At 41.1% G+C, this 121,896-nt stretch overlaps 4 protein-coding genes across 9 annotated transcripts in view; 2 read left to right on the plus strand and 2 right to left on the minus strand.

Annotated features, from left to right (window-relative positions):
• Window positions 1-1,245, minus strand: part of nkiras1 (NFKB inhibitor interacting Ras-like 1) — a 3,517-nt gene extending 2,272 nt beyond the window's left edge. Inside the window, exons 1-3 of the mRNA XM_071907570.2 lie at window positions 1,152-1,245; window positions 757-857; window positions 16-257 (exon numbers count right to left, since the gene is read on the minus strand). Of these exons, the coding sequence (XP_071763671.1) occupies window positions 16-257; window positions 757-850 (336 nt within the window). The 5' untranslated portion in view covers window positions 851-857; window positions 1,152-1,245. The remainder of the gene's footprint in view (window positions 1-15; window positions 258-756; window positions 858-1,151) is intronic.
• A 782-nt stretch (window positions 1,246-2,027) lies between these two features.
• On the plus strand, window positions 2,028-6,871 carry rpl15 (ribosomal protein L15). Its single transcript, XM_071907544.1, has 4 exons — window positions 2,028-2,080; window positions 3,174-3,355; window positions 3,953-4,089; window positions 6,508-6,871. Exons 2-4 carry the CDS (start codon window positions 3,184-3,186, stop codon window positions 6,811-6,813), a joined length of 615 nt encoding a protein of 204 aa, XP_071763645.1. The 5' UTR covers window positions 2,028-2,080; window positions 3,174-3,183; the 3' UTR covers window positions 6,814-6,871.
• A 13,766-nt stretch (window positions 6,872-20,637) lies between these two features.
• Window positions 20,638-29,156, plus strand: nr1d2b (nuclear receptor subfamily 1, group D, member 2b). 2 transcript variants are annotated; one of them, XM_071907536.2, is made up of 8 exons: window positions 20,638-21,091; window positions 23,417-23,647; window positions 23,864-23,952; window positions 24,603-24,747; window positions 25,210-25,934; window positions 26,112-26,297; window positions 26,962-27,172; window positions 27,400-29,156. In XM_071907536.2, exons 1-8 carry the CDS (start codon window positions 21,073-21,075, stop codon window positions 27,594-27,596), a joined length of 1,803 nt encoding a protein of 600 aa, XP_071763637.2. In that variant the 5' UTR covers window positions 20,638-21,072; the 3' UTR covers window positions 27,597-29,156. The 2 variants fall into 2 exon arrangements, with proteins under 2 accessions (XP_071763637.2, XP_078146470.1); XM_078290344.1 differs by lacking the exon at window positions 27,400-29,156 and having other exon boundaries at window positions 26,801-27,002.
• A 7,430-nt stretch (window positions 29,157-36,586) lies between these two features.
• On the minus strand, window positions 36,587-121,326 carry thrb (thyroid hormone receptor beta). 5 transcript variants are annotated; one of them, XM_071907538.2, is made up of 11 exons: window positions 120,998-121,326; window positions 74,541-74,607; window positions 61,761-61,829; window positions 60,953-61,003; window positions 47,431-47,531; window positions 47,188-47,335; window positions 45,911-46,116; window positions 44,597-44,683; window positions 43,706-43,852; window positions 43,177-43,435; window positions 36,587-41,154 (listed from the first exon to the last, which is right to left on the minus strand). In XM_071907538.2, exons 3-11 carry the CDS (start codon window positions 61,765-61,767, stop codon window positions 40,913-40,915), a joined length of 1,248 nt encoding a protein of 415 aa, XP_071763639.1. In that variant the 5' UTR covers window positions 61,768-61,829; window positions 74,541-74,607; window positions 120,998-121,326; the 3' UTR covers window positions 36,587-40,912. The 5 variants fall into 5 exon arrangements, with proteins under 5 accessions (XP_071763639.1, XP_078146471.1, XP_071763641.1 ...); XM_078290345.1 differs by having other exon boundaries at window positions 61,761-61,825; window positions 74,474-74,607; XM_071907540.2 differs by lacking the exon at window positions 120,998-121,326 and adding an exon at window positions 109,636-109,715.
• Between the last annotated feature and the right edge of the window lie 570 nt (window positions 121,327-121,896).

Consider the following 121,896-nt stretch of genomic DNA (forward strand, 5'->3'; position numbering starts at 1 on the left):
TTGAACCAACCGTACCTCTTTCTTGTCTCTGGACTTGTCTATTTCCTTCTTCAGAATGTCCACCTTCTTGAAAGACTCCAAGCTGTCCACGCTGTAGACGAGTACGAAGCCGTCTGCCACGGAGTAGTAGTGCTTGGGGAGGTCTAGTCCGTCATGGAGGCCCCTGGTATCATAGAGCCTCAGCTGTTCCTTCACACCACGGTCGGTTTCCACTGAGGCCACATACACATCCTCTTGGGTTTCGCTGGATTCAGAACCTTAAAAGCACCGGTCACACATTAAGATAATATAGTTTCATCTTAACAGGGATGTAATGGTAAACTACTGTATCATAAGGGAAACAACCACCCCTATAAACAAGACTAAAGAAAAGCATTAACTTATTCATGTTTAGCCTCAAATGACCCTAATTTCATATAACTTCAATCAATTTGGTACAACTTGATACTGCTACCAATATTTCCCCTAGACTTGTATTCTTATCAGGGTGGAAAAGCCTCTGAAACAGCAGTTAGACCATCATGGGACACTAAAACCCTCCACTGAAACCCAGACTAATCAATTTTCAGGTTAGCAGCTCCTTAAGACAGGGTGACCCAGCCCCCTATTCAGCGGTAGAGTAAACTCTGCTACTTACTATAATGTATACTATGAATATAACTCATAAAGACTCATGTCAGTTTATAAAGGTGGTAAACTCTGTTCTGCAAATAAAAAGCCAAGGCATTCACAGCGCCTTTAGAGCCATCGACTTACCAACAGTGTGACTGCCGTACAATAACTGTTCCAGGATGGCAGTTTTTCCAACAGCTGCCTGGCCACACACCACAACTTTACAGCCTTTTCCCATTTCGACTCTACAAAGCATGGAAATAAAACCTTGTATGTTTCATCGTTTCGTTTGGCATAAATTAGCGATATTATAATAATATTAACATGGATGAGAGCTATAGTAAAACCGCTAAAGGCAACTCTGTAACTAACGTTGGCTGGATGAGGAAGTGTTATGTTGAGTTAGCTAACGTTAGGTAACAAGCTAGCCGCTAGCACCTCAATTTGCGTAATGTATACACCAATAACAGTCTCATGCTAACATACTCTACTTGAAATACCAGTACATTAGCACAAAATGTCATGTTAATAGTCCTTACTTCAATAAGGTGGATAGCTGTATATCAAGTTCTCAAAGGGAGCATCACAACCCGAGCATCCATTCTTCTCTGATTCCACTTTAACAAGTTATCTCTTGATTGCGCATGCGCGTCTAGAGGAGTTCATGTTTGATTACCGGTATGTCATAACAGAATAATATTGCTGTTGTTGATTTCATATTAGAATTATAACACTTTTCTATATGATAGAACTACATCAATCAAATATTACAATGTAGATAGGTGAACAACGATATAATCAACACACCTTTCACCAATAGCATTCAGTTTCATTCAGAGAGAAACTGTTTCAGTTAGGTTATGAAATTATTTAGATAATTTTAGCTTTGTTGAAGTGACAATTTGGCCACTTAGTCAAACTACACTATACACATCACTTGCTACAACCAGACAACCACCTTTACAACAATGCAAAAATATTGAGCATATTGTGATTGTAATGATATGTTGAATGTATGTATCTTTGTGTCCTGTCTTAATTTTTGTCTTTTTTGTGATGTTGCAAATGGAGCTGCTGTGATGCAAGAAAAATTTCAGACTGGATCTGACAATAAAGTATTATCATCATCATCATCATCATCATCATCACAACCATTCCATAATATGATACAAACATTTCAAACGTATAATAAAGTAGGAAATCCTTGCGTGTGTGTGTGTGTGTGTGTGTGTGTGTGTGTGTGTGTGTGTGTGTGTGTGTGTGTGTGTGTTGTAAATGGTATGAAAACTAAACTGTATGAAAAATGTGTGAAAAATGAAAAGAAATCCCTCTTAAACCCATAACTTGAACCAAACAGCGGGAGTCGAACTACATTTCCCATGAGCACGCCAAAGGAAATGCGTCACTGACGTTTTCATAAGGCATGCTGGGTACGTTCTCTCTCTCTTTCCGGCTGGTACGCCATCATGTAAGCGAGTTTTTCTATGCTTTTGTACAAATCACAATCCATAAAAATCTGTTGTAAAGCGCTCTCATCTGTCTGTGTGACCCAAGACGATGTTTAGAGACATAATGATTGGCGATACGCTGCAATTATTTTTTGAACTGTAGTGTTTGAAATGGTGATTAAAGCCCCAGTTTAACGGGTGCTGAGGGGTTGTCAGTCCGGTAGCCATTGATGCTGCCGGGCAGAACATGAGTCAACGTGTAAACGTCTCGGAATTTGCAATACCCATTATCAGAGAATTGGCGTTTTGTTCATTTGAATACTATTTTGTCTTATTTGTTATTTCTTTGTTAATGCATGTCGCTAGCTAGACTAGTGGGGAGAGAGGGGCGACTCGGCTAACGAAGCTAACGTTAGCATGCTAGCTCCTATTTCCTATTTCCAGTCTACTTCCAAACAAGTAAAACGTGGGGAATCACTGCTTTATACCTCATATGTTTACGGAGTCGTTATATATCATAGCCTCCTGGGTCGGCGTAAGATATGGTTTATGTATATTAAGTGATGCTTCATGTGGATGTAACGTTAATGGCTGACAGCATGAGAAATCATGTGGCTGTTAGTCTGGAATCAACTGTATGGGTTGCTTAAACTTTTGGTCAATATACTGTAATACAGTGGTTCTCGACCATGTGGCATTGCGAGAGTCTGCAGGTTTTCCTGCCAACCAAACACTACAGCAGCTGATATCACAAAATAATGGCACTCCTTCAGTTAGAGGTGGAATAAATAAGTAAAATCAGTTGCTGTAGTGTTTTTGTTGGAAAGAAACCCTGCAGACTCTTGGGTCAGATGGAACATGATTGAAAAACACTGTTGCAAATTACTATCAAAGTAGTGTGGGCTGCAATAACAAGACTTACTTATTTCACTGTGAACTGTGAATGCTAGCTGCATGTGGTCACACAGTAGTTTAACCTGCAGAGCTGGCATGCTCTGTTTATAATGTTCTGTTAAACAAGATCTGGAAAGGTACATCTTGGTTGTTGACATCTTAGAGCTGTGTATCCAAGATGTGGTGGCTTACAAGCTGGATGTTTGTCCTTTTCCTCAGATAACTCAAGATGGGAGCGTATAAGTATATGCAGGAGTTATGGCGCAAGAAGCAGTCCGACGTGATGCGCTTCTTGCTCCGTGTCCGTTGCTGGCAGTACCGCCAGTTGTCCAACCTCCACCGCGCTCCGAGGCCCACGAGACCCGACAAGGCTCGCAGACTGGGCTACAAGGCCAAGCAGGGTGAGTGTTGGGTGGGGGATTCTCCTACATGTATGCCTTCATTAAAATGATTTCTGACTGTCTTCATGTCGTCTGTATTGTTTTCTAAGTGAAACTACATAATTGTACAGTATAGATGTACATGGCACAATATGGTTAAGATAAAGATGTTGGTTGTGCTATGGGGCTGGTATTGGCCTTTTATGAGAAATCAGACAACAGCCAATGTCTTCCATATGGTAGTTTGTTTGATTACATATTCACTATCGCCACACAATCAATTGCCTGTAATGGATAAATACTAACCTGAACTGATTCTAATGCAACATTTTTCATCACTCCACAAGTATGCGTTAATGTTATAATACTGGGTTTCAGTGGAGAGTTTGTGTTCCATGATGGTTTAAATACTGTTTCAATCTGGATTTCCACCCTGACAAGAATGCAATCTTGGGGAAACACTGAATACTTGAAAGTTTTTGGCATGAAAATGGTTGTTGAATTATCTGCAGCTTTAATCCAGAAATATCAGCATCATCAACAGTCTTGAAAGACCCACATCAGTTGAACGCTAGTATACAATCCTTGACTGAACTTGGTGTTTGTGTTTGATCACAGGCTACGTCATCTACCGTATCCGTGTGCGCCGCGGAGGCCGTAAACGCCCCGTGCCCAAGGGTGCTACCTATGGCAAGCCAGTGCACCACGGTGTCAACCAGATCAAGTTTGCCCGCAGTCTGCAGTCCACCGCTGAGGTATGTTCATCTTCACTGTTGCAGGGCAGAAGACACTTGTTGGATCTCTGCTAGGTTGACTTGGTTTCTATTGGTGGGAGTTGGCCAGTGCCTGACACGCAAATCAACAATTTGTTGGGAGTTTGTGCCCCTCCTGATCTCTTCCAAAAAGATTGTATGAAATTGCATATGCCCCAATGTTGCTGAAACTGATCTGTCCATGTATTACCTGTTAAATGTGGAGATGGATCAATTATGGATTTTTGAGGGCAGATGCAAATATTTATGAGATTAGTCCAATTAATTGACTGGTGTTTTTATTTTTTATTTTTTTTTTCTCAAGCTTATACAAGTCAAATGCAAAAGCATATCCACTTGGACTTCATTACAGTGGAATAAAGCTGCAGACCTATCGGCCACCACTATCTTGGACCTTTCTCATTAACAAATCAGTGGTTCTCAATCCTGGTCGTCAGGACCCAGAGTACTGCTGGTTTTCTATACTACCAGCTAGTTAATTAGATTCACCTGGCGTCCCAGGTGTAAATCAGTCTGACTAGACCAGCAGGACTCTGGGTCCTGAGGACCAGGATTAAAAACCACTGGATTAAATTGAGTTTCCCAAAATGACAGGTGATCTTTGCATTTCTTGGTGAATATCAGTTCAATCATAACGGCTGCTTTCCCAACGACCTTGATTGTCATGTCCGTTAAGGCTACAGAGATGCAAAAAGCATTAAAATCGGATCAATTGAGGTAAAAACTTTTACAGTGTGGTGGGTTGTATACATGTTCTTGCAGCAAAAGTAAATTGCTTAGATTCAGTTCAGGTGTTGTGATGTACTAAGCTGGCATTGAAACTTGGTAATGTAGATTCACAAAGATTTAATGCGGTCAAGCACTGAAAGTGTGCAGGTGAACTACAACAACCATAATTCACTGCATCTGTGATGCTGTGCATCATGTTGGTTTGTCAGTTCAGTGTCAGAATAAAGACGTTTGTGAGGAGGTCGATTTCTGTCAAAACTTCCATGTGGAGCCGGCATTCAAAAGCTTTCCACGCACACATTTCAATTCACACCAACAAGAACAATATTTATCTTCAACACTGTAGACCGTAATATGCCATAATTGCACACATCACATCCAGTTAGATTGTTTATGAAAGCTCTAATGACTCAACCCCTTATTTGTCCTAGTTTTTGTTCTTTATGACCGTATAGCAGCGTTTTCTTAGCATTCGCTTAGCTGCAGTGGGCCCCCAAAGCCACCGCACCGCCCAATAAGAGCCGTTCATGCACTGCAACACCTACAGGAATTGATCCTGGAATAGACCGAAATTACCCCCACATCTACAAAATTCTACACTGTTTAAGCTGGTTGTAAATGAATCCTGCAAAAGGATCTAAAGATTCAGGGATGTTTTTTGGAGCTGGTTAACAAGTCATTAAGTGTAACCTGCTTCAAGGGGAACATGACTAAATAGAAGAATGTAAAGGTTCCTATTTGGCCTTGGACAGTCAAATAATCTGGTGTCATACAACTGTACAGTGTATAGCTGCTCCATTGACAATGATAGCTACTGTTGCAGACTTAAACAATGTTTGATCTTTACTATCTATCTACACTGCAGTTACCAGGGTTAGTATGACCACAAAATGTAGTCTGGTGACCAGAAACTCATCGGGGTGCTATCAGTTGCTTTTTCCACAACAGATTAGATGAGGTAAACTCCTGTTCCTGGATAAAACGGACTGGGCTGTGCTACAGCTTCAGAATACGAATGGTCAAATGAGAAATGATCCTTTGCAGCTATAGAATTAAAACTGCAATTTTGAAAAATAATTTTAAAGCTGCACTATGCAAGATTTTTATGTGAAAATCTACCAGTCTTATTAGCCTAAATTACAAAGTGGGGCTGCAACAGAGAAGAGTGTCCCATCCCCACTAATTGGGATACAGTAGATTTGCCCCGTTTACCCAAAAGAGATTCTGCTGTATGGTCAATGGCGGTTCGCTGCTCCCACAGAAGTGGAAAATTGAAATTTGAGTGAAATCCATTTGTCCTAAACAGCAGTGAGCGATTGCTCTGTCCAGAGAAAGCTGGACACAAGAATGTTACATCTTTTGCCTCTCTTGTCCCTTTGGTATAAAGCATCACAGACCGGCCGGGTTGGTAAACATTAGTGTGCAGTGTGCAGTTTACTGATGTTTCGTTGCCGGGTACTGAAGTTCAAATGTTTCTAGCAGTTACCTCTCACTGCCATTTGGAGCCGCCAACATGCAAAGTTTGTAATGCGGCTTTAAGACTGGGCCTTGTTAGTTGGCATTTGAGAACATGTTGCTCTGGTGTACATGGTTCTACAGGGTTGATAGGAATTGTTTAATTGTATTGTACCTGTCTGCCGAGGCTGAATTTTGCTTTTTAATTTTTTCCAGGAGCGTGCTGGCCGTCACTGCGGAGGCCTGCGGGTGCTGAGCTCCTACTGGGTGGGCGAGGACTCCACCTACAAGTTCTTCGAGGTGATTCTGATTGACACCTTCCACAAGGCCATCAGACGCAACCCAGACACCCAATGGATCACAAAGGCTGTGCACAAGCACAGAGAGATGCGTGGCCTGACGTCCGCAGGAAAGAAGAGCCGCGGCCTGGGCAAGGGCCACAAGTTCCACCTGACCATCGGAGGCTCCCGTCGTGCAGCCTGGAGGAGACGCAACACCCTGCAGCTGCACCGCTACCGCTAGGGAGCGTCACACTTGTCTGTACATTTAAACAAATAAACAGCCCTTTTTATGGTGACAACCTGTTGTCTGTCGTCATCTGTCCATATTCAGAGTCATTACTGTTACTAACAGCACTATAAACATGACACAAATTGCAAGCAGTTTGAACAGAATTTGAGTTTTACCTATATGGGGTTTTTGAAGACAAATATTTAAAATTTGAACAGCCATGTTCAAATTTTCCCAGCTGGATCCCTTCCTTCAGTGACACACTGGTGATAAATAGTCTGTTGCAACACTTAAGTTAAAAGTATACTGATGCACTAGTTTAATGAATCTTTATATGGCATGTCGTAACTGGGCGTCGCAATGTGTGACAAGTTGTGTATTAACATTAAACCCAGGGCTATTCAACCATGTCTCACTGGGCCAAGTGTATGCAGGTTTTCATTCAGACCACAGACTGCATCAGGTGATTTCACTGATTACTTCAGAAGAGGATGATATTGATTGGCCGTTATCCAACATCTTTAATAAAAGCTTTATCAGTCCAATATTTCGGTCATTTGGGCTATTAACAAATAGTTTGAACAAACACCAAGCACTTTAAAGAGCCTTTGTGTTTGTCATTGATGTAACTGCTAGGAGCCACTGCCCAGTGACAATGCCCATTAGTGATCTTTATGGTGTGAGACCGATGGTATCCATTTCTAGGTTATCCTAGTCATTTGGGAGGGGGTCGTGTTCAGTCTGGGAAAGGTGTAACCTAAGAAGTGTTTGGGTCTGAAGTATTTCGACTTGTATTTGTGTCACGGGGGGCTGGTGTCGGCTCAGTGAACTGGTACCACAGGAGTTTCTAGAAGCATTCAAGAACCTTTTACTGGGGTCAAAATGCAGTTAGAAGTAGGCCTATGGCAGTTTGTAATAAGCAGAATGATTTCCCAAATTGACCCAATTGACCTCATCAAATGTAATCAAACAAGTGAGATTAGAATAGAGTTAGACCAGTAAAAGGAAGTAAAGCAAACCATCTCAAAAAGTGTGACACTTCACATGAGTTATCTGTCAAGACAAATGCTTTCAACTATGGAATAAACTTTTTTTTTAATGGAAATAATGTAATCTTATACATTACATGTGCATTTCTTAAACCTTGAGAGTACTTTTGAAAGAATGGAAATTGAAAATGAGTCATTGGTATTGATTATAGCCAATGTTAGAGCCTGAATTTGCCCCACATTCTCTTAGGCTGAACGGTGACAGCAACTTAAATGTTTTATCTGAAATCTAAAGATTAGATCTGGGTTTTGTAAGGTTAAAAAACATATTTCACACTGGTAGGACATCGTCACTCTTTAGAAGGCACACCTCCATAGGTGCAGTAAGTGAAAATCTATATTGAGCCTAGTATTATATTATACCTAGGTAGGAGCTAATAAGATTACTGAATAACATGCTAGACAGAAAATGAGAGGTGGTCTGTCTATTTGCTAATTTCTTCATTCAAACCATGACAACAGGCACTTCATTTGGATAAAGCATGAATTCTAATCAGTATGTGACCATTACACGTCAAACTGGGGATTTTCACTTTTAATGATATACACAAAAGATCCCAGTATATGACTGAGATGAAAAGAGTTTCTCCTCCACTAACTGTTGCCTTGTCAATTTAATAGAACTTGTTCCCCACAGCCTACAAACAAAATCCTTTAAACTCTTCATTATATGGGGACTCTTCATTATATTGAGTGCTGCCATCCAAACACTGTAACGTTATCATTTTAGGTCAGCGGCGTGTCAGACGATAAACGCGGCTCAGTGCACGGCTTGCGAATGGCCCTGCACCAGCTTACATGAGCATGGGACAACCACAACCACCACCACACAAGTGGAGAGACCAGAATAAGATTTCAGTTGCAAGCGTATGACCTATTATCTGAGCAGCTGGCATCAGTGTAGCTTTGCAATACAGCAACATTATTCTGCCTGCATAGACACATATTCCAGTTGTTAGTTAGGGAGATACTTAATGAGATACTTATTCATTAATTATTCAATTAAAGAATTATGAAATTTGGGTAAACTTTTCTAATAACAACATTTCCTTTGGTTTGCATTTGGGAAAACACCAAGAGTTCAACATTCACACTCAAATGATTAAACACCACCATGTGATTTAGATATTAGGTATTTTGAATGGGCCTTTAACATTAAATGCTGCTAGTTCTACTTTTTGGTGAGAGGGAATACCACAGAACGTCAGCTTTGAATTCCAGCCTTCAAGTTGGCCCTGTATTAGTGAACATTAAGTACTTTCTCCCATAGCCAGAAACAGAAGCCAGACAAGCGTTTGTCTAGGTCACTTCCATGGAGAATCATATGGAAAAGATGGAAAGGCTGGCTGAGTGTCAAAGAATATATTAGAATCGGGCTGCATTTTCTGGTTTTCAACTGATAGCACTTCTGAAATACAACGCTCAGTTGTGTGTTAAAGTTCAGACATTGTATGAGTCCACAAAGATGGCGTTTCATCCATCACTGATGTGTTAAAAGCTGCAGGCTGCACTTCAGTGACATTCACAGATTAGTGTCAAAGAGTTCTCCAGCTAGGAGACTTCCTCACGTGCTTCTAGAGTGTTATATATTCCATATATCTTGTCTTTTCATCATTGTTTACATATCTCCTAGTGCATCTATTCCACATCGTTGGTGTACTATCATATCGTACATGTTCATTCTTTTTTCACTGTCTCATGTTCTACTTGTTATCGTGTAAACGTGTTTTTTTCCATACATGTAGTGTTGAGACTGTCATGTGCGTCATGTTTAAAGGTGCTACGTGTAGCATTTTGACCTCGATAAATCATTACCATATACATTTTTGTCAATAATCTTTTTTATTTTCCACAAGGTTTGCAGGTGTACATCAACAAGTAACCTCTGTCAATAACATAACATATAGGTATACCAGGGCATTGATAGACAGGTAAATAAATAAAACAGGAAATAAAAAAGCAAATAAAATATATACTTTTTTTTAATTCTTTTTTTTATTCCCCGTAATAAATTCATAACTTAACGTTTTAGTCTTAATAAAGCCATGCCATTATAACTAAGACAGTACAAGATACAGAAAAGTAACAGAAAGCATACACCTGCACCTTTGATCGCTCCTTAACCCTGACCTACCCCATCCCCATGGGTCTTTCTCTAAATTCCACTATGCATGCAGGATATTTCCTAACAGTACGTTGCAAAATAAATAAGAAAACAAAATAAAAATAAAAATTTATATCATGGTTCTAGCTGCGTTGAGTGCCTCCTTCCTAGCCTCGAGCATAACCTGGCCTGCCCCATTCATCCTAGCAACAGAGAGCTCCATAGATAAAATCTCTATTAAAGAGTGATTCCACTGATGAATAGAAAGAGTGTGCGGTGGTTGCCACCTTACCGCCAACATCTTTTTAGCAACAGTGTATGCTGATAGCCACAGCTGTCTTTGAGTATGGTTAAAATTCTACCCGGAATCATCATTCAAGAGCATACATTCTGGGGAGCAGTCGAGCTCTAAACCAAGAGTTTCAGAGAGACGTTTTGTTATTTGTTCCCAAAAACTTCTAACTGATGGACACTCCCACATGATTTGATTCAAATCACATAGGGTGCAGTTTGGAGAAGTAGTTATATTCATCCTAAAACGCCGCTTTGGTGTCAAATAAGTTTGATATATGAAGTTCAGGTTTGTTAGTTTATGGTTTGGATTTTGTGAAGAATGCGAGGCATTCTTCCAAACTCGGGCCCAGTCTATAGATGATTCAGAGCAGTCTTTATTCCATATTGTTATTATTGCTAATGGGGTCTGTGTATGTTCTAACAATGTGTTATAAATTAAAGAGACATGTCCTTTAATTAATCCTGATAGTTTCTTAATTAAATCCATTATTGGATGAGTAATAGGTTGCCTGTCACTCAAAATACTTGCAGCCCTTATAGCAGAACGTAATTGTAAATATAGAAAAAAGGAGTTGGATGACAATTTGTATTTGTTTCCCTCAAATCCTGAAAGCTTCTTAAACCAGTATCATTCATAATGTCTCCTAAGCTATGTATACCTGAATTATACCATTGAGGTGAGATAAAATATTGTCCTCTAGACTTTAATAAGCTATTATAAAATATTGGTGTGTTAGCATTTTGAATTGCATAAGCTATTATTAGACCGTACTTCAGTCTACATTTTCTAACAGAAAAACCTGTAAACAAAATGTCCTTCAATGGAACTGGGGCCACCAAATTCCTCTTGATATTAAGCCATGGAGTTGAAGTATTGCCATGTGACGGCTGCACCAAATCGTCGCACATAAATGTGTTAGTAAAATCCAATCACTTTTTTTCCTTTGTTCACATTTGGTTAGTTTGTGGCACGTTTACATTCACAATACACATACACAAACCACATAACGACACGGCACATAGGTTTTGTTTCAACATGCTCAAACTTTATTAGCATTATCGATATTACATGTTTCTAATTTGAGTGCACGCATTTTAGTTAACATGTTTTTATCAATTTGCTGTTAATTACTTTGCATTTATATAATCTTAACTCTCTTCACCTACTTGCATGTCCATCGGCATCCAAACTGTCAAGACGCATTTGCCGTTTGGACTGCACTATTATACTGGAAGAGGGGTGTCCGACCAAACCAAGTGCTCCAGAACAGGGGGGGTGTCGCCTTTGTTTTTAGTGGTGTACATGTATTTATTTAGTAGTTAAAAACCTGATTGTTACTTAATATAAACACATTTGCATTTAAATTAATTAAGTTAATTACTTATGTTAAATTTATTTGAATATAGTCATCTTTTGTTTAAGTTAATTAATCTATTCCCCTTTTTGTGTAAATGTACCTGGCCAGGTCTACATATACTTTGAATTTGCCATTTGTAAGGAGGCTCCTGTTTCTGTTCAGTTACTTGTATTATATTTTGGGCCCACAACAGTTATATTTTCATTATCTTTTTTGTAAATCCACCACTAGTTTTGTTACCCTTTTACCTTTGTTTGGGTAAATAAAACCCTTAATTTTGCACTCTACTATGTGTCCTCGAGTCGGCTTGCTCGGTCCATCACAGTTGGTGTCAGAAGTGGGATCAGCAAGCAGAGGGCACAGGTAGTTTTTGTTACGTTTTACCCCCTGTCCCCCCCTCTGGAAATGATGCGTGGAGGAAGAACAGGAAGAGGAAATAGAGTGGGTGCTGGCCACGAGCAACAGTCAGAAGTTCCGGCAGATGATGCTGAGGATGGAGCAACTGGAGGTGCCATGGGGCCTGAAGGTAATGAGGCCAGGGAACCGACCCTTGCAGACCTGTCCAACATCCTCCGGGCCCATATGGGGCAGCAACAAGCCCGGGAGGCCCGACTGGAAGAAGAGGCAGTACGGCAAGAGCAGAGGTTTAAGGCACTACAGCACCAGTTCAGTCTCCTCCAGCTGGAGGTTCAAGCACGGACCTCCCCAGTCCCTTTACCGCCCATTTCAGAGCTGAGTCCTCTAAGGGTGGGATCCACAGGCACAGACCCTGGATGTGACCCATCACAAGCCACTTGGGTACCTGGAGCCAGCCAACAAGGTGTCAGCCCAGCTGGTCAGTATCGGTTCACTCAAGAACCCAAACTTGAAAAATTGACTGATTCAGATGACATTGAACATTTTCTAATAACTTTTGAGCGCATTGCAGTGGCATGTCGGTGGCAGAAAGCAGACTGGGCCTTTCGACTCATACCTTTGCTCACTGGTAAAGCCAGAAGCGCCTATGTACACATGGATGTTGATGACTCACTTGATTATGACAAAGTCAAAATGGCAATCCTTCAGAAGTTTGACATTAATCCCGAGACATACAGACAAAGGTTTCGATCGTTGGAGGTGCAATCCAATGAAACCCCAAAAGAGCTGTATGTAAGGCTTAAAGAGCTGTACGGAAAATGGGCAAAAGGCAAAACTGTAAGTGACATTGCGGAAATCATGATACTTGAACAGTTCTTGAGAATGTTGTCCCCTGAGCTACAGGTATGGATCAAAGAACATGATCCTGCTACTGCTGTGGAGGCTGCTGCCCTTGCCGACGTCTTTGTGGCTGCCCGTCGGAAAAACCAACCGTGGAGCCATGCTTCCTGGAAGGCGATCAAAGACACCCGGAGACCAACCTCCTCTCAGTATTCCACCCCCAGAACGTCCACAGATGTGGGTAAGCCTCCTCAAAGGGAGACCCAACCAATGACTGTCAGTAACCCAAAGTCAAGAGTGCCTGTCTGCTATCTGTGTGGACAGGAGGGGCATACCAAGCCCATGTGCCCTAAAAACCCTGTCAAGCTGACCCAGATGTGCTATGTCCCACGATGCAGGACTGAGCCAGAGCTGAAGCATGAGCAGCCAGTAAGGGAGACTACAGTTGAGATCAATGGCCAGGAGCTCAGGGCCCTGATCGACACTGGGAGCTCTCAAACCCTTGTCCACCAGCAATATGTACCACCCCATGTTGTGCGCACCACTGAAACAGTTCCCATATGCTGTGTGCACGGTGATGAAAAGCCTTACCCCACTGCTGATCTGTATATTAAAGTACAGGGACAAACTTACCTGCTCAGTGTGGGCGTTGCTAATAACCTGCCCTTTCCTGTTGTACTAGGACATGACTTACCCGTTCTGCTTGATTTGCTGCAGTCCCGTCAGACCTGCAATGCTGCCATCACCCGAGCCCAGGCTAAGCAGGCAAAGGAACTGGACCAGACTCTTGCTGCCTTACCTTTCTATGATGCTGATGTGGAGGCAGAGCCAGGTAAAAGAACCCAGTAATGTTGTCTCTTATGTTATCCAGATGCGAGAGAAACTGGAAAAAATGTCTGCTCTGGCACAGGAGAACATGGCGGCTGCGCAGCAACACCAGAAGACATGGTATGATCGGTCCGCCCGAGAGAAGAGCTTTGAACCAGGCCAAAAAGTTTTGGTGATGCTGCCTACGGATGAAAGCAAGCTACTGGCCAAATGGCAAGGTCCCTTTGAGGTAACCAAAAAACTAGGGCCAACCACTTATCAAATCTCCACTCCAGGTCGTTGCCGCTCTACCAGGATCCTGCACGTCAACCTATTAAAGGAGTGGGTGCCCAGACCGGTGCAGCCCTCTGAGGTGTTGCTGATCAGGAGTGTCGAGGATGAGGAAGTTGGTGAGCAGTATTTACCTGTGCCTACCTCTCCTATCCTTGATCTACACCATCTATCACCAGAACAGCAAGCTCAGGTGAGGGCTCTTTGTGAACCTGATGTGGTCCAGGAGAATCCTGGCCGCACAAATGTAGTAGAACATGAGATTGTGTTGAAAGAAAATGCCTCCATCAGACGCATGAGTTACAGGATCCCTGAACGCCTGTTAGTGTCCCTGAAGAAGGAGATTGATCTCATGCTGTCACTTGGCATCATCGAGACTTCCAAAAGCGAATGGTGCAATCCCATTGTCCTGGTACCAAAGAAGGATGGAACGATCAGGTTCTGTATTGATTTTCGCTATTTGAATTCAATCTCAAAGTTCGACTCGTATCCAACACCACGTATAGATGACCTGATTGAACGTTTGGGCCAAGCCAAATATTTGACCACCATTGACCTTTGCAAAGGCTACTGGCAAGTTCCCCTTTCCCAGCAGTCCCGTGAGCCGACAGCATTCCGGACTCCGTGGGGTCTGTTCCACTTCACAGTGATGCCCTTCGGGTTGCATGGTGCTCCAGCTACCTTCCAGCGACTCATGGACCAGGTACTTTGTGGACTGTCAGAGTTTGCCTCCGCTTATCTTGATGACATTGTTGTTTACAGCACCACTTGGGAAGATCACCTAGAACACCTGAGGATGGTCTTCCAGTGTCTCAAGAAAGCTGGCCTTACCATCAATCCCTCAAAGTGTGCTTTTGCCAGAGTCGAGACAGAGTACCTGGGCTACATCATTGGGAACGGTGTCATCAAGCCTCGAATTCAGAAGGTCCAGGCCATCCAACAGTGTCCACTGCCTCAAACCAGAAGGCAGTTGAAATCATTCCTGGGCATGTCAGGTTGGTACCATAGGTTTGTACCCAACTACTCTGCCAGAGCTGCCCTCCTATCCGACATGACCAGTCTAAAATGTCCCAGTCGGCTGAAGTGGACAGAGGAGGCAGTCTCAGCCTTTAAAGACATCCAGCAGGCTCTGAGTATGGACCCTGTATTGCACTGCCCAGATTTTGCTAAACCCTTCATCCTACAGACTGATGCCTCAGACCGGGGTCTAGGTGCTGTCCTTCTGCAGGGCCCACCTGATGACCGGCACCCCGTGGCCTTTATCAGCAGAAAGCTGTTCCCCAGAGAGACGCGTTACTCAACCGTTGAGAAGGAATGTCTGGCGGTGAAATGGGCCATCGCTTCCATGAAGTACTACCTTCTCGGACGGGAGTTCACCCTTGAAACGGACCACAAGGCGCTGAAGTGGCTGGAGAGAATGAGGGACTCCAATGGAAGGATCACTCGCTGGTATCTCGACCTGCAGCCCTTTAGATTCAAGGTCCACCACATCCCGGGCAAAGAGAATGCAACGGCTGACTATCTGTCCCGCTGTTCCAGCGAGGTGCCAGAGGAGGGGGAGTGTGTGACGGCTGCACCAAATCGCCGCACATAAATGTGTTAGTAAAATCCAATCACTTTTTTTCCTTTGTTCACATTTGGTTAGTTTGTGGCACGTTTACATTCACAATACACATACACAAACCACATAACGACACGGCACATAGGTTTTGTTTCAACATGCTCAAACTTTATTAGCATTATCGATATTACATGTTTCTAATTTGAGTGCACGCATTTTAGTTAACATGTTTTTATCAATTTGCTGTTAATTACTTTGCATTTATATAATCTTAACTCTCTTCACCTACTTGCATGTCCATCGGCATCCAAACTGTCAAGACGCATTTGCCGTTTGGACTGCACTATTATACTGGAAGAGGGGTGTCCGACCAAACCAAGTGCTCCAGAACAGGGGGGGTGTCGCCTTTGTTTTTAGTGGTGTACATGTATTTATTTAGTAGTTAAAAACCTGATTGTTACTTAATATAAAGACATTTGCATTTAAATTAATTAAGTTAATTACTTATGTTAAATTTATTTGAATATAGTCATCTTTTGTTTAAGTTAATTAATCTATTCCCCTTTTTGTGTAAATGTACCTGGCCAGGTCTACATATACTTTGAATTTGCCATTTGTAAGGAGGCTCCTGTTTCTGTTCAGTTACTTGTATTATATTTTGGGCCCACAACAGTTATATTTTCATTATCTTTTTTGTAAATCCACCACTAGTTTTGTTACCCTTTTACCTTTGTTTGGGTAAATAAAACCCTTAATTTTGCACTCTACTATGTGTCCTCGAGTCGGCTTGCTCGGTCCATCACATGCCATTAAACCAATTTATTAAGGGACGAAAGGTAAGAGCCTGGAAATACAATTTAAAATTGGGTACTGATAGACCCCCTAACTCCTTTTTTCTTTGTAAGTTGGCCAGTTTTATTTTTGAGCGTCTGCCCCTCCATAAAAACCTAGTAATAATACTATGTATTTTGTCCCAATATCTCGGAGGGGGTGCTAGAGGTAACATATAACTACAGAAATGTATTCTAGGAAGCACGTTCATTTTGATTATTGAGATTCTGCCTGTTAGGAAAATGGGTAAATTATGCCATCTTTCCAAATCAAGTTTGATCATGTTAAGAGTGCTACTATAGTTCTTAGATTTTTTTTTTTCTAAAGATGCAAATACATTTATTCCTAAGTATTTAAAGTGAGAGACTACCAGGATATTAAAATTTGCACATTCGTCTTTACTTATAGGGTTCAAAGGTAATAGAGAGGACTTAGTCCAGTTTATTTTGTAACTGGAGACATGGCTGAACTGTTGGATGTATGGAAGAGAATGCTTTATAACAGAAAAAAACAGAAGGACGTCATCAGCAAATAAGGATATGTGGTGCTGGGTAGATTTTATTTTTATTGGTGTAATACTTGGAGATAACCTAATGGACTGTGCCAATGGCTCCAGTGATAAAATAAATAACATTGATGAGATTGGATCTCCTTGACGACTACTTCTGCTTATTTTGAAAGGAGGAGAGCGTATGTTACCTGTGACTACACTGGCTGAAGGGTTCGCATAAATGGTTTTTACCATGTTAATAGAATTTGATCCCAAGCCCATATGATTCAATACGGACGATAAAAAAGGCCACTCAAGTCGGTCGAAGGCCTTTTCTGCATCAACTGATAATATAGCTGATGATGCCAGATTGTCGGAAGCATCCAGAATATGTAATAGACGACGTAAATTGTCAGCTGATAAGCGCTTTTTGACAAATCCACTTTGGTCTGGATGAATCAATTTAGGCAAGTAGTTCTCCAGATGGCTTGAAAGCGTCTTTGAAAATAGTTTAATATCCGCATCTAATAAAGACAGGGGGCGGTAGTTCGCACAATTGGTTGGATCCTTGTCCTTCTTTAAAAGAAGTGTTATTAGTGCTGTATGTTGCATCTCTTCCAAAACATCCTTTCTGATCCTTTCTCTCTAGCTGTATTGAACATCTCCAACAGTGGTGGTCCTAAAAGGGTCCAACATTTTAAATAGACCTCCGGATGAATGCCATCATTTCCAGGTGACTTACCCTTATTCATTTTTGCTAAAGATTTTTTAAGTTCATCAAGAGATAAAGGGGCCCCTAATATAGAAGCTTCCTCTGTTGATAGTGAAGTCAGATTCAGTTTCTCAATATAAGAGTTCTCCAGCTAGGAGACTTCCTCACGTGCTTCTAGTGTTATATATTTCATATATCTTGTCTTTTCATCATTGTTTACATATCTCCTAGTGCATCTATTCCACATCGTTGGTGTACTATCATATCGTACATGTTCATTCTTTTTTCATTGTCTCGTGTTCTACTTGTTATCGTGTACACCATCATAACATGAAGTGTTTTTTTCCATACTTTTCTTCCATACATGTAGTGTTGAAACTGTCATGTGCGTCATGTTTAAAGGTGCTACGTGTAGCATTTTGACCTCGATAAATCATTACCATATACATTTTTAAAACATTAGTATAATTACTGCAAACAAATGAGACCGTCGCTGCTGCAATGGGAGGGAGTTGTGTTTGTGTGCATTCTAAAGAGTGAAGATGTCCTACCAGTGTGATCTGCTAGGTCATAATCTGCTACTCTGTCAGGTCAAATAACAAATTTGAATTCTTAAATTGAATAGTGTTTCCCTGCAAAGGAAGGGGTCAGCGTGAGGTGCCTGAGAACATGGAAGGACGGAGTGAACAGCGGTCATTTATAGCACTTACTCACATCCCACGCTAGAGCTCTATTGTCTACGCACACATTAGGCCGGGGGCAGCAACCCAAAAAAAAAACCAAAAAAAAAAACCGGAGAACGGGATAGCGCAGCGTGGGACTGCTCGCTCCTGAAAGGTTTCAGGGTGGTAAGCCAAGGAAATAGGAGCCGGGACGGAGAGTTGCCCTGGGAAATGCCTCTTTGTGCGGGACCGTCAGCCGACTCCCGACCCGCCGCTTTCTGACGGAGGAGGAGTGAAGCTTTTCCATGTCATTTTAACCCAGTAGGATGTTTGCCAAGTGTGCTATCAGATGGGAGGATGGCTGTAAAAAGGCCGAGGTCTGTTCAGCTTTAGAACCGGATCCGTTTGCCTGGCAGGTATCCTAATTAAATACTGTCCATGGCCAGATAGTCGTATGTTATCTCGCAAGATACAAACTGAAACATTTAGTAGGCTAGTATGACTGTGCAGAACTGAGACGGTAATTATGCATGAGTGACTTATTGTCCAACAATTGTTCTTCCATTACAGATATATTGGTTTGCTGATGTCTCATGGCGACATTGGTCTTTTACTGAAAATCTGATATGGCCCAGTCAGTGTCATCCATCTCTGATATGATGGATATGATGCAGTTTGGTTGATTATCATATTTATTGTAGAATTGATCAATATTACACTGGTTGTCTTCAGAACATATTCAAGCTCAAGTATACATGAAATGATTATTATTATTTTCCTGGGTTTCAGTGGAGAGTTTTAGTGTCCCATGATCTAAATCCAGTTTCAGGCTTTTGCTCTCTGACAAGAATACAATTCTGGGCATTTGGCATGAAAACGGTCAAATGTAATGATATTGAATATCACACAAAGTATTGGCTTTTGGCAGCTTCAGTCAAAAAATAGTATTGTTCTTCAAAAAAACAATTTTGGGCGAACCCTTTCTCCCAGTTTCAATGTTACTCTTTACTAAACTGGCTTTTATATTGCTGTATTTAAACAGTAAAAACTGATACCAATTGCCTCAGTAATGAAAACTTTTAAGGAGTTTAAGTGACATTTTATTTGGCAACATTTCCAGTGTTCAGTAGCACACCTGGTGTGACTCACCAGCGTATTCTTTGACCTGACCCCTTATCTATTCACCACTTGCATTCAGGTTTTTTTCCCCCACTCTTTCTATCAGTAATGACTGATAGATACTCCTACGTGTATCAAAAAATGATAGCTGCTATTTTCAGCAAGTAATTCCACCTGTTTATAATGATAAACAGGTGGAATTACTTGCTGAAAATAGCAGCTATCATTATTTGATACACGTAGGAGTATCGAATGGCTTGTTTTTTTTTTTATTCTGCTCCACTATTTGCTTTAAGAATCTGTCTTGTTTTGTGCTTCTAAATTAGGTCACAGAAAAAAAAAATGTCCCCAGGCTGCGGGTGTCATGATTTCCTAACAGGCAGCGAACAAGTCATGTTTTCAGAAACTGATTACTGATAGGTGGTGATAGAGCTTGTTTTAGAACACTGTAATCACTCAAAAATTGTTTGTTAAAATACCTAAAATCTAGTAAATCAGAATAAAGGAGTAATAGCATACAGTAAAGAAAGAGAATTTAAGTAAGAATAGAGCAAATGGAGGTTCTATAAACATACACAACCAACAATTTCATCACTTGGACATGTTAAGTAAGTATGTAAAGTATGAAAGAATGACAAGATATGGATTAAGAGGGTGTGCAAAATAGCAGTAGTAGCCTAGCAGTAGAACTTATTGAGACCAAGAAACAACAAATGAAAATTATTTGAGAATATACCAAGAAATATGAATAAAAGCAAAACATTTTTTTTTTAAGTTTGATTAGATTTGATGGAACTTAATTATCTATGTGGCGAAATTGGGCAATACCAATATATTCAGTATGAAAATGTCAGTATGTCATCAGCTGACTTTGCTATTGCTTTTTAGTGATGCATTATTCCCATTTCCTCTTGCAAACATAGATTTTAGGAAAGAATACAACAAAATATTTGACAATGACTCCATTGTATTATAGCAAATGAGAATTTTTTGATTTTTGGTTTGTTTTTAGATATGTCTTCCAAATACATTGTTGTCAGTTTTGACTTGATCTTTGCTTTCCATTACAATGGCAAAAACTACAAGATCACATTTGGACCCACTCAGACCAAAGTATGGAAAGTGCCATACCTTATCATACCCAGCTGACACCCACAGGCCCATAAGTTTCTGTTATATTCTTTTTGGAAAGGATGTACTAGTCAATTGTCTTTGTTCACGTTGCCTGGTGAAAGTATGTCAGTGGGTTACATTGACGCCAGTGCAGAGCTAGGGAGGGAGGAGTCGGTGAAGTGGGTCACATGGTTGCACACTGATCGCCACTCGAACCACAGGCACTGCAAAACCAGTCTTCTACAGCGGCAGAGTTGCGCCACTTTCTCACCTATTTCATCCACTACCTTTAAATGGAATACGCGTTATTTCTACATCTAACGCTAGCTCAGCTGCACTGAAAGCAGGCGTCTCGCTGTTCTACTGGGGGAAGCGACCACCATTTTCGAGAACGAAAAACAGTCTGCTCGGTTTCGCTGAAATCCGTTTTCGAAACTAACTGGTTAGGTTTGATACTAGTAGGCTATGTTTAAATCATTTCAAGTGAACGGCTATCTTTGTTAATCCGCCTGTCACCGACATTCGAGCACAGCTTGTACGTTAACGAAGTGATATTCGCTTTATGTTGTAGCCTAACCTCCAGTTCCTCAATCAGCGACTTCTCAGTTGCTGAACACTAAAACAGAAAAACGGCTTCGGCACTGAGGTAGCGAAGGAGGAGGAAAACCCCTAAAGTCACAGGAATGGAGTCTACAAAAGCTGGTAAGAGTGCTTTAACACTGATTTAATTTACACATAGCTTGCTGCAATGTATTACTGTAGGCTTAATGAAGTCAAATCCTGCCGTTGGGTTCAATGCAATTCAACGTTTTGTGAAAAGATGTGAAACTAGCATGACTTGTCATTCAGATGGCACGTTGAATTATTTACTTATGAAGATGTATTTGTTTTATATTCTGAATTGTCGGGATATCCTAACGAAGCACTTTTAAATGTTAAAGGTTTAAACGTACCGAATGTTTTTTAAACTGGGTTAGGAGTGCCACTGGGGCTGTTGTTATTACCGAACCAGTTGGCTCCAGCAGCACTGCAGTCGACTCTTCTCACATGGACCGGCCAGCCTAGCCATGTGCACCTGTGTTTACGCTGCCCGTGCGTCGCCGCTGATTGGCCGAGAGGCGCCGTGACGTTAGCATTGCATAATTTGTCCTCGCGAGCTAGTGTGGGGTCTCACCGCGGATACACGTGAGGCGTCTCACAGCAGCGCTTGGTGACCCACTTTTCCCGGGGAAAAACATGCCTGCTCCACGTGGGGGCGTGTTAAAAAAAACAAACCTAAAGTTATGGTGCGTTCATGTCCCATGGGAAAGCAAGTGGATACGTCATTCCTACTTGAAAGGAGGGTATACGTTTACATAAGCTTTTAGCTGATAAATACTAGAAAATACCATTCACTACAGCTTTCAAAAATAAATAAATACTAAATACTTCTTGTGAACTCAAGGTTTAACGATTTCCCACACTTCCTGAATTCGGACGCTATTAATAAGGAAAATGTAGGGGATGATTCATTTCCAATGAACGATTTCGCATTAGTCGTTATTTGACCACAACTATTAAAATGTTGTGGCAGGACACAACTTGTGTCATGGCTTGAAACACGACACATCCAAATTGTTGCTTTTGACTATGTAGTTGTACCGACGGTTTTCTCATGGGACGTGAATGCAGCACTTTTGCCGTAGCCTATTTTCCAGCCACGTCAATTGCGGTAAAATTAGTCCGAACAAGACCGGATGTTTGGCGTTTCTGCCCTCAAAATAAAGGCTTATTTTGTCACCTTTGGACAAAAATATAAGCGAGTGTTTGAGTGTGCAATCAACAATCGTGTCAAAATACTGAGCATATTCGTTAGATTATAAAATTACAGACTATCTAACCATGGAAATATTTGAAATATGCATAATGAATCTTATCTGAGTAACTCCCATTAGGTCAGGGAGCGCCGGGCTGGGCAGCTTTGTGAGGCTTGACATTAATGTCTTTTATACCCCCTTATTCTTACATAATTGTAGTGTATGCCATTGCTTTCTGATAAGATATCAAGTCGGTACTATGTACCTTTTTTAATTGGGTCACACAACAGATAAGGATGCCTGTTTGATATTGCAGTTGTAGCTATCTCATTGAAAAATAAAGGTACAATTTCAAACATTATTTTCCATGCAGTAATCAGCATTGTTTCTTTTCATGACGTGGTAGATTGAAAAAAACATGTTAAACACCATAAAGCCATTGAAACAATTTGTAATGCAGTGTCTGCTGATTTTGAGATGAACCGTCTATTGGTTATATTAGTCAGTACATACTGTATGTTGTTAGGCCAAATAAAAATGCCCTATTTACATTTATGGAGCCTGTGAATGGCTGCAAGGAAAGGGCCAGGCTACTTACTACACACACCCTTGTGAAGCTGGCATTATGTAATGGCTGTTATCTAACCATTGAGAACAGGAGAGGAAGAAATCAGGTCAGCCTATAGGGGAAAAAAATGGCTCAGCGGCAGCAGCCTGTCTGCTCGGCTTTTCCTGGCTGAGGAGAGCCGCTGTGGCAGGAAACTGTGGCTTTCATATTATATTACGACCTGCCCTCTTTATGTCAGCCGCCCAGCGTGCTGCTTCCACAGCAGAGCAGAACATCAAGCACTCAGTAATTGATGAACGATGATAATCATACTTTGTTGATGTAGGGAAATTGTCTTTTTCACTTGTTTGGAATAAATAGCAGAAGAGCTGGGTAGTTATCATGAGCAGTGATAGCCACCATGGCTGAACAGACAAAGAAAAGAGAAACTCAAACTGCATCAACAGAAAATCCAAGGAAAAAGACGTCATAGTTCTGTTTGATTGACAGGTGAAGCGCAGTGCAGAAACACCACAGCAATGAGCGCTTAGCACAAAAATGGAGACCAAAAACCCCCCCAAAAAAACAAGGATCTTGAGGATTACCACTTTAAGTAATAATGGTTATATATGCAATATTATGCACAATTAATCATTTTCTCACTCTTCCCCGCTTGTGCACCAGGGGGCGTAATAGCCTACATCAGCTCGTCCAGCTCGTCCTCCAGCCCAGAGTCCTGCCACAGCGACTCCTCCAACGGCAGCTACCAGTCGTCCTCCCCGCCCCACGGCTCCTCGCCGAGCCACCGCCAAACAGGCCCGCCGGCCAACCCATCGCTTGCCGCCGCCAGCCAGAGCCTCCCCGGACCTCAGAAAAGCGGACGCGCCTCCTCCGCCGCCAAATGTGGCATCACAAGTAAGACTCCCTTAACATGTTTTTAAGATGAGATGAAACTGCTTTTCTGAATATACAATAGATTTTTGTGTCCACTGGTGGTTGTTTGCCTTACAGTAGTGTGTGAATTTACAGCTTACATAAGTGTACATAAGTGTCCTGCTTTCTTTGGTCTCACTGGACTGATTTCCTTCCTTGCTTTTTTTTTTTTTGTTGTTGTATTAATATAAATTTCAGAGATCAACGGCCTGGTGCTGCTGTGCAAAGTGTGCGGCGACGTGGCCTCCGGTTTCCACTACGGCGTCCACGCCTGCGAGGGCTGCAAGGTGAGGGAGGCATGGCTGCGGCTGGGGGGTGGGGGGGGGGGTGGGGGCGGTGCAGAGCGCCGGGACACCGGGGGCGGCAGGCGAACTGGGTCACCGCCGGCACAGCCATCTGCACGGCTACGAGCAGAGCCTCTCTGAAAAGTAGTTCACCCGCTCCGTATTTATATCAGCTGCCCTCCATACTTCACGTCGCTGCATGGCCTAGTTAACTGTGGGGAGCAGTGTTCAGTGACAAACAAACTGCAGCACCCCTAAGAATGCGCACACACACACATACACACACACACACAGCAGGGTTAGACCGATATATTAGTTTGCCGATATTGCAAAATCGGATATAGGCCAGTCGATGATGTAGCCTCCTTTTTTTACTCAACCTGCTGCCCGCCCACCTGAATGAATTCTATTATCCTGGGTTTCAATGGAGAGTTTTAGTGTCCCATGATGGTCTAAATGCTGCTTCAACTACTTGGAATTTTTTGGGACACAAAAATGGTGCCATTCAAAGATACTGGCTCAGAATATCAGTATCAGCCTTCAAAATCTCTACTCACACACGCAGTTCCCCCCTCCCCCCTCTCCCTCTCCCTTTCTGCAGTGTGTGTGACCTCCATCTTTACAGAACGCTGTTTGTCTTTGCCAACACGCAGGGCTTCTTCAGGAGGAGCATCCAGCAGAACATCCAGTATAAGAAGTGCCTTAAGAACGAGAGCTGCCCCATCATGCGGATCAACAGGAACCGCTGCCAGCAGTGCCGCTTCAAGAAGTGTCTGATGGTGGGGATGTCCCGAGACTGTGAGTTCCCACCCACCGTGCTTTTTACATATGACTTGCACTGCTCATTAGACTACTTTAAGTGAATGATATTTAATGTTCTTGCTCCATAAAAAAGTGTATTTCCATGTGTTAGGAACAGATTATAAGCCCATTAGAAGCATAGGTAAACCTCAGAAAATTACATTCAATTTAATATCATGTCATTAGCAATACAGTTGACCTTTAAAGGATTCATTGCCCTCAAATATTTTGCACATTGTGTTTATTATATCATGCTCTGATTATAATAATTATCATGCACTCACAATGCACTTATGATGGCTTATAATGTCTTATATAATCAAAACAAAAGCAACAACTTATTTTTTGTATTGCCAACTCCTGACATTGAAATAGTAATTTGTTACACTACTCATTACGGACTAACGTGTTACCACCCAACACTGTCTGTAAAATAATCAACCTGTCCTCACTCTTCAGCTGTGCGTTTCGGCCGCATCCCCAAGCGGGAGAAGCAGCGCATGCTGCTGGAGATGCAGAGCGCCATGAACAACATGATGAACAGCAGCCAGCTGCACAGCCAGCTCCACAGCAGCCAGACGCTGCCCATTGCCAAACCGCTGCCGCCCCGCTCCGCGGAGCCCGCCTCCGAGGTCGTCGGCCCCGCCCCCTCCTGCTCGCCCTCTACCTCGCCCCGCTCTAGCCAATCGGACTCCGGCTCCGACCCCGAACCCGCGGTGGCCATGGACACCAGCCCCAGCTCGGCCTCGGACAGCGGGGAGGAGGAGGTGATCGGCTCGGTCACCAGGGCCCACCAGGAGACCTTCATGTACAACCAGGAGCAAAGCGGCCTGTCCGCCGAGGCCCCGAGCCCCCAGGGGGCCCCGGGCCTCCAGGACCGCGGCTCTGCCAAAACAACCGCCAATGGTAGGATAGAGGAGAGGCAGGACGCCTGGAACCACCAGAACAACCTTGTCACCATGGCGGCCCAGGACCCTCCCTCCAGCCTGGGCCCTCAAGGCCCCGACGCCCCCCGTCAGGAGGACAACGCCCCCAGCCACTGTCCCTACCGAATGTCCAACAACGCCGCCCCCGGCCACTGTCCGGCCTACACACACGGCTCTTTCAAAGCCCAGTACACCGAGGCTCCATCCAACGGAGGCTACACTGGGCCGCTGTGGAGAGGAGGCAATAGGATGCATCTGGTGAGTCTTCAGTAGCAGTTCTGTAGAGGTGGACATCATTGACTGTCCGATTGTAATAAAAGGCCAATATTGGCAAACAGATGTAACAGCCTAACCCCAAATCAAAGCATGTACAGTCTGCTGAATATTTCCTCAGAATAGACACTGTATTATATTCATCTGTCCTGCCCTCCTCAGGTGTGTCCAATGAACACGTCCCCTTATGTGGACCCTCACAAGTCTGGCCACGGCGTCTGGGAGGAGTTCTCCCACAGCTTCACCCCCGCCGTCAGGGAGGTGGTGGAGTTTGCCAAGAAGATCCCCGGCTTCAGAGACCTCTCTCAACACGACCAGGTCAGCCTGCTGAAGGCTGGCACCTTTGAGGTACGCTACTATTTTATACCCCAGTGCTTTCCAACCATGTGCCACGGAGGGCCAAGCGTCTGCACATTTTCACTCAAAGACTAAAGACGAAAGATCAAAGACTACACCAGATTAGTTCCCCCTCTTTGGTTAAAGATGTGTTAATCGGTGAAATCAGCTGCTGTCATCTTTGGTTGGAATGAAAACCTGCAGAATCTTGGTGCTCCCTCTCTGACTCGACTTGAATGCTAACACTTTAGCATACACTATGTTGAGTGATAGTAGGCTCCATGCTAACACTTTAGCATACGCTATGTTGAGCTATAGTAGGCTCCATGCTAACACTTTAGCATACACTATGTTGAGTGATAGTAGCAACTAGCATTAGCATCTCAAAAGTGAAAAAATAATAACTTGTAGCAGCTCTAAAGCTAAGTGGTAATCTTAAGTCTTGCAGTTTTGTGTAGAATGGTAAAAATAACACTGTATTAAACTACCTGGGACTACTTTCCGTCTTTCCATAGGAAGTAAAGGTGGTGGGTGATAGCAGACTGTCTACAGCTGAATACGCAGTTGCTCACCTGAAATAGTTCAAGAAATAAACCCCCAGTTTTCATGGAAAGCTGATGAAGTAATGGCTAAAGAGTTGCACCCAGACTGACAGAGCGGTGCTGGTGTTTGGCAGGTGCTGGTGGTCCGCTTCGCCTCGCTGTTCGACATGAAGGATCGCACCGTGACCTTCCTGGGCGGGAAGAAGTACAGCGTGGACACCCTGAGGGCCATGGGCGCCGGGGACCTCCTCAACTCCATGTTCGACTTCAGCGAGAAGCTCACCAACCTCGGCCTCAGCGAGGAGGAGATGAGCCTTTTCACCGCCGTGGTGCTGGTCTCTGCAGGTGTGTTCTCATTTATTTCCTCATGAAATTCTTCGACCATTCAAGCATTTTCATGCCAAAAAATTCCAAGTATTCAGTATTTCCTCCAGAATTGTATTCTTGTCAGGGTGGAAAAGCCTCTGAAACAGCATTTAGACCATAGGACACTAAAACTCTCCATTGAAACCACAATGAAAAAGCGAGACTCCTGGCCTAACCGTAACCCTTCCTGCTTGCCATTCCTCCAGATCGCTCCGGGATCGAGAACGTGAACTCGGTGGAGGCCCTGCAGGAGACGCTGATCCGCGCGCTGCGGAGCCTCATTACCAAGAACCACCCCAACGAGTCGGCCATCTTCACCAAGCTGCTGCTCAAGCTGCCGGACCTGCGCTCCCTCAACAACATGCACTCCGAGCAGCTGCTGGCCTTCAAGGTCCACTCCTGAAGTGTCCCCCCGCCACAGGATCCACCCAGGTGCCGGGGACCCCGGGGCCCGAAGCAGCGGCCGCGACCGGAACCCCCCCCCCCCCCCCCCGGAGGTGGACCACCAGCTCCCTCCGCTCTGCAGCCCAGGAGGTTTTGGGCTTTCCTCCGCTCACAACGTTGAACTAATGCTCAGACATGTCATATGAAAAAGGGGGAAGACGACCATAAAATGTTATTGTACTGTAGGGCTGAAATGCCTCTGTTGTGGTAATGCATACATACAGACACACTGATTGATGTATATGTTTCTCGTGTTTGTGTGCAGCATATGTTTGCAACTGTACAAATGTTAGAAGCACCTTTTTGTATAGTGTAGACTCGTATTTTTGCATTGATAGTGCAATATGTGACCGCTTTTGACTTGAGCTGTATAGATTTTCTTCACTTACGTATATTTTTTAGGTTGATTTAGATAGGTGCTGCGCTTAGGAAATAAGGGGAAGTTGTAAACGGAAACCCCCTGACAATGAATGACTAAAGAGGAGAGTCGCGTCTCCTCTCTAAAAACAAAAAAGCAGTCGACAATGAGAGGAATGTGGAAGTGAAGCTGCCGAGAGTCCCGGCTCTCCAGTTTGTACTTCGGTCACCCGAGAAATCACCAAGAATGTTCGCTAAGAGTAAATTTGAAAAGCAAAGGAAGGCAATCTCTTATTTCAGTCGTTTTCACGCAGCTGTGTACGTGCTACGCTATTCGTCTGTCAGTTGCGGGTCTGTATTTTTATTTTTTTTTTAATGTGTCTTTTGGGCATTGTGATGAATCGGAGGTTTATCAACGTCACCCTGTCCTTTGCGATACCTGTTAACAATAATGATCTGTACCTCTGGATCAAAGGAATCGGGGAAACGCTGAACCAATGAAAAGGACTCTCTGGACTTGTGTCATCTTCACGGAGATGCATTTTTTTCCCCCAATGTTTTCCCTTTTTGCTGAAAGACTTGCAGATAATGTTATTCCTCAATTCTCAGTTTCCGCTGTCTTACTTGACCCAGACTGACTTTCTTACCCACTCGAGCAGCTGCTTCACACACCCAATGCTGCTGTCAGGTACTGGAGGGCAGAGAGACGCCGCAGAGATGTCGATCAGATGTTGCCGTCTTGCAGTCACCAGCAACTCTCAACCACTCGCTTGAATAGACATTTCTGCTTTACTTAAACTGTATAGACTATAGATGAGTGTACTTAATTGAATAGATAGCACTATCCGTATTCAGTATGACTGTATTATCACAAAAGTGATTGTAATTTAAAGAATACGTGGCGGTGAGGTAATGGCTGAGTTGCTGGTGTTAGATATTGCAATGCCATCATTTGTTGCATTTGTCAGTTTTTCTTCAGAACGTCTGGACTTTGATATGGATAACCAGAGCTTCTGTCCTTGTGTTAACATTGCAGAGATGTGGTGCTGTTCTCCTCTGTGAAAGGATTGCAGTATGCATAGATTTATATATATATACATACTATAATACATACATAACTGTATAGATGAATATATCTATATAAATAAATTTTATAAATGCAGTTCGCGCTTTGGAGTGGTTACTGAATCCTCATTGCACCGTCATTTCATTTCATGACTCACTCAGCCCACAAATATATATATATATATATTATTTCCAATATCCAAGCTATAGCAAATATCCATGGACCATACTGTACAGTATGTTCTGATGACTACTAGTTTTTATGTTTCACCTCTGAGTGCACTTCCAGTTCACATCCACACATTTTGCTAACAGACACTGGTACATAAATGAGTTGGAATCGGCTTAGTTAGCCTGCCTAGCACATACAGCAGGTAGACAAATTAACATGAAAAAAGACACACTTTGAAGTAACTGAATTAGAATTACAAAGGCAGCTACACAGGCAAGTCACATTAAGATGAACGGCAATTAGCAGTGTGTCATCTTTAAAAGAGCTCTGCCAGTCTCCACTTTTATATGTGAGGTTTCAAATGTGTTCAAAGTGTGGATGGATGCACTCTGCAGAAAGGACAGAAAAAGAATCACCTGCTTCCCATCATGCAGGATGCACTCCTGGAATAGAACACCTATTATGTTAAGAAAGTATATTCTCTTGATACTCAATTTATGTAATAATAGGTATTATATTCAAGGATTAAACTAGAGTGATACCGAAGTACACTGTATGCACAATATCTTAACAGAAAGCTGGGACTGCATTACACTATAATGAGTACTGAAGATAAAAGAAGATAAAAACATCACCACTTTGACTGTTTTCCCACAGAACAAAATATTTTATTTGCTAGCACACATTTTACCTTTTCAGCGAGCTTTTCAGTTTTGCCTGCATTGAGAGGAAAGCTGTTTGTCTTCCAGCTTATGATATCTAAAATTCAGGATTCACATTTTTTTTCAGCTGTGCCACATCACCAGGGTTTATTGCTATGTTAAGTTCTGTATAATCTGCATAAGAGTGAAAGAGAACACCATTATATTTCATAATATTACAGAGGGAGGATGCATGAACATGAAAATTAGAGAGGACCTAGAATTTAACCTTGTGGGACGCCAAAATAAACCTTTTGGGATCTGTTACTATTATCTATAACTGGGATCTATTAGGAAGTGAAAGCAGTTAAGAGCAGCGCTGTGGAGGCCAGTGAGACTTTCTAAAAGTTCCAGAGAGGAACGAGAACTGACACAGAGCCTTGATCAGTGGCTACCAGCAGCGCATTCATTACTTTGACAGCTCTTTCATTACTGCGCTGTGGTCTGAAGTTTGAAATGAGGTCAGTCGAGCTGCGAGCTGCTGTGCTACAACGTTTTCCAGCATTTCCAGAGAGGAATAAAAGATCGTAAATTGGTCTGTCATTTTTCCCGTCTTCGGGGTTGAGGTTGGACTTCTTTAATGGTGGTTTAATGAATACTTCTTTGAATGAATCAAGGTCAAGGCCAGAGGAGAGAGAACGATTACAAGAGTGAGCAGAGATAGGACGAGGAAAGGGAGTGTGTTTTTCAATAGTTTTGATTTTTGCTTTTTAATTTTGAGATGAGCAAAAAAGGGTCAAGGGTGGTTCAGAGCGTAGAGTGGAGTTCATCAGGTAAGCTGTATTTTATTGTCAGTAGGATGCAGAGAGAGCCTGGAAGGAAGTCTGAGAATTTTAGAGCAGCGGCACTGACTCATATTAACTTTTCATGCCAATGTTATGGAGATTGCATGGCTGTGTGCTTTATTTTATATACTTGTCAACAGACAAGTATGACAAGAATGAGACTGTTTAATAAAGTGGAGGGAAAAAATGATCTACTCCTTATGCATGTTCTTTTCTTTTTTCTTTTCCATGGGTAGTATTATATGGGGAGTATTATAGAAGGAATTTAGGAATCATCCTAAATATGAAGGGCTCGATAACAGAGCAATGAGATACTTGGAGTACACAAATTTGCACCAACCCATGCCACTGCTGGGGATATGGGGTGGGAGACATGTGAATTATGTTGGAAGGCAGGTGTGATGGTTATGGAACAGATTGTTAAACATGGAGGAGAGCAGGTTAGCCAGGAGAATATTTGAGTGGGATTTACAGACAATAGGTCCGTGGGCAAGAGGAATTCATAACTTATTCTTTAATATAGGATGTGAAGAAGTTTATGTTTCAAAAGTAAAAGTAGATATTCATTTAATTAAAGAACTGTTTTTTTTGTCAACTGAAAGAGAAATGGGCTGTAGAGATATGGAATAAACTCAAACTTAGAACATATTGTGTGATTAAAAGTGTCACCGAAAATGATGTAAAGTATAATTTAACCAAAAAGAAAAGATCATCGTGTGCTCAAATTAGATCAGGTATATTACCTCTTCATGTTGAAACTGGGCGCTTTGTTGGTATGGTCGAAGAAAATAGACTCTGTCATATGTGTGATTTAAATGTTACTGAGGATGAAATCCATTTTATGTTGTACTGTCCTTTTTATTATACACAGAGAAAGGCTTTGTTCAGTAAGATAAAAGGGGACATTGATTTTTTGGCGATGGAAGATCCTGAAAAATTTAGTTGGCTTTTTTTTTAGTGGCTGATTATATAGAGAAGGCATGGGAAATGCGGAAAAAGGCATTGTATAAATTAAATGAGTAATTTATTTTGTGTTGCCTCCTGTGTATAATCATATGCTTTATCCACATAAAACAGTATTATGGAAGTTGTAACTTGTGTAGTCATGGGGTTTGTGCTGGGGGTGGGGTGGGGGGGTGGGGGGGGTGGGGGGGCTGGTGACTGGGTCACCCAGGGCTCCCTCTCCATCTGAGCCTTGCCCTATATGGCAATTTTTTTGGTTTGCAAAACACTGTGTCATGTAATCTCATGTGGGATGGGCCATTAATTTGGCATGACACAAAAATAAAATTTCATTCATTCATTCATTCATTCATTCATTCAGTACCGGAATGTACTTAATGTGCTTACTGTAATGAATTGAGTATTGCGTACATCTGTAATATTGCAAACTGACATTTTGTTTATTTTATCGGTGTCTTGTAATCCCATGTGGGATGGGATTACAAGTGGCACGACATGTAAATAAAAAAATTCATTCATTCAAAAAATTCATTCATACATTGGCAAGAACGCAAACACACACACATACACACACACACACACACACACACACACACACACACACAAACACACACACACACACACAGAACTCAGAACCAATCAGAACACGGCATCACTTCGCCATTCTAACCGATTATGACATCATTGGATGGATATGACATCATTGGCTGGACCAATCAGAGCCTGTCTCAGCTGCACTGATGACATCACAATCAGAATTCTGCTGTTTGGTCGCAGCAGCCAGGGGATAAAAGGCCTCACTCGAGGTCTTGAGCTTCATACCTTACCACGGTAAGGTATCCTCCCCTGGTCGCTGGTACAGCTGATGCTTGGACCGCGGCAAGAGGCTCTCTTTGGGAACCTCTTTACACGCTCCTCAATGCAGACCAGTAGCTATTGGACGCTTGATGAGCGTGTTTGGAGACTTTCTCTTTAGTTTTAGTTTTTTTTGTAGTTAATTTCTATAGTTTGGACCAGGTAGCGTGGCGGCTAGTGAACGCGGTTCGTTGAAGAGCTGGTGGTTGGTACGAATAGGCGCCGTTCGCGTCCCGCTGAAGCCAAGCTGCCAGCCGCTCCAAAGGTGCGGTCTGGCGGTTAGCGATGGAGGTTCGTTGAAGAGCCGGTGGTGGGTACCAAGAGACCCGGTTCATTGAAGAGCTGATGGTTGGTACAAAGAGACGCAAACCCGCCACCCGGTCCAAACTAGCAAAATTAACTAGAACTAAAATAAAAACTAATAAAAGTAGCTTCACCAGCTACTTTTCCTGAATTTCCCCAAGGGCGTTAATGCTATCTTATCTTATCTTATCTTATCTTATCTTATGTTATGTTATAGGGTTGTAGCCTTGTCAAAGTCCACAGTAAGAGCTTTACCAGGGGCTCCAGGGAATGCGGTGGGTGCCGCTGCTGCTGCTGCTGCAGCAGTACTTTTAAGCCGGGTGGTATTAGTCAGTAGTGGCAAGCAACAACACTGCTGCTGCTGCTGCTACTACTACAACTGCTGCAGCATTAGCTTTTAAAATATCTCTCATTACATCATGACCTGTCAAAACGCTAATTTAAGATATCTTTTATTACATTATGACTAGTCAAAATGCTAATTTAAGATATCTTTTTTTACATTATGACTAGTCAAAATGCTAATTTAAGATATCTTTTTTTACATTATGACTAGTCAAAATGCTAATTTAAGATATCTTTTATTACATTATGACTAGTCAAAATGCTAATTTAAGATATCTTTTTTTACATTATGACTAGTCAAAATGCTAATTTAAGATATCTTTTTTTACATTATGACTAGTCAAAATGCTAATTTAAGATATCTTTTTTTACATTATGACTAGTCAAAATGCTAATTTAAGATATCTTTTTTTACATTATGACTAGTCAAAATGCTAGAGGTATCAAACACAAGGCAGAGTCCAGTTTGGGATGAGGTTGGGATATGATTGGCATGCTTGGTGATTGATGACATGTGTGGTTTCGATAGTGAATGTCCCGTATCACAAACAAACTGAATGAATGATGAAAAATACAAGAGTACAGAGAATATCAGCGGTAGATCGTGGACCTTCGTTTGGATGGTGAGTAGTTCAAGGCTTATTTCAGACTTTCAGGCTATGTGACATGCGCTGTGCTTGTTCCAAAAAGTTGAGATATTTTTTATCTCAGGACGCCATGGTCGCGCCTGAAAAAAAAAAACGCTTCTGCGACTGCGCTGCTGTCTGCAGTGCGCCCACATTGAAAATAATGGATTTGCGCAAAAGAGGCAGCATGTGAACCGTCAATTTTATCGATCTAGCGCCTATGGCTAGATCATGTTTTTTTCTCACATAAGGCATCATAACCGCATTATAAGCACATTGTTAAGGGGTTGAATACTTTATAGGTCAACTGTTAATGGCATGATATGATAAAGTGAATGCAATTTTCTGATGTTTGTCTGATGATGATATTGCTTCTAATGGGATTATAATCTGCTTGTAATTCATCACCATGCACTTGAAGTGAAGCGTTCTCAATTTCCCCTCCTATGTATAAGAATTGCTCTTTCACAAATTCCCCTTAAAGCTGTAAGAAATCCAAACTCAGCAGTGTGACTGCAGCAGTGCCAGCATCCATCACCAGATGGCAATGAAGCAGCTTGTCACTGTCCCCCCACCGCCACTCCCTGCAGCCTGGGAGCCTGCTAATCCGCCCTGAAGCCTCTTTCAACATGACCAGCAGGTGGGTCACAGTTTGCTGTGTCCACCAATGAAGTTAAAAAGTTATTTCTACAGTTGGATAAAACATATTACCAAAGTGAAAGCCAACAGAGGTTTAATATGAATTTCGGGTTCATATTCACAGCCTCAAACCCCACAATTCATATTAAACCTCTATCAATGTTCATCTGTGCATGCATGAATATTAGCATAAATTATAAATCCTAGGCCTATATTGTCCACTGTAACATACAGGTGCACTTATTATTTACGGACTATTGAATGTTGAATTCTTTTGTTTAAATAAGTTAAAAAATACTAAAATTATACAGCTTTGTTTTTCATTTGTTTTATTAAAAATGTATACCTACCTATATCACTTTGGTCTGATGTTAATATTCTGTCTCTTATATGAGAACTATTATGGGGGCTGCAGTGATGACTAAATAGGAGCAGTATAGGTATGCATGCATGTATGGAGAAATCTGTCTGGGCATGTATGCCAATGTGTGTTTATGCTTCATGTGTGTATGAATAGGAGTTCAATTAGTGTGTTAATACCTCAACTGAACTAGTTTTTGATGATTTTGTGATTGTTTGCCCATGCAGGTGTTTATTTTTTTTATTTTATTATTGTTTTTTTCCCCCTCATACTAATTGTTTCAGATATGAAATGTGTGGTGTGCAGAATGTGGAACCAGGGGTGACTGGGGGGTAGGGGGGTTGGAATGTAATATGAAATGAAAGTGATGAAAATAAATAAAAATTTGGTCACAAAAAAAACTACTACTAGCTACTTTTGATATATGCTGTATGATCACTAAAACTTTGCGGTGGTAAAATCTAGCCTGGAAGGCCTGGGTTTACCGAAGGACATGGGTTTGAAAAATATAGAAGGCCAGTAAGAGTAAAAGACTATCGTTTAAAGGACCCTTATAACAGGAATTCAAATGTTCCTCTATTTATATACATATATTATTAAAGATGTTTAATGATGTTAAAATTAGATTTTGTTTGAGTGGCTAAATTTAAGATTTAATCCATTTCTCCAACATGTTTCAGACTAACTCCAGGAAATGCATCACAACTGGACTTGGTCCTGATTGGCTCTGTCACTAAAGAATTACTGAAATCCGTCCAATCAGGCCAGTTTGCAGCATTTGCACTGGAAAGCCTCCACTCAGCAGGTTTACTTCATTTGAATAAGAGGGAGCTGCTGCTGTCGGCCAATCAGGGTCCAGTATTGTGACTGTTCTGCCTGTTAGGACTGAGTCTTCAAATTCATTTAATTTAATACAACTTTTAAAGGTTAAATGTGTAATATTTCTTCTTTACTGAGGCATAGTATGACTAGTAAATATCAGCAGAGGTTGCTGAATGGCAGTGAGTGAAACAAAGTGAGCAGCCACTCACTTTGCTGCAGAGATTTCTGCATTCAAAAACACAATCAAACTTAAGGTCCTCCTACCACACCAAGGTCCATTAAAAAATCTGGTCATTTGTTTTTGCCTTGCTTATCGTCAAGAAACACACATCGGATATCGATCGAAATATAATTTGAGATTTTATTACTAATCTGTAGTGTGTTCTGGTAAATTCGGCATGTATATAATCCGCCAAACAGCTCGAATTTTAAAGGACCGGCCTATTTATGCGCCGGGGAAGTGGCGTTATACACACACAAAACAGCAAAACTCCCCACCCCCCACACCTTACCTTCGATATTTTCCAAAAATCCACAGACCACAGGAATCATGGTGATTTCAGTATCCCAATCACGACAAGCATCCATCCAATACAAAAAGAATGCGCTAACTTGAAAAAACATGATAGAATGCTAATAAATTGTTGATTGTGAAACAGTCCAACCTGCCCACCATGCTGATGATGGTCTCGCTGTACGGAGGGCAGACTGTTGTTGCCATGACAACGCTGAACGATAGAGGCCAGTATTGGACCAGAAATTACACATAGACCCTTTAAATAAACTACATTTATATGCAAAACACCAAAAAGAACATTATTCTTATCCTTATATTTGAAAACAAAATCATGAAAAATGAATAATATAGGACCTCTAAAAGAGACTATGTAAAAAAAGACAGTTCATAGCACATTGACTGAATGTCGAAGTTAAAAAAGAACAACTCGAAACCAAATTTTCTCAAAACCATCTTTATTCTCAAGAGCCAATTCACATTAAGTGCAAACATCATCAATCATGAGCATCAAAATAATTTTCTCTTTAAGTGCAACTTCTCTTGTCTTCCAGGGTCAAGCCAAAGCACTGTCCAAACCTGTAAGATGTATTTTCTGGGCAATGTCGCCTGTGTACAAAGCCGAGTGCAACATTGCAACATTGGAACAAAACTCAATCATCTTTTCTTCCGCAGATTCACTCTTACTCATCGACACACACTCTTGTCTCACTCCCTTTCTCTCCATGACGGTTTTCCAGTACGTGTTGAACAAATGAGTTGAACGAGAAGACACTCAAACACACAAGGAGAGAAATCTGTGTTGACAGTGGATTGTTTTTCTGATGCTGGTAATGCTTCGACGAAGAAGTTGGTCTTACATGTATTCACTTGTAGCCGTGTTGTTTTGTACTGACAGTGAAGTACAGCTACAGTACAGTAATAGCTGATCCGTTATCGTAGAACTAATGCTGCACTAACTTAAGTGTTTATGATTCGTAATGTCTTGCTCATTGTTCTTCTTTGTGCAGAAGTGGAAACAGTATTGTTTTTGTTTTTTTGAGAGCAAGATACTGTATTCTTAATGTTATGCAAAACAATATAATGTTCATATTATGCGAACAACATCCGTAAAAAAAAATCTGCAGTCTGAAAATATACATCCTTTTTCCTTTGTACTGTAAAATAGCTTTTCTATGTTATTGGTTTGTAACTGAGTAACCTTAAGAGTAACAACTCTTAGGAGAGATAATACCGTACTGGTGCCTCTTGAGGAACAGCTAACGTTTTCTGAGCCAGCGTTCAACACTGGCTATGTCTACATGCACAGAGAGTTACGTTAACGTTATTCGAGGAACACGATTTCAGGTCGACGCATGTAAAATTCGTAACTGGGTTAAAATGCCTGACTTACTCCTATACTGATCAGGTTACTGTGGCATGGAAACATGTTACTGCTTTCGGCCCTTGCGTACGAAATTGCCGCATGACGTCATTTGGCGAATTCTCGGATTTTTGAGCAGCCAACAGCTAGTTTCCTCGGAAAAGAGTTGGCAACACTTGTTCAACTTTGTTGAGCTTTTGCGCCCCAAGTTGTGATGAAGCCCTTGCGTGTCCAATAGAAACGACAAGTAGCCGGGCAGAAAGGAAAACAAATTGGAGGGAAAATTGATTCTAGATTAGATTTAGAAGAACTTTAGATTTCGCGCTACTCTGAACACCTAGTCAAAGAGTTACACTGTATCAAGATATCCTATATCCCCATCCTAGCTGAAAGACCAGTAACCTAGTAAACTCATACTCTGATTATGAGAAACCTGGGTAAGATGTCTGGCTTACTCCCATATTAAACAAGTTACTGTGGCATGGAAACATCTTACTTGCTTTCACTTTTGGTTTTCACCGTCGCAAACTCAGACTCGCACGGCATTATGGGAACATTTTGATGTCAACAAAAAAACATACTGGGTAGTACATATTATTACGGTTAGGATGATTAGTTCTTTCCCCTGTATTAGAAGTAACCTAGTCTTGGGGCGCCCCGGTGGATCACCGTGTAGAGGGCGTACCATATAAGGCTCAATCCTTCCCGCAGCGACCTGGGTTCGAATCCGGCCGTGGTCATTTGCTGCATGTCGTCCCCTCTCTCTCTCCCATACCATCCTGTCTCTATCAATAAAGCATAAAAATGCCTAAAATAAATCTTTAAACAAAAAGAAGTAACCTAGTCTTCAGTCAAACAAAACTTTTTCATACTTTTTTGCTGGCGGACCATTTTATCTGTGGACAGGATGATTGTTAACTGGTTTATTCGTGGCAACTGGGAGACTCAATCGCAGGCTATCAAAGGTTCATGTAAACAGCTTGACCTGACTAAGAACTTAATGGGCGTATGGACAATAGATGCGCATGTAAACATAGCCAGTGTCACTTTTCCAAACGGCTCTGGCTCAGCATGGCCTGGCCCACATGTGAACTGGGCTGTCTGCCTATTCTCTCTCTCTCTCTGTCTTCTCTCTCTCTGATTGTCTGTGCATTGATTTTTTTTGAGTCTGTACAGTTTGTGAGGTGTGTGTGTGAGGTCCTGGTCATTCAAACACTGCAGCAAGTCTATTGCTTCGATGAAAGGCATCACTTCACAGAATAAAACACAAGCTGCTTTGAGGAGTAGTGTGAAGCTTGAACAAGCGAGATATACAAAGCAAATGTTTGTCACGTCGCAAACGACAATACCATATCGAGGCTTTAACAAAAAAATAAAACAAAAAACAAAAAAAACATACCGGCTAAAATATGAGAAAGGAAAGAGCGCTACATTTTCACAATCTCACCAGCTTTCTCAATGTACCTCGCTGATGATGAATTATTTAGTTGAATTCATTTGGGCCAGCCAACGTTTACTTGGCGTCAAAATCCCACCGACCGCTCACAGTGGTGGGGTCTGGCCCATATGTCATCCAGGCACATGCATATGTATATGTATAGGTGTATGTATACTGTATGTGGGTGTGTGTTAGTGTATATGCGTGCCGTCCTAAGAGTGGGGTGGTAGGGTGTTCTGCAAGCGGAATAATTTTCATTTCTGTATGTAAGGAACAATAAAGTTCAGTCAGCCATTTCCTCGTCCCTACCCACCATAGCACCATGGCGTCACCGTTGTAACATACAGTGTCCCGTGTTCGGGGAGTAGTTTAAAAAAAAAAAAAAAAAAAAAACAACTTCTGAAATTGCTTTATATGGGACTAGTGAGGCAACGTGGCCGAGATGAAACACTTAAACCCATACTGGTCGTTTAGTAGAAGCAGCTTTTACGAAGACGAAAACGCACGAGTCTCGGTCACGACTGCGTACGAGCGGCATGCACTAGCAAGGACAACCGGTCACGTCTAGATATCGCTAAGTAACCCCATATCGATAGGAGGGCATTTTAAGTCATTCATGTGGTTTTGGCACAGCATATGTGGCATTCTTACAAAGAGAACAAGTACTCTATGATTGTCTTTTCCTGACATCAGTGTCGTTATGTGCTTTAGGTAGTCCTGACATGTCTCTAGCACGATACGCGGGCTCGTTTTCACGCTGCCGCTGCGTTCCGTTTAAAGTCGGAAGTCTGAAATTCCCCCTGCTAGTAGGTTGTACTTCCAACCGGCGGTCTAGCTTGGAAAAACCAGGAGAGAAGCATGCCTGTTTCTTTGCTTAAATAATGTTCCCCATGCAGCAGCTAATGTCAGTGATACTTAGCAATGTTAGCTAGCTAGTTAGCGCAGAACGTTTTGCAACTTTGCAAATCAAGTTTAGATGTTTAACCATTTACCACACAGCTGTTTTGATGGATTTAAGGTCATGCAATGCTGAGAATCAAACGTAAGTATATTTTGAGGATTATAAACACGTTAAAAGCAATGCTGTGTAGTGTTTACAGTGTTATGCCGCCATATTGACGTGATGTCGGATAACTGCGTCTCAGAAACCTGAAAAGGTTTTCCTATTTAGAATTCCATCTTGAAGGTCTGTTTCCTCGCATTTTTCCTGGTAGGAAATCAGAAATTCCGACATCTTTGGAACGCAGCGTATGATGACTTAACGTTGTGATGTGTGACTACGCAGAAACTCGCGAAGGCTTATAAGTTGGTGCCCATGCGAGTGAGTGTGGATGGTACGGGTCAGGTCACAGTATGGCAGTACTGAACAGGTCAGACACTCACCGGATGGACGACTACATGAGAGCTACTGTATTAACTAGCAAATGGGTGTGTTAAAGTTGGGGGGGGGAGGCAGGAAAACTTGCTAACGGATTGCAAACGTGTCTTGTTTTGTATTTAACTATCAAATCAGCAGCCATTTTGAATTTCCAATATAAAGGAAGGAAAACACAACATTTGCATGGTTTCTAATGACTGAACAAGTGTCGACAAAATCACGAATACGCCAACTGTACAATCATCAACACAAAAAAAAAACTATAGTAAAATCAGAGGTGAGAGGTTACATCCACAACAATGACAACAACAACAAAAAAAAAATAATAAGAACAAAATGCTATTCACATGTACCCGCATTGTAAGGAATGGTTCCATCCAAAACTAGACCAAAAAGCTACTCCTAAGCTATGGAATGAAGTGACACTCAGTAGTGCTAAGAGAAAGTTCATTGTGACGGGCCTTCTGCTGGTTCCACCCCTGAGACCACCAGGGTGCCCAGGCGCTGACATGTGCACACACACATACACACACACGCACACACGCGCACGCACACACACACAGTCATACATACACACGAATCCATTGGTCAGTCCTCAAAGACCTCCAGGAAGAGAGGAGGGAATAACTCGGTGGGACACTCCACCTTCATGTGAAGGAACCGGCTGGCATGGCACGCCCCGATCATCCTCAGGTCCGTCACCTTCATCAGCAGCTTGGGCCAGAAGTGTGCCACCTTGTGTTTGCGGTAGTTGATGTAATGTTCAAAAGCCAGCAGGAACTCCTCTTGGCAGCGCTCGATTCGTTCCACGCTGCTCAGGGCCGGGCGATCTGACGACGACAATAGACAGGCCAAGAAGAAAGGATCACACAGTGTGCTGTGATCTGTGTTGTTGATTTAGTATGTAACTTAGTATAGTAACTGATTTAGTATAGTAACTGTCTACACTGTACATGGAAGGATCATAGTGGTGGGAGTGAAACCTATGATTACAATAGTCATTCTTATATATTCTCTAATTGGGATCATTTCTAGTGAATTAAGTTATAGTGAAATAAAACTTTTATTCATTTTGCTGGGGACCCCCTGGAAACCCCTCAAGGACCCCTGGTGGCACCCAGACCCCACTTTGAGAAAAACTTTGACACCCTAGACCAATATATCAGTTTGCCAATATACTAGGCCGATATTGACATTTTATTAAAAATCAGATCTGGTCCAGTCAGTGTCGTCCACCTCCAATATGATGGATATGATGCAGTTTTTTTTTTTTAACATATACACTGATACACACTGAGTATGCATGAATATGTTTTATTATTATTGTCATCATCCTGGGTTTCAATGGAGAGTTTTAGTGTCCCATGATGGTCTAAATGCTGTTTCAGAGGCTTTTCCACTCTGACAAGAATACAATTCTAGGGGAAACACTGATTACTTCTAATTTTTTAAAAATATTTTGGATACAATTTACAATGATTCAATTTGAGCATCAAAAATTCAATTTAAAGTCTCTGCTGGTACTAATCTCTGCCTATAATGCACAAACTGAAAATGGTGCTCATCCTTAAAAGGGATTAAAAATAGCTATTGTAAGACCTTTGTTTGCAAAATAGTACAAATTTACAGGATGCAATCATACATATTTTTGGATATTTAGCAGTGAACATTAGGTAACTTTTCCCCCTCAAATGGATTTGTAGCATATTGGATCCCTGCTCATGGATAGTGCAATCTTCTTTCCCGGTGTTAATACCATAAGCCAAATACAGCAGAGGATATACAGGACGGGCATTAAAGCACCACTGACATGTTTCCACATGTGAGTCACCACTGTTAGTTATTACTGCTAATCACTTCCACCGATGGCCTGTTTAAAGACCAGTAAGCCAATGGTTTAATTTGGGATTATAGGGATTTATTGAGACCAGTGAAGGAAAATGGAAAAAAAAAAGTCTCTATCCTTCCTTTGTACCACAGCTGAGTGAATCAATACTTCCCTGTGTATCACTCGCCCTGCCATCTCAAAGGCACCGCTTGAACTGGAGAGCACTGATCTATTCTCCCATGCACAGATTGCGCGCATTGGCTTTTTGTCATGGAATCAATGCCAAAGTACAGTTCAGTCTGCTAATCACTGTAATCATTTTGAGAAGCTTTGTGCAGCTAGCTTGGTTTTGGCTCCGGCACCGTTTCTCTGTGCGGCGCACGGTATCTCAGTCAAGATCAATATTGTTCTGCTGTGTTGTACATGCAATACGTGAGGTGGGGCTAACCTGCCCATCTGTCTTGTCCTCTGAAGCCCTGCAGTTACAGTAGCCACTAGGGCTTGATATATATTGACTCGGGCCAATACAGACATTTTTTGGTTAAAACTGCCAATAGCCGATATTTTGTGCCGATATTCAGTGTCTTTAAATATGACTATTTTTGTGCCAAAAACTTTCAGTATTCAGTGTTTTCCCCAGAATTCTATTCTTGTCAGGGTGGAAAAGCTTCTGAAACAGCTTTAGACCATCATGGGACACTAAAACTCTCCACTAAAACTACTATACTACTGTATACTACTATACTAATACTACTACTACTAATAATAATACATATTCATGCATTCTTGTGTGGAATCGGATTAAATTGTCTCATTAGAATCAGTTCAGGTTGAACTGAACTGTTGTCATAGACAACCAGTGCAGTATTGATCAATTATACAGTAAATACTGAATTAATCAAACTGCATCATATCCATCATATCAGAGATGGACCACACTGACTGGCCAAAATAATTTTTTTGAATAAGAGGCCCATAAGCCGCTCTGCAGCGCACGGTAAGAATCCGGACACCAGGTGCTTACCGGATGAAAGGAGGATGACCGCCTGTAAAAGAGCCACCTCAGAGTCGTCCAAGTTGAAGGACGACAGCGACACGCCGAGGTCAAAAATGGCGTCCGAGACCACGCCCAGGCCTCCGTTCTTAAGCTGGCCGCGGGTGACCGCCATCTCCCCGTTGAGCGTGAGGGTCTCGCTCTCCGGATCATAGCGAACGGCAGCTCGCAACGACATGATCTCCATGCAACAGCCTTTCAACAGGATGATCTGGTCTTCACAAGGCAGCTGAGTATGACAGGAAACAGATAAGCATTTAGTTACAGGATTATATGGCTATGGATGGCATGTATGGCCTGGATCTTATCTTAGAGAGTCAATTGTTCAAAACGGACTGCTGAAGATTCAGATTGTTCAAATCAAGGATCAACGATGAAAAAAGAGAACGACCTTTGAACGTTAACAGCAAACTCAACATTTGCATTTCAACTCTCAAATCTAGCATTTAATTTACGGAGGGTCTAGATATACAGTATGCTGCACTATAGCTGCGCTTACCTCACAAAACATAGGCAGTTTTTTGGCAAAGTCCACCACACGGGTGATGGCGGGGGTGATAATTTTTGTAAACTGACTGAAGGCTTCTATGTCCACTTTGTTTCCTTCAGGTGTATTTACGATGGATGCGTGACCAATGTCCTCAGGCTGAAATGACACGGAAGGATTGGACATAATGACTGAACAGTCTCCCAGTATGAAAAATCAAAACCAGTAAGACTGCAAAAACAACACATACAATGTTCTTGTTCTCCTCTAAGTAGGAAACAAGCCCAAGGAGGAACTTAAAAGTATGATAATTCAAAATGCAATAAAGCTGTTTACTTTGGATTTAGTTGGCAAGGTAGTTCTCCCTATGAATATGAATACTATATAAGACAGGTCATAATATACACTGACCGTCAAAAGTTTGTGGACACCATATTTTTGTTTATTTTTACTATTTTTCACATTTTAGAATAATAGCAAAGATATCAAAACTAATATAAATAACACAAATGGAATCATGCAGTGACCAAAAAAGTGTGAAACAAATCAAAACTATCTTATATTTTAGATTCTTTAAAGTACCCGCCCTTTGCCTTGATGGAAAGGCAAAGGCTTTGGAAAGAAATTCATACATAGGCATCAACTTCACTATTTATATTTGTCTAAGAAACTAATTTCAAGTATTTAATCATAAGCCTTTAGATCAAAATGGCTTTAAGATCATGAAAAACATAGTACATTCAATCAGGTGTGTCCAAACTTTTGACTGGTAGTGTACATAGAGCCCTCACATTTCTTATGGACTTAATAAACAGCGTTATGTATATTGATATTGGTGATAAAACACTTACTGGAATTACTGTATCGCAATTTCAATAAATGTTTTTGTCCACTGGGTCTTACCTTAGTTTCCTTCACCCCCACTGCGCTCTGGTCAGAAGTATAGAATAAATTACATGTTATTTCATTAAGTAGCATTGCTTCCTCGACCTGTTGGATAATCAACAGGAATCGTGAAGTTTCAATGAAGAACCCGTGTCAAGCCAACTAAAAAAAAAACAAGTTAAAACTGAGGACAGATGAAAGAGTGTGCAGAGAGAAAACAGGTGAGCACAGAAATGCAAGACGGGTTTCTATGGCGAGAGTCGGGGATCAGAACCACGGCCTCAAACAGGTCCTCAGAAAACGCAAAACGAGTCCGCCGCGCGTCGCAGTTCACAAACAAGGTTATCAGACAACTATTTAAACAGGGTTCCCACTGTGGCCCTGGTGTAAAATTCCATGACTTTTTCATAACCTTCCATAACTAAGTAGGAGCGCTTCCATGCCCTAAAAATGAATACTTCCTGGTTTGTTAATGTTGTTTTTCTAAAGGGGTGAACAGTCTGGTTTCCATTTCAGTTGGTCTGAAAACTATCTAATGCAGTGAAGTTGGAAACACATTCTGGTATATTCCTGTAAAGTGACCCATTTGTAGAATTCCATGATATTCTCTGACTTCCACAGAGAATTTATGAAATCCCCTGACTATCCCTGTCTGGAATAGGCCTCTCTAACTTCCATGACATTCCAGAAATTCCATGACCAGTGGGAACCTCGTTTAAAAACTATACCCAATTAGCCCAAAACCCAGATAAAAGCAAACAAATTCGTCAGTTAAACGTCTCAGTGTTCTTTCTCATCTTGCCATAGAAACCCGGGACAAAGTCAAGAGTTTAGATGGACTTTCAATCTGGACAGAGCAATTAAGACTTTTACAGAAAAGAAACAAAATTAGTCAAAAAAAAAAGGTAGGGTGTGAAATCAAAAGCTTCAAACTGACAGAGAGAGAAAAATGAAAACAGCACGAAAAGATCAGTTATTAGTACTGGCGATTAAGGACATTGCTTGGCAAGAGATAAAAAGAAAAGACAAGGAAAAGATGTTCCGTTATAAATTAGTGCTGTTGCGCTGAGGAACACACTTTCTCCATCGTCCAGCTAATTCTCCCCACTCTACAAGGAGATACAAAAAAAACACATGGACATATTAACACAGGGAACAGTGGAACAGTGGTTGTGGTGGCGGGTGGATGGAGGTTGGGGGGCATGAAGTGGAAGGGGGGTTAGGGAGGGGAAGGGGGGGGGGGGGGGGGTAGAGAGGGGGGTGGATAGGATAAACTGGGCTGGGTGATCAATACAATGGAGGCTGTTTGCCGGGGAGGAGGAGACGTCTCACCAGGAATTTCCGCTTCTGCTTCCAGTGGTTGCCCTGGGCGTTCGTGGCCATATGGGCCTCGGTCACCATACGGATGAGGTCCCACTCCTCGTGGGTGGGCTCCAGTCGGTCCCACACCGTCTTCTGCAGCTCCTCCTTCCGACGGCGCTCCCGGTTCTCCTCGATTAGCTTCCGCTTGGCCAGCCGCTTGCTGTCGTCCAGCACCACTGGGGGGAGGGAGGGGAGGGAGAGGAGGGAGGGAGGGAGGGAGCCAGGGGGTTGGGAGGGAGAAAGACAATGAGAGTGGACAGGAATGAGGAGGGGGAGGAGGAGGAGGAGGGGGGCAGGCATGAAACGATGCAAGAAAGTTGCCGATGCGCTTGAAAACACAGGGCAATGCTTGCTTTACTTGAAGTGCAGATTATAAACCCATTAGAAGCAGAGATATATATTTCTTACAATTTCATCATCAGACAAACATCAGAAAATGACATTCAATTTAGATAACACTTGACTTTAAGCGATGATGATACGGCATCATAAGCGCATTATAAGCACATAGTGAGTGCATGATCATTATTAGTCAGAGCTTGATACAATAAACATAATATACAAGGTAACACTTGAAGTGCACTGTGATGCATTGCAGCAGATTATAATCGCATTAGAAACACAGATAAACTTTTCTTACAATATAATCATTAGACAAACATCAGAAGATTACATTTAATTTAATATCGTGTCATTAACTAAACAGTATTCAGCCCTCTATTTTTTTGCACATTGTGTTTATCATTACCATGCTTGATGGTAATTAATAATAATTATCATCCTCTCACAATGTGCTTACACTACAGTACCTTATGAACACCACTTCAAGTAAAGTGTTACAAAAATACTGTACAGCATCAAACAAGTATGTAATTATGAAGGCATTACCAATCTACAGTGAGCATGTATAACAAATGCAAAGTATCATTGCATGAAATGACACTCACACACTTGGGCTATGTGAGAACTGTTGTGTAATTCAATTGTTGTACTGTCTAAATAAGCAAAGGGCACTGACTTACAAAGACCTCAGGTTATAAGGAACATGTTTAATTCTATTCTTTAAGTTCTTATTCAGTCACTTTAAGCTGCTTTACTGTTGTGTGTTGCCGTGCAAACCCTAACGTTCAGTTTATTAATAGAAACTATAAAGGTCTCAGAAGCCGCCATATTAATGCCATTACAGAAGGCTTCAGATCCACTCGGGTCGCACACTTAGTGTGACAGTCTCGGCACGCAAAACTTACAATCGGTCGCCATTCCAACTGCGATGCACTTCTTGAAGCGACATTCCTGGCACTGGTTTCTGGTCACTTTGTCGATGATGCATTTCCCCTCGTACTTACAAGCATAGGTTGGGTTGAGATTCTTCTGGATCGTCCTCCTGAAGAAACCCTAGAGAGCAGACCGTCACATGGTCAAAGCTGCTTTGAAAATGTTGCACTACACTAGTTTTGTATAATAATAATAGGAAGCCACGCTCGTGTTACCTTGCAACCCTCACAGGTAATACAGCGATAGTGATAGCCTGTAGCTTTGTCCCCGCACACTACACATAGCTCATCCTTGTCCAGGTAACTTGGTATGTACCCTAGAGAGGAAGATCAAGATGGTTAATATGACATTTTTTTTAAAGAAATATCACTGGAGTAGTAGGAGTAGTTTTAAAAGTGGCTTTTAAGAGTGTTCATTCACTGGGGGTCTAACATGCTCATAGGGCATACGTGTTGCTAACCTGCTTTAAAGTTGGTGTTGACCTGAGATTAACAATATTATTTAACAGTCATCCACAAAAAGTGTCTTGGCACGATACGGCTGGACATGAGTTGCTCTGAAAATCCCATAAAGGTCTCTGAGTTTGCTCACTTGCATGGAAACGTTAAACGATAACATATACAAGCACTCAATTTATCTTAGTCTTCAGTAATACATGGTCCTCAAGAACAAGTATCTGTAGGTGTGAGGATTAGTTAGGATTAATTAGGATAGGTTAGAATTTAATAACGGAGGTTCTTCAGCAGGAGGTAGATCATTTTGCTTTTTTGAAATGATTGTTGTTCCTTTTTCTTTCTAGAAATCATACATGCAATAAACTACTTCCAATGATTACAGTTATTTAACACTAGAAAGGCCAATGGATTTGGGGGTCTACGAGAAGTCCAACAAGCTGTCAATTTAAAAAGGGAAAATATAATTATAACCACTATTTCCTTGTGTGATTTAGAAAATCTGAAAAGAAGAAAACCAAGATGAAACCAAGAAGAAAAACAGGAAAAACAGAAATTGGGTCTGAGGAAAGTCATGGCAGGACATTTTGAAAGCAGAGATATTTCAATTCTAAAACTCAGAACAGCAGTCAATTGATGTTGGCTTGGCCTATGTCGCATTAAAAATGTCAATGTACAAAAGCTTTTAAATAAAAGGTAACTGGGCCCTGTCAGCATACAATGGAGAAAAAAACCCAGAATGCAAAGTCAAGTCCTATCTCAAGCTTTGAAGCCACTATCTACAGACGGTCCAACAGTGTGACACCTAATGTTTGTTTAGCACTGACCTCCAGAGATACCAGTTTACCTCCCAAGTTAACTCGATTCTGTATCTTTTGTGTTTGGGGTTCAAGCTTAACGAGTTCAGTCCTTTGACCTCTCGCAGGCTGCAGGCCTGGAGGTTCAAAAACTGATCAATACTTCTGAGGGTCTGTGAAGAGAGCCATCATTCAGCCTGCATCAGCCTTCTGTTGCCTTGTCTGTGGGCTGCTGCCATCACCATCAATCAATATGGACCCCTCCCCTCCCCATTAAAACACCCCGAGCATCACTGATCTGCCACTGCATGACGCCTTAAGTCTTGGATTTACGCTTATCAGACTTAACTTGAAAATCCCAGACATCATTGATTCATTGATCAAGGAGGAGGATTCATCACTAATTACCAAAAAAAGAAAAAAAACGCCCTAAGGGGCACGCAACATACTTTAGACAAAATCGTGTGAGGGAACCACATAAATCACAACCACCAGTTAATTCACAACTCAAATGTAATAATATATTGCAGTTATGCACTTGAAAGTGTACATGCATATGGCATTCCGCCCATTTTTAATCAACCACCCAAAAAGCAAAAACACAAGTCTTCCACCAAGAAGAAACTACAACATAGGCCTTCTACAAATTGTTCCCAAAGACAAAATTCCACGGAGTCAAAGAGGAACACAACGCAAGCGGACAACAAACACAGGTTGGCACCATGGTAACAACAGCATGCATCGGGAGTAGACTAATACCCAAGCTGCCACGCTAATCTGGAGGTCGTACCTTTCTTGTGCTGCCCCTGCATCCACTGCAGGTGGAAGAAGTCAGGCTTTCCCTCAGAGAAATACTCAGGCTGATGGTGGAAATGACTCAGAGGGATCTCCATGCTGCAAAATTCACTTTTAAAAGCCGGAGCGCCGCCGGCGTACGCGCAGGAGTAGTGCTGGCCGGGCGACCAAGCCTGCTCCATGCAGGGCGGGTGGTGCATCGGCTGGGGCTCGCAATGTCCGAACCCTGGCCCTTCACCCGGGTACATGCAGTATTCTCCGCCGCCCTGCGCCGTGTAGCCTCCGCCCCCACCGTGAGGCATCTCGTACATGTCTGATATGCAGTAATTCATGACGGAGGGCTACAGTGAAGTACCATAAAAAGTTAGAAGAGCTTCAACTCCTCTAAGAAAAATCCCTTCAAGGTAAAACCTAAGTGCAAAAGAAATCAACTCCTAACTCGATAGGTAAGAGCATCAAGCCGCGTGACAAGCTCTCTAGGACAATTAGAAGTTTCCCGATCTAAAAAAACAACAACAAAGTTCCTCGAGGTTGACCTTACATAGGCGAGTGAACCCTTCATCCACCAAATCCGCAGACTATACCGAGCAATTGCCCCACCCGCCACCACCCGGCCGAATTGGGAAGCAGAGATTTATGACGACGCAGGGCTCTAATCTGACACTGGACAAATCCTAGAAGTGCAGCAGACAGTGGCAAATGTCACAGATTAGAGACATTGCGTGATGCACCTACAGTAAATACCATCTCATCGCATTGGCCGAGTGGAAAACACACCAGAAGAAGGCAAAGGCAATGTTTAGGAAGACGGTGCGGGGTGAAAAATGTTTTGTACCAACTGTACACGATGAGGATTCCCATATGGTGGAACAACTAATGGTTAATCTGACCCCTCAACCCTTAACCTTTGCTTATTAACCTTTGCTTATCCCGCGGGTGCCTCAGACAAGCACCCTTAGGTCACTTTCATTATTCCAGTCACTTTAGTTCAATCTGCGTAAATGTTGTGACACTAAGAAGATTTCATTGTCTGTGGTTGTGACACATTTATGACCAAAACACCAGAACAGTTTAGCCGCCTTCGTCAAATAGAAACCACCTTACGGAGAAGAACTAACACTTCTTAAATTAATACTAAACAAATTAAGAAACTAATTCAGATTCAGAATTCAGAATATATAGTACATGCTTAATATTTTTAAATAGCGAGGAGAAGTTCTGTCAAAAGACAAGGACGCGCATCTAAAGTGCAATAACACCAAATTTAAAAAAAAGAAATCACAGACTTTAAAGGAATCTTGGAATCAAATCTTGATTATTGAAATATATTGAAATAATGGACTCAAGTTTATCCATGCATCACATGCTATACTACTTAGTATTAAATTGTACATAATAAAAATTAGTTATATTCTTTGCAACACATATTCTGGACAATTGATGGGTAGACACTCTATTCTACAAATGCATTTGCAGCATAAAATAACATTAAACCATTTTCTATGTAGCTTTTGCAAAATCAATTCCCCCCCCCCCCCCCCCCACAGTGGATACAGAACAAGCGACAAATGGCCTGATTTTTTCAGATAATACACGTATTATCCTCGACACCAGCTATACTTGGTCATATTAATTATGTGTCCTAATCAATAAGGATAGGATAAGCCTTATGGCGAGGATGTGTATCTGTTCTGATTCGTAATGCCTTCTCTAACTAAGTAACAGTGTTTTCTTCACCATAACTCCACCATAACATGTTATTCCCACTTTGCTGTATAAAGTGACACTTATAAATACAATTCCTACAGTTTGATGATTTAAAAAGAAAAAACCTGCTGATCTTTAGGCGATTGTCTTTATTGTGAGTTATAGATAATACTGCAAAAGAAATACTGAAGCAGACTTAATTCATGTGGCTTGCAAAATATAATAGATTTCATTACTTTATGTAGTTACTTTCACTTTGTATTTATACAGTTACTTTCTCTATTGTTATTATTTCTATTTATTTGTTTTTGAGTTGTCATTATTACAGTATAGACTTTTATTGCATTTAAACATACAAATTATCATATGACTTTTCAATATTGACAAATGAGGATGAGATAAGGATTTGTTAAACATTTGCTAATATAATCAACATAAGTAATATTGTATGGTTGGAAAAGTGTAATTGACTTTATTCTCAAAGACTGGTGTCACAGCTACTGTGTTTGTGCCCTTTGTGTCACAAACAGGTTCAATTCTGTTCAGTTTTTAATTGGTCGCTCTCCACTTTTTAGGAGAAAGTATGACAAAAAGAAATTACAGGAGAAAAAAAAAGAGAAAATCCACTCCAACAGGTTACAGCCTGTTAGTCATATACTACACATAATACATGCTTGGCACCCATATACCTGAAACATGTTGGTGACAATAAACAGAAAATAAAGTCTTTATTTGAATGGAGAGGAGAATTAATTTGTCTTTTTTTTTTAGCTTTATTGGCCAATATTTGCACTGTTTGGGCATGTGTGCTCATTTTCATAGATTACCTAAACAACAAATTCCACTTGTTGTAATATGAGCAGCATACATCAAGATCAGAAAGATGGTGTATTTGTGATCTTCTGTTAAGTTTCTGTCAAGCTTTACTATTTTTTCTTTTAATCTATTTTTGATTAGAAAATAAGTTAGCAGAACGACAGTCATGTCTCTGATATGAATTAACACCTAGACATGTGAATGCGTGAACACATAGTGAAGTCGCGTGCTGTTTTGGTTTTAAATCCCCGCTGCTTCTGCTTGTACTCATGTGAACTCTGAATCAGAGCCTGCAGTCTGCACGGCTGTGTCTCCTCCAGAAACAGAGGATCAACCTCGTCGCTCTCCATCTTTGTGAATAAATAATTTGGGCTTTTTTGGTTCATTCTTGCTCTACAGTTACTCACTTCGACTACAAAATCCCACACTTTTTCCAGACCTTGACGGGATTTCAAGATTTCAGTTGGTGTTCAATATGATTTGTGCTGACAGTGATATTACCCAGCTCCTATCAGCCACACCATATAACTCTATAAATGAAGATTATTCCTCACAACAACACATTTCAGAATATTGTCACTGTCGGGCAAAAACCTTGCATCTCCAAAATGTCAACTTTTCAGGATCTAGAGAAAGCAGCTTTGTTTTTAGCTTGACCACCATGCAATTTGGGTTTTGGAAGAGTTTCATAAGCCTAAAGTTCACAGAATTGGTCTCAACCATAGAGGAACCATGTAATCGTTCAACTGAAGTTAAAACACGAAAATCATCAAAATTGGAGTTACAAAGTTCTCACAGGACAGCAGTGATATGTGAGATGACAGGGCATCAATAAACACAGAAAATGTTGGGGTTTTTTTCTTGTATATTGGGCCTAAACAACACTCATTTTCCCAAATTTTCCAAATTATTTTGTGCAATTTAAAAACCTTTCCAGACCTGGAAATTGACAAAGTGTTTTTCTATACATTTCCAGACTTTCCAAGCATCTGTAAGAACCTGGTTATTACTTGGTCGGTGAACAGACATACGGTAGGTAAGTGAGATTGTGATGGGCTACATAATGATAATGATATTGCAAAAGGGGGTTTGGATTAGCAAGAGTTTGATCTGAGGTTTATCTCATCGCTGGGCCACTTCTGGCCCAGTGTCTCTTTATAAGATTCAACGCTCTCAACTGGGCAGAACTGAACTGATATCTGAGCAAGGTATTGAAAAGATGTTGGGAGTAAAATTTAACTATACGACAACCCTGCTGTAAAATGGAAATAGTGTATTTTAGGGTAGGTTTACCTCTAATTATCGCCTTTTTGCCCTCTTTTCTTTTTGGGTTGGAAGGTTGTGCTTCCACTGTCCTCATGTGTTTTTCTCATAGACATTCTAACAGTCTGAATATCTTGTAATCCATCTGTCAACCATATATATATAGTCCATTCTATACCACAGCAAAAAACCTAAAAATAACCCTAAAATGATCTGGAATTTGACTACATGCAGGTCTGTAATTCAGACCTTTGCAAAAATTACTTGTACTTTTCAAATGGATTCATAAATTCCACCTCCTCTATTGATTGATATAGTCAAATATGTTTTGTGACATACGTTAAATTTGATTTTCATACACAAAAACACATATTTTTTCATGAAAATATTTCAAATGTCCCTGAAGAAGCAGACATTATTTGTACTTTAGAATTCATAAGAAAATAACCTTTAGCCAAAATGTTTCTCAAAAAAAGAAGCTGTGTAGTCGGTCTAATAGTCACAGAGGTGGAACAACAAAGACTAAAAGCCTAGTGAAGGGCTGACAAGTGCATTAATGAGGTTATGAGCTCAGTTACAAATGCCATATGAAGCCTCTAACACTCATGACACTTAAAGCACCTTAAAACTGTCACGGGATCATGTTTAAGTCACATCTCTGAGTACGCAGCGCTGCTTTTATAAACTCATTAAGTGTGGAGCACAAGATCATCTCATTATTTACAGCATTTTGCATTCTGTGCAGCGCACACGTCCACATATTGCATATTTAAGCTGAGACGGGCCAATCGGCTCTATGTTAAATGAGGGTCTGCAAGCTCTTCATGTAGCATCATGGTGAAGACATGAGACACAGGGTGAGCTGAGGTAGTCTAAGCCCTCTGGTAGACCATTGCGTGGCAGTCTAGTCCCAATATCCCTTATGTGTGAATTAGATTAAATCTTGTTGCTACAACTTGCAAACTGCAGCAGATATTACTCACTTTTAGTGTGACTATAAGTGATCATTTGGATTTTTATTGCACTGGACTGCCTACAGCAGTGGATTGGCTGCTATGTTTTTGACGCCTGTGTTGACACAATTCGTAACGGCAAGTAGGAGATACCAAAAAATTCCCACATGACCTATGCGTAAATACGTGTCATATTTACGAGAAATCTGATATGACCTGAATGCATCATCAAATTCATCATCTGTTTCATGACTGAATTTGAAGGTTGAAAATGAAGTTTTGCGATAGTGGCTGGGCAATATGACTACCATCTACACTACCAAATAACTCTATAGCTGAAGATTCTTCTTCATAACATAAAATATGAATGTGAAATAGCATTCTACAGCTCTGTAAAATATCTCATAATAATTCCATCAAGAGTGAACAATAATTTTTCTTTAGACGTGTTGCCCAATTCCAAAACATTTCAACACCTGGAAATGACAAAATACATTTTTCATGGAAAATGCGGCAACACACTCTCTCTCATAAATCCAATACAATAACAAGTAATATTGTAAAGCAATGGAGTAGTTTTAGTAGTTTGAAGTAGTTGATGTAACCTGTGTACAAATAAATAGTGGGCTATGTTTAACTTTCAAAACATAACATTCTATGATATTTAATGTATTTGTGGGAGAATGACTAACTTTATTACAGCATCGCAGGGTTCATTTTATGTTGGTTTGCCTTCCTTGACAAGGCCAATTTTGAAGTAATAGAATACTTTTAGTATATAAACATTCTATGAGTGAAGTTTATAAGCAATTATGCCTGTTTGATTAAGAATTGTAGTGAGAAAAGTTAGTGAGAAACCTTTTTACTGTTTTGCTTCTCTTCATTTGTGATTTTGTCATTTTCATTTTGGACTTTGGAACAATATTTCAATAATATTAAAGTGGGTTCTCATACAGCAGATAATGTAGAATAATTTGATATATTACATGTGTTTCTTGGATTTGGATACAAAAAATACATGCTGTATTCAGATTTTGAATAGAAAACCACAGATGTGACTGCCTCTTAAAGCAATATTCCACTTAGTTTTAGCATGGGGGTTATTTGGCACTTGACCGCCATGAAAACCAGAATATAAACTACTCACCAAGATCAGATGCAGCCGGACGAGTTTGTAGCGTTCAGATTTTTACTTCCCATTCATTTGAATGAGGCCATGAAAATAGACTGAAAACTGACATTTAACACATTGGTGAACAGATTCAACAACAGATCCTGCTGCTGTGATATTTTGATAATTTTTTAGAGCATAATTTTGCCAAATAGCATTTTTATTGATAGAACAGAACATAGCGGAGGCATGTATCCCTCTGCTATGTTCTCGTCTATCAATAAAAATGCTGGCGGTTTAAGTGCCAAATAACCCCCAAGTTAAAACTAAGTGGAATATTGCTTTAACACACTGGAATTCAGAGTTCATCTACAAAACCTTTGAACAAAATCAGTAGCTCCCTATTGAGAACAGCACAATATGTATCTGCACTGAAGGAAGTGCACTGGTAAACACTGTGGATTAGACCGGCTCCTGGCTCCTTTAATGTAATAAGTGTGTTGTGTGACTGGTGGATGTGATCGACACGCAGCAGCTGGTAGGAGCCGGGCCCTTTGAGGCAAATCTGCTTGCAAAGAGGGCTTGATACCAGTTTAACTTTTTGATGAGGTGACGTCCTCGCTGTGGACTAATCTTGTTTGGAGTTTCTTAAGGGACTTTAGGTAAACTGTTACGCCTGTCCATACTAAAACAATCTGTTGTCTGAGAGTCTGAGAATAGAAATGTCTAGCTTTTTTTCCTGCCGATTTTCACATTTTTATGTAAGTTGTGAGCAGTTATTATTATGTTATACATTTTCTGCTGCCTCAAAAATAAAATAGTAGGAAGTTAACATCCAAGGCTGTGTAGAGAATCATACAGTATAGAAACTGTGAATCTCATTTATTAATATTTCTGTATGAAAAATGGTGATGCTGAAAGGCTGCAGCAAACCTGACTTCAATGACTGAATCCTGCATATTAAATGCTGTGAAAAACTCACATCTTAACTGTTTTTCATTGCTCATATTAAAAAAATATTCTATAAATTCGACTTTACACCCCAATGCAAACATCTAAATCAATGTGTTTTTTGGATGTCGACAGCTCCAACTGCAATACATGGGAATGTTACAGCTGGTGAATTTGCTTTGACAGTCCCTTCGGGAGCAATTAGCAATGAAATAACCACAACTATGTTAAATTAATTACAAATAAATCAATTATTAAACTCGGCTTCCCGCGAATATCCATGAAATTCACCTCCTACCAAGACAATGAATAGTTAACGCCTTTCAAAAGAAGACTTTCTACACTGGAATCCTCTGATAGAGCAATGTAAAGCTTAACATTAATTTAACCGCAGCTATTCCTTTTATTAGAAGTATTTCTTTTGGTATGAAGACACAGACAAAATTAGAGTATTGAAAGTAAGATTATAGACTTCACTGAAGAGCTTTAACAGGATTTCAGAGGAATAAAAAAAAGCATGCCATTTAGTGGATACTTTTATCCAAAGTGCCTCGCATACATTTTAAAATACAGCAATTTATCGCCATTTTTTTGCACTATTTGAACACTTCTCTACTTACCCCGAACGTCTTTTTGATCAGATGCATCTTTTTCCTCTGTACGTTCAACCTTCCTCTAAATAACACATAGGAATAATATCGTCCAGAAGCATATTTCAGACCGCCTGTGTCAAGCAATGCTGAGGCATAAACACTCCCTGGAATAATCATATCTCCTTTCCAACAAGCTAAGTCGATTATTCCACAGCTATTCCCGAGACAGCAGGGCCTTTCCATTTTAGCTGAACCATCAAGCGCCACTGATACGACGTCTTCCCTCGCCGCTCCTTCCATACAGTAGTCTACACTTGCAAATGGAAACTTTGTGTCTCAGTCGATGGCACCTCCACACAGTGGCCCTAAAGCAGGCTTTTGCACAGATATATTCCCTCCCTGATTGATTATTTTGGGCCTTGGGGGTTCAAAGCCGGTCATGAACAATTTTTGGATGTCAGGGATCTGGTGGCCCTCGACTGACACGGTGACCTGAGCCAGATTGTCCCCGGCTACTCCGGTGTTACCTGAGGAGGAGCACATTAGTTGGGAAACCTTCTCCTTAAAGTTCAGGGTAAGCTCAGGGGAACAACAGAAGGTTCCACTCATTTAGAGGTGCAAAGTTCAATAGGATTATCCCGCACTTTAGAATAAAGGGGGAAACTGGAGGAGTCGATTTTAGCCGCTGTTCTCTTTACATTTCTAAATCTAGAATAAAACAGAAAATCAGGGAAAATGTCCGTTCTCTTTTCTCTGCATTACTTCGATTCCTGGCATTTGCAGCTCAATTGCAATAATATTCCTTCTGACGTTTTCCGTGAACATGAGCAAAAAATGATTGTTAATATCACACGCACTTGACAAGCCATGACAAGGAATGTGTTTCTATGCCCAGACCACTCAGAAAGGATTCAGCTGGTCAGGGTCGAGTGACGTCAGTTCAAGTTCAGTTCAAGGCCCGTCAGTGAAGAGTGGCAAGAGAAATATTCTTATTCTTATTCTAAATCCAAACCATAACTCATCATCATGTCAATACCAACAGAGAAAGATAGGACAAATAATATCCAATAATATCCAAGCATTTGGTATGCATTGAGGGAAAAAAAATCTTTGATATTTTAATGATATTTAATTGTTGGTCACCGTAAGGATTTAAACCTAGGCTTTATATTAGGTGCAGCTCACGGTTAAAACATTTGATTTTTTTCTTAGCTGTGGAATAATTCTTCTACTGACATACTGTAGATTTTTGTCTAAATTATTGACTCCATGTCCAGGAACTACTGAAGCAAAGGAGCTTAAACATTTTCTCCTATTACCACGCTGTTTTACACTGACAATTCATCAGTGCTGCTTTTTTTTCTCCTCACTGAACTCATTAAGAAATAAAATTTGGAGACAAACCACTACTGAGATGAAGATGTAACACATGAATCACTGTGGCAGTCGTATTGTAGTATTGAACTCCTATGCTTGTCTGTAAGGTTTCTTGAGACGAACCTTTACAGGATATTGTCATATTTTTTGTTGTACATTTTCTAATGGAAAGTCAAATTTAAGGACTTTTCAAGACCTGTTAAACACTACCTGGAAATAAATTGAAGACCACTTTAAAAACAAAAAAAGAAACAAAGCTGTCAAAATCAGCCTGTTTCTGATCAAATATAGCTAATGAAAGTTGTGAAACTATAAATGGGCAGAATAAGAGAAAGGACACCAGGAAATGAAACGGTAAGGGACATGCAGTCCAACTGTGTTTAGTAAAGCAGACAGGATGCATATTGTGCTATTAACCCTGTTCTGGATTAATCTAAGAGTGGATACAGCATAAAGAAAAAAATAAGACCTCTAATAACTGCATTTAAGACATTTGCTGCTTTTTAAGACTATTTACAAGACTATTTCTAAGACCCAATGATACCCTGTAAATAAGAAAAAAAAAATCTTGTATTTGTATACAGTGTAAGTTTTTTTTTTTTGTCACAAACAAATCTGATCGTGCAAAAAAAGGCCACCGAAGGGCCAAAGCGAAGATAGGAAAAACCTTTGAGCGCTCGTTCAAGTTCAGCATGACAGATCAGTATTCTCCAAAGAGGGTTAGCGGTGATGACGCATTATGAGTCATCCACAGTTTTGTCTGATTACAGATTTAAGCTCATCAAGACATCTGTGACACAATGCACCCAAAACCTCTATGTGGGCAATTACTGCTTCTGGATTCAAAGAGGCCTAACTGCCTGATTACCAATCAAGACTTCTTTAAAGTTGTAATCCGGGACATTTTCATCTAAACAAATGTCTGTTTCGCAACTCTCCATCTGATGTAACACAATAGTGATTCAACCTACAGCCAGTTCATGCAAGGACTAGAAATGATTCAAGCCTATTCACAAACAGTCAGGCCTCTATGAGAAACTCATATCACTTTATTGACTGAGGTGTCCCTGAATGCACCGCAGAGTCTAAAACAACTGTGAAGCATGATGAAAACTTGGTATGAGAGACTCAGACTGTGTGTCTGCATTTTATTTATTGTTTGATATTTCCCTTGCTGTCCAATAGTCATGAAAAGTTGTGCTATCCTTATCATATTTTCATGCTATATCATAAGATGCATGCTTCTCTATTCGTGGCAATAAAGCTCTGCTTGAATTCTAAGGGATCCATTGGTGGGTGAGAGTGACAAAAACAGAGATAGGGAAATAAAGAGATTTGTGTTGGGAAGCAGAACACACAAAAAGCTCTGTGGCATTCTTACAGACCGCTGACTGATTGGTTAATTAACTGACTGATTGAGAGAGAGGCATCAAATCAATCAGAAATATAATGATAGTGCAGTAGTTACAGGCTAATTATACAATTAAATATAATCTGCTTTGCTTGATCAGTCTCACTAACAGCTTCACATGCCTCTGACTGCTGTAGTTGTAGATTCCCACGCACGCCACTCCCTTCACTAATATTTAATTATGTCTTTTAAAACTGACAGTGAACACCTCATCTGGCTTGTTCCTCATCCACCAGTATCCTGACAATCCATTTTTTATAAAGATGTTACTATTCCAACTGCCTGCTGCCTCTTTGATTTTGTGCGCTTCCTGGTTGGATCTGCGCACTACAGTAGATTTCTTTTTACGTAGTTTGTATATGTAGATGGGAAAAAGCATTAAATTTACACTTTGTTCCTTTGGTTTGGATGATCAGATCTTCAGTGCATCTTGGCTGTATTTTTACGTCTGGATTTGATGTGTTTTGCTCTATGTGAATACAATCCGATTACCCAGGACGCATCTTGATGTCAGGTGTAAAGGAGATCTCAGTTTACATTCCCTTGAAAAATGTTTTCAATTGTTTTCCATTGTTTAGTTTTTGTTTTAGTTTAATATTCCTTTACATTTATGGTCACATAATGTTGATCATCACACAAAAGTACAAATTTTTCCACTAAATCACAAGGAAAAGTAGAGCACGGTGAATTACATTATGTTGTCCCTTGCATTATTTCTTTACCAGGTTGTTTGCAATTATGGGATTCACAGACACTGATGTTTTCTATAGTTTCACTTACTGTTAAGTCGGATAAGGACATCTGCTAAACAGCTGAATTGCAACGCTGTTTGTCACTGTACTTAAAATCTAACATCACTAAGTCCTTAAGACCATTGGGCCGGGCACACAATGCTCACCGCAAAGTAGAACCTCAGCCACAGGATCTGAGTCAACCAAATGGGTGGAGAATTGTTTAGGAAAGTACCCAAGAGATTACCTAACATTACCTAAAACATGTGGCTTCATTTTGCATTTATTTGTGCGTTTATTTGCAAGGTCTTTGGGTCAAACACCAAATCGTAGCTTACTCTTAAAAATAAAATGAAAATGAAAGAGAACAGTCTCTATCTTAAACTATTCCAGCATAAGTTCACAAAAAAAGCTATAAGATATTTGAGCTAGACTAAAGAAAACATATTTCCCCAGGAGGTTTGGGTAACTATGATTTGTCTTTATGAAGGAAAAAGCCCCAAAAAACATGAAAAAGGAGAGAAAATGAACCAGTGGATTTCATCACATTCTCCCGAGACTGCAGATCACCCAAATTACCTTATCTAAGCACAATGAATCATTTCAGTTCATGTTTCCCAACATGTAAAGCAAAAAATCTGAATGAGGTTCAAATGTGAAACAGCTGCTCGTCTCGCACTGAAAAGCCCTGCATGTCTTTTCAGCGCCCCCAGAGTTCACCCAGACCCTGAGATAGAGAGGAGGAGGAAAGGCAGTGTTGAGTGGGAGGATAAATATTACCATTTTGAATGGCCTCATCTTTCCAGCGGGGGGAGCATTTGTCTGCTGGCTCTAAAATAGACGGAGAGGCACTTTTAAAAAATATAGATATATGTAGCTATTCTCTCGGTGAAACAGGCGAGAGAGGCACACTGACACCAACATTCAGAACACAGTCTCATAAAACAGCAGCTTATTGTGAAGTCCTAGGAATGACAGGATCAGAAATATCACTTGGTGTCACAGCGTGTTGTGTGCTGGTGTGGCGTTCACTGTCTTGCGCTTGAGTGAGGTGATCTGGTTCGAGCATTCAAGTGTCTGTGTTCACTATATTGACGCAATAGATCAAGGGCATATGTGCCGGGGTCGCCGAGGTCGCCAGCTCGCCTCCTGCGCTATCTCTGCTGAGTCAACATGGGCTGTGTGTTCAACGTATGGGACGACCTGCCTGTAGAAAGTCATACAAGTATGTCTGGTATATGGTGATGATGACGGTTACGCCTCTTCTAAAGCGGCTTCTTATGTGTGCAAGTGAGCTTAACTTCTTAGGACTTTCCTGTCCTGTTTCATTTACATATGTTTTTTTGCATAATTATTCTTCATTTAAAGGCAGTAATGTATCCCAGAGTTTCCCTACTATTGAGTTTGTGTGTGTGTGGTGTGTGTGTGTGTGTGTGTGTGGGGGGGGGGGTCCCTGCCTTAAGGAGCTGCTAACACTAAAAGAATTTCATTATCCTGGATTTTAATGGAGAGTTTTAGTGTCCCATGATGGTCTAAATGCTATTTCAGAGGCTTTTCCACCAGTGTGTGTGTGTGTTTGTATTCTTACCTGACATACTGGTGGGGTTCAAGGCCAAGACTTCATCCTCAGAGCCTCCACAGACATCTGAATACCTGCCTACACAGACAGACAGCCAAGAAAAAGAAGAATCAATAAGTGCATATACAATAACGACAATAACACTCCACTACAAGTCTTGGAATGACATATTTTATGCTTTGAGCTTGTCCAACCCTGCTGTGCCGTTTTAAAAAATCACCTAAAATCACATGAATAGAGATATTGTACTACTAATTGGATAGAATCAACTTCCCCAGCTTGATAAAATTGTCTTTGAACCGCCTGCGTTTTATCCCTTTGTTTGCATCTCAGGGGACGTTCAAGGATGCAATTATCACCGTTTCTTTGTCTATCAAAGGGGATTTTGCACACACACATAGTGTGTGTGCAGGTGTGATGGTTCTCATTCAATTTTTTTCCCCTGTGCAGAGTGACATCTAGTGGCCAATCCTCCACTTCCATTACATTTCATAGACGGAGACAAAAGTGTGATGTTGTTTTTTGAAATGCCACATCTAATGTGTTCAACACTGCAGCTTAAGAAGATTTTTCCACAAAGTCTTCCTTCCTATATGACACCTATTTGAAGTTTTTTTTATTGAACTATTTTTCTTTATCGCCTACATAACACAGTCGCAAAAGAACAAATACAAGTCAAGCCAAAAAAAGAGCTTAAGTACAAAGTGTTGCTTCTGTGCACGCGCGTGTGTGTGGGTGTGTGTGTCTAGACTACAGTATATCTCATATCAGCTCTCCACATGACCTTTAAACTTCACTCTGTCTTGCCCTGATTATCTGTTCAATCAAAACGTGAACATGCACTGTTATACCAGTGACATTTTTTATTATATCAGAAAAATTGCTTCCTGTAAAAATGTGCATCATGGTTGACAAACCGAACCCGAACACACTGGCAGTAAATATGACAAGTTCCCACAGTGACCTTGATATTAAATTCCTTGCCTTTTCCGTGACTTTCCATGACTAAGTCGGCGCACTTCCATGCCATAAAATTTTATAGACTGTTTTATTACATATTTGACTGACTATTCTATTCTTTTCTGGGTTGTTTTTCAGCTCAGAAAAGATATAAAGGGGCAAACACTCTGCTTTCCACTACAGTTGGGGTTGCTGTGTAGAAAAACAGCTGAAAAACAACCAGCTGATGCAACGAATGTGTGAGACAAGCTGCAAAATACATTCTGCTATAGTCTTGTAATGTGTAAAATCCCTCGATATTCCCCCGACTTCCCCCAGAGAATTCATCAAATTCCCTTCCTTCATGTCTGGAATACGCCTCTGCAAATTCCACGATATTCCAGAGATTCCCTGACCGGTGGGAACCGTGTCATCATTCATTCAGGAAGCGTTGCCTCGTGTGCATCCTATTCCGGCGCCGTCACCGCCTCAGCCGACGCTCCAGAGAGACAATCCAGGAGGGAAAAAAAGTGAAAGAAAAAAAACCGGCAGCAGGGCATCTGAGGCCACGACAGCAGAAACGCATTGAGCCGTTTCCACCACAGGGTGGCGCGCACACAGCCGACATCCACTGCCTCCGCCTGACTCACTCTTACTACATATGACACAGCAGCATCTTTTGCCTCTCTGGAGAGTCACATTGGCAGTGTAGTGTGGAGTCTGGCACTGTAAACGGCCTCGGCGAGCTGAGAAATCAAGCAAGATGCATTGAAGACTCTTTAAGACCTTTTTAATGCCAGTTACAGTGACATAAGACCAAGTTCACAAGTGAAAAAAACATGAAAACTGTCAGACTCAGATTCTAAAAGTCTGTGTGACTGGGCTGATTTCTCACCGGAACATTTTTAACACCTTCAACATCCATTTAAAAGCATTTAAGCCCATTTAAGGCCTTGAGTAGAGATAATTTAAGACACTTGAACAGTTTCAGGAGCTGCAGAAACCCCATAATAATGAGAAAACTCTCTAATTAATCAACCGACTTCCAACCATTCACTAGGATTTCCGTTTCGTTAATCAGCCTACATGTTGTTTAAAAAAATAATCATTGTCAGCAAGGTCAATAAAAAAAAAAGGTAATGCAAAGTATTACAGCCTTCATAATTCCCTTCCACCGGAGAACAGCTGGCTTGAAAAGCATGACGGGAAACTCGGCTTTGGTTTTGCTGCGTTTTCCCCCCCTAGAGAGCATTTAATATCCAGACAACAGCTGGGGGAAGGCCCAAATCCCGGTTCATCCATACAACAGGTTTCCAAGGCTCTAATGAGGACAGGGACAAAAAAAAGAAACGCTTGAAGACGCTCTGGTTGAGAAAGAACGAGTCAACGTCCAAAGCGCGGCGCCGTACAGTAAGGAAAAAGCCAGCGAAATAGCGAAAAACAGCAGGCAGTAAAGTAAATCCATAGACAGAAAAGCTCAGTGATTGCGGGCCACAGTGAACGCCGAGATAACAAGACACAGCAGATACTGAGCAAACTAGAACTCTTCATGGGAACATCTTTATCAGTAACCTGCTATCAGGGTTTCTTTATCAAAGGCAGGGATTGAGCCTGTAAGCCTGAACAGGAGTCCAACCTTCACTAGATAGCAGACCTGAGAAACAGATTTTTTTTTAATTTGTATCCTCTCCCAAAAAAATGTTTCCCCTGGTGGTGTGTCCTTGTTTTGTCCTTGGTGTATGTTGTTTTGCCATGAAATGTATTTAATAAATGGCGAATAGACGAAGGCCGGCGTTACACGTTTTTTTTTTTTTTTAAGCAACTCTTTTGTACGCAACTGAGTTTCATCGGAGCTGCACTGTGTATACCCCCCCTGCAATTAACTGAAAAGTTGAAACTGAACTTATTGCAACTAGGTTCGTGCAACAGCCAATCAAAACGCTGATGACATGTCACGTGACTTTCAGTTGGGCCGGTACTACTACAGCCAGTTGATAGAGTAACTATGAAAAACAATGGACGGCATACAGCTTGTGACATACAACCAAGAAAAATACATTAGTCATCCAGTATTTTGAAGGTTTGTGGATTCACTTTACATTAAAATATTGTCATATTCCAGGTAGTTTAAGTATTTCCCGTACAGAAAATTAACTTGCAGTGAACATTAGCTGCCATTGTGGTTAGTGTGTTAGTGGTTAAGCTAACCACTAACTGTGGACTTTAGCTTACGTTATGTTAATATTACGCCACAGCGAAAAGATTTAACATGCTGAATCACTTATTTTTAAACTTGATGTCACCACAAATCTATGTCAATAATAATGGAAAACATGACTTTCAACCTGTGCAACAGTAAAGTTGCATGAACCTCATCCAACTCGCAACTCACCAACACAACCAAGTTGTGTGAATAGTTTCACTGTGTAACGCCGGCCTAATGTATAGCCACTGGACGCTTGTGGTTTAAGGTAATAAGGATGCTATCACACCTCCTGTTTGTTTTCTTTGGTCTGAACCAAAAAGTTGACTTTGTTGAATTTTTGTATTTGGTTGGTTCAGGTTCACATTGTCCAATAACAAGTGAACCAGAGTTTTGGTAACCTGTCATTCTGTTGAACGTCCATCTCCTTCTACCCATAAACCCTTGCGTTTTGGGGATTGTTTCCTGTAGTTGGTTCAGATTACGTCCTCACTCCTAATGAACCGCACCGCAGTTCTCTTGTTAAAGGACTGAGACTCGCATTTTCAGGCGTCTCAGTGTCGTTATTTGGTGGCACCAAAGTTCAAATGGCATTGTTCTCACTTGGCCACTGAACTAAAGGAGGAAACGCGCCATCGCTGCAAACGTGCTTGGTGTGAACGCACCCCTAAGATTGCAAACAAGTGTGATTCATTGAGACAACTAGGCAGGTTACTTTCGGTAGACTGCTTTCATTCTTTGTAATCCCGTCAAATGCTTTTAAAACGTTTTACCGTTTGAAATGCCGGCGAAATTATCCACAACCACTCAAACAATTTTGTTCTTTACTTCCCTGGTGTGAAACCGAGGGTGAAGACAACACCACCAGTGGAAAGGCATTTTTGAGGGGAAACAAAATTTGGCACCACACCGGGCAGAAGCCACTCCCATAGGTGCTTAGAGGGAGGCATTTCAGGTCACCCAATTCCATCAGACAGGAGGTCTTGTCCACAGATGGCACTTTGTTTTGGAAGAAAAAAAAAAAAAAAGTCACACGACTGAGTGCTTTGGTGGATCTCTAATTGCCATTTCTGCACATTAGTGTCCCAAATAAACAATAGTGACAATAATGGACTTCTACCGCAGGCGTAAATTAGCTAGAGAGGCAGAGAGTGGAGCTGCTCGAGTCCACCCTTTCCCTTTTCATCAGGCTCTGGGCTTTTCTTCTTCCTTGTTTGCTCTGTCTCACTTTTTTTATACTTTGGAACTGAGAAACTAGGCTGAACTCTTTGTGTGGCCTTGGCTGGACAGCTAGATAACACGACTATATGAATCCCGACACTGTGCTGTCTTCCCAGTCTTTGCACTCTGACCTGCCCGCTGATTATTTCTTTAGGCTCCGATAAAAGAGCTTGGTGCCAACTTCTACTTCAAAAACAACTGATTTGAGGATCTTGTCTGGTCAGTGAAAACTTGGAAAGATTATTTGTTAAGTGTCAGCGCCCTATGTAAATGTGTTTTGACTATGACTGTGCAGTTATGTCTGGCATTAATAGACAGTGAGGTGACAGCACAAGCAAAGACCGCAACCTAGTCTTTTATACCTTAATCTCTTTATAATCCCTATGACAGCAGTACAATGTCAATAGTTCCGGATAAGATCATATAAATGTAGGCTACAATATGTTTTTAAATAAATACACTTGATACAGATTTAGCCCTTGCATCAGGGCTTGGTGTAATGCCAGGCAAGGTGGCGGCAGTATCCAACATTTAGTCGGGTTTAACGCAGAGCAAGGTGAGCCAAGGTTATCATACAGCCAAAACCTCATTTATTCTCTATTCAACCAGACTGGAGTGGAATTTATCAAACACACAGAAAACCTCCAGGGTTTTCTCCCCGACTCTGAGAACAGGGCAGTGCAGCTCCAGGCGTGGACTTATGTGTGTCTCACATTTTCTCAGCTTGTATATTATGCACATATTGATTTCCATCCGAAGACCTTCCTGGAAAAGCCAGAGGGCCAAATGAAGTCGACAAAGAATGCACATATTTCTTTGATGAGAAAGCAGTGAGCCATGATATTGAACAAGGTAAACTGCAGCCTGGCACTTACTCTGTTATTGTGCAAGCTATGTGTTACGGTGTGTATGTTGCGGTGTGTGTGTGTGTGTGTGTGTGTGTGCGTCTGCATATATGTGCATGTGCTAACATGTTGCAGCCTTCATGCCTGGCCTCCCTACCACCAGCACCACAACCACACACTGCTGCCTCTGTTTATACTCGCAGCTGGATCACATTAGTAGTACTGTTGCTATTATTATCAACCCAGTTAGGTACTTTAAACAGCTACATCTACAGGCAGTGTCCGAAATTAACTTTTTGGCTCACAAGCCAAGGGCTGGTAAACTAAAAAAAAAGTACCTGCCATTTTTTTCCGGCCAAAATAATTACTGTACATTTTCCACCCTACTAATTTTCAGTGCTATTTGGCGGCCTCACACCTATGGGAATGAAGTTTCAACTAACATCAGGCTAGTTACCAATCCAGACAGCAGAGAAACAAGTTGAGATGCTACTGGTTTGTGCAGAGCAGGCAGCCAATCAGGAGCCTGTTTGATACAGAGCCATTGTTTTGCTTTGATTTGATTGGCTCATGGTCAGAGTGAGTGTACAGTGGCCAGCAGGGACAAAGTTTGAGAACAGGCAAAGACCAAAGACTGTGTATAGCTGAGACATTCAAATGTTAGAGGCCAGTACAATGGTGACCCTTACTGATTTATACACCAAAGACAAAGAATTTTGTTAGCTTAGCAGTTAACTCTCATTAGGATCAAATTAAGGCTGGATGAGGAAAAGGAAGGATTTGTTAAGCTTGGGTTTAGGTTTAGGTGATTGGTAGAGAAGGAGTTTGGTGTGCATGCTAACGCTTTAGCATACAGTATGTCAAGTAATCCTAGGCGTCTAGCATGATCCAAAATATGAAGATAAACCTTTTAGTAATCCAAAATTGGTATTGGTTTGTTATTCTATGGCTTTTAGAATCATAACCTCTGAAAACAAAATCTCAATCTTCGTCATTAGTGAAGTTCATTACGAATCAACAGCACAAAAAACTTTAGCTGTCTGGCTAACTTAGTTCACTTCCTGTGTAAACAAAACAAGCTAGGCTCGAAGTCTCGCGGGAAGAGGAAAGTTCATTCTAATTTATTTATCAATCCCCAAACAAGCCTGTCTGGTTTAGAGAGGTGTCATTAAAATTAACTAACCATCCAGCCCTAGAGCTGCTGCAAGATCTCATTTTCTCACTTTTAGAATAAAGCTAGTCACCTATGATTACTTATCATACTGTATGATTTTGGGATCAATCCTCTAGGTGACCAATGGGCTAAACTCCCAAAAAGTTGGTGAAGTCTTAACACTAACTCTAACCCTTTTTGATTTATAGACCAAAAGTTATATTCTCAACCACATCCAACCTCCCTGTTCCTTTCACATCCTTCATGCCTCGCAACTGTAAACACTCAAAATCAGATTCACTCATGGTTTTTCAGTGTGTTACGGGTTTGTTGGAGGCCGCGCAGCATTCTGAAGGCTGTGGGCGGGTACTTCCTCCTCTACACCGGGATGCATAATTTCTCGACCACAACAAATACCACATCCTGCACGACGAGAGACAGAAGAACACTATGTACTGTGCATTACTGTAGCGCTAAACGAACATGACTGTCCGATTAAGAAATGTGAACTCACCAGCACGCTCTAATGAAACTGATTACCTCGCTTACTATTGACACCACAGGAAAAGCATTATGCAGCTGTGCATGCTAAACAACTATGGCAGCTTATATCACAGATATATGGAAATATATATACAGATATACAGGACATTGATGTTATGGACCTGCAACACTTCTTTAACCAATCAGATTGCTTGCTACCTAGAAGTACACATTGCACAAATCCCTACCGGATACATACTGTACAGGCTTGAACTTACTTTGAACTGTCTGACAGATTGGCCTTTTTCTTAGGAAGGCCAACCGATATGGTGGAGGTTCCTCCTTATTTTCCTCAACAGCGTCAGCGGTGTCTGTATGTAAAACCTCCAGTGAAACCTGTGTGTGCAGATTGGCTAGAGCGTGTTGTGGTGTACTTGTGAATGTCCGCTACGGAGGTACTTCTGGAGGAGTGATCATTGGTGGGTGATGGGTGTGCTCAGGGTGTCCAATTAATGCAATCATTATTATCATTTCTTGTTCATTTTCCATACTTTTTTAAATCTAATTCTTATTTTTATTTGAGGTACTTTACATCAGTGTCTCTGCGTTTTATTGTATGTAAAGCACTTTGTAAACATTGTTTTTAGAAAAGTGCTATGCAAATAAAGATATTAAAGTTATTATTAAGGAGTTGCTAACCCACCTCCCATGATGGTTTAAGTGCTGTTTCAGAGGCTTTTACACCCTGACAAGAATACAATTATGAGGTAAACACTGAATCCTCATTTTTTTGTTGTTGATTTTTCCCACATGAGAATAGTCTCATTTAAAACACTGGGCCTGGCTGACCTCTAAGCAGACCGAGCCGTTAAAATAGCGAGCTTACAGTATGTAAAGGACAGGCAGTCAGGGTTAAGAATCATTTCACCATCACTTCTCTAAATGACAGCAGAGCCAAGAGGACCACTAAGTTTATATGGGTGCAAGCAGGACGCAATAACCACAGGCGGACAGTAGCTGCACAAGTACAATAAAAAAAACGTTTGAAATAAAGTATAGTTTTTCCCCCTGTTGGTACACTCAGTGAAATTGGGCTAAGCAGAAAACAGGAAATGGCACGTTAACAGGGTACATACTGTACTTTCCCTCGTTTCTAGGTTCCAAAAAGGTTTTTAAAGTATTAGTGAAACAAATCTTAGCATCTACAGGCATAAAGAGAGTCAGTTGTGCCTCACAAGCACCAAGATATAGTAGTTTGTCCACATTAGACCAGGCCTGACCCAAGACACCATGCCATCTTTGCATTAAACTTAAGTGGACGTTCTTTACCGCAACAAATTATAAAACTCAACTCTATGTCTATAATGAGACATCAGAGCAAACACCTTTAATACACTCTTGGCTAAGGAAACTACTCTATTCAATTAAGCCTCTTGTATTTTCTTTCAAGTGTCTGGCAATCTCTGTTACCATGTAAAAACTTTTGCCAGTAAGAATTGGGGTAATGAATCTTTGAGAGGAGAAGCACAACAATACAATGAGCAATTAAAATGGAGAGGAAGCGGAAGACATAAAAGAAGTCCACATTCTTCCAGTATAAAAGAAAGTTGATGAAAAACACATATGCTATGTATCAACACCCTCAGTGAAGTTTGAAACCAGAAGCAGATTTTTCAGCATCTAAAAATGATCCCAATTAGAAAATGTATAAGAATGACTCATAGGTTTCACTCTCAGCACTGCCATCTCCCCACATACAGTGCAGACAGTTCTAGATTTCAATACTAACAATACTAACATGTAAAGTCCTGCTTTAGACCACATGGCGCAGAGCACAACACCACATAACACAAACCTACAGCTATAAAAAGCACTACTGTACACTGTTAGGAAAACAACGCTAAAGGGCATTAGGGCCTGATCTTCAAGTCTGAATGTCAGTCCTCCTAGAATTCTTTAGTCATAATCTCATTGTGCGCAATGTCTGCATGCATCATGAATCAAAAGTGCGAACCGGCAGTAAACAATAGTCATAGCCTTGACCGATATGCATCTGATTTGAGCTGGCATTTTGATAAGAGCCAAGCTTCATCTGCGGAACATTATGCCTGCAGCTCTCTAATACTTAATTTACGAAGCTGAATCACACCATGCAATTTGATATGGGCACATCATCATGGCAACTCGGATCACATAAAGGACAGCAGATGGTGTTTTCATTAAAGAATTCAAGCTGATATAAGAATCAACCGAATGACTTTGTTTGGGAGTCTCTAGTGCACTTATCATATTACATTAAGTTCTCTAGCCCCCGGGAAAAAACACACTGCCATATCCAAAAAGCTCACTTACACACGGGGGCTGTCCTGTGTATTTTGGAAATGCTTCAGTGTTACTGTTCCACTGTGCAAAATCAAGCACATCATCTGAGATATCGCATTGGAGACTGAGAGCTAAGCAGGTTCAAATAATGCAATAAGAGTCATTAGTATGCTAACCAATAATCCATGCACTTCTCTAATGACTGGTGGTGGGTGCAACAGGCACAATAGGATATCAATAGTATGGATTAGAAAAGCAAAATGTATGGAAAAAAAGTGTGATACAAACACTGGCTTATTAAAGCAAAACCGACTGTGCCCCTTTCTGCTGGCCTCTGTATGTACTTTTAATAGGCTAGGAAGTGGGTTTGAGAAATCTACTTCTCTTATATTGAAGGAAGTGTGCAACATTTGCATGTGGGGTGTGAGCCATTATTGTGCACCTTGTCAACAAACGCTACAGTACTGACTGTACTGTACTGTACTGTACAGACTGTACTGGCCAATGATATCACAGTACTTGATGAAAACTGATACTCCTGTATAGTATCTCACATTATATCAGTACAATACATCTGATAGTTAAATGGAAATTCTATATTGATGTCAACCTCTGCTCATGACCATAATAAAGATTTGAACTCTAGAGAAATAGCATCTACATCAGGCTGGTGTAGAAATTATCTTATTGCAGTAATACTAATACACACCATTACCGGTCCTATGATATATCATAAGAAACACGTATTTATGTGTTACACAGATGACATGTTGATTTTTTTAAAGGACTACAACATGTTTTTGGGAGATCGTCCTGTTGGTCAACTTTGCTACAACATAGACACTAAAACCATCCATAGGTCCCTGGTAGGTCGCTGGCTCCGGTGTGTATGCTAAAGTGTTAGCATGGAGCATACTATCACTCAACATAGTGTATGCTTAAGTGTTAGCATGGAGCCTCACTCAACATAGTGTATGCTAAAGTGTTAGCAGTATCACTCAACATAGTGTAGGCTATGCTAAAGTGTTAGCATGGGGCCTACTGCTAAAATGTTAACATGGAGTTTACTATCTCTCAACATAGTGTATGCTAAAGTGTTAGCATGGAGCCTACTATCACTCAACATAGTGTAGGCTATGCTAAAGTGTTAGCATGGAGCCTACTGCTAAAATGTTAGCATGGAGTCTACTATCTCTCAACATAGTGTATGCTAAAGTGTTAGCATGGAGCATACTATCACTCAACATAGTGTATGCTAAAGTGTTAGCAGTATCACTCAACATAGTGTAGGCTATGCTAAAGTGTTAGCATGGAGCCTACTATCTCTCAACATAATGTATGCTAAAGTGTTAGCATGAAGCCTATTACTTAACATACTGTATGCTTAAGTGTTAGCATGGAGCTCCAGATGGATGATTTTGGTGTCTATGTTTTAATCACTTAACAGTCAAGATGACCAATGGGACAATCTCCTAAAAACTTTGTGCTGTAACATATTTACCCCCTTATGTGTGCAGCTAGAAGCCCTTTCCATTTCATTTGGACATCTCCTAGCAATCCAGGCAGATAGTCTGATAGTCTTCATTTTTAAGAAGTGTCATATATTTCCTCCTTGCAATATATCTTATCATGCTGGTTTTGTCATAGCTGAATTTATAGGGTTACACATTCCTCCTCAATGGGAGAGGTATAACAGCTGCCTTTATTTAATGGTCAAAACATTTTTCAATCATACTTTTGGTTTCTTTTTAATTAAGTTACATTAAATTATAGTGTGACTTTGTTGTATCAGCTATTACTTGGAGAGGTGAGAGCTTGGCGCTGACTACAGCAAGATTTTCAAAGCCATAACTAAACAGCAGAGCCTATGGGGCTTACTCTCATTTTGTGCTTTCAGATTATGGCAGGCATTGTGCTCTAATATACCCACAGTGTCAGTCAAATGGTTAGATAACGCTTTGATTGGAGTTTGGAGAACAAAATACCCACTGTTTTTCAGGTCCTTTGACATTTTCTAATATATTTGTTGATTAACGTGAATGACTATGGGTTTGGAAAATCATTTAAAATGTGCAGTCGAAGTCAAAATGTGTATATCACATTAGTATACCACTAATGATAATTACAATTACATAGCCAAAAGCTTTAACAGGCTACAAGTAGGGGTATAGGTGGCTATAAGCTCTTGCAAATAGCATAACAGCATAAATAGTCAGGATAAAACTGTAATACACCAAATACACCTGAAATTTAGCACTAACACTTTAGCATATACTATATTGAATGATAATAAGCCACTAGCATTATCCAAATTAAGAAGACTGACCTTTTAGTAATAAAAAATTGTTTGTGGTTTTTATTATATGGCCTGTAGATTCATACATTAAAAAAAACAAATATCTTTAACTCAACATAGCTGATAGCCAGGTTTATTTTTGGAGCTATTTCAGGTGAGCAACCACATATTCATCCACTGCACAATTAATTTTATTTTATTCTCCCATCACCCACCATTTCTATGGAAACAAAACAAGTCGCACTCCAAATGTACTATACAAAACTGCCACAGAGTGCCAATGACAAAACTGACTTAGTCATGTATCATTTGAGATTGCTTACCATTCAGCTTTAGAGCTGCTACAAGTTCTCATTTTCTCACTTTAGAAATAATACTAGTCACCTATCACTCAACATAGCGTATGCTAAAGTGTTAGCATGGAGCACCAGAGCCAATGATCTACCAGGGACACATGGATGATTTTGGTGTTTATGTTCTCATAATAACAGAACAATCTCCCAGAAAGTGTATTCCTTTAAGTGAATAGGCTATGTTGACTTTTGTCTACATATTCTGTTGGCATTAAAAGTTAGCCTTTAGTGAAGCCAAGGCACGAATTGACCACAGTCAGTCACGGTCTGTCTATTTGGGCTAAGAACCCCACTTCTCTCCTAAGAACAACAGAGATATGTTGCCAACTCGCTGTTGCTGCAATTTGTAATGGAACCTCATCTGAGTGTGGCAGGTAGAAAGATGGTCAACATCTGGATGATGATTATTTAAAGTTTAAAGGAAAGGTCAAGGCTGTGGTAACATTTGCCCGCAAAATGTGGACCCAACACTACAAAATCTGGGGGATTTATGCCCCATTAAGCCTTCACGCACAACTCCAGAAGATTTAGGTGCCCATCCTTCTTGATGTTGCAAAATCAGCTGCCCCTGGGCAGCTTTTGTACTTAAATTGATCAATAAATCTTGCTGTGTATGTGACCACCCTAACATTAACATTGGTATCCATCTTAAAACAACCCAACACACACATGCACAGGTCTTCACCTTCCAGACTTCAAGACATTGAGCAGAATAAAGACACAACACCAGCCAGGCAGATAGTGATTTATCCTGGACTATTACCAACGTCTGGGCTTCATTACATTTACCACGACCTGCAACTGCTGGAGACACTGATATGTCATCACCTGTGTGTGTGTGTGTGTGTGTGTGTGTTCTCTGCAGCCACAGCAGGGAGGTCTGGTGAATTGCTGCGTATTGGCCCACTTGCCTTTGGAATGCAGCGGGCTGCTGGACTCTGGTTGTGTGGAGTTGAGCAACATGAAGGTCTTACCAGAGGAAGTGGTGAAGTCCAACTCCAGGCAGCGCTAAGGAGCTGCAGAGCTCCCCCAGAGAAACACCTACAACACACAAGCAAGATGAAAATCACAGTCTAGCTCCTAATATTTGCAAAGCCAGTAAGTCATCAGGAAGGACATAAAGTAAATATGCTGTTGTGGTATTAAAAAAAAGTGCAAATCAAGGCACTTGTGCGGGTTTGGACGTTTAAAAGCCTTTAATGGGTGAGGGCTAAGACATTCAAAAACACCTACAATCCAGGTATCGGCCTATACCTTCATTTCCTCTTTGAAATCCACGAAGTCAGAACACACTTAAAGGAAATGAATACGTCACAGTGAAACGCTGACACCTCCTCAGGATGGTTTTGACACCCTTTGTGCTCCAGTCTCTGTGGCAGGATGTAGAAACAACACAACATCCGGGCAAGATGACCCAGATGCAACATTACCCTCAACAAAGAGGCTCCCACAGCAGCTTTACGACGCACTTAACCTCTGGTGTTTGCCACATGTGGTTACGACCATACTTCCCCAGATTGCAGAAAGGGAGGAGAAATCCCACTATAAATTCCCTCTCCCTCTTTGACCCACAGCTCTCTCATGAGTCAATATTTCTTTTGTGCGTCGCATGACATTTTGCGAAGAAAAACGGCGATAAATAAAACAGCGGCGATGAAATGACGAGCGCAGAGAAAAGGGAAAACGCACGTTCGGATTTGATTAAAACTCGGCGGCTCGCCAAAGTCATCATTGTGTCAAGTTCATGACGAGATCTCAAAGGAGAGGACATAAAAAATAGAAAACAGGAGGCGGTTTGATTGTCATGAGAGAGGGAGAGGAAAGCATTTGTTTATGCCATTAATTCAGTGGCAGGACTGGGCTGGTCATTTCTCTCCGACAGACGGTAATCACTTGTAATCAGACTTAATGGGCACTCTAATGGGAATGGTTTTCCTCCCTTCATGCTCTGTCTGTCTCGGTCTCACTCTTTTACACACTTGTCCACACACAAACAAGCATGCATGCACGCACGTACACACACACACACACACACACATAATTTTGTTACTAATTTGAGGAAATCTAATCTAACACTGCACTTCCATCTGAAAGGGAATAATTGTGATGATAACAATGTCATGCCATAAGAATACAATATCATCAAGTCCATCATCCACACTATTTGTATGTAATGTCAATTCACATATTTGTTTTCCTCATAGTCGTACTCATTTGTATGCATTGCCAATATCTTCATATTTCTGCAGTTCTTCAAAGTGGATATTTCATGTTTTTAAATACATTTTCACATCGAACATAATCTTCATTCATTTTTTATTCTTTGTCTGAGTATGTTCAGCTGTAGTTATTTTGCTCACCCTCATAATGATGTAATTCATATTTTTTTCATAGTTTCACTCATACATTTCTAGTTCAAGTAATCCACCAAGTTTTGAGAGATTGTCCCATTGGTCAACTGACTTAAGTGATGAGAACATAAACACCAAAATCATCCACGTGTCCCCAGTAGATTGTCGGCTCTGTTGCTATATGCTAACACTTTAGCATACACTATGTTGAGTGATAGTAGGCAACTAGCATTTATTTGCAGCAGAACTTGTGGCTCTAAAGCTAAATGGTATGTATCTTTAAACAATATGTGGTTAAGTCTGGCAGCTTTGTGTGGGAGATTGGTAAAAAATTATGCAAAATATGGCACAAAACTAGAAGGGCACTTGGAGAGCGCAGACCTCCGCCAAGGTTTGTGCTATTATTGCTTGTTCGTGAGTCGGATCCGGATCCGCTCCAAAATTTAATGGGTTCTTCCTTGGCCCATGCTACACCCTTCCACGAAGTTTCATGAAAATCGGGCCAGTAGTTTTTCTGTAATCCTGCTAACAGACAAACAAACAGACAAACGGCACCGAAAACATAACCTCCTTGACTGTGTACAGATAAAAATCACTGCACAGTGGATGAATATGTGGTCGTTCTCCTGAAATAGTTCCAGAAATAAACCTGGCTACATCAGCTGTACTGAGTTAATAATATTTCATTTTTAAATCATTTTTAATCTACAGGCCATATAATAAAAACCAGTAACAACATTTTATTACTAAAAGGTCAGTCTTCCTAATTTCGATAATACTAGTGGCCTACTATCACTCAACATAGCATATGCTAAAGTGTTAGCATGGAGCACTGGAGCCAACAATCTACCAGGGACACATGGATGATTTTGGTGTTTATGTTCTCATCACTTAACAGGGAAGTTGACCAACAGTCCAGTCTCCCAAAAACTTTAATAGTTTGTAACAAGTTGAAATTGCTAGTTGCATTGTCTTTAATACCCTCCATTTGCTTTATTCTTATTTATATTCTTATTTTTCTTTGCTGTATACTATTCCCCACAGGGATCATTAAAGTTCCATCTCATCTCTCACTTTCTTGTCAGCTGTTTTTAAAAAATATTTTCTACCAACAAGCCATTATGGATTCTGATGGTGTTCTCCAGTTATGAATATGTATATCTGATTAGTGAAGAACGAGACAGTGAGAGAGAGATGAAGGGAAAGTGTGCGTGTGTGTCTACGTGTGTGTATGTGTGAAAGCTGTGAAAAAATGCCCGCTGATACACTCTGTTATTCAGTTTCCATGGTGATTGAGTTATATTTGAAAAAGTGACGCACATTTCCAGCATTCACCTTGGTGTTAGTCATCTTCATCTTTTCCAGTGCAGTGTGCTAAAAGTATCAATGGCTTTTACTGAGGAAATAGTGAGATAAAATTAATAGTTCACAAGGGGAGGAGGGGTAGAGAAGTTCGACCGATATGGGTTTCTGAGGCCAATACCAATATGTTTGGACCGAAGCTGCCAGTAGCTGATCTTTATATCTGACCATTTCCATACCAAAGGGTTCTTCAAAATTTCAAGTATTCAGTGTTATCCCTAGGCTGTCACAGTGCGCTTGGCTGCCTGGTGAAAACACAGAGATGAAGTCCAGATGAGCGGCGACGGGCTGAATTGGAAATGGTTCAGGAGAGGCAGTGTGGCTGGGTAGGGCAGAGCTCCTCCTCAAGAGGGTTTTTTCCTCCAGGGGTGTGTCTGCTGGCCCGTGGGACATTCGACGAATGCCAAGCATGTGAGCTTCTGCCTGTGATCCGGACTCGCAAGTCCCCACTTCAAGCTCCAGTGTGATTTGTACTATTTACTTACCGCCTCCAATTACCTTGTTATTAACTCGGAGACATTAGCACTCCATCTGGACGCTCCTACAAGGCTTCCACAATGGTAGCAGGTTTATGCAAGCATGGAGTATGCAAGCATAACCTGCTCACGGAAAACCACATGTGGATTTAATACTACAAAACACAGCATTTAAAAATGCAATAAGTACGATTTTTCCTGCCCCATAGCAGAAAATGCCCTTTGTGGGTTTATAGGGTTGTTGATCAATACCAATAACTCAACCATTACTTGTCCAGATGCTGTAAATCATTATTACTACTCCAGTATTTAGCATGGTGATACATTACCTCTTCACTATAAGCTTCTGCTGGATCTCTACTCTAATCAGATAGCTTACTGCGCTCTATTGTGAAAATGCTACTTTATTGTTTATGTCAATTAAAAGCCACCGTAACACTGGTTCCTAACATACAAACGCCCAATGACGATGCTTTGGAAACTATCCAAACAGTAAAAGGGAACCAATCATCTTTCAGTGGGCGTAAACTTTATTTGCCGCTCTTTTCCCCAACACTTTTTCCTCTCTTCCCCCTTTTCCTGATGAATGAGTACATAAATTTGAACTATTATTTTATAAACATTATGTTCTTTAAATAATTTTCATCATCTGATCAGTTATGACAACAGTAGGCTACTCATTTATGTGGTGGCACAGGCCAACCAGACCAAACAACTAGTCTGCAGAACTACATTCGTTTTTCAAGTTAAGGTATAGCAATACATAGATTACCTGATGCCCCTTCTGAAGTAACTACTAAACAGCATATTGTGCATTTGGTACAAACAGTTCTGTACTGTATATGGACATGCAACAGTCCATACACATATGAGACCCCCAAAAAGCAATATAAGGCACATCCCAACACATCCCACAAATATGAAACCATCACTAAACGCTACTGGGTTTTGGCTAGTAAACCTTCCATCAGAGCATTGCTTTTGGGGGGAATTTCCTAGGTAATTCATGTGGGTTTTTTTTTTGGTCCAGCACTCCTCATGAAGATGTCTATTGTTCAAGCGAAATCGCTCTCCCCACTAGGTCCACATCATTTATTTGAGTTTCATTTCTGCCGGCCATGTCCTTAGATCTGGTTTGGGTCCGCGCTGCAGAGGATGAACAGCAGCGAAACCGCGGACATACTGTATCGATGCAACACGGCAGCACGATACGCTGCCACAGAGGACAAATACGAGCACTGAAAACTACAGCGCAGCAGGCAAAACTGTGTTTGTGTGTTTGTGTGTGTGTGTGTGGATCGGGTTGCGGTGGGAGACGTACGTTAGTCTTGTGAAACGATCCACCGGAAAAAAAAGAGCAGTTTGGGAGAAGCGCTCGCGTGGAAAGTAACGTGCAACATCGGGATGTTAGATAAAATAAACAGTGGCAAATCGTCTAAAATGCATGAATCCCTTTGGTCCCAGCCCCCCACCCCCCCCACCCCCACCCCCATATCCCATCTCCCCCTTCTTCCTCCGCCCTCCCCCTTTCAGCTCGGCAGCCGCTGCTTTTTGCCTAGTATGAGCGAGTATGGGTCAAATCAGGACGATGTGCCGGCTCCCAGACTCTGTTTGCAGCAACACCAAGTTTTTTTTTTTCCCTCTTTTTTTTTGCAACCACATGGACACTATTTCAGTGCCAGAATGAAAAAAAAAAAAGAAAAAGGGAAGGAAAAAAAAAAATTCCCTTTTCAAACCGAAAGCAGCAGTGGGAGCGGAGGGAAACCGTTGAAAGGAGTATATAAATGCAGCATCATAGCGTCTGCCTGCCCTCCCCCCCTCCGCTCTCCCGACATCAAAAGTGTGCACCCATCCTGAGCCGACAGAGCTCCAGATCACTGCGGTGCATGCTGGGTAAGAGAGGACAACTCAGGACAAATGCAGGGACTTTAAGGATACTGCAGTAAGCTGTTCACAATGAAAAAAAAAAAAAAGAGGGAAAAGATGCAGAGAGAGGGGAGGGGAGGGGAGGGGAACGAGACAGAAATAAATTCTGCCAGTATCAGTGAGAGATGGAGGATTTCAAGTAGCATCACATTCTGTCACATACAAAAATGTTTGACGCAGCAATTCCTAGTTTTAGCCTTTTAGGTGATTATCTATGCGTCGATAAACAGATAGGGGGAAAGCCATTTTGCAACAATGCACAACTGAATTCAAGGGCTTTGACGATATGAATTGGGTCATTTAAAGAATCGTTCGGTTCTTTCATATCAGTGCTGTTTTTGCTTAAAATAAAGGCGAGTCAGGCGTCTCCTGTTTCACTCTAGGAAGAAGCCGCATCCTGGGGATTCAATGCACATCATGCCGCAATACTCAGTCATTCAGCTTGTTGTTTGCTGTGTTTGACTGGAGAGGATGCAGTTGAGTTTGACTGTGGAAATGTGAAATGCTGGATCGACTGACCGTCTGCCCCAGGTGAAGGCTTGTGGTGTATGTAACAAGAATGCGTGTGTGTGTGTGTGTATTCAGGGTATCTGCAGGTTTCAGAAAACCAAATTTAATTAGTGCTTCTAGGAACTGAATTTAGGCCAAAATACAGTCATCTTTGATAGACTTTGGACTTCTTCAGGCCGAGGGAATGATAGCTCTTTTTTTGGTAAAAGGTGGATGTGCCTCCTGTACACATACGGGTAAAAGAGGTGACATCTGGCCTTGCATTAGAGAGACTGACATATATAGCCAGAGGAAAGGCAAAGGACTTCATTATTACTTCTTTATTAGAATTGAAGGGTCTACTTGAAAGTGTTTTATATTGCTGCTTGATTTTACTTTAGCTTTTATATATTTATTTACTCCTATTGTATGTTTTATAATTGTATTTTTGTCCATATGTATATGATATATGATATAAATATTGTAAAAAAAAGAATTAAAAAAATTTAGCCTGTTTCTGAAGGAACCAAGAAATGAATTGTTAAGGGCCATAAAGTCCAACTGTGTTTAGTAAACCAGGTAGGATGCATATTGTACTACTAACTCTGTTCTGTATTAATCTAAGAGTGCACATGCAGCATAAAGAAACATTCATTACAAGGTAGGAAAATAAGACATTTGAATTCTTTTTAAGGCCATAAATTTGGATCTTTCAGTTTTTCAGACCTTTTAAGGACCTGCAGACACCCTGGTATGTGTGTGTGTGTGGTATGTGTCCACATAACCTTGGCCATAAAATTTCACCCTGGCAGCATTGTTCGGACTGACCTTGCCTGTTGTGCCAACTAGCCCTCCCCGAGCCTTCCCTCTGGCATCCAACTGTCCGATACCGGAGCCACTGCCAAGCCAATCGCATAGAAACGACCGCTGGATAGGAAAGCGGCTACTATATGAAAACCCGACCCCTGCCCAACCTCTGTGTGTGTGTGTACAGCGGTATCTGAAGTGTGTTAGTGTGTGAACCAGATCGCCGTGGGTGTTGAAAGTCGGTGCACGCAGCAGACAGGGAGCGCTAAAGGGAATACATGTTCACATAGCCCGTGTCACCGCTGATCAGCCTCCTGTGTTTCCTCCCAGATGTGACGGCGAGGTTAGCGGCGTCCACGCCGAGCGCCGGGGCCCGGGCGGGGAAACTCCCCCCGCAGCAGCCCCGCAGTACAGCAGCGACCAGGCAGCACAGTCACGCCGTTAAAGGTGTTTTTTAAACATCGTCGTATCATTGTCAAATTAATCACGACACCTTGGTGTAATTACCATAAATGAGACTGTAGTCAAGGCGATTGGTGGCCTCGGTCTCACACGAGCGGTATTGTTAATGCGAGTGTATCTTCACATTAAAGGTGCAGTACGTAAGGTTTTTACTGTCCCATAGCACAAAATGACCATAATATATCTGCAGGGAGTTGATTGGGTTTTGTGCCGTAAAGCAATCCAGCAGATTTCCCGCCAAATCCGACCTGGTGGTACACAATGTGAAATGCAGTGCAGAGGCCAGTAGAGGCTGCCAATCTTCCCCGACAATGGTCTTGTTTAATTACTGAAATTTTACTAAAATCTCAAAATGAATGTGGTCATGATTTATTGATGTTAAAATGATACACATAGCGCCTTTAAATGTCACAGATCCACCACAGCGCTCAGCCAAGTGCCCACATAGCCAGTGCCTAATGATCTGCGGTATGTGCATAGCTGGGTTTCCATCCAAGCATTTTTATGCAAATTATGATTTATCGAATTAGAAAATCTGAATGGAAACTATTATCTATTAGCTAATTCTGGTCAAATTTAACTCAGTATTACAAAAAATGCTGAATATTGAATTACTCAGTTGTGGTTGGATAAATGTTAGTTGGTGCAATAGAATATCACCAACTGCATTTCTTTAGTTTTTATCTTCAGACAGCGTGAAATATGGCCGACATGAGCTGACACTAAAGAACTGTAACAATTGGACCGATACTAATCAATTATTTAAAGGCTCTTTCCACTTTTTTTTTTATCATGGAAGTGTTTTCAGCTGTAGCTCCATTCTATTCTCAGGAAGCCTGTTTATTCACTTCGGAATTCGCATTTTATTTTTTGCAGCAACATAGCTAATATGCACAGCTTGTGTTTGTCTATGGTGCACAGCATTTACCCAGCTGTAAACATGCAGGGCTTAATTTATGACAGATTCAGCCTGAATAGTTTGTTTCATTTCTGTTCCAGCATCTATAACAGTTGCCCACCTCCTGTGGCAGTAAAAACTATTCTTCTCATTAACTTGACTAATTTGAGTGACCTTTCATTTTCCCTCTCCAAAACATAGATTGTAGGCTTGGCCCACTTGTAAATATAGAAGAACGCGCTTTTGGACTATTCTCGGTTAACTAATTTCTGACCAATCACATCTTGGCAATTTTTTTTTTCACTACCGTTTCTGTAAAAATAAATTGAGTTGGTTGTTTCTGAATAAATACCTTAGAAAAACAAATGGTTTGAGCATTTTTAGTAAGACGCAGAGAGAATTCCTTTAAGTTTGAGGTCCTGACAGTGAGTGCATTTATACCACACTAACATCTTGTTAATATTTGGGATACTCAAATGTTCTTCTGAATCGGCTGTTGTAAACAACATATCCCATTTACACTAATTTAACTTTAGTTTGGGTTTCTGTTTATATTTGTTTAAAGTTTATTTAACCAGGTCAGTCCCACTGAGAGTGAGAATCTCTTTCCAGGAGAGACAGGATCAAGAATTCAGCATCATGACAAATAGAAAAGTTGCAGACAAAATCATGTAGAACAATGTACAAAAGCGAAAGACAATCTAACTCGCATAAAGTTAAGAGCAAAACTCTTAAGTCAAAAGTCCAATAGCAAAGCAGCAGGATCAGGGGCCAAAGCCTGTAAAATCCTGGCTAAACAAAGCACAGACTGCCCCTTGTTAAGCCTGCCACAAGACTGTTCAGTTACTTTAAACTCACCAAGACACCAGCATTTTCAGTTTTTAAATATTTTTATAGAAAGATGGAGTGAGAATGCATGCCTAATTTAGTTGTGACTCTATGGAAAGAAAACTATAACAATTCCTGTGACTCTGAACAGTAATTCTCACCAAGTTTTTAAGTGATATCATGGCGCAAATAGCAAGGGAGCACACCCAGAACGTGTGTATGCAGGAGTACTGCATTTCTGAATGGGACACGAAGATGCATTTCAACAGCTTATCCCAGACAAGACCTCAACTGGGGTATTATCTATTATTCAGAATACAGCGTGTGTATGTAAACACACCCCCTGTAAGCTTAATGCACATTATGCAGTATCTGAGCAATAACACAAAGTAGCATTGTATTCTAGCAAACAGCACAGCGCTGTCTTGAAAATAACATTGGAGAGCTATCTTGTAATCCTGCACTATTATGTGGCTGTTTCAGAGTATTTTGTGCAGTGAGAAGGCCTTATGCTTTCAAGTAATAGACTGCACCATGGAAACTCTGCATGGGAAGGGATTTTGAAGTCTGACATACTAATAAATTTCAGAAACTGACCTTTGTACCCAAACCACTAACCTTTATCCCCTCTGCGTTCCAATGTCTCTTGTCTCACAATTCAGGCACTGTAAACATCTCAATTGTACTGTAAGTGCTAATTTCGGCGATTCATCTAAGGCATAGTTCCTTTTTTTACAAGGCAGTAATGACTATAATGAAACTGCAGACAGACACATTACGATTTACGCCGAGTTGTGAACCATGTAACACAGTGAGTGATTGCATCTAGGCCATACCTTAAATTAAAGGCACAGCCTATTCATAAAAGTTACCACACAGTAAAAGCTTGTCTTTCTAAGAAAATCCTCCATGTTGCCTACAGAACAAATGTTTTACTCGTTAGTCTTTGGGGGTTTAACTCCTTGCTATTTTTCCAGGCCCCACATAAAGATAATATATAGCTTAGGGAGCAGTATCCAAATTCAGACCGTCTTTAACCACTAAAGGCCGGGTCTGGGAGGGTTTTCCTCTCGCTGGCACACAGCACAGCCCAGTTCTCTACAGTAAACACTAGGTTTTCCCATGCAGGCAGGAAAGGGAAGAAGCAGGACGGGCGCACGGCTGCCAGTACCATGGCGAGAACCTTGGACGGACAAGACGTTTCTTGGCAGACGTACAGGAAGCCGAATCCAGACTGCAGCATTCCAGGCGGTCCGAACAGAGAGCAATACAAGAAAACAAAGAGAAATGAATCAACAAGTAAAGTTGAAATAAGAAACTAAGGACGAGAAACTTTCCGCCTCTGAAAAACAGAACCACAAGAACCCTGCAGAATGACTCAGTGTAAAAACTCCATACTGAAGCTAATGTAACATGTTGTACACATCTTCCGATGTGTCAGAGGGCTGCTCTGACAGTCACAGGGTTTTCAAAGAATGTCAATGCCTGTCTAACGGCAAATAGGTCAGCAACAGGCACCCTAGGATTTTCTCCAAAACTCCTCCTCTGATTGGTCGCTTTCCACGTCTCTAGGGCTGAAACCTGGATAACACACTGACACAACCCTCGCTAGCTAGGAACCCTGCCAGATTCGAGCAAAAAACCAAAAAGACACACACACATACTCAGTTAAAGTCCTAATATTACAGAGTGCACTCTCTCTGGAAGGTCACAGTGTTCCGCCTACATCGAGGAAGTAAGATGACGACTTGAATTTCAGAGCCCAAGCAGACATACATGCATTCAAGCCTATAAACATTGTGATGTCACATCTATCTGAAACCACGGGCCGAATTCCTTGGATGCTGCATTCATAAAGATTTGGCAGGCAGAGTCAACTTTTTCTGTCCCCTTTGAGTATAATGGGCTCATCTCCACCCTACAGCTGGAGCCACTGGTCTCTGGGAGAACAATTTCACTGACCCTGACAGTACACTTAGGCTAGATTGTCCACAGAACGAGGCACAGTTCCAGGCGGCTAAACCCGTCCAGCCAGTGCTACACTGTGCACTGCAGTTCGGTTTGAAATGAAAACTCTTGTGAAAGATTAGAATCTATTGTTGATGTGCAGAAACATGTTATGATAATATACCATCTTACAGCAAATACAACATAGTACAGTGCATTACATCAAGGATCTTTATCGGCCCCAGAGACATCTAGTTCTATCTTGGCTATTGTCCCCAACAGATTACCTCTGATGTGAGCAGAAGACTTTGCCAATATGGAAGGAAGATCCACTGACAGCAATAAAACAGATTTAAAACACACTTGGTAACTTGACTAATTAAAAAAGGGATTCTGCTTTTCATTTTCATTTGTGGGCTTTTGCACTCTTTCAGAAGTTCTAAATGATGATAGAAACATTTTCTGTTGCCTGCATATCTACTGCAATCTATAAAGCACTCTTATGTATCAGAGCCTATTGCAACAATAGACTACACAACGCAAGAATCCGAGGGTAACAAAGTAAAGAATGGGGCAGATCATGCCCAAATAAGAAATTACAGATGGCTCGAAGCAGACATTATCAAACAAAAACAGCACCATAATACTTTCGGAGTCCAGTTAGCCCAATCTCTCTTTGCATTGGATAGAACGTCAAATCAAGCTGTCAAACCCAAGTGGAGGAGTTCAGGTATCTTCGGGCCTTGTTCACAAGTGAAGGTAACAAGGATCGTGAGTTATGTGCATTGGCTACAGTAAAGTGGGCCTTGTATCTTGCCGTGGTGGTGAAGAAAGAGCCGAGACGTTAAAGGATAAGGTTGGTGTTTTTTAATGCATTGCTTACTGTCAACAAATCCTATGAAAATAACAAAATCAGCAATGATTTTGTTTTGCCAACAAGTCTCGTCCATGTAGCCGGTGCCCAATGCAGTCATGTCCCAGCAGCCATAGAACTCCATTGTATTAAAAAAACGATTAAAAACACGTCAAAGAGCCATGCTGTTGCTCTGGTAGCATATTTCTTCATCACGATGCACCGGGCCAGCCGACCTTTTCCTCAAACAACTTAATAAGCCGGCTGTAAACACTTTGCGATCTCAGGAAAGTAGTTCCATAGCACTGAAAATAGTCCCCGGCGTAATGAAGAATTTGTTCCCATTTGAATTTGATTTGGTAATAACTACAACAGCCTGACTTTTCGTGGTAACAGTTAGCGATTTTTAAAATTGAAACTATGTCTTTGTGAGCTGTATTTCAAAGTTTTCAGCTTACAATTGGAGCCAATGACTTCCAGGTTGAGTAGAGCAAACGCATTGTTGATTTTGTTATTTTCATAGGATTTGTTGACGGTAAGCAATGCATTAAAAAAACACCAGCCTTATCCTTTAAGCAAAGCTCTCAAATCTTCGTTCCAACCCTTACCTATGGTCACAAGGTCTGGGTAGTGACCGAAAGAATGAGCAACCCTAATTTTAATACAATTTCAGGTGGTGTGTTATTTCTTTGTCTTCTTCCAACAAAAGACATTATGCTAGGCAGTAGAGTGGTACAAACCAGTTTTTAAAGATGTCACTTTATTGAAAAAAGTGCTTCTTGATGGACTGGAGTTGTGTCAAAATGACGAATGGTTTTGAAAAAATGATTTTGGAAAAAAACTATGGGGTTCTATGGGGGCCAAATTTAGGCACGCAGCTCAACATGTTGTACTGTCTGTAATGCTGAGGACAAAATATATGACTATTGCTCATCAAGACTGATTTTCAAGATTGGAGCAAGTTGGTGATGGTTTGGGGGGTCGCAATGGACAGTCGGCACAGATGATCTTGTACTTCCTGAGGGTCAAGAACTTTAATCTGTGGCCTTCCAATCCAGTCAGGACCATCGTGATTATTTCAAACATGTCTGATGTTTACAACTGAAACACGGACAAGTGTTAGTGTGAGCTGGTCAACATCACCGGCAATAGTCAACCCTGTAGCACAGCAAACACAATTAGGGTGGGAGAACAAAATCTCCACTCCAGGCCAGTGATAATTTAGCCTTGCTCTGCTGATGGTGTTGACAGCATACTCACTCTCCATGAGGAACATGTAAGAGCCGGAGGCTCAACAGAAAAAGACAAACTAGTTGGTATGCTCCCCTCAGTTTGAAAATGCGCTGTGAACCAAAAACGTCAACATGGAAGAAAGTGATCATGTAGCGGAGGTAGTATGGTGGCCTGGAGGAGAGAGAGACTGTCTCATGACTAGAAAGTCACAGGTTGAATTCATGTGGAATTTCCTGAATCCCTCTAACCTCTGACTGTATGCGCTCATCCCTCCAGTGAAGCAGAGAAAATGAATTAATAATCATACTATATGTAGTATTTTCAATTCATACCTTATGTCGTAGAGTATTATTCAGCATTGAGCATCCATACCCTGTGTATTGCATTAGGCAGTGTTCACACTATTCTGCTTTTCCAAACTGCCACTGTTTTTTTCATGCTTGCCAGAAGGTCCAGCATCTCCATGTGCTCTTGTGTCTAAGAGCCTGTAGTATTTTCTTTAGGTCCTTGTTGAACTGCCATATCTGAAAAGCCTGTGGTAGAAAGCTTTATAGACCAGCTGATGCTCCTGCGGACACTCCTTCACTCCAGCTGCACTGGAAGATTGATATTTCCATTTCACTTTTCTCTTCAACTGAAATTGCTTGTGGAAGCATTTAGCTAGCTAGAAGAAGATTAATTTCAAGTTCCCTGGTCTACTGATGAGGTAAGTCGTGTCATTTTACAACATTGCATTATTTATTATTAGGCTTTGCATATTGTTTGTTGGACTTTATTGAGGAAGTAATGTCGGTGATGGCCATGAACAAACGACTCGTTTGGCAGCGCGAGTCCTGGCTCCCAGTTCCATATAAAGACTTGTTCGCCACAAACAAATCGTTCGCGAATCTTCCATCACTAAGCATGTAGAGGTAGTAAAGTTAGTAGTTTGTAGACTGTGCTGTGGTAGTTACTAAGTGTTTGATAGTTGTACTTAAGTGCTGCTTGCTGACAGTGACGGCTACTGCAGCCAATTATGGAAACAAAATAGGCCTACACATCACGGAACCTGCCTTTCATTATCAACTCAACTGTGGTTAAGGCAGCACTTTTTCTAAGGAAAAGCGAAACTGTGAACACGCCCTTACTGCTTGGGAAATGCAGATAGAAAAAGACCATAGATTTTGTTTTGTCAGAAATGCGTGCTGACCAAAAGTCGTAAATTCTAAACCAAAAACAGGAATGCAGAGTCCAGAAGCGGCGGCAACAACAGTCAGTCAGGCCAGAGCGAGAAAACCCCCATTGTCATTGTTTGAAAGCACAGCACACAAGCATTATGCAATGTGAAAACTGTATTTTCGTGGCAATACAACAAATATGTTAGCTCAGTCATATTGTACGAGCATCACTCTCGCTGCAATAACAAAGGCGAGGAGAAAATAGACAGGGAGAGGCAACAGCATCTCTGTCCACCCACGGCGTTAAAACACTCTCTCCCTCGTCGTGTGCAGGATGAGATGGACCTCACCCTGATTGCCCACCACATTACCCCTGGAAGTGGATGAAAGCTGCAGACAAATCTCCTTTAGGAGAGGTTGCACAAGTGCACAATCTGGCTAACTGGAAGAGGAAGACACTAGATTAAAACTAGAGAGGCAGAAAATAATTCAAAATCCTTTTGTGTTCTCAGCAGGCATTATGGGCAAGACACGCCTCGGTTAGTCGCCGTATTTGTTTTTTTTTAGATGGAAATAAACACCCACAAACCAGACGTACATACCAAAAATGGGGATTTTGATTCATTTCAGCCCGGTAAAAAAAAAAAAAGTGCTGCATTAATTTCATCAAGAGTAAAATGAAAGCAGATGAGACACACACTGTGATTTGGCGCCATCGCTGCATGATGAGGGAAGATATTAGGAGAATCACAGCGGTGGTATTTACAGAGCTATACACTCCTCTGCTCTTCACAACAAACACGGGGACTACACTGTGTGTGTGTGTGTGTGTGTGTGTGTGTGTGTCCTAACATGTGCAAGCAACTTCAAAAAAGTGAAGCATTGAGCTGAGGTCACAGTTTGATCCACATCTGGCAACAGCATATGTGCAATTCCTGAGCGTTCGACCTCAGGCAGAGCACAGAAATAGGCTACGGTGCGCACAGTCTGTCTCTATCTCTGTTAGCATTACAAAGTTATTCATTTTGGAGTCTTCTGACAGCAGAGACAGAAGCCAAATATGCAAAAAGACACGGAGACAGGACAAGGATAAGACCGAACACGACGAGGATAACATCATGACAGGCCGACAGAAATACAAAACAGATGTTTAGTGGTTCGACTTGGTACTCCGGTTATCAAAAAATGAGCGTTTTGGATGGAAAGCTACAAATGGGGAACAAGTGTATGACCCGGTTTATATCCCTAAATGTAGGGATACACAGAAACACGTCCTTTTGCCACCCTAAGTAGGGTTAAGCTAAAACTTGCACCAGACATTTGCACGCACAGTGAATAAAAAGCCTCAGTCCCTGGGAAGGTTACTGTGCAAAATCCTATAATCTTGCTGCAGTCGGGGCAGCAACAGGCTTTACCTCTCTACAACAAATGGCTGAATGATTAATGTGGATACATGTGCAATATATTTCCAGAACTGCTATAAAGTGTAAGCAGTAAAAGTTCTTGACATGTTTACAGTGACATGAACCAACCAAAGCCATCAGCGCCACCACCTTTGTCTCTGCTAGATTGGTTTATTACACGTGTGACACAACACAGCGGGATCTTGGCAGATACACTGCTTGCACGCATGACAGTGAAATGGAGACTGACGTTGGGGTTTGACCGATTTGGGTTTTTGACCAACATTGACATTTTTGGAGTGAAGCTACTGATTGATTGCCAATATTTTGTGCTGATATTCAGTGAGTTTAAATTGAACAATTTTCTTTCCAAAAAATCCCAAAAGATGTAAGTGTTCAGTTCAATGAATCAAAAAGAACCAAAGGAAGGAAAAAGAATTCAGCTCTTGGAGAGCAATTGGCAAAGGTTCAATATTAACAGCCAACGCATGTCCCACAGGATTCCATATATAGTCAACAATAAATATATTGCATGCATAGTCAATAAATGATCATTATATTCATGTCTATGGGCCCTGAGGAGGCCATTTTGAATGTCACTGAATATATTCTTGGCACGGTGGAAAAGCCTCTGAGACCATATTACAATGTAATAATTCATGCTAGTATGGAATCAAAATGTTGCATTAGCATCAATTTAGGTTAAGGGCTTCCCATAGACACCCAGTGCAGTATTGAGCAATTCTACAATAAATATGCAATCAATCAAACTGTATCATATCTATCATATCAGGGCAATTTTCGCCTGACATATCGGCAAACTGAAATATCAGTCAAACCCTAATTAAAGTACCTTGAAACCCCACAAAGAAGCTTTTCTTTTCTCTTGAAGTCACAGCTCCCACCTGTGGCCATTCCGCATCCCTCCTAGTAAGCATGAAACTTTCTTTTGGGATGCAAAACGACGTGAGTGAAAGTAGTCTGTCACGCAGCTACAAAAAGAAGGCAAAAGGCCCAGCTAGCAATGCTGAGCATGAGCGAAAATCAGCCAGCACCACATTTACGACCACTTGACTGAACAGCCACATAAAAAAGGGAAAGGGAAAAGAGAGGGTGAAAACAGCGCCAGAAAACACTGAGCCCCAAATGAAAACCATGAAACCAAAATAGAAAAAGACTCAAGTTGAAATCAATGGGCTCTAACTTGTTATTAGAAAGCTTCCTCTCCGTCTCTGCCCATGGCTTAATTTAAAGGGAGTGACAACCGACACCCCCCGCCTGCCCTACAGGCCTACACAACATGTGCATACTTGGTTTGTATGACGCCGTAGCCGCTGGGATCCTGGCGTTCGGAAAGTACTTTCACAACACGCCTCTCTCTCCCTTATTCACTCGTTACTTCCTTCATTCCCTCGCCTCCTTTCCCCCCCTCTTTATCTCCTGTGCTTGAAGGCAATCCAACTTTCAAGCAGCACACATTTTTTGGCAAGCGCCACAATGCTTTTTTTTTTTTTTTTCCCCAAGTACTGTATCCACATTCTACTCTTTTCTTTTTTTTGCACTGCTTTTGTTTTTGAGACAACCCTTGGCATTAGCAGACAGAGTGAGGGAGGTGGGTTGGGGGGGGGGACCGAGGCCTTTGTGCAGTTCTTTTGCAAAAGTGTAAATCAGTAACTGTTCCAGACAACTTTGTTTCAAAACAGGCTAAACCAGGCAAGCAGAACAAAGCTGATCTAATGCTGTGCATAGACATCTAACGAATAAACCATGATACAGTTGGATAGGAGCAGGTCACAATCTTCAGTTAATTCTGATTATTTTACCTCACGTGTGACACAGATCTGATATTTTCTAAGTGTGAAGAGCAAATTCCATTCTGATCTGAACCACATAGATATGTGCGACAACATCTGATCCTGAGGCATGTGACCTACATGTCACTTGTATTTGAACGCTAAAATTGTAATCTGTCAGCGTTGCCATGACAATAAGTAAATCTTACATCTTTCACCTGAGACAGTTGTCATGATTTTGGCACCATGACAACTTGGCTGGAGGACAAAAAGACAACAATGGAAAAAAAGAGACAAAGAGCGACTTGATTGGTACTTGGGGAGACGGCTAAATCATACTATAAAGCAAGGAATCTCTGTCTGTATGTGTGTCCTTCGCATATCTCGAGAACCATTCGTCCGATCTACTTCACACTTGGCGGGTGTATTGCTGGGGACCCAAGGACGTGCAGTGTCGGATTGGACACGCGACATGTTCAATATTAATAAACTTTGAATAAACAAGCGAACAGCGCTCTGTGCAGCAGCGGGGCTCAAAGCGAACGGGCACTGCACTAGTTCAGTCAAAAGTCGGAACCAAAACAAGCAGGAAAAGCATAGGTACAAAAAAGGATGTGGCATCTTCTGCTAATACGTGTCTTTTGGACATCGACAGCATATCAGATATGCGTTACATCCTCGAAATATGAACAGTCATCCAAGAACAATCAGATATGAGAGATAATTCAGCACTGAGCGTGAAGGCCATGCAGCGTGGACTTAAGCTGGGGATACACTAGACAACTATTGCCCCGATCAGGCTGAGTCTGTCCTGGTCTGCACTAGTCTGCAGATTTTGGGGCAGTCGGCGTGGCCACTTGGCACAGAAAATCCATAAATGTATGAGGGGTACAGACTCTAATCGACAAGTGTGTGAGGGGAACAGACTCTAATCTCTTGCCTCCCGACGTGAGTTGGAGCCACTACGATTATATCAAACATGTTTGATTTTTACAAGCGGAATCTGGACGCAGTCGGGTAGTGTGTACTCGTCACCAACTCAAATGCGAATGGATCCCGTCAATAGCCAATGAAAAACTATGAAGCTATGCCATAACAAGCCAATACAGTGTTTAGCCCACACCAAGGAGCAATCAACTAGTTAATTCTTCATACAATAAATTTATAGATAGGCCTACCAATCTTTCTGGTAACAAGGCACACAGGAAAAAAATACAGGGAAGACTCAATTACTGATTCCACAAAACCTTGGCTGCCAGATGCCGATTTTAGACCGGAAAGTCAGGTTTAATTATGATTTATCAGCCTACATGTCCGGTTGGTAGTCCCGACCGGACAATGTAAATGCGCAGTCCGGTTTAGCAACGTAATCATCTGGCACCATAGCCAACATCGCCTTCAAACTTTCTCAGCTCCCATTTCAAAGCTTTGGCTCCATTATGTAGCAACAGGTATTTGATTCACATTTGCTGCTCACCTCCAGCTCCCTCTGCAGTCTGTGCAGTCCGTACTGCTACGTCTGCCCTTCCACAACTTTATGTAAATGCGTTTTGGGTCTGTGTATTTTTTGGTAATTCTGTTTTCCTCCCTCTCTGCTTCTCTCTCTCCTTTCCGCTTTCCAGGCCTTGATGGTGCTGAAAGACGCACAGCTCTATATTCAGGTTGCAATCCCATGGACTTTTTTAATTTTTGTTATTTTATTTTCTGTTTTACAAAGGAGAAAAGGAAAATCAAGTCCTTTGTAAATGTTGTATCTGCCGTTTCTCACCAGGAAAACGGACAATGCCTTGTATATTTCGGTTTTCCATTTTTGGATTTTGAAATGAAAATTAAATCATCATTAATTTTCCATTTTTTATTTTGTTTCTGAAAATAAAATAGAATGACCAAAAAATACACGGACTGAATGCGTGTACCTTCGTATCAATCGTTTTACTCATTTAAGTGCAATAAATAAAAAAGCGATTTTACTGCTTTTTGCTTTTTGCATTTGAGTTGACACCACGGAAACGGAAAGAGCGATGTGCATTTTTGCTTTTTGCTTTTAGTTTATCAATGCAGAAAAGGAGTTAAGTGTTGCGGAGGTGTGGACAGGACCAATCTGACTTCCAGGCAGGACGGAGCTCCATTTCAGAGTGAAAGTGTTTGTCAGTAACAGATGTTGGTTGGTCACCAACTACTAGTGTTAATATGAGTGTTCTTCAGGACTGTAAGCTATAATGTGCAATGTTTGTTTTTATCTAAGGCCATAGTAGGCAAATTAATACATAATTTCTTTAATTTTAAACACACACACAGATCAAGCGATTTTTATGGTAATTCAGCCAATTGGTGCACATTACATTAAAATAGACAGAAAAATAGCATAGGAATGTTTAGGACTGATCAGTTTCAATTATGAATATGGATCATGGACTCATCAGTCCATGATCCATATTCATAATTGAAACAAAAGGAATATAGAAAAGACACAATTTTTCAGAAGGTGACCATGGAGAGATGATGAGATCAGTCACAGTTATTGTCTGGACTATAGCTGTGAGTCCAGACGCCAACAGACCATCAGCATTACAGCTGAAGCCTGCAGTGCATCCACAACAAACCTAATAACTAATGTATCCTGAAAACGCCATACTTCAAAACCTCATCTTTGGAATAAAACAACACAATAAAAAACAATATATACAGAGGAAACGGAGGCGTAGTCATTACACTATTAGCTTAAATATTACAGGCACATCGCCCAAAGTGCTTGAGTAGCAAAACGGCAAAAAGAACTGCAATTAAATGATTAACAGTAACAAACTATAAGGTATTTCATAAACATGGCAGGATTGTTCAATCATCGTGAATTTACTGCATGGAATTCCTGGAATGCGCTTTTATTTGCGCTTTCAGAAAAATCAGAGTCGTTCTGTGCTTACTAACAGCGCCACAGCAGCCACTGTATCATTACGCACAGCCATTATGCACCGCTATATACTGTGAGCCATAATAGCTTACTGACTGATCACACATGATTAGGTCTAATTTATGATCCGATATGCGTTATTCTTATTTCCACATTACTGTACAATTTGATGACATTATGTAAACCTGTTTACCCGCGCTAGAATAAAAATCCTGCTTGGAGAAAAAAGCATAAGGAGGAAGATGAACTTGTTAGAGCTATTGCAGCAGAAATAGGAAGGTGAGGTTATTCCAGACAGGACTTTCGATTAGTAAAATGGTCTTTGCACATATTTTCTATCAGAAATATAGTTTACTTGTATTATTATTGGATTACACAGTGCCCTGCTCTTGCCCCCAGTTTCTGTGTCTCGCTCTCCAGGCCTCCATCGTGCTGAAAGGGCGCACAGTGCTGTATGCGGACTTGTAGCGCAGCAGCTACTTCTCAGTACCAAACATAAGGATCTTGTTCCCACGCGTTACTAAGTCGTGGTCATGCATTATTTTATTAACATGAGATGTCACCAGAGGGGCTCCGTATGAATCAGTTAAGTTCAGATGTGTATTTACTGACCGAGCCTCAACAAACTGTTCTATTCCCATTCATTCACTTTTTACACTTCTGATTACAGAGATAAACAGGAACAGGCTGAAGTTTTCTAATGCTGCTGCCCCAGTCAGCTGTAACTGCTGAGAGAGACTCAGCGGACCAGAAAGCAACGATTTTTTGTTGAATGGTTGATTTATTTTTGCGTTATTATTTGTTAGGATTTTGTTACTTTTTTTCTGTGTGTATTGTGTTGGGCCATGATGACAATCTAATTCCTCCCTTGGAAACAAAAAAGCTCTAGCACTGCCATGACTTCTGAAATCTTTACTTGAATTTTTATTTTTTTATTTATTTATTCCTGTTTCCAGTAGACTGGATTGTTGCTGAGCCCTAGTGGCCAGACAGCACCCAGTATACAGGCAAAGCAATGTAATTCTTTCTATAAAGTTGTGGAAGTATTAAATAGGGCCATATTATTTATGCTAATTAAAGTCAACAGTAGAGCCATGTGGGCCTAAATAAAAGAAATGTGTAGTCAGGAGTCAATGTCAGCTTGTGTGCTAGTAAACTGTAAATTGTTTCAAGAATATATTCAAGTTTAAAAAATAACTCACACAGTACCATGGACACAGTCTTCAGTAAATGTACCCTATTCATTTGTATAATTTAGGACTATGAACATTTTAGCTATATCTTTGGAAGTCAGGGATCAGATTTCTTACAAATAACAAAATTACAGTCCAACCACACAAAGCCAAGTCACTGGCTCAGTGTTTTAACTGGCAGATCTCTGCAAATAAAGATTAGAACATTCTGTAACAGATAAACAAGAGTAAAACTAAATCTACCTAGTCCTATACATTACTGTTTAAACAGTTTGGTGTTCTGGTTTCTCCTGTTGACCTTGACTTGCTGGGTTGTGGTTTCCACTCAGTTACTTAATGTCATCCTCCAGAATAGTGAAAATAAGATAAAATATTATTTTTACAGACCCTGCCATCAATACAATGGAATTAATCTTCAATGTCCTACAAACGAAGACATCACTGATCATGGAGCTTCAATGTAATTTATTCAGTGTTGGTTCATCCATCGTTGTCTTCATCCTAACCTATTCCAGTTTGTTGTGCTTGGCTTGCTCCTTGACGTCTGGGCGTAATGTAACGACCACTAGCTTGTTACCTGTCTAGGCTAACATTAGCTAGGGCTACTCACGTTAGAAAGCAAGCTGTGAAGCTTAAAAAACATTAGAACGGAGCTTATTCAAACCTACGGTCAGACAAGTTAGAAAGTTAAGACCGGTAAAAGTAAGGCTTTTACTCTGAAATGGAGCTCCGGCCTGTCCGGAAGTCACAGCTGTCCTGTCCACACCTCCGCAACACTTCACTCCTTTTCTGGACTGACAAACTAAAAGCAAAAAGGAAAAATGCACATCGCTCTTTCCTTTTCTGTGGTGTCAACTCAAATGCAAAAGCAAAATGGCAGTAAAATCGCCTTTTTATTTATTGCATTTAAATGAGTAAAACGATTGATACGAAGGTACACACATTGGACTGTTTTGCCCGCTGTTTCTTCCTTTATTCCATGCAGATGGTGGCGCAACAACAACAGCAAGCTCTAGTACCCATAAAAATGTATCATTTGAATTTATATCTATGCTGTATCCCTGTGTTTGCTTTGCTACCGGCATCTCGTAGCGTACCGCGAGAGCTCATGTTTCCATGTGAGTTTGGTGCCTTCAGTTTGGTTCAGTTGCAGTGACAAGTCGAGTAGTGTGTGATCCCTCATCTGGCGTAGTCATTAAGTGTGTGATCCCCAGTTTTTCAGTCATCATAAAAAAATCTGCAGAAACCAGTCAGTTAGTGTATATGCCCAGTCTTTTCTGAATCTGTTAGGATTTTAAAAGTTGTGTGGTGTATCCCCAGCTTTAGTCATACAGTGCCACGTCAAATATTCAAAGCAAAAACTGTAAAAACAACAGAGACTTGAGCATGATGGAAGGGTTCAAAGGAGCTGAGCAGCAAACAGGCTTCCAGACAGAGCGGCAGATTGCTGGCTTGGTTTGGTCTCCATTCCTGGAAATCTTCCTTCATCTGCTTTAACCAGGACCATCATTGTACTGCTCTGTTCCCAATCCTGGCTAAGCGTTCATAATGATAACATAAGAGCTTCCATCCCCACGGAGGAGAGATTTTACTCATTACAAAAGACTGAGTACATTCAGATTATTGTCATCCATGATTTAAGACCTGAAAAAGAAATCTAGACCTATCATTTTCATAAGTTATTGTATTCACTTCATGTGCTCGGGCAGGTTCACAACATGCATTGTAAACAAAACTAGAATGTTATCAGCTTATCGCACACAAGTGGCCACCTACACTCTTGACTGCAGTCTACCACATTCTGCAGATAAAGCAGCAGACAGCAGAGGCTTCAACTTGCTGCAGGTGAAAAGGTCAAAGTCAGCACCCTCATCCTAGATGTAGCTCATATCACAATGCTTTAATGGCCTTGTGAAGTGTTTTTTAAACAGATTTCTGGGCCTTAGTGTTCCGAAAATTACAATTGTAAAACTAGGGATTGAAACTGCCGATAGCTGATGTTTTGTGCCAATATTCAATAGCATTAAATTTGACCATTTTCATGCAAATTCAGTGATTTCCGCCAAGAGTTTTATTCTTGTTTTGTTTGTTTTATTCTTGTCTTTTATTCTCTGAAACATTTACACCATGGGACACTTGAAACCTGGGATGATAATAGTCATAATCATCATCATCATGCATACTTGAATGGAATCTGATCAAAATGTTTCATTATAGAAATATTCAGGTTCCCATAGACAACCAGTGTTGTATTCATCAATTCCACAATAAATATGTAATCAATCAAAATGCATCATATCCATCATATCAGAGGTGGACCACACTGACTGGACCAGATCTGATTTTTAATAAAAGACCATTATCAGCTCCATATATCAGCCTAACCCGATCTAAAACTACAGTATTCACCAAAAAAAAACAATGACATGGACTCAGCTTCTTCCATAGTTTATTTATCTGAGGGGTTTCAGTTTCAGTTCCCAGGGCGGCGTCTGAGCACACACAACTCAGTCTGTCCCTGCTCTCCTACCGCATACCCATGATAACGAAATCATAAACTCCTTAGCACTAGCTGACTGTGTGCGTTGGAAAAACTTTCACGCCTCATATATCCACTGACAAAATAAACCTGTGTCAATAAAAAGTCCTGTTACCAATGTGATAGTCCTTGGCAGCCAAATAACAGGTTGCCTTCTTGGCACAACAGCTGGTTCCTCTAGAAACCTCTCTGCGTTGTTGACACAGAAGTCTGCATGGATTTCCTCTGGTCTGAGGCATGTTAACACCAGCCAACCAAAAGTGATATCGTATTTAAAGATAATCAGAGATCAGCTTTTTTTTTCACTTCGCCCTGGAAGGAACTGCAGACGGCTGAATGCGGTGCGATCGCTCAAGGAAAAGCGAGAGATAAAAAACAACAAATCTTTCAGCACTTAGAAAACCACAGATAACTGAGTAGTCTCCATGTGCAAAGTGCTACCTTTAGCCGTTGCATCCGGTTTGGGGAATCTAGGCCACATCGCAACAGGGAAAAACACCAAAGTCTTTCATTTGGTCAGTCAGGACGCTCGGCAGTCTAACACCACACATTGTTTCGCCCGTCGATGCCCCGTGCACCCTGAGCGCTCTCTCTCAGCTCCCTGTGTATTTGTGTATGTGTGTGTCAATACGCGGCCAAACCAGGGCACCGAGTCCAGCTGAAGCCTCATGCACAGCTGTGAAACTAGAATAGGGCCTTTGTGTCCAGATACATTCATACACCCTGAAGAAACATAAAATCTGAAGTCACTGCATGGGCTATAAGAAAAGCACTGGTACATTTAGCTGTCGGGGAGGCATTCTGGACTCCTGCAGCTGAGCACAAAGCTCTCTGCTGCTGTTGTTGCTTCACATGAAATAACGACAACCCAAATATTACCCACTTAAAGATGTGCTCACACTGCGAGCAGCACAATCAACAAGTCATCGGAAGTCCATTCATTTCCTATAGAGCTGAGAGACCAGGGAAACTCGGCTGATATGCAGACAGTCAACAAGTTTGTCGGCTAAGGAATGTTGGCCATGGCTGAACTTTTTTACGATCATCGGACATCAACAGCCAATCAGATTTGCGTGCTTCCTTGTTTCCCTACTGATGTGATTCCATTTCATGAACAATAGTTCTAATCAAGACTCAGAAAAGGTGCTGGCAAAAAGACAGTACAAAGAAAGGAAAACAGCTTCTGTATACTTTATCAAAGCAAAAAAAACAACTGAATTAGGTTGTCAGTTAGGTTGTCTGATGAAGGTCAAGCAGGACAGAAAGCTTTCCAACCTAATTTAAAAAATCTGGTCATGTAGGACTGAAAAGCCTGCCAACCTAATTAAAAAAATCTTTGTTTCAATGAAGTGTGCGGAAGCTGTTTTCCTTTCTATGAACAATAGTTCTGCCTGGAAAGTGGAAAATGGACGAGAAGTTGATTCCAGCCGTTAAAGCTTCCCAGTTCTCTGCAACTTTTATTTGAAAGACTACAGGAATAAATGTCTCAGAAACCATTCTTGGCAACGGTTGTATCCATCAGTGGGGTCGATGGTAAGTTCTGAAGTAGGTTTTCTGTTTATTTCAAATTAATGCTGCCTAATTACTGCTTGCTAACTAGCTGTTAACTCAGCAAAAGAATGTAACGTTATGAAAGGCAAAGCAGCAAAAAATACATCATTTGCCTTACAATCGCTTACAATCGGTCAGAATAGAGCGACACAATGACCAAGTTGTTCACAGTGTGAATGCAGGGTAAGAGCCATCGGACAAGTCCAGCTTCCACAGCAGAGCCTCAGGTTACAATCTGGACCAGCCATTGTGAAAAACACTCAGAAATGTGGCCCATTTCCTTGCAATGGTCCGAGCTGCGAGTTGACAAATTCCAAGCAATGAGAACCTGAATCAAGAGCTTGAAATCACCACATGATTTCAAGCTCACATTTACTTGAAGTGTTGCATTACAAGCAGTTTATAAGCCCATTAGAAAGCACAGATAAACTTTTCTTACAGTATAATCATCAGAGAAACATCAGAAAACAACATTACATTTATATATATATCATGTCTTTAACCATACAGTAGCTCCCTAAAGTATTCAACCCCATTACTTTTTTGCAGATTAAGTTTGTCATCCTCTGATTATAATAATTATCATGCACTAAGGTTCTGTTTATAATGTGCTTATACTTCCTTACAATGTCTTTTGAGCACCACTTAAAATAAAGTGTTACTGATTGTCCCAATAAGAATGTAAATTAAAGAATTTTTGTTATCAGTAATAGTCTAAATGTTATTTATTATAACTTATGATGATGATGATATCTGGCTGCTGATAAGGCTTCCCTCAAAACCAAATAGGCTATGCCAAATAATAACAATCAGCTCTACTTTCAAAAATCCAAACCAAATCCAAATCCAAAAAAAACAAAAGTATAAAAAAGTAACTTTTCTTCCTTATCCACCAAGCTCGCCTCACAGCCTCGTGTTGGACAGGCTCTCGGTAGGGACGGAATCGTCGAGGAGAAGGGGATCATATAAAAACAAAATGGCGCAATAAGACCATGGGAGAGAGTCAGCTATTTCAGCACATTATAATTTCAGAGAGTGGAGTGAGTCAGCAAAACGGGAGCGAGCAGATGAGGAAAAGCGAAAGAGGGTTTAGAAGAGGAAGAATATCAGGGTAGGGTGACAGATGGTCAGTGTAAAGGAGAGAGAGAAAAGAGGAGAGGATGAATTAGTTCGGCTGCGCTGCTGCACAAAACAATATCCAGAGTCCAGAGGGCCCTTTGAAACAGTGGGGTGATGAAACCTCCTGTGCTTGTTGGCATTGGGACAGGGCAGAGGCCACGCTGCTCTGAGCACAACAGCCAAAGCCTTACATAACAGGTCACACTGCTGGAGGCTTCCATTCCAGCACTCCTTAAAGGTGAAGGCACGCTGGCCAGCGGCCTGGAGGACCGGCAGACGGGCCACATGGGCCGCTCAGCCGGGATCATCACATGTTATCTTAACGGAAAAATCCCAAGACGTTTGCTCTTACACTGTTAGATACTATTTTGTGATGTACAGTGCATTCCAGGAGTTATTTTGTAATGTACTTTTTCCCTCAACCTGCCTCCTCTACCCCTGCTTCAGTTAGCGATTTCCCAAGTTTCCCAGAATGCCTTTTGACAACCCCCAGAGAAGGGGTGTGAACTTGTTGCCTTCAATCAAAGGTAGGCGTCCTTGGCCAACTAGTTCGTGAACTTTTGGGACGCACCTAAACCCATTTGGCCAAAATGCGTCTCCTCCTCCATCCTCCCGTCCTCGACTCCTCGCTGACTCGGCATCCAAAAATGAGCCGCAATCATCCTCAACACAGAAATGAGTGAAGACAATTGACGTGCCTATAATAGAAGCCCACTGCCATAAATGTGCAGAAAAAACGACAGATAAAATCCACAGCTGTAGGTAGCCCAAACTTTTGTTATATATTCTCCAAGGATTAATAGGTTTTATATCTTAGCCTAATATTTGTTGTGTTAAAGTGTTAAATGTTCATATGCTGACAGCTCTGATTGAGTTGTATAATAAAATAAAATGACCATAACATTTCTCCAAACAGCATAAGCCAGGTGTTTTGAAGCCAAATGACTGCACTGTGGGTCCAAAAGTCCAATATTTACCTCATTATTGCCAAGCTCACTACAGCAGAAAGCAAATGTTGCCTTCAAATGCTGTCGGGAATATTATAATTACAGGCAGAACACTCTTGAATGACCTAATAAAGTGGTAAATACAAATGGGAAAGTTGAATTTTACATGATACTCAAGACGCCAAGATGTAACATTCTCACTCTTTGTTGAACCTTTAGGTGCATAACAACTTTTAGCCAATAAAGTTACTAAAATATCAATTACACAACTAATGTGAATATTCTCAGCACATGAAGGCAGCAAGACTCTTCCACTAGATCCCTGTAGGGTGACCAGAGCTCCGCGATTGGGGAAAATCTAAAAGAAAGTTGGACTTTTGGACCCACAGTGCAATCGTTTGGCTTCAGAACATTTGGATTATGCTGTTTGGAGAAATTTTATGGAAATTTTTTGCCCTTTTTGGAACTCTAAAGAGACAGCCTCCATTCACTTTTGGAGAAGGCTGGAATGAAGCTGCACCAGCTAACTTGCTGTGTGTTATATTGATATACAAACTTCACCAGTGTTTCAACTGACACGAGCGTGAGTATGACAAAATTTCCATTTTTGGGCAAACTATTCCTTTAAGGCTTCTGAATGTGATTGTAGGAACAGAGGAGGAGACGCGGCTGCTGATTAATCTCTGCACTGAAAATCTTCACGGGGAATTTCTGTCTTCTCTGGGTGACCTGTTTGTTTGCTGTGATTGAAAACCTTGATGTGTCTCTCATTCTGCATTTATCTTTTTTGTGAACTGTGTTTATGTGGGTTGCCATGGAATTTCCCTTCAGGGATAATACATTTTTACTAAACATTATTTGCATATTATGTTCTTACAGCTAGATCTCTTGTAATTAATTCTCTTGTAATTAGGGGTAATTTATGGGTATAAAAAGAATAAAACATTGTTTCATTGCTAGTGAAATGTCAAATAGCCTACATGATCACTGCCTAACCCAAGTCGTAAGGATAAAAGTTCAACAATGACGCACACACATCAGCTTAAGACATTTCTTTTAGGTGTTCCTGCTCCATGAGGTAGACAAGGCTCATCAGGGGTTGACATAGTTTAGATGAATTACACATTCATCTTAACTTTGTGAAACATTTCTATGTGGATAAAACCTGAGCCTTGGAATAAATTAGACAGCTGTCATCCGTGGAGGGGAAGGAGATACTGTGCGCGAGGAGCCTCAATGCCACACTTCAAACTAGGGCTGTCCCGAATACCATTTTTTGGGCTCCGGAGCTTCGGTAGTAATCAACAGTGAATATTCAAAGCTTCAATCGGGGGGGGGGTCGTCGTGTTAAGAGTCACGCACCTTCAAACTGCTTGGCTTTCCATACACGGGCAACAGTTCACCCGACAAAGTTCATACATAGTGGATACGGGATCGCAAACTCAGCGGCAACCTCTTGGCAACCAGCCAGCTAGCGGTCTTGTAGCTCCTTCAGTTAGCAGCCAAGGAAAATGTAGCTTAGCACCGTTTATATCCACTGAGACACCGTCATAGCGCGGAGATAGCAGTCCACGGCAACCACAGTCCGACCTCACTCAGAGAGTGGCCACAGCTTAAATCCGAGGTGATCACGACACGGTTCGGGCGGCATTTGTAGAGATGTGGATGATCTCCGGGGAGTCTTTAGAGAAGAAGAGATGAACACCAGACGAAAAACTTCATACTTCAGCTGTAATTTTATTAAGGGCAGACGTTGTTGTGATATAGGTCAAACTCTGACTCCGCAAGAGCGGAAGTGTGACGTCACTATAGAGACACCCAAGCAGCGATCATTACATATAAAATTACATTAAAAAAACGAATATCCGAATCCCAAAATTGAAAACCGAATACCTACCCAACGAACGAATATCCGAATAGTCGAATATTCGGGTCCAGCCCTACTTCAAACATCACTTCAATATGGTGCGTTCAAGGACTTTCCAATTGACAGGACACAGGGTCACGAGGAGTCGAGGAGGAGACGCAAGGCAAGGAGGTGAGGAGAAATCTTTATGTAATGGAATGCGTCCAAGATGTCTTGTGGCTGCATTGCATTCTGGTCTATTGAGGCTACTGCTTGCTACTGTTGGTGGAGAAATTGGTATCTCTGTCTCTTCTATGATGGTGATTGTTGAACATCGGTGTAAAATGGCGGCTCTAGAAAGAAGCCCTTGCTCTTTGATTCTGAGGGACTGACACCAAAATCGCTGAAAATATTTCTGCTATTAAACTCCATTGTAGCTGTGCAGAAAATATCTCGATCTGTCTGATGTCACGTCTTCTGCGAGGGAATAAGAACAATATACCATCAAACAGAAAAATGGGCCCAGAAATGCAAGGTACATCACAAATGGCTATTTTTTGCTAATGTACTTTAGGGTGGATTTTCTGTTCAAGTGAGGGTAACACTGAGAGTAAGGTTAAATCTATAGTCTTTGGTCTGAAGGAGGGGTCAGGTTGTCACTTTGCTTCATTTATGTATTGCTTTGGTTAAAGGTGCCACCTGTAGCATTTTGTTTCTCAAAGATAAGAGCAATAGCAGCCTTGATAACAGCCAATATGCATTCTAAGCAGGTAAACTGAAACTCTGCAGTTAGAATAATGGAACTCGAATAAAGTTCTGCATTACTTGCAAAGATGGGAAAATGGTTCCTATTTTGTGCCATAAAGCAATCTCCTAACAATGTCCTTTTTTAAAGCAATCCAGCAGATTTCCCACCAAATCTGACCTACTGGCTCACAATGTAAAATGCAGCGCAGAGGTCGGCAGAGGCTGACAATCTTCACAGCGATTGCCTTGTTCTACTAATGTTTCAAAATGAATATGGTAATAATTTATTGATGTTAAAATGATACACATAATGATACGCAAAATTCCTAGCGAACCAAAATGTGTCAACCTACAGCCACTTTTCCTTCATTAGTTAGTAGACTTTCTTCTGGGGTAAAACTTGTCCCTAACCCCATAATTCATTGCGTGTTTAATGCGCCGTGTTTCCTGTAGTTGGCTGGGATCATGGCTGAATCACATTCTCCCTCCAAACGAAGCTCCACGGTTGGTTTGGAAAAGAACTGGGAAACCTCCCTCCCTCTCAACAAAGTCTCGGTCCGATCGCTGTGTTCACATCTGCCCAAGCAAACCAGAACTAAAGGGCAAACCACGCTTGGGTTCAAAATAACTGCTCTACACCAACCAGGTCTGAGAGAGACATTGTGAAGAAAGTCGAGATCTCTGGTGCTCCCGTTTAAAACCGACGGCCACAGTCTCTGATGCGTGCATCCGACACAACGACCAGACATCATTACATCATTATCAGATTTCAGAATTACTGTAAGAATTCCAATGACTGCTCATCTGCAGCTTACAGGCAAGCAGTGCCGCCTACCAGTCTCTTTTCATGGCCCTCAGCATTACAAAGTTATAACTTCTTACCGTTTTACAATCTGTTGACAGCGGAGACAGCCAAATATGTACAAGTCGACATGACCAACATGGTGATGGGTGAACAAAAATACAGAACAGATGTTTAGATATGGATCGCTGACATCTTAAAAATTTGTGGTTTGGATGGGAATCAACAAGCGGCAGGCAGGGGGCGATTTGTGTAGCATGTTAGCGTTTCCTTCCCACCCCCTATCCCCCTCTTAGCCCCTCTCCATGTGGCATCTATAGGATGAGGGGGTATTTTGGCAGGGGGATCACGTGGCTTCTTACCCCGACTGACCCCATCACTGCGAGTGCACCACAGAGCGGCACAGCCAGGGGCAGAAAAGTGAAGATGAAGGCTTTTACAGCTCTCCTCTCTCTCTTTCTCTCTCTCTCTCTCTCTCTCTCTCTCTTTCTCTCCATGAATAATTCAACCCCATCCAAGCCTGAAAGTGTTTCTCAGACTTTCCCTGAAGCACGAAAACACGGCGCAGCTCCACACTGACTGCCGGGGGGTTCATAAGCTTCTCATACCTAACATAAATCCACTCCAGATTATAACAGGATCACATTAGGCCACACAGCTAGCGGTATTGCTGAAGGCACAGGCATAGGTACCTATATCAACCCACACAGCAGCCTGTGTTTTCCGCTTTGCAGAAACTGCGGACTGAATCACGGAGTGTGGAGTTTGGGAAAACAGAATTTAACAGACGCAGAATGCTACGGAAACATGAGGTTTTGGCAAAATTGTTGTGAAAATAGTTTCTATCATGGAAAGATAAACAGAAACCTATTCCATTATCGCAGCATGTAATGTGTGGGGTGTGTCTCTGTGTGTGTGTGTGTGTGTGTGTGTGTGTGTGTGTATTTGCATCAATCAATGATATGTAAAATTACCCCCCCCACACATATTTTCCAAGTACTTCCAAGTGCCGTCACTTTCAAACTGTCTGTGACCAGTTCTGAGCAGTTCCGTGTGTTGGAAGCTTTCTGCATAATGCGTGTGTGTGTGTGTGCGCGTGTGCATGCGTGCATCTTTATCTGACTGTCTCCTTTTCAATAAAACCTGACGCTGCCTTTGCACTTTCCGATGGATGAAATGTTTTGGCCTTAGGTTTGATTACAAAATTATATTTAAGCCCATAATATCAGTGCTCACTATGATTAAACATACCACTATGATTAATGATACCACTGAATGATCAAAAGGCGGTACGCAGAGATGTCTATTAACTGAGACAATACACCAAGCATTATCGCGTGTAAAAACACTTAATGATTCTGGGAAAAGTTACAGGAAAAAATCAAGGGAATTTGGGGAAAACAACTGATTTCAGAGAATCCAACACACACACAAGGAATGAAAGGAGACCAAGACTTACCTGCAGTGGTGTCAGTAGTTGGTTGTCGAGATCCAGTCACATAAAAGAGAAAGAGAGGGCATAACGTCAGTTTTAAGCATTTGTTACACTGTGTAGATCATTGCATACTGCATCACCAGCAGGTCAACTGGCATCAAATGCATAACCGCATACGCTGCAAGTTAAATCCAAACCTTACAGACTTGAGTTATTTATTTCTGAGATAGGTGAACTGTAATAAAACAGGCCAGGCTGCGCGTCTAGCGATCCGGTTCAGGCAGTCTGGATGTGAAAGTACACCGGTTTTATGAAGCTTTCCTTGCCCTTGAAGGCCTCCCTGCACTGCTGATGTCTTTTGTTAAAACACAACCATACGATGAATGGCTGATATATCTGTGTTGAAATGTGCTGCCGGTGATGACCTTTGCTTGCTCGATAAGACAGGTAGTAGGAAGTGTCTGTCACCGAGCTACAGGCGACATGCCAGCAGAACGATGGCAGACAACAGCATCTTTTTCCAACATCTAATACACATCAAATTAGGCGATATCCAAAATTTAATATCGCGATACTGTCCTACCAAAATATCGCGATATACAATATTATCACTGTTCGCGGGGTGGGGGGGTGATCCTTTTTTTGTTGATTTTTTTATTTTACTTTTTTTTTATTTTAATTTTTAAAAAATTCAAATATTGCAATATTCACGATGAAATGACAAATGTCTGTCAACAGAATGAGAGAACATCCCTCATTTGTTCCTGTCCTTTAGTTAAACACATTTGACTATCTATGATTCTCCTTCTCCCTATCTCACCAATCTACTTTGGCTTTTCCAAGTCATAACATTATTTCAATATTGATCTTTCTGATCTGCGGACATCAAATAAATTATTCAAGATCATCATGGAAATAGAAAATCATGGAAATGGAATGGAAAACAAACCTGGTTGCTAATCAAGATAAAGCTTTTGCCAAAAAAGCCTTCTGATCAGATTGAAAGCGGGTTAGATATTAGAACCTATATAAAGCCATCAAAATATGATAACCGCTCCTTTGGGAAGCACTACGCTGTTATCAGAAAGTGGCAGAGGCAGCTACTGAATCTCTCAGGGGTAAAACGAGGTACATCAAGCACATATGCAAAGCAGGGGAAACAAATGATGCAAATAACAAGAAGTGCATGAATGACGATGCTGGAACGCACGCGGCTGCATTTAGTGACGGCTATCGTGATTACAGGGGGAAAGGTAAATGACGGTAAAAAAACCGAGGGACAGCAACACTGTTGGAAGAGTGACTAAGACAGGCTGCCAATGCTGAGGTCAAGATGTCAGGATGATATACAGAAGGCGTCCCAATCACATGTTTCAAGATGAGAGGAACGAATAACAGATCAGAACAGAAAAAGGTCAACTCGGTGCGGAGAGAAGAAACCAAAAAATCTGACAAGTAAAGACTTCATATTGGTGTAACGCTCATTTTGGCTGCCACCATTTTTTCTCCTTTGTTTTTTTTTCTGGGAACCGATTCAGTGAACTTTCCATTTGTATGCTGCACAGTGACCTCGGTGATCAACACCACTGTTTCTTTTCCAATCCACAGGGGGCTTCCCTCTCAGAAAAATGTCAAAGGACAATCCAGAGCTTTTCAGCAAAACACAACATGCATTCGTTCCAGGCTGTTTTGCTGAAATGCCAATTAAAAGCAGTCAACTTTTGGAAGCAAGATATAGTTTGGTGTGCACTGTTGAACTTTCAAATAAGACTCAGGCTTGGATCACGCTTGAATCTCTGATGGAGGCTCATTCATTTCAAATAAGAGTATCCATCACTGCTGCATCTTTTCTTTGCAGGTGCTTTGCAGTGTGATGAAGGCATCCCATGCTTTGGATGTCTTTTACTAATTCCATTTTGCTTTGTTTCGCTTGCTCTCTGTTAAGTTTTCATGCTGAAAATATTTGGTTAGTGAATCAGAGCCAAATCGGAAATCTGTGCTGTAATGCTGCAACTGATTAGCACGTCTCATCCGTCTCTTCTCAATACGTTTGGGATCCTGACATCGAGCGCACCCAGTCTGCAGCAACACAAATCCATTATAGATTGAGTGGGATCCCAGCGTCGGAACACTCATTTTATTTCTGTGGCAAGACTAGAAATTGACATAACATGCGTTATCGCGGGCTTTGCATCTTTTTATCATCTGACTATGCGGTCAATTACACCAGAAGCAAACAAATCTGCTTCAAAGCCTTAAACTCTTCTGCCACATTCCCAGAAAATCAGCCGTTCTTTGTCCAAAAGTCCAAAATCTTTGTATTCTAAAACAAAAGAGATTTTTGATTTAGGCTTTGATTTTCTTCTTCGGCAACAAAGCAGATTTCGACAAAGGGTTTAGACGACGCAAATCCACAATAGGCTTAGGACGCTTTAATCGCAGAGAAAAGGTGAGGTACGAGACAAAGTCTGCTTACGCTCAAGTCTCAGTCCCACATCGAGAGCTGTTTGGGTGTGTTGTGGCAGAAGCACCGACGCCTGCCCTCTAAAGACCAAACACATGGTTTCTTCTCCTCCAGATCAGGGTGTATCGTTTCACTGCTTAAACGCCTTGCGAATCTAATTACCTTAATGTGTCTTGTCTGAAAATCCCACTCTGAGGACACAAAACATGAAGCCTCTCAACAGTCTGATAGCTAAACAAGTCGGCAATCCCCCTGTCTCATCGTCTCAGAACAAGACTACAGTCTCACGTGTCAAACAAAATGCTTATTTGTTGTCTTTTAAAGCCATTTTCAAAGTTGAGGTATATTGCAAGCGTGACTGAATGTTGCCTCCCTCTGCAGCTAGGCTTCCGTCTTACTCCTTCATACTTCTTTAAATAATTCAAAGACATCCAACAAACATAAAAACCAAATTTGATATATGAATTAATACAAAATAAAAGCCTGCAAAATAAATAACATACATTGCTCTTGCATGCAGCCTTCCTCACCAGAATGAAATGATTTGCAGCCTTCCTCTTTCTTTACTCTTCAAATGGCTTTAACATGAACGCACACACCCACAAGTACACACACGCACACACACACACCACCTATAGAAACCGACATAGGGTACAGGGAACAAAAAAACAAAGAAGAAGTGACACAGGAAGGGCAGAAAGCAGGTTGACGCGAGTCAATCACACACCTCCTGGCAACGAATGGCGAATGCCACGGCGGACTGGCCGACCTGTGTTCTGCATTCTCAGATACGCACCCATAAGAGAGTGTGCGACACAACAAAAGCGAAAGAAGAGAGACGCTACATGTAGCACCCAGAACACAGTCTGCCAGCTTCTGTTTTGCCTAGCTATTGTGTTTCACTTCCTTCTGTCTAAAAGTAAACTCCAGTGTCTGGCTTTGTGATTCGCTGAGGGAGAGATGAGAGTAGAGTGAGCAACTGTGACCGGTGACTGGGCTCTGGAAAAACACCACTCCATACACAGATATACAGATGTAGAGAGACAGATAGCATTGTAATTACATTTCACTTTTTCTAAGACAGCAGTATCCCAATATTAATAATATTAACATTCTAATATTGTATGCCAGGGTTCAAGGTATCATATTCAATACTGTGATATCATTTGCGTTTCCTATTAAAATAACACATTATGTTTGCTATTCATTAGCTCTTGTGTATAACAGCACCACTAGTCATTGCAGCTGGAGCGCAAATTACACTGTTATTCCCTTCAGGCAAGTGTCAACTGACTTTGCAATAGCCGCTCTGAGGGGAAGGTGAGGGAAATTAAAAAGAGAAACGCTACTGCGGCTGTTTGGCAGCTCTTCAGGTTCAAGTGGAATGATATGAGGAACAGTCTGCTGATCTGGGCCAAATTAAAGCTGCAGTGAGTACGATTTTTTACTGTCCCATAGCACAGAATGACCATAATATATCTGTAGGGGGGTGATAGAGTTGTTGATCACTATCAGTGACTCAACCATTACTTGGCCAGGTGCAGAGAACAGTGCACATTTTGTGCTCAGGCCAAAAAAAGCAAATTACTCCAGTGTTTTGGACGGCGATATATTAAGCGTTTCTGTTGGATCTCTGCTCTGATTAGCTAGCTTACTCTTCTCTATTGGGAAAATGTCACGTTATTATTTACTTCAGCTACTAAAGGCCCAGATTAGACAGCTTACTTCGCAGGTGATGGACATGGTACTGATATGGTAAACCGTGGTCAAAATAAAATCGGATCTTCTGGTCCATTTTTTGGCTTCTTGCAACAGTCTAAAATACAATATCATCTCACAATACAAAATTATCTTGTTATGACGAGAAAACATCTTTTATGAGTCGTTAGGATGAGAAAACGACGTTTGTTTTGTCGTGATAAGATAATTAAGTCGTTATCTCGACATCACAAAAGAGAAAAAAAATGTTTATGTATGTCCTCTATGGACTGCTGTATATATATGTGCAACACGCGCTGCCAATTTCTGAAGCTGAAGCCAGCTGAAGCCAGACATGCCTTTTTGTCCAGAAGCCTGGAGGTATAGTAGTCTATATTAGACTTTTTTCGGGGTGTTTTGTGTTCGTTTAATGAGCCAACTCAGCCACAGCCCCATTATATTTGGGCAAAACTGATACTGCCCAACCCTATAGCACGGTAGACAGTGAAGAGTGAAGGTAAAGCCAGGTCACATAGGGCGCAATGTCATGAATACATAATACGCGGCTCGATGTGCCCAGTGCTTACATGGTGTTTCATGAATAAAAAACACTGCAGGAAACCCATCCATCCGTCCAGCATTGACCATTGTTGAATCAAAGTGATTTACTGTGTGTATGCCATGGGGGCAGTTGTTTCTGACAGCTGCAGGCATATTCAGCCAGACAAACTTCATAAACCAGCCTTGTTCGTCGGAGTCGGAGTTCAGAGGAGTTCTGTCTCATCGTCAGGCACAGTTTCCACTAAACTCGCAGTAGCAGGATGTGCCAAGATGTGCCACTCAGATATCTCAAAGCAAAATGCATGCTATATGATTCTTTAGCCATTTTGCTGACAAGTAAATGATTTGTCAGACGGGGTGTGCAAGGTGTCCAAAAAGTCTGGAATCATAGGGGTAAGAAACACCATGTGTGTTTTCTTGTAGCGAGGGTTCAAATCTCACTTCTGAAAAGCAGTTTTCATACTGGTTTGGTTTGAGGTGTCCCCTATGACTCCAAACTTTGGGACACCCTCTATTTTCAAGGAAACTGACAGTGGTCTTAAACATATGTTAGAAACATTTTCAGTCAGCGCTGTCTCTAGTCAGCTCCGCTTGGCCTTGTGATGACCAACTTTGGCTGAAGACACTGACAGAAACGGATAAACAGCAAATACTTGGCTATTAAAGCAGCACAAGGATTGCATTATGCATTCATTTTTTTAACTTTGTCCGACCTCACACCACCTCCACCCGTCCACAGCCACGAGGAAAACAAAACAGGTTAATCAAGCCGTATTTTGTTCATCCTCGCATGTTTAAGAGGAAACAACGTCTGACTTAGTGTCTTAGTTTGGGCGTATTAAAAGGCGTACTCTCCCTTTACGCCGTTCTGCGAGTGATCTCGACAAATCTCTCAAATCATCAGGGTGATCAGCTGTGGGAAGACAGGATCACGATCACAGTCTGGATAAAGAAAGGCAGATGCTCCAAGACAGAGAGACTTGTTGCCAGGCAGCAGCTTTATCCTTGACCAGAAAGAAACAGAAGGCTTCAGATACGCTCCTGCCACACAAACCCACATTTCTCAGTTGTCAGGCTCGGCCACCTTGGTGTGCAGTTGTGTTTTGACTTGGTGCCATTTGCTGCACTAGTAAAAATCTGACAGCTCCAGTCAAGCAAAAACCAATAGCCATAAAATCATGTTTGATAAAAAAAAACACAGCTAAATATGAATTCTTCCCGGGTCTACTTTGCCAAGCCGTGACAGTCTGTTCTCTATCCAAACGCTTGGCCACAGAATGAGACACATCCTTCTCATCTGTGGGAGAGAAACTAGACTGAATCAGGCCTTCTGGGCCGTTCCCTGGGCTCATCGTTACATGCCACGAAGCTCATACCTGTAGCGGCCTGCTTACCATCTGCTCAATCTATTTTTGCTGCATCATTCATAAAAAATCCCCTGCAGGCACACTTAAAACCGCAAGCACATTTGGCCAATAAGCGGCAAGTCAATTAAACAGTCCGATATTGCATCGTTCCACAAAGGAATGTCTCAAAATGGTTTCTTGAGGAGTGAATACTGGATGCAAAATGCAGTCATTCAATGAATATCTATGGCTATCTGGGGAATAAATAGATTACACAAACCAAGAGTAGACAGACTACTTCATAAATTGTCATGGCTCAATTTGGAAAGGCTTTCATAAACGCATTTTGGTTCGCGTTTACGATTAAAGATAAAAAAGATGAGAGCCGCACACTCTTGCTCCAGTGCATCATTTAATTATCAAACACTGTTTTTCAAGGTGAATGATTACTTACCCATAGTAATAGTTTCTTTTGATAAAGCCAAATGGAGTTGTACAGAATTCATTTATATATGAGCTTAGGCAAAGACGACGACATTCAGACAAGGATAAATGGGAGAGGAGCGTGTTCTGTTAACAACACAGGACTTAAAAGTGTTTTGTTTTTTTGTAGAAGTGAGATTAAACACACTTTGTTAAATGTAGTTTCATGCTCCTTAAGGAAGTTCATACAGGTTTATCTCAACCCGAAGCGCATTGCCAATCACTCAGACTTACTTAAGAGAGACTTTATAGACTCTCTATGCCATGGCATATTATACAAAGGTAAGACCTACTTTGGGTTGGCGAAGAAAATAAAACAGAAAAGGGAGATATTACTTGCAAATTGTTTACCCTTTAAAGATATTTACTCCTAGTATATGCAAAAATCAGCAATGCTTTAAACTACTGAAATTAAATAAAAAGGCGTAACACCTTCACAGGTTCCTTTTGATTGCCCCTGTATGAGAACTGTAAAATAATAACTGATGGTTAATTAGTCTTTGAGACTAGATGATCAGATCAAAATTGTTCTTAATCACTAATAAAGCTGAAGATGAATAAAAGCAACATGAAGAAATTGCCGCTTAATTTTTGACATGAAAGAATGAGAAAAAGTTTCTTAAATAACTTCATTCCTTAAAGGGGAAATAAGTAGGGTTTTTACTGTCCCATAGCATAAAATGACCATTATACTGTATATCTTGAGGGGGTTGATCAATACAATGACTCAACGATTACTTGGCAAGGTGCTGAGATTTCTGGCTTTCAAAACTCACACTCTGTTTTGGAACAAAAATTCCCCACCCATTGGAGTTTCAAGACACTGAAAACATGCGGTAACTAGATGGAGTATTGGGTTATAGTGCTTGTTCACTCCAGATATCTTTGCTCGACATCGTTCTCTGCTTTGACTGTGCTGATGCTGCTGTGTTGACCGTGTCATCAGCATCACCATCTTGCTGTGAATTAATAACATGTACATCATTTAAGGGAAGTCCTTTCAAAGAGCTGTTTTAATTCACGGTAAGTGCATCTTTGTTTTGCAGAGATGCAACTTTGCAGAGGATCTTGAGATAATCGCACAAAGCCAGTTGGACTGGAGCATTGTTGAGTCCAAGCATTCTTGGAAAGAGAAGAGGCAGCTCTACTGAAATAAATACATGATTCAGAGCTTTATATTCTCTAGGTTACCACTGTTCACTCAGCACAGGCACCCAATAAAATAGCACTCAACACACAATCACAACTGATCGGACACAAATTGCTGCATTGATCCAAAGATCCACTAACTGCAGAGGAGGAGGAGGAGGAGGAGGAAGGTTTGCACAGCACCTAAAGGAACAAAATGATCAGCTATAATAAAGGGAGGCTTGCAATGTTGGCTCCATTAAGGCCTACTCAGCCTGGAAAGGGCAAGACTAGTAATGTTATCTTATCATAATGTTATCATAACAATACACACCATAGGCTTTAAAGTCCAATCAACAGTTCAACGAACACTAAGCCCACTATCAAACTGAAGCCAAACGGACGACTAATTCAGAAATCCCACTGGACTCCAAACAAATCAACAATACTACTACAGCAGTTATCAGTTGAATGCACGCTTGTGAAGATTAGATTTCAGTTACAGGGCATGTGAATCATATTTCCTCGGTTGAGTTCAAAGTCTTTAATCTCGACCTCAGAACAGTGGCGGCTTGCTTTTCAAGTCCATAGTGTGAGATCACTATTATGTTGCTATGTTTAGATTTATAGAAAGGTTCCTACAAGCTACCTAAATTACTTTGTATTTATATACTACATCTGTTCCTAGCAAGGCCCCTTGGCTAGGCTGATATGCTGATTAATGACAAGTATCGCTCACCTACAAACCGTCATTACAACTACAACAAAAGCTGAAGTTATGTTTCATGGTCCATATGTTTCCCGTGACAGTGAAGGTTATGTTCAGAGCTACAAGCCTATACAAATTGCAGAGGTAGGCTATGCAACATTAAGACTGTAAGACTGTTTGCATGTCGTTGAAAGGCATTAAGCCTATCAGGGAAATGTCACTCAAATTCTGAGTCATTAACCAGCAAGCAGCGGCGACGTGCAACTCAAACAAGCGCATTATGTCACAGTAAAAGTTCCTATAAACTCCTTTAAAAGTTATTGGCCTTTTATTAAATCTTTTATTAAATGTCATATATCGGCTAGTCAATGATGTCACCCTCCAAAATGATGACCATAATGTTTAATGACATACTTGAAACACTGAACACTTTCAAATTTTTCACATTTTTTGCCATGAAAATGGACAGATTTAAAGACATTGAAATGAAAATATCAGCTATTGGCAGCTTCAATCCAAAAATATTGGTATAGGCCTTCAAAATCCAATACTGGTCCAATTCTTAAGTCAACCATCTCCTAGTATGAAAAAAAAAAAAAAAGCAGAACACATGGCCACCATTTTTTAATACTGATGCTAGGTACTGCTATGACAAGGGTATCCTAGACTTGCTACATTCAATATAGATGTGTTATGGCTTATGGCTGATGCTCAAGCATCAGAACAAGAAGCTAAATAATACATAACACTGACCAAGGTAAAGCTGTTTCATTGATAGCTTTTGAAGTTCAACATCATCTGCTAATGGCTCACAAAAAATGGCTCAGAAAATTTGCATTTTCTTTTTGGGAAATGTCAACCTATTTCTGCGTCCTGGGCGATAAACAGTCTTAGAACGTATTGCACAAAGGACAAGGTTAGGAACATATGACTCGACTCTTTCCAGCGCACCCACTGAGAAATCAATTATGCCCTAAGAACCAGGCTTTAGCTACATTAGGCAATTCAGGATGTAGGCGGAGGGTATGATGCGGCCTACATAAATCACAAACAACAAAAATACATCAAGTGTTCGAGCGTAGCAGCCGAAAACCTTGAACTGTCATGTCATCAGTAGTAGACTACAGCACACAATGACTCAGTTTGTCAGACTTTTCTTTACTCATAGCTGCTGTTGTCAGTCTGTGATACCTAGAATAACCTGCATTGCCCTGGAGGATGATCACAGCCTTATTTGTGACTTTAACCGTTCCTGCACACTATGAGCAACAGGATCAACAAGTCACCGGAAGTCCATTCATGTCCTATAGAGCTGACTGAACTGGGAAACTCGACGATTTTTTGGATTATTGCAGATGCGATGATTGCAGATGCATGTAAATGTGACATCCTGGGTTCGAATTTGCACCAGAACCTTTGTCATCCGCCTCTCTCTCATCATACTTTCCTGTCTCTCTTCACTAGCGTCTATCTAATAAAGGCATCTAATATCTTAAAAAAGAAAGTTCGAAGAGAGGGGGATGCTTTCTGCTCGAATACAACTGAAGATTCCAAATGAAACATCAGCAGAATATAGGAGGCTGTCTGAAGAATATGACGCCCTGATCAAACAACTGTAAACTCCGGCGATTCAGGAAACTGCACAGCATTCAATCCCGCAATTTCAAATTTATTTATTTTCTGATGAACTGCGTGGCCCCTAACAGCGCCTACAATTTCATGTAATAGTCGAATGAATGACGCTTGTGAACGGACTGTCGAGGCCTGGGAAAAAATAGAGCCCCGGGTCCCTCAGCGGGCTTGACTCATTTACACTGCACAGCCAAATGTACCTCCTGTTGATAGGTAGTGATTCATATATTACCATATATTTGCCTCTTTATGCAGCCACAGGAATCCTAACTGTCACTAATACAGCAAAACTGGACGACTGAGAAGGACTTGCTATGTGTGTATGATAACATAATGATAATTTCCATGGTGAATATCTGTTTGACCTCAACTGTGATCACAAGATGCTTCTCTGGTTCACACTTGTACTTGATTTGCATCTCACAAAGCCAAGAGGCAAAATCCCACCTCCCCCGAATGATCAGATACACAAATAAAGTGAAAGTCTCACTTTCAGGTAATCCAGTCATTCAACGAATCTAACACCTAACTGAATAGTCAATAGTTAGGGGAAATGACAGCAAGGGAGCATTTCTAGGAAACAGATTAGAAAAAAAGTGCTGGCACATATGTACATCATAATAAAATATTGTCTGTTAGAGTCAAATAAGACCATTAAGCCTGTATGCTAGTTCATTTTCCAAAGTTTATTTACTGCCATTGGCTGACGCATTCAAAACAACCACTGAATAATCCATTTGTCACATTTCCCCTGCATGTTTAAATCGCAACTTCAGTTTTCGTTTGATTAATCATGCAGCCTTAGAGAAAACACCTACTATTTTAGAAGCAAATACTGCCTGAGAAATGTGGTATATATAGTATGTTTCTATCATTTTGTTTCACTCTTAATCATACGTTGACTTGTGTTTTTTACCGGCGAGCGGGAAATCCAGTACAGTTCATTTGTAAAAAAAAAAGGACCAACAAAATTAGTAGGGCCATAGGTTATACCTTAAACTACAACAGTTTGATTTGTTGTCGCCCATGAAGATGCAGCACACACTTAATGCCAGACAGTGAAAAGTAATATTTTCACTATGTGGAAGAGATTTTATTTTGTTACATCTGGTGGGAAACGCTTAGAGGTATTCATAAGAAAGTGTGTAAGTGTTTACAGTAACTCTGGCATATGCTTGCTCAGACTAGATACAGCTCACTAAGATGAGTGACAGGTGTTGGGGTGGAAACTCGACCGACTGAGCAGGAAGAGAGCGGGACTAACAATACACTTACCGCCTCAAGGTGAAAAGTTGCATGTTGTAGCTTTGGATTCCATAATAATCAAGCCATTACTTCCTGAGTGTGCGACTAACAACAAACATATGGGAACAATAAGCCACAGAACCACCTTGGGAGCAACATGACCCAAGACTGCAAGGCCTTAGCATCCACAACATAAACCAAACCATTACAGAACTAAATGTTAGGAGGAGGCCCAACCAAAACCAGCAACAACTGTTGATTAACATTCCTCTCAACGAACACATCATCACAATAATGCTTCCCACGTCCCTGTACGATGACAGAGTCTGGGCAGGCTCATAAATAATCACGAATAATCGCATCTTAAATCATGCGGGGCAGTAGGAGGGTTGAGTGGCGCACACAAGGTAACATGTGTCCACTTGAAAATGTCATCACAAGTCAGAGCAATAAAACTTTGCATCCATTATTTTTGTTAAATGTTTGTGGAGTATGAAATAGGCCAGTAGATGGGCTTAATACTTATGAGTAAGGATGTTGGAGGAAGGCAGCTCAAACTTGTTATACTGAAAGCCCCATTTCATTTTTTTGTTATGTGCCTATGAGTAGACAAAATCTTCAGAACTCATTGCAGATATAGCAATGGTGGAATGCCATATTGAATATGATTAAATACTAAACAATTTTAAACCTTCTTTAAAAAAGGTTTTATTGAAATTAACTTAAATATTTGAATTATAGACACTCCTACTCAAAATTATTGTTTGGGCACACTTTTTTCGGCAAATGTCTATTAGAAAACGAATGGGAACTTTATTAGGATTGAATGTAACCAACCGTGGCAGCACGTGCCACAAATTAGCATATCTAGAAACTCTGGAGCACGTGCATTTCTGTACTACTGCTTTCATAAAACCGTCGAATCATTTCTAATGGTTTAATAATTGGTCTAATAATTTATCACACTTGACCAAATAGTCAAATGGCGTTTATCATTTGTTCCCATAAATGAAATAGATACACAGTTTTGGAGGCAAACGATATTAAATGCTGGAACTACGCCATAATATTTAAGGGTTCATCTCGCCAAGCAAGAAGCAAGACTGGCCATGTAAAAATTTTGACAACTGTCATTCTTGGGGTGGGGCATCCAGCTTGGCTCGAAAGCAGCCGAACAAGTTTCAACAACGACATCAAAAGGGAACTCCGTGTAACTACTGAGCTTAATACAAACGCGCTTTCCATCGATCAAAGCTCTGTGAATGTTGCTGCTGTTTGCATGCAAATTACATAATTTTATAAACCGATGTGGCTTAATATACGTTGGCTGCACAGTTGCAAACCTGAACCCTGTCCTATGCGTTGACGATTTCCACAGAACCTCGCGAACTGACTTCATTTTCACACAGCATACAAGCGGCGTAGGCAGACAGATGACCTGAAATACCCTCAGCAGCGAACTAATGCTGCCTTCAAGTGCTCCTTGTAAACTCCCGCTTCCGACTTCACAAGATGTAAATATGACTTGCCGCGAATTCGGTTGCCTTTTGGTCTAAAATAATAACAAAATGAGCCCTGTAGGAAAATTATTTTTTAGTTACTTATGTATTAATTTAGAAATCACTAACTTGGTGCTGTAGCAGCAGCAGGAGGAGAGAATTTGCTTTCATTTATAAGCCAAAAAACGTCGTACGATACACATCACTTGTAGCATCAATTGTTGACATGGCTTCTATGTTATCCACCCCCTGAACCTCACATCTCTGCAACTCGGGTATCAGAGAAAATCCCCCCTCTGCCAGTCATATACCACCTTGTTGGGTCGTTCATGTGCGGTTTAACCACCGACTGTAAAAGTCGTCATTACTTCACATCTGAAGGCATCATTTGATCCACATACAAGTATCATGTCACCTACTATAACGCTGTCTACGGCACGGCATAAAGGACAATTAAGAATTATCTGTAAAATAGGTCTAAACAAATATTTCAATCTGATTGTAAGCAACATGTAGTTGGAACCTCCTAATGCACATTCAGAAACAAATCATTTGCCCGAGCTAATGGCACATATTTTGTCAGCTCATGCATCACTTTTAGATAAGCAAACAACACAAATTATGTCTGAAATATCAGTGATAGACTATGAAATATAGCCTAATGTTTAGTAGTCCTACCTGAGCTTGATGTATTGTAAAGAGGTTTGCTTATTTAGCATACCAGATGTTATCGAGCGCTTCGGTGAAGTTCATATTGCCAAAGCGAGAGGAAATGTTACATCAGAAGTAGTGAGGTGGTGTAGCATATTTTCTATTATGTCTGACATATTTTAGGCCATATAAGTAAAAATGGACCAAACCTTGCCAGACGTCCATTATCCTAAGCTATCATTATACGCTAGGCTATGAGTGAGACGATAACTTAGGCCCATAAACCAACTCGCTGAAGTCTTCATAAAAGCTAGCTCAGATATGTGCGTTCTCTTATGGAGACACCATTACGCCAAGTTCAATTTAAAAAATCAGTCAATTCCATATAGCCTTGCTTCTAATTAAAATACGTACATCATAAAACATAACTCAAGACCTTTTATGAATCGTTAGGAGTCATTCTTTAATTCGGCATAAATCTAATACAGCAAGCATCACTTATTAGAATACAATTTTAACTTTTAGAAGCGATTTGCCTTTTATTCCAGCTACCTCATTCCACCAAAATAACACCTTGGAGGACGGTAGCGAGCAGTATGAACCAATTATAAAGTTGAAATTTTACTGTAATAAGGTGCTGCTTGATGGATAACCTCTACGCCGAATTTACCAAAAGACCCAAATGATTCGTCCAAGGTCTTTACTCGTGTTCTACGAAGTACGCAACGTCTGCCGATAAGCAAGGCAGCATTGCATTGCGTTTTTTTTTATGGAGTTCGGCTTTACTTGTTCCCTCCATAGGAGAGAACGGAACATTTTGGGGGCTACATAAAAGCATGAACATTTAGCCTGGAATTGCACGGCCACCTACTAGTGCCCTGTTTTGGTGAGGCTGTCATTAGACTATGTTGTCAAAAATAACAACAAAAATGGAACATACCGCATATGCAATTCGAAGCTCGTGTCCAAATATTATTTTGAGTCCCAGTGCCTGTGCATTCCTTCTCAACTGGAACCAGTGTTGATCTCCGTCGGCTAAACTGAACGGGACGCAGCGCCAGGCTTTAACCTGAAATGACCCGCTCTGGTGTTAACGCAGGCGAAAGCTGTGTGTGTGCGTATGTGCGCGCGTGTGCGTGTATGTGTAATATACTGTATGCTGCTACAAGAGTCTCTGGTCTGGAAGCAAAAACTTCAACATGGAGCCGAAAACAAAACAAACAAAAAAAACAACAACACTAACGAACTGACAATTGCAGCGCTCGGACTGATCGCTATGGGGAATCAGAGAGCTGAATCACTAGCAGCAACCAAAAAAAAAAAAAAAAGCCTCGCCCTTACTACAAACTCTCAAGTTTTTTCTATGGTGGTTGGCTGTTTTTACAGTACATGCTCAGCCAGCAGACAGTAAATGCTCCAAGTTGCGCGCGCGCTCGTGTGTGTGTATGTGGGCGCGCGCGCGCGTGTGTTCTAAGAAAATCATGCGTTGTGGGGTAGCCTGATCAATCACGTTTGATGTTCAGGATTTTAATGAAATTATAATAATCATATTATTAGTACAATATTAGTCATTATTATATTATAATGATAACAATAATAATAATAATTATTATTATTATTATTATTATTATTAACAATATGTAATTCGTGTATTGTCTTTTTTATTCGTATTAATTTATTAATTGTGATTGATATATTAATTGAATAATTTTCACATTCATTCACATTTACAATTGTTGTAGAATGTGATTTTACTTTTTTTTGGCAAGTAAAGGGCATCCATCTCCTGAATGCCCGATGGGATTTGTTTTAGATATGACTTCCAAATACAGAGTGATT

This window comes from Centroberyx gerrardi, chromosome 19 (genome assembly GCF_048128805.1).
Source record: "Centroberyx gerrardi isolate f3 chromosome 19, fCenGer3.hap1.cur.20231027, whole genome shotgun sequence".
NCBI classification, from domain to species: Eukaryota; Metazoa; Chordata; class Actinopteri; order Beryciformes; family Berycidae; genus Centroberyx; species Centroberyx gerrardi.

Bases quoted from the DNA above. Each gene is read 5' to 3' on its own strand.
- rpl15 (XM_071907544.1), top strand. From the start codon at position 3,184: ATGGGAGCGTATAAGTATATGCAGGAGTTATGGCGCAAGAAGCAGTCC. The intron at 3,356-3,952 runs GTGAGTGTTGGG...GTTTGATCACAG, and splicing joins GGGCTACAAGGCCAAGCAGG to GCTACGTCATCTACCGTATC. The intron at 4,090-6,507 runs GTATGTTCATCT...AATTTTTTCCAG, and splicing joins GTCTGCAGTCCACCGCTGAG to GAGCGTGCTGGCCGTCACTG.
- nr1d2b (XM_071907536.2), top strand. The intron at 25,935-26,111 runs GTGAGTCTTCAG...TGCCCTCCTCAG, and splicing joins GAGGCAATAGGATGCATCTG to GTGTGTCCAATGAACACGTC. The intron at 27,173-27,399 runs GTGTGTTCTCAT...CCATTCCTCCAG, and splicing joins CGTGGTGCTGGTCTCTGCAG to ATCGCTCCGGGATCGAGAAC.
- thrb (XM_078290346.1), bottom strand. From the start codon at position 49,591: ATGAATTACTGCATATCAGACATGTACGAGATGCCTCACGGTGGGGGC. The intron at 47,336-47,430 runs GTAACACGAGCG...TCTGCTCTCTAG, and splicing joins TTACCTGTGAGGGTTGCAAG to GGTTTCTTCAGGAGGACGAT. The intron at 41,155-43,176 runs GTAAGCACCTGG...TGTCGTCGTCAG, and splicing joins GGTCATCCTCCTTTCATCCG to ATCGCCCGGCCCTGAGCAGC.